The 121,896-nt window shown below is 48.8% G+C and overlaps 2 protein-coding genes across 5 annotated transcripts in view; both read right to left on the bottom strand.

Moving 5' to 3' along the window:
* Positions 1 to 541: 541 nt before the first annotated feature.
* On the bottom strand, positions 542 to 66,694 carry LOC147116786 (vacuolar protein sorting-associated protein 4A). 3 transcript variants are annotated; one of them, XM_085991970.1, is made up of 11 exons: positions 66,531 to 66,694; positions 56,404 to 56,515; positions 54,214 to 54,361; positions 47,302 to 47,363; positions 45,389 to 45,508; positions 34,509 to 34,665; positions 33,170 to 33,318; positions 12,065 to 12,146; positions 11,739 to 11,958; positions 2,293 to 2,433; positions 542 to 1,029 (listed from the first exon to the last, which is right to left on the bottom strand). In XM_085991970.1, exons 1-11 carry the CDS (start codon positions 66,552 to 66,554, stop codon positions 928 to 930), a joined length of 1,317 nt encoding a protein of 438 aa, XP_085848096.1. In that variant the 5' UTR covers positions 66,555 to 66,694; the 3' UTR covers positions 542 to 927. The 3 variants fall into 3 exon arrangements, with proteins under 3 accessions (XP_085848096.1, XP_085848098.1, XP_085848097.1); XM_085991972.1 differs by lacking the exons at positions 54,214 to 54,361; positions 66,531 to 66,694 and having other exon boundaries at positions 56,404 to 56,476; XM_085991971.1 differs by lacking the exons at positions 56,404 to 56,515; positions 66,531 to 66,694 and having other exon boundaries at positions 47,302 to 47,430; positions 54,214 to 54,268.
* Positions 66,695 to 82,405: 15,711 nt separating this feature from the next.
* sntb2 (syntrophin, beta 2) overlaps positions 82,406 to 121,896 on the bottom strand; it is a 58,178-nt gene continuing 18,687 nt past the window's right edge. Inside the window, exons 2-8 of one of the 2 annotated variants that reach the window (XM_085991968.1) lie at positions 108,565 to 108,769; positions 107,235 to 107,430; positions 106,557 to 106,699; positions 105,582 to 105,778; positions 103,748 to 103,861; positions 92,998 to 93,188; positions 82,406 to 83,966 (exon numbers count right to left, since the gene is read on the bottom strand). In XM_085991968.1, the coding sequence (XP_085848094.1) occupies positions 83,874 to 83,966; positions 92,998 to 93,188; positions 103,748 to 103,861; positions 105,582 to 105,778; positions 106,557 to 106,699; positions 107,235 to 107,430; positions 108,565 to 108,769 (1,139 nt within the window). In that variant the 3' untranslated portion in view covers positions 82,406 to 83,873. The remainder of the gene's footprint in view (positions 83,967 to 92,997; positions 93,189 to 103,747; positions 103,862 to 105,581; positions 105,779 to 106,556; positions 106,700 to 107,234; positions 107,431 to 108,564; positions 108,770 to 121,896) is intronic. The other variant, XM_085991969.1, reaches the window with a different exon arrangement.

Genomic DNA, 121,896 nt, shown 5'->3' with positions numbered 1-121,896 from the left:
ACCTTCTCTGCTCTAAGGAGAACAACCCCAGCTTCTCCAGTCTATCCACGTAACTGAAGACCCTCATCCCTGGTACCATTCTAGTAAATCTCCTCTGCACCCTCTCCAAGGCCTTGACATTCTTCCTAAAGTGTGGTGCCCAGAAATGGCCACAATACTACAGCTAAGGCCTAACCAGTGATTTATAAAGGTTTAGCATAAAGCCTTTGAACCACAGCGCCAACCAGAGCCCGCCCACAAACCTTCCTCCAACCTTCCAACAGTCAGTGAAATATTCTCATTTCCAGTAGTTCAGACTCCTACAGAACATCTCCTGTCTACTAACATTCAATCTGAAATGGCCATAGGCATCTTGGCTGGGAGTCTGACCCGGGTTTAACACATTCTAGGTTGAGCATAATTAACCCTTTAACTGCTGAATGAATACATCTTCTTCCTCCTTACGCCCCACACAGTCAGACAGATCAGAGAATGGATTTCTCAGTAACTCTGCCCGATGAAAAACAAACCTGGTGGAAATAAAGGTCCATGAAACCTCAAATGTGAACAGGGATCAGCGAGAGATCGGTATTTTATTTTAAGGCTCTCAATCAGTGAATAAAAGGAAATCTCAGAAACTCTTACAGAATCAGGGAAGAGGTGGGTCCACATGGCCATTTCACCAGCTCTGTAGGAGTGCGAAGGTCATGCTGGGATATTTCTGCCCGAAACCTGGTTACTAATGGACGGCACAAAGTCTTCAGCAAAACAAAATTCAGCTTTTTTTAAATAGGCAAATGAAGTGGCAGCGTCTGCGAGACTCGTTCCTCTCCCGATCGCGAGACGATTCCACCTCCAGTTAGTTTCACACTCGACTCCAGATCATGCATTTCCTTGCAGTTTCAGGAGTAGGCATCAACTGGAAGATTAAGGAGATTAACAGAAGGCTCAGCCTTCCTGCCCAAAGTCTTCTGTAAATTTCTTCACCTTTTTAAGATCATCGGAATTGACGGTGGGCCGAGTAGTGGCCTGCGAGCGGAGCATGTCAGACTGCACAAAGAAAGAAGAGAGTTCAGGGGTTAGGACCTAGGAGAGAGGGGAAAGCACGAGATGGAAAGTGCCCTCCAAACTTACCCTGATCTGTGAATGAAGTTCTGATTTACACACTAAGAGCAGCAGAGTTTGGAATGACAGAAGGAAGTTTTGCCACAGGCCTCACTCCCCGGCCCTCACTGTGCTGTCACAGGAGGCAGTAACAGAACCAGGAGCCTCAGGCTGCCGGGAAAAGAAGTGAGTCACGGGGGGGGGGGGGGGGGGGGCGGGGGGCACAGGCACGGGGGGGGCGCAGGCCCGGGGGGGCGCAGGCCCGGGGGGGCGCAGGGGGCGCAGGCCCGGGGGGGCGCAGGGGGCGCAGGCCCGGGGGGGCGCAGGGGGCGCAGACACGGGGGGGGGGGGGGGGGCAGGGGGCGCAGACACGGGGGGGGGGGGGGCAGGGGGCGCAGACACGGGGGGGGGGGGCAGGGGGCGCAGACACGGGGGGGGCAGGGGGCGCAGACACGGGGGGGGGCAGGGGGCGCAGACACCGGGGGGCAGGGGGCGCAGACATGGGGGGGGGGCAGGGGGCGCAGACACGGAGGGGGGCAGGGGGCACAGACACGGGGGGGGGGGGCAGGGGGCACAGACACGGGGGGGGGGCAGGGGGCACAGACACGGGGGGGCAGGGGGCACAGACACGGGGGGGGGCAGGGGGCACAGAGACGGGGGGGCAGGGGGCACAGAGACGGGGGGGCAGGGGGCACAGAGATGGGGGGCCAGGGGGCACAGACACGGGGGGGGGCCCAGGGGGCCCAGACACGGGGGGGGGGGGCCAGGGGGCACAGACACGGGGGGGGGGGGCCAGGGGGCACAGACACGGGGGGGTGGGGGGGGGGCCAGGGGGCACAGACACGGGGGGGGGGGGCCAGGGGGCACAGACACGGGGGGGGGGGGCCCAGGGGGCACAGACACGGGGGGGGGGGGGGCCAGGGGGCACAGACACGGGGGGGGGGGGCAGGGGGCACAGACAGGGGGTCAGGGAGGGGCACAGACACAGATGTGTATGCCTGGCATGGGGTCACTACCTTGACACCAGTTAGCTGAAAATTTAAATTCTTCATTCCCAATAAAATCTCACTTTTCTGCTCAGCCGACTGTGCCAAGGTCCAACTGACCTCGAATTGGCCTCACTAATTTCACCCCCCTCACTGCGATCCAGCCACTGCATTGTTAGCGGCACGCAGGTACACGACGAAGATACAGGAGCAGCAGCGTTACCATGCAAACCACAGGCTCCAGCAGCTTATCACTGGGAACATCCACCCAGGTCATCTCAATGGCGGCCGGGTCCCCAGGAGAACAGGGCGTCAAAAGGTCGTCCACTATGACATCTGGATTTGTCCTGCATGGACCTCGAATCTAATGAGGAAGAGATCAGACAGTTAATGCTACATCACCATGACAACTGATAGCAAAGCATCTCAATTATTTCTAACTGAGCCTGTTTGTGAAACTCTGGGCACTGCTACTGTCTCACTCGGCAGGTGGTACAAACACAGTGATGGGTTTTATACACAGGGGCACTGGATATAGAAACAAGGAAGTGATGCTAAATTTATAAGGAGGAGGACACAAAGGAGGTGCCTTATAAAGGAGGACACAAATAACCTCCCAGAGATGTCGGGGAACATAGGGTCTGATGAAAGGGAGGAACTGAAAGAAATCAGTATTTGTAGGGAAATGGTGTTAGGGAAATTGATGGGATTGAAGGCCGATAAATCCCCAGGGCCTGATAATCTACATCCTAGGGTACGTAAGGAAGTGGCCCCAGAAATAGTTGATGCTTTGCTGATCATCTTCCAGCATTCAATGGAATCTGGAACAGTACCCATGGATTGGAGGGTAGCTAATGTTACCCCACTATTCAAAAAAGGTGGTAGAGAGAAAACGGGGAATTGCAGACCGGTAAGCCTGACATCGGTAGTGGGGAAAATGCTAGAGTCCATTATAAAAGATGTAATAGCAGAGCACTTGGAAAACAGTGACAAGATCAGACAAAGTCAACATGGATTTACAAAAGGTAAATCGTGCTTGACTAAACTACTGGAATTTTTTGAGGATGTAACTGGTAAAATAGATAAGGGAGAACCAGTGGATGTGGTGTATTTGGACTTTCAGAAGGCTTTCGATAAGGTCCCGCACAAGAGATTAGCGTGTAAAGTTAAGGCACATGGGATTGGGGGCAAGGTATTGACTTGGATAGAGAACTGGTTGGCAGGCAGAAAGCAAAGAGTTGGAATAAACGGATCTTTTTCCGAGTGGCAGGCAGTGACTAGTGGGGTACCACAGGGATTGGTCCTTGGACCCCAGCTATTCACAATATATATTAATGATCTAGACAAGGGAACTAGATGTAATATCTCCAAATTTGCAGACGACACAAAGCTGGGTGGGCGTGTGTACTGTGAGGAGGATGCTGAGAAACTCCAGGATGATTTGGACAGGTTGGGTGATTGGGCAAAAGCATGGCAGATGCAATATAACGTGGATAAATGCGAGGTTATCCACTTTGGTGGCAAAAACAGGAAGGCAGATTATCTGAATGGCAATAGATTGGGAGAAGGGGAAGTGCAACGAGACCTGGGTGTCCTTGTGCACCAGTCGCTGAAGGTAAGCATGCAGGTGCAGCAGGCGGTTAAGGCGGCAAATGGCATGTTGGCCTTCATAGCGAGAGGGTTTGAGTACAGGAACAAGGATGTCTTGCTGCAGTTATACAGGGCCTTGGTGAGACCACATCTGGAGTAGTGTGCGCAGTTTTGGTCGCCTTATCTGAGGAAGGATGTTCTTGCTATGGAAGGAGTTCAGCGAAGATTCACCAGGCTGATACCTGGGATGGCAGGAATGATGTATGAGGAGAGATTGGGTCGATTGGGCTTGTACTCGCTGGAGTTTAGAAGAATGAGAGGGGATCTCATTGAAACTTATAAAATTCTGGCAGGACTGGACAGACTAGATGCAGGAAGGATGTTCCCGATGGCCGGGGAGTCCAGAACTAGGGGTCACAGTCTAAGGATAAGGGGTAGGCCATTTAGGACAGAAATGAGGAGGAATTTCTTCACCCAGAGAGTGGTGAACCTGTGGAATTCTCTACCACAGAAGGCAGTAGAGGCCAATACATTAAATATATTCAAGAAGGAGTTGGATATATTTCTTAAGGCTAAAGGGATCAAGGGGTATGGGGAGAAAGCAGGGACCGGGTACTGAATTTGGATGATCAGCCATGATCGCATTGAATGGCGGAGCAGGCTCGAGGGGCCGAATGGCCTACTCCTGCTCCTATCTTCTGTGTCTCTGTTTCTATAAGCCACAGTTGGAGTGCTGTGTGCAGTTTGGCACATTCAGGAAGGGTACAGAGCCATGGTGAGGGCAGAGTGAAGATTCACTATAATGGGACCAGGAACAAAACATTATAGTTCTAAAGACAAAGAATTGGGGCCTTTTTCAGAGAAACTGAAAAGGTTAAAGGGGGAAACTAACAGAGGTTCTTAAAATAATGGAAGGTTTTGTGGGGGTAAATAGTGAAAGATTGTTCCCACTGGCTGGTGAAGCAGTAATGGAGAGAGGGACACAGATTGTTGGGGAGGAAGAAATGTTTTCACACAGAGATGATCAGAATGTTTTAGAGACTATTGAAGCAGAGACCATCATTAAAAGGGAAGTGGTGAGTATTTGAAAAAGACAAATATACACAAGAACTAGGAGCAGGAGTAGGCCATTCAGCCCCTCAAGCCTCCTCAATAAGATCATGGCTGATCTTCGACCTCAACTCCACTTTCCCGCCCAATCCCCATATCCCTTAATTACCTTAGTGCCCAAAAATCTATCGATCGCAGTCTTGAATATACTCAGCAACTGAGCCTCCACAGCCCTCTGGGGCAGAGAATTCCAAAGATTCACCACCCTCTGAGTGAAGAAATTCCTCCTCATCTCAGTCTTAAATGGCCGACCCCTTATCCTGAGACTGTGACCCCTAGTTCTGGACTTTCCAACCAGGGGAATCGACCTGTCAAGACCCCTCAGAATCTTCTGTTTCAACGAGATCACCTGATATATATGCTTCAATGAGATCACCATCGCAGTCCTAAATGGCCAACTCCTTATTCTGAGACTGTGAGCCCTAGTTCTAGACTCTCCAGCCAGGGGAACCAGCCTGTCAAGCCATCTAAGAATTTTACACGTTTCAATGAGATCACCTCTCACTCTTCTAAATTCCAGAGTATACGCTCATTCTACTCAAACTAATATAAAAGGAAATGGGGCGAGAGGATTGGGGGAAAGAGGCGAGGGGATGGGGGAATGGGGCGAGGGGATTGGGGGAAAGAGGCGAGGGGATGGGGGAAAGAGGCGAGGGGATTGGGGGAAAGAGGCGAGGGGATTGGGGAAAGAGGCGAGGGGACGGGGGAACGGGGCGAGGGGATTGGGGGAAAGAGGCGAGGGGACGGGGGAACGGGGCGAGGGGACGGGGGAACGGGGCGAGGGGATTGGGGAAAGAGGCGAGGGGATTGGGGGAAAGAGGCGAGGGGATTGGGGAAAGAGGCGAGGGGATTGGGGAAAGAGGCGAGGGGACGGGGGAACGGGGCGAGGGGATTGGGGGAAAGAGGCGAGGGGACGGGGGAACGGGGCGAGGGGACGGGGGAACGGGGCGAGGGGACGGGGGAACGGGGCGAGGGGACGGGGGAACGGGGCGAGGGGACGGGGGGAACGGGGCGAGGGGACGGGGGAACGGGGCGAGGGGACGGGGGAACGGGGCGAGGGGACGGGGGGAACGGGGCGAGGGGACGGGGGAACGGGGCGAGGGGACGGGGGAACGGGGCGAGGGGACGGGGGAACGGGGCGAGGGGACGGGGGAACGGGGCGAGGGGACGGGGGAACGGGGGGAGGGGACGGGGGAACGGGGCGAGGGGATTGGGGGAAAGAGGCGAGGGGATGGGGGAAAGAGGCGAGGGGATGGGGGAAAGAGGCGAGGGGATGGGGGAAAGAGGCGAGGGGATGGGGGAAAGAGGCGAGGGGATGGGGGAAAGAGGCGAGGGGATGGGGGAAAGAGGCGAGGGGATGGGGGAAAGAGGCGAGGGGATGGGGGAAAGAGGCGAGGGGATGGGGGAAAGAGGCGAGGGGATGGGGGAAAGAGGCGAGGGGATGGGGGAAAGAGGCGAGGGGATGGGGGAAAGAGGCGAGGGGATGGGGGAAAGAGGCGAGGGGATGGGGGAAAGAGGCGAGGGGATGGGGGAAAGAGGCGAGGGGATGGGGGAAAGAGGCGAGGGGATGGGGGAAAGAGGCGAGGGGATGGGGGAAAGAGGCGAGGGGATGGGGGAAAGAGGCGAGGGGATGGGGGAAAGAGGCGAGGGGATGGGGGAAAGAGGCGAGGGGATGGGGGAAAGAGGCGAGGGGATGGGGGAAAGAGGCGAGGGGATGGGGGAAAGAGGCGAGGGGATGGGGGAAAGAGGCGAGGGGATGGGGGAAAGAGGCGAGGGGATGGGGGAAAGAGGCGAGGGGATGGGGGAAAGAGGCGAGGGGATGGGGGAAAGAGGCGAGGGGATGGGGGAAAGAGGCGAGGGGATGGGGGAAAGAGGCGAGGGGATGGGGGAAAGAGGCGAGGGGATGGGGGAAAGAGGCGAGGGGATGGGGGAAAGAGGCGAGGGGATGGGGAAAAGAGGCGAGGGGATGGGGGAAAGAGGCGAGGGGATGGGGAAAGAGGCGAGGGGATGGGGGAAAGAGGCGAGGGGATGGGGGAAAGAGGCGAGGGGATGGGGGAAAGAGGCGAGGGGATGGGGGAAAGAGGCGAGGGGATGGGGGAAAGAGGCGAGGGGATGGGGGAATGGGGCGAGGGGACGGGGGATTGGAACGAGAGGACATGGTCCTGGTAGAATAGCACGGAGGCTGCCTGACAGTCTCCTAAACATCCGTGCTCCACCAATCAGTAAAAAGCTCAGAGAAACAAGTAGTAGCTAGGAAGTGATTGTGGCCTCAAGGAGCCTCAATGTTACAATGAGTAACAGTAACCAGGGAGAATGAGGAGAAAAAGGTAAACACAATCGCCCAGAGAATTAAACTCCATTTCAGGCAGGGCGGTGGAGAAAAAGACATTTTTAAAAATCATTCCTTGGGATGTGGGCATCGCTGGCATTACTGCAGGCCGTGTGGTGAACATAAGAATTAGGAGCAGGCGGCCATTTGGCCCTTTGAGCCTGCTCCGCCATTCAATAAGATCATGGGTGATCTTCTACCTCAACTCCACTATCCCCACATCCCTTGATTCCCGTAATATTCAAAAATTTATCAATCTCTGTCTTGAATATACTCAACGACTGAGCCTCCACAGTCCTCTGGGATAGAGAATTCCAAAGATTCACCACCCTCTGAGTGAAGAAATTTCTCCTCATCTCAGTCCTAAATGGCCGACCTCTTATTCTGAGACTGTAACCTCTGGTTCTAAACTCCCCAGCCAGGGGAAACATCCTCCCTGCATCTACCCTGTCAAGCCCTGTAAGAATTTTGTATGTTTCAATGAGATCACCTCTCATTCTTCTAAACTCTAGAGAATATAGGCCTAGTCGACCCAATCTCTCCTCATAGGACAATCCCTCCATCCCAGGAACCAGTCTGGTGAACCTTTGTTGCACTCCCTCTATGGCAAGTATATCCTTCCTTAGGTAAGATCATCAAATCTGTACACAATACTCCAGGTGTGGGCTCACCAGGGCCCTATGTAGCTGCAATAAGATGTCTTTACTCGTATACACAAATCCTCTTGTAATAAAGGCCAACATACCATTTGCTTTCCTAATTGCTTGCTGTACCTGCATGTTAACTTTCAGTGATTCGTGTACAAGGACACCCAGGTCCCTCTGAACACCAACATTTCCCAATCTCTCACCATTTAAAAAATACTCTGCTTTTCTATTTTTCCTACCAAAGTGCATAACTTCACATTCCTCCACATAATATTCCATTTGCCATGTTCTTGCCCACTCACGTAGCCTGTCTATATCCCCTTGCATTCTCCTCACAACTTACATTCCCACCCAGCTTTGTATCATCAGCAAACTTGGATATATTACATTTGGTTCCCCCATCCAGATCATTGATGTAGATTGTGAATAGCTGAGGCCCAAGCACTGATCCTTGCGGTACCCCACTAGTTACAGCCTGCCAACCTGAAAGTGACCCGTTTATTCCTACTCTGTTTTCTGTCCGTTAACCAATCCTCAATTATTCTAGTATATTACCCCCAATCCCATGAGCCCTAATTTTGTTTAATAACCTCGTGTGGCACCTCATGAATGCCTTCTGAAAATCCAAATACACCACATCCACTGGTTCCCCCTTATTTATTTTGCTAGTTACAACCTCAAAAAAACTCCAAGATTTGTCAAACACGATTTCCCTTTCATAAATCCGTGTTAACTCTGCCGAATCCTATTATTATTTTCTAAGTGCCCTGTTACCATGTCCTTAATAATAGATTCTAGCATTTTCCCTACTACTGATGTCAGGCTAACTGGCCTGTAGTTCCCCGTTTTCTCTCTCCCTCCTTTCTTAAATAGTGGGGTTACATTTGTTACCTTCCAATCCGTGGGAACCGTTCTAGAATCTGTGGAATTTTGGAAAATGACAACTAATGCATCCACTATCTCTATAACCGCCTCTTTCATCAAAACCCTAGGACGTAGGCCATCAGATCCAGGGGATTTATCGGCTTTCAGTCCCATTAATTTCTCCAGTACTATTTTTTACTAATACTAATTTCTTTCAGTTCCTCATTCTCGCTATACCCTTGGTTGTCCACTATTTCCGGGAAGTTTTTTTGCATCTTCTTCCATGAAGACAGACACAAAATATTTGTTTAATTTCTCTGCCAGTTCCTTATTCCCCATTATCATTTCTCCTGTCTCAGCCTGTAAGGGACCCACATTCACTTTTGCTAATCTTTTCCTTTTTACATACCTATAGAAGCTTTTACAGTCTGTTTTTATGTCTCTCGCTAGTTTACTCTCATTCTATTTTCCCTTTCTTTATCAATTTCTTGGCCCATATTTGCTGAATTCTAAAATCCTCCCAAGCCTCAGGCTTACTACTCTTTTTGGCAACATTATAAGCCTCTTCCTTTGATCTAATACTATCTTTAACTTCTTTCTTTAGCCACGGTTAGACCACTTTTCCTGTGGGGTTTTTGTGCCTCAAAGGAATGTATATTTGTTGTAAATTATGTATTAATTCTTTAAATGCTAGCATTGCTTGTCTAGTAAAGGTGCTCCCACAGTGGGTGCTGTTAGGTTGGTGGGGGTTCTATGATATTGACCCAGTGATGATGTTACTCTCTGGTCTGAGCCCCTGCCAGTTAAAGACTGATTCAAAAATTAAATCAGAACATTGAACAAGAAAAGTTAACACAGATTTGTTCTAGTTCAATAACTTACTCCCAGTGCAGCTACACAATCTCCGAGCAGAGAAACGGGCCTTTAGACACCAATTTTGTCAGTGTTTTCTCCAGCAGTCTAATCCCACTCTCTCCATACCCTTTAATATCCCACTCTCCCGCTCACTCCCCACACCCTTTAATATCCCACCCAGTCTAATCCCTCACCCCTCATACCCTTTAAAATCCCACTCACTCCCCATACCCTTTAATCTCACCCAGTCTAATCCCACACCTTTTAATATCCCTCCCAGTCTAATCCCACTCTCCTGCTCACTCCCCATACTCTTTAATATCCCTTTTAGATTTACAGACTCGGCTTCAACAATCCCCTCTGTATTTCAGAGCGCCCCCCCTCTCTGTATTTCAGAGCGCCCCCCCTCTCTGTATTTCAGAGCGCCCCCCCTCTCTGTATTTCAGAGCGCCCCCCCTCTCTGTATTTCAGAGCGCCCCCCCTCTCTGTATTTCAGAGCGCCCCCCCTCTCTGTATTTCAGAGCGCCCCCCCTCTCTGTATTTCAGAGCGCCCCCCCTCTCTGTATTCCAGAGTGCGCCCCCCCTCGTAATTCCGAGCGCGCCCCCCTCGTAATTCCGAGCGCGCCCCCTCTCTGTAATTCCGAGCGCGCCCCCTCTCTCTAATTCCGAGCGCGCCCCCCTCTCTCTAATTCCGAGCGCGCCCCCCTCTCTCTAATTCCGAGCGCGCCCCCCTCTCTCTAATTCCGAGCGCGCCCCCCTCTCTCTAATTCCGAGCGCGCCCCCCTCTCTCTAATTCCGAGCGCGCCCCCCTCTCTCTAATTCCGAGCGCGCCCCCCTCTCTCTAATTCCGAGCGCGCCCCCCTCTCTCTAATTCCGAGCGCGCCCCCCTCTCTCTAATTCCGAGCGCGCCCCCCTCTCTCTAATTCCGAGCGCGCCCCCCTCTCTCTAATTCCGAGCGCGCCCCCCTCTCTCTAATTCCGAGCGCGCCCCCCTCTCTCTAATTCCGAGCGCGCCCCCCTCTCTCTAATTCCGAGCGCGCCCCCCTCTCTCTAATTCCGAGCGCGCCCCCCTCTCTCTAATTCCGAGCGCGCCCCCCTCTCTCTAATTCCGAGCGCGCCCCCCTCTCTCTAATTCCGAGCGCGCCCCCCTCTCTCTAATTCCGAGCGCGCCCCCCTCTCTCTAATTCCGAGCGCGCCCCCCTCTCTCTAATTCCGAGCGCGCCCCCCTCTCTCTAATTCCGAGCGCGCCCCCCTCTCTCTAATTCCGAGCGCGCCCCCCTCTCTCTAATTCCGAGCGCGCCCCCCTCTCTCTAATTCCGAGCGCGCCCCCCTCTCTCTAATTCCGAGCGCGCCCCCCTCTCTCTAATTCCGAGCGCGCCCCCCTCTCTCTAATTCCGAGCGCGCCCCCCTCTGTACACAATACTGCACCCGTGGCCTAACCAACGTCCTGTACAAACCCCATTACCTCCTTTCTCGGCCTCAAGATACAAAAGCCAAAGATTCCTTTGGTTTTTATGACCTTATCTGTTTCTGCTGCCACCTTTATCTGCACCAAGTCCCTCTGCTCCTCTATTTCATTTAAAATCTTGCCATTTAAAATGAATTGCCTTTCCCTATTGTTACTTTCAATCTCTATCACTTTGCGTTTTTCTACGTTGCTTAACCTGAACACTAGCTGCTCGGCCCTGGGACCATGGGTAACAGATGTTACTTCTTGATCAAGACTGGTGTGAGCTGGTGCAAAGTGTGTGACTAACGTAGTCAGAAAGAAATAAAATGGGCATAATTGTAACCAATGTTCTCTGTAATTATTTTTTCCACGCGTGAGGCCTCGAACTGGCCGCGCGGCCCATTCAAATCTTCGCACATGCGCGATTATTCCCACTGAAAAGCCTGTGAGTGACCTGCGTGGGACCTCCGGGCTGCTGTGCAGCTCAACGGGAACGTTGATTGTAATGCGGAATTAGAAAATGCAGCAGAAGAGATCTAGAAAGTTGAGCTTAATGACTGCAATGTGTGATCTTCTGTAGCGAAGCATTGTCTGAGCATGAATTCCTTTAACCCTTGATAAACTTCTAAGTGTTTGATTCCTGTGTCTAGAACTCCCATTTCCAGTACATAAATAAGGACTTTAGTCTCTATTCCTACATCAGAATTTAACGCTCCTCCATTTGGTGTCATCAGGAGATTTCGAAGGGCTTGGCTGAACCAATGGGATATTTGCCCTGGAGGGAGATCGTGACTCCCAGTAAAACACTGACCACTGACTATTTACCTTTTTAAAATGGGTTGCTGATTGCACTTTCCGGACTGGCTGCATTAGCGCATCGCGTACAATGATACAAATGTCTGCGCCAGAATATCCCTCGGTTTTCCTGCCAAGTTCCCTGAAGTCAGCCTCTGTCAGGCAGTATGGGGTTGCGCCCAGGTGCAGTTTGAACATGTGGACTCTTGCTGGCTCCTCTGGCAGTGGGATGTAAATCCGTTTCTCAAACCTCAACAGAAACAACCAGACCAATTAGGGAACTTTTAAATGCTTTCACATAATCAATGAAACTATCTGCAATATTCTGTATGAAACAGCACAAGTTGAAGCCTGACCTCCTCCTAATGGCAGCATCCAGCACCCACGGGATGTTCGTCGCTCCCAGAACCAAGATTCCATCACTACTATTCCCAACACCTGAAGTTGGGGAAACAAATTATTTTTGAATTAGACACAAAGAGGATTCAAGAGCATCAAATACACAGTAAGCAGGTTACTTTTAATTCTGTACAGTTCCTTTTTTATGGATTAAGATATGTAGAAATGCAAAGAATAACTACCCAATCTGCTGAATAGCTCACCTCAGACCCACTCGCTGAGAGAACTGGCACTTTGGGGGCCACAAATACAAGGGTAGCTTTAGCCGGGACCCATTCCCATCTCTGTATAATCACCAGCCACACCAATTCTACCGCTTATGCTGGCTCAGCTGGCCAGACCAGGTGTCACTGTCCTATCTCTGCTCACTTCACCTGCGTTCCTTGATGTACTTTCCCATTCACCAGCAGGTGCAGCCTGCTTTCCAATTAGCGCTTTTTCACTCCCATTCCAGCTGACTCTTTTCACAAAATCCATTCCTTAAACTCTAATTTCACCTGCGCCCTGGGTTTGAACCTGGTAGAGATTGATGGATGAAAATCTCTTTTGACTGACTGCATGGATTTAACCCAGTTTCCAAAGCATGTGGACCCATGGGACAAAACTGCTGATTCAGCACAAATAGTCAATCTCACTCAGAACAGAACGACAGCAAGAGTGCCAAAAGGAAACTATTGTTTGCCGTTGAGAGAGCCTTACTCTGTCTAATTCGTGCCATACATGAACTGAGAGTGCATGATGAGCCAGCATAGAGTAAGGGTAGCGAACGAGCCTCTTGGGAGCTGCATGTGGCTCTTCCATGGCCGAAGTGAAGCTTTGCGAATGCTCTGTTTAGTTGCCACACTCACGATATTGGGTACAAGCTAGCACAATCTGAAGTGCAAACCATACAACAAGTGCTCCGCTTGGCCAAACAGGATGGCATAGAATGATACAGCACAGGAGGTCGTCATTCGGCCCATCGTGCCTGAGCCGGCTCTTTGGTCGAGCTCTCCAATTAGTCCCACTCCCCCAACTCTTTCCCCACAGCCCTGCAAGTTTTTCCCCTTCAAATATTTATCCAATTCCCTTTTGAAAGTTACTATTTTGCACTGAGAGCAATTTGAACAGAGGTCAGGGAGTTGGGCCAGTCAGGGAGTTGGGTGAGGAGCGGAAGGAGGAGCTCCCCTGCTTCGCCTTTGTTTTTCCTAACTTTTCACCCTGTAGGAATTGGTTCTTACTTTACACCAAGGAAAGAGTCCGAGAGCGGGAGCAGTCAAACAACTAGAGTGACGTCACAACCAGGGAAGGAGCTGATTGGTAAGTAGGACCTGGTGAGTATTTCTACAGTCCAGTCGTTAAAGTGAAAGTAAGGTCTCTAGTTTGGAGTAAGTAGTGTTTAAAGGGAAGTAAGGTCCCTAGTGTATTTAATATTCTTTAATTTAAAGGGAGTAAATTAAGGGTAGGACATGGCAGGGCTTCTCAACAGCGTGGAGTGCTCCTCATGTGCTATGTGGGAAGTCAGGGACACTTTCGGTGTCCAGGGTGAACACATGTGCAGGAAGTGTCTCCAGCTGCAGCTACGCGAAATCCACGTTTTGGAGCTGGAGCTGCGGCTGGAGTCACTGTGGAACATCCGCGAAGCTGAGAACTTCGTGGATAGCACGTTTATCGAGGTGGTCACATCACAGGTAAAGAGTGCACAGGCAGACAGGAAATGGGTGACCGCCAGACAGAGTAAAAGAACTAGGAAGGTAGTACAGGAGTCCCCTGGGTCCATCTCCCTCTCCAACAGATTTTCCGTTTTGGATACTGATGGGGGAGATGGTTTCCTCAGGGGAATGCATCAAGAGCCAAGTCCGTGGCACTACGAGTGGCTCAGCTGCACAGGAGGGGAGGAAAAAGAGTGGGAGAGCAATAGTGATGGGGGATTATATCCTAAGGGGAACAGATAGACGTTTCTGTGGCCGCAGACATGACTCCAGGATGGTATGTTGCCTCCCTGGTGCCAGGGTCAAGGATGTCACTGAACGGCTGCAGGGCATTCTGAAGGGGGAGGGCAAATAGTTAGAGGTCGTAGTTCACATTGGTACCAACGACATGGGTAGAAAGAGGGATAAGGTCCTGCAACAAGAATTTAGGGAGCTAGGTAGCAGATTAAAAAGTAGGACCTCAAAGGATGTAATCTCTGGATTATTCGCGGTACCACGTGCGAGTGAGTATAGGAATAGGAGGATAGAGCAGATGAATGCGTGGCTGAAGAGTTGGTGCAGGAGGGAGGGCTTTAGTTTCCTGGATCACTGGGTCTGCTTTTGGGGAAGGTGCGACCTGTACAAGTCGGACGGGTTGCACCTGAACCGGAACGGGACCAACATCCTTGCGGGGAGGTTTGCTAGTACTGTTGGGGGGGGGTGGGGGGGGGGGGGGTGGTTGTGGTGTATGTGCCTTTAAGAGCAATTATGGTGTATGTGCCTTTAAGAGCCCCAGGTGTGCGTAATGCCGGTAATTGCCACTTGGGCTATATAAGCCTGTGTATTGTGTATATCCTTTAGAAACCCCCCCCCAGACTTGCTTAATAAATACCTATGAACCAACTCCTGTCTTCAGTGTCTTTATCTACACACGGACACTACAGTGGCGACGAAGTGGAAACGGACTTACCTGCAATTCGGCAGCACCTCAAGGACATCGATTCCTCCAGCGTCCAGAAGACTCAAGGAAGTAAGAGAAACTGTGGTTTCACCAGCTGGCCAAGCTAGTGACAGGTACTGCGCTAATCCTTCCTGGGCGTCAGGCTGGAGCTCCAGCGGCGGGCTCTACAGCTGAGACAGGCAGCGAAATCGGAGGCAAGCAATAACGGACTGGGAGGGTGCACTCGAGAGACGGCCGGCGCGGCAAGCAGGTCAGCGTTTAGACCTCCGTCGGGAACGAGTCTCCAACAGTGAATAAACGGAAACCACAGTAAAACAGCGTTGTTATCGGTAGCAGCGGCGGGAAGCGCCATATCGTTGCTACAGAGAGAGAGAAAAAAAAAGGCGCGGGAAGCGCCATATCTTTTCTGAAATGCCTAAATCTGGTAATATTGAGGCTTTTGATGGCGAAATAGAAGATTGGACCACATACGTGGAAAGAGTAGAGGTTTATTGCACTGCAAATGGAATAACAGATGAAAAAAAAGCTTCAGTACTTCTGAACTTAATGGGCGCGAAGACATACGGGCTGTTACGAAATTTAATCACTCCAGCCAAACCAAAGGACAAGACTTTTAAAGAAATTGTTGATACCCTGCAGGAGCATTTAAACCCAACACCGCTGCTGATAGCGGAACGATTCAAGTTCTTCAAGAGAAAGCAACACAAGAATGAAAGTAACGCTGATTACCTAACCGAATTAAGAAAGCTATCAAAGTACTGCCAATTCGGAGCAGGACTATCGGATTATCTTCGAGACAAATTTGTTTGCGGTCTCTTAAGTGAAGGAACACAAAAAAGACTGCTTTCTGAAAAAGATTTAACATTGGACAAAGCTTTCAGTATGGCTGTATCATACGAAGCAGCAGCAAAAGGAGCTGCAGAGATACAACAAGAGACACAGGACTTCGGCACCCATAAAATGACACAGGAGTTCGGAAGATGTTATCGCTGCGGCAGATCCACCCATAACCAGAGGGACTGCTGGTTCAAGGGCAAAGCATGCAGGCAATGTGGTAAGATTGGACACATTGCACGGGTATGCCAATCTGGACAAAATAAATCCACTGACAGAAAACAAAAAATCAATAAAGAAAAGTACAGGAAGGTACAAATGATGACGGACAATAGCTCCGAAGACCAGAATAGCGATAGCGACTCCGGAAACAAGAGACTAAGCTGTCTCAAATTACATAATGTACTTGCCAAAGAGGATTACCAAACCATTTGGGTTACCCTCACAATAGCAGGGTCCCTAGTTAAAATGGAGCTAGATACAGGATCAGCTCTAACCGTAATAAATCGACGAGATTACGAGAGGCTATTTTTGCATATACCTCTAAAAGACACATCCATTATCTTAAAAACATATACGGGGCAGAAAGTCTACCCCAAAGGAAAAATAAGGGTGCCTGTGGTATACAACGGCAAAGAGATACAAAAGTTGTATTTATACATTCTACAAGATGGTGGTCCACCGTTGTTGGGACGTGAATGGATAAGGAAGATACGTTTAGACTGGCACTCCATTCAGGCACTGACGGTGACCAGTAAGGAAAAAAACAATGATGACATCATACCTGAACGATTAAAAGACATCTTGGCCAACGCCAAAGAAGTGTTTCAAGAGAAACTAGGAACCTTGAAAGGCATCACCGCCTCAATAAAAGTGGAAGATACAGCAATTCCAAAAAATTTTAAGGCAAGACCGGTGCCATACGCAATACGTCCAGCAGTCGAGGCAGAGCTGAAGAATTTGGAAAAGGCAGGCGTATTATCCAAAATAGATTGGAGCGAATGGGCAACACCCATCGTTCCAGTCATGAAAAAAACATTGAAAAATAACTCTGAGGAACAGAAAAAAATTCGCATCTGTGGGGACTTTAAGGTGACTGTAAACCCGGTCCTTCACACGGTACAGTATCCTCTTCCGAGGATAGAAGATATTTTCGCCTCACTATCCGGAGGGAAACGTTTCACAAAAATTGACTTGGCACAGGCATATCTACAGATGGAGGTTGAGGAGACCTCTAAAAAGTATCTCACAATAAACACACACAAAGGCCTGTACCAGTACAATCGACTGGTTTTTGGAATAGCATCAGCTCCAGCTATCTGGCAAAGAGCTATGGAGCAAGTCCTGCAAGGGATTCCGGGGACTCAATGCTACCTAGACGACATCCTTATAACAGGAGAAAACGACAACGAGCACCTTGCCAATTTGGAGCAGGTGCTCACTAGGCTGAAAGAACGGGGCCTACGAGCAAATCGCCCCAAGTGTGAATTTTTCCAAAATCAGATATCATATTGTGGCCACATAATTAATAAGGAAGGGTTGCATAAGTCACCTGAAAAAAATTGAAGCAGTTATAAAAGCCCCAGCACCTGAAAATGTTTCACAATTAAGGTCATTCCTGGGATTAATAAATTACTATCATAAATTTTTACCGAACTTATCAACTATTCTACACCCTCTTAATGATCTTCTACAGACAGGAGTGATTTGGAAATGGAACGAAGACTGTAAACGTGCCTTCCATAAATGTAAAGACTTAATCACATCCGAGAAAATTTTGGCTCATTACAACCCATCACTACCAATCAGACTGGCGTGCGATGCATCCCCTTACGGCATAGGAGCGGTATTGTCCCATAGATTCCCTGATGGCTCGGAACGGCCGATAGCTTTTGCGTCACGCTCATTGAACTCAGCTGAGCGTAACTATGCCCAGATAGACAGGGAAGCACTCAGCCTGGTATGGGGAGTGAAGAAATTCAACCATTACCTACACGGACAAAAATTTACCTTGCTGACTGACCATCAACCCCTCATCTCCATATTCAACCCTAAAAAAAGGTGTCCCCATTATGACGGCACAAAGACTAGAGGTGGTCCCTTTTTCTAGGGGCACACCAATACAACATTGAATACAAAGGGTCAAAACAGCATGGGAATGCTGACGGTTTATCACGCCTACCGTTGCCAACGATAGAAGAGGCACCTACAGTAGACCCAGTAGAGATATTCCACTCTACCATAGTGGAATGTCTACCGGTGACAAATTCTGCCATTGAAAGGGAGACAAGAAATGACCCTACTCTCTCACGGGTCTACGATTTAACAGTGAAGGGATGGCCAGCACATGGCGAACCACTGTTGCCAGCATTCTCGCAAAGAAGAGAACAGCTGTCAGTGTGCCGAGAAACCTTGATGTGTGGATCCAGAGTGGTGATTCCACCCAAACTCCAGGATAAAGTGCTAAAGGAGCTTCACGAGGGGCATCTGGGTGGAGTGAAAATGAAGAACCTAGCTAGGGCGTTTGTATGGTGGCCAGGAATCGATGGAGACATCGAAGACATGACCAAGAGCTGCCTAGGATGCCAGAAGGTCCAAAATGCTCCGCCACAGGCCCCTCTACATCCATGGGAGTGGCCCTCATCTCCCTGGCAAAGGGTGCACATCGACTTTGCTGGTCCATTTATGGACTCAATGTTCTTAATCGCAGTTGATGCACACTCCAAGTGGCCGGAGGTAATAAAGATGTCCTCCACCACCACGGAAAAAACCATCACAGTATTAAGGACCATATTTGCCAGGAATGGGCTGCCGGAGCAGATATGTTCTGATAATGGACCGCAATTTGTGTCCGAAGAATTCAGAAAGTTCTTAAAGAACAATGGGGTAAAGCACTACACGTCCGCCCCATACCATCCCGCCACCAATGGATTGGCTGAAAGGTTTGTCCAGACCTTCAAGAAGGCCATCAAGGCCATGGGTAATGAAGACATAAAACTTCAGCACAAGGTGGATAACTTCTTATTTGCATATAGGAATGCAACGCATATGGTTACTAACCAAACTCCCGCCATGATGTTCTACAATAGAAACCTAAGATGCCGGCTGGATTTGGTCAAGCCCAACATCCGAAGGGACGTGGAGAACCGGCAGTTTCAGGGCATGAATGAAAGGCCAACTAGGGCCTTCCAGATAGGCCAACCGGTTTTGGCCCGGGACTACCGTACCGAGAAATGGCAGCCTGGAACTATCTGCACACGATTAGGACCACTGATGTGTACCGTGGACATCGGAGACAGCATAATAAGGCGCCATGCTGACCAAATCATCAAGTCATCCGAAAAGGGACAACCTACACCACCACTCTATACATCTAACGATGAAGTAGAGATACCCATATCTACCTCCGATCCGGTGATACTGGAGCCCGATGAACCCGACACTGGCCTTCAAGCCGAATCAGCCTTGCCAGAAGAACCTACTACACCACCAGAAACTACTACACCCCCGAGGCGTTATCCGGACCGAGTCAGGAAGCCTCCTGAGAGACTAACTTATAATTAATTAATACAGCAATGTATATTATTTTGCATATAACGTAATTAATAATTACTTAAAATATGATGTAGTTAGCTAGAAGGGGAGGAATTGTGGTGTATGTGCCTTTAAGAGCAATTATGGTGTATGTGCCTTTAAGAGCCCCAGGTGTGCGTAATGCCGGTAATTGCCACTTGGGCTATATAAGCCTGCGTATTGTGTATATCCTTTAGAAAACCCCCCCCAGACTTGCTTAGTAAATACCTATGAACCAACTCCTGTCTTCAGTGTCTTTATCTACACACGGACACTACAGGGGTGGTTTAAACTAACTTGGCAGGGGGATTGGATACGGAGTGGAGCTATAGTAGGGGGTGATGCACAGCCAAATATAGAGGAAAAAACAAGTCAGCCTGGAAGGCAGAGCAAATATGTAATGGCACAAGGGAGTATGGCAAGGCTGGATGGCATTTATTTTAATGCAAGGAGTCTTGCGAGTAAGGCAGATGAATTGAAGGTGTTGATGAACACATGGGAGTATGATATTGTTGCTATCACAGAGATATGGTTGAGGGAGGGGCAGGACTGGCAGCTCAATATCCCGGGGTATAGAATCTTCAGGCGAGACAGAGGGGGGTGTCGCAATATTAATTAAGGAGTCAATTACTGCTGTAAGGAGGGATGATATCTTAGCTGGTTCCTCTAATGAGGCCATATGGGTAGAACTTTAAAACTAAAAGGAGGCAAGCACTTTGCTGGGAGTGTACTATAGGCCCCCCAACAGTCAGGGGGAGGTAGAGGAACAGATATGTAGGCAAATCTCAGAGAAGTGTAGAAATAATAGGGTAATAATAGTAGGGGATTTCAACTTCCCCAATATTAACTGGGATAGTCAGAGTGTGAAAGGCTTAGAGGGTGCAGAATTCTTAAAGAACATCCAGGAGAGCTTTTTGAGCCAGCATGTAGAAAGTCCTACAAGAGAGGGGGCGGTACTGGACCTAATTCTAGGGAATGTAGCCGGACAAGTGGTAGATGTGTCAGTAGGAGAGCATTTTAGTGACAGCAACCATAATTCGGTGAGATATAAGGTAGTCATGGAAAAGGACAAAGATGGACTGGGAATAAAGGTTCTAAATTGGGGGAAGGCCGATTTTAATATAAGGCAGGATCTAGCCAAAATGGACTGGGATCAGCTACTTTTAGGAAAATCCATATCAGAGCAATGGGATTCTTTCAAAAAGGAAATAGAGAGAGTAGAACACCAACATGTTCCCGTAAACAAGCCCAGGGAACCCTGGATGTCAAGCGATATACAAGAATGGATTAGAAATAAAAGGGAGGCTTTTGGCAGATACAAAGGACTAAAAACAGTGGAAGCCCTAGAGGAGTATAGAAATTGCAGGGGGGTACTTAAAAAAGAAATTATGAGATCGAAGAGGGGACATGAAAAAACACTGGCGGGCAAAATAAAGGAAAATCCCAAGGTGTTTTATAAGTATATTAAGGGCAAGAGGGTAACCAGTATGGACCAAAGTGGCAACCTGTGTGTAGAGCCGGAAGATGTAGGTGAGGTTTTAAATGAATATTTTGCATCTGTGTTCACTATGGAGAAGGGTGATGTAGGCATAGAAATCAGGCAGGGGGATTGTGATATACTTGAACAAATTAATATTGAGGGGGAGGAGGTACTAGCGGTTTTAGCGGTCTTAAAAGTGGATAAATTTCCAGACCCTGACGGGATGTATCCCAGGCTGCTGTGTGAGGCAAGGGAGGAGATTGCAGGGGCTCTGACACAAATTTTCAGAACCTCTCTGGCCACAGGGGAGGTGCCAGAGGACTGGAGAACAGCTAACATAATACCATTGTTCAAGAAGAGTAGTAGGGATAAACCAGGGAATTACAGGCCAGTGAGCCCAACATCAATGGTAGGGAAATTATTGGAAAAAGATCTGAGGGACAGAATTAGTCTCCACTTGGAGAGGCAGGGATTAATCAGGGATAGTCAGCATGGCTTTGTCAGGGGGCGATCATGTCTGACCAATTTGATTGAATTTTTTGAGGGGGTGACTAGGTGTATGGATGAGGGTAGTGCAGTTGAGGTAGTCTACATGGACTTCAGTAAGGCTTTTGACAAAGTCCCACATGGGAGACTGGTCAAGAAGGTAAGACCCCATGGGATCCAGGGCAATTTGGCACACTGGATCCAAAATTGGCTTAGTGGCAGGAGGCAGAGGGTGATGGTCGAAGGTTGTGTGTGTGATTGGAAGCCTGTGTCCCGTGGTGTACCGCAGGGATCGATGCTGGGTCCTTTGCTGTTTGCAGTGTACATTAATGATTTAGATATGAATGTAGGAGGTATGATCAGTAAGTTCGCAGATGACACGAAAATTGGAGGAGTGGTAAATAGCGAGGAGGGAAGCTTTAGGCTACAGGATGATATAGATGGGATGGTTAGATGGGCAGAACAGTGGCAAATGGAATTTAACCCTGAAAAGTGCGAGGTGATGCATTTTGGGAGGACTAACAAGGCAAAGGAATACACAATGAATGTTAGGATCCTAAGAAGGACAGAGGATCAGAGGGACCTTGGTGTGCGTGTACATAGATCCCTGAAGGCAGCAGGATAAGGTGGTTAAAAAGGCATATGGGATACTTATATTCTATGCCTCGGCTAATGAAGGCAAGAGCAGGGAGGTTATGATGGAGCTGTACAAAACGCTCGTTAGGCCACAGCTGGAATACTGTGTGCAGTTCTGGTCGCCACACTATAGGAAGGTTGTGATTGCATTGGAGAGGATGCAGGGGAGATTCACCAGGATGTTACCTGGGCTGGAGAGCTTCAGCTATGAAGAGAGACTGGACAGGCTGGGGTTGTTTTCCTTAGAGCAGAGAAGGCTGAGGGGGGACCTGATTGAGGTGTACAAAATTATGAGGGGCATAGATAGGGTAGACAGAAAGGAACTTTTCCCCTTAGTAGAGGGGTCAATAACCAGGGGGCATAGTTTCAAGGTAAGGGGCAGGAGGTTCAGAGGGGATTTGAGGAAAAACTTTTTCACCCAGACGGTGGTTGGAATCTGGAACTTACTGCCTGAAAGGGTGGTAGAGGCAGGAACCCTCACAACATTCAAGAAGCATTTAGATGAGCACTTGAAACGCCATAGCATACAAGGCTACGGACCAAGTGCTGGAAAATGGGATTAGAATACAGGGCTTGATGGCTGGTGCGGACACGATGGGCCGAAGGGCCTCTTTTTTGTGCTTCCACCACATTTTCAGGCAGTGCATTCCAGATCATAACTTCCCTCATTAAAAAATAAACCTAATTATCCCCTTGGATTTTTTGCCAATTTCTTAAATCTGGTTGCTAACCCTCCTGCCAGTAGAAAGTTTCTTATTTTTTTTAATTTTTTTTATTCGTTGATGGGATCTGGGGGTCACTGGCAATGCCAGTATTTATTGCCCATCCCTAGTTACCCTCGAGAAGGTGGTGGTGAGCCGCCGCCTTGAACCGCTGCAGTCCATATGGTGAAGGTACTCCCACAGTGCTGTTAGGTAGGGAGTTCCAGGATTTTCACCCAGCGACGATGAAGGATCAGCGATATACTTCTAAGTCCGGATGGTGTGTGACTTGGAGGGGAACTTGGAGGTGGTGGTGTTCCCATGCGCCTGCTGCCCTCGTCCTTCTAGGTGGAAGAGGTCGCGGGTTTGGGAGCTGCTGCCGAAGAAGCCTTGGCGAGTTGCTGCAGTGCATCTTGTAGATGGTACACACTGCAGCCACGGTACGCTGGTGGTGGAGGGAGTGAATGTTTAAGGTGGTGGATGGGGTGCCAATCAAGCGGGCTGCTTTGTCCTGGATGGTGTCGAGCTTCTTAAGTGTTGTTGGAGCTGCACTCATCCAGGCAAGTGGAGAGTATTCCATCACAATCCTTACTTGTGCCTTGTAGATGGTGAAAAAGCTTTGGGGAGTCAGGTGAGACACTCGCCGCAAAATACCTAGCCTCTGACCTGGTCTTGCTGCCACAGTATTTATGTGGTTGGTCCAGTTAAGTTTCTGGTTAATGGTGACCCCCAGGATGTTGATAGTGGGGGATGGTAATGCCAATGAATGTCAAGGGGAGATGGTTAGACTCTCGCTTGTTGGAGATGGTCATTGCCCTGCACTTCTGTGGTGCGAATGTTACCTGCCACTTATCAGCCGAAGCCTGAACGTCATCCAGGTCTTGTTGCATGCGGGCATGGACTGCTTCATTATCTGTGGAGTTGTGAATGGCGCTGAACACTGTGCAGTTGTAAGAATTCGCAATAATTTACAGTTCTGAAGATCAATTTTTTTGATTAAAGAATCCCTGGGCGTTGTGCTTTTAAATTTCCAGGGATAAAAATGGCTGTCACCACATGGCCGAAGACAAAGGACAATGCTTTGTTTACAAAGCAATCGAATGCTATTAGCATTTGTTTGTATATCGAGTGGATACATCTAAACTGCAGAAGAGACTTTTGTGCCTTGAATGGGAAACGTTTAACAATTGAATGAGTCTAAATCACTTAGCATTCTGGACAATAGGGCTGTTGCATTCTCTTTTGTTTCAGCCCAGGGAGCTCCGGAAGACACATTAACCCAGTCTAACCACTTTGAGTTAGCCAATCACAGCTTTCTCTTGTGTATTGGACTCTTTGGGCGGGGAATTTTGCACACAGCCCTTGCAGGGCAGAACAGCAGGACCTGACCAGGTATAAAGATAGCTGCTAAGAAGCTATCTGGCCTCTTACTTCGCTGGATCACAGGTGAGCAGAGTTTCTGACTCCTCAACAAGGCAACCTAGCAGGAGCTAAGGGGTGGTGGTTTAAGGGTATTGCTAAGATTGTTTAAATAACATTGTAGCCATTGTATCCCTCGTTTTCGCCGTCTGCAACCCCCTGTTATATAGTTTTACTGTAATTACTGTGTTCGTGTGGTATAGTTTGATATTTTGATTATAGTTTCTTTTAGTTAATAAAACTTGATTTTTTTCTCTCATCCAAACTACGTGTCTGTTTTAATATCAATAATTATAAGCCCTGCAGTCAGAACTGGAAGGTGGGGTAGCGATTCGAAACCGCGGTTTTAAAATTGGTTTTATTGGAATTGGTCTGAGTGCAGGCAAAGGCTGCAAGACCAGGAAAATTACTTTAAACCAGTTTAAAGAAGCCCCAACCCTTACACAGTCATTAGCGAACATCCCCACTTATGACCTTATGTTGGACGGAAGGTCATCGATGAAGCAGCTGAAGATGCCTAGGACACTGCCCTGAGGAACTCCTGCAGCGAAGTCCTGGGCTGTGATGATTGACCTTCAACCACCACAACCATCTTCCTTTGTGCTAGGTATGACTCCAGCCAGTGGAGAGTTCCCCCCTGATTCCCATTGACTTCAGTTTTACTAGGGCTGCTTGATACCACACTCGGTCAAATGCTGCCTTGATGTCAAGGGCAGTCACTTTCTGGAATTCAGCTCCTTTGTCCATGTTTGTACCAAGGCTGTAATGAGGTCGGGAGCCGAGTGGTCTTGGCGGAACCCAAACTGGACATCAGTGAGCAAGTTATTTGTGAGTAAGTGCCGCTTGATAGCACTGTCGATGACACCTTCCATCACTTTGCTGATGATTGTGAGTAGACTGAAGGGGCGGTAATTGGCCGGGTTGGATTTGTCCTGCTTTTTGTGGACAGGACATACCTGGGTAGTTTTCCACATTGATGGATAGATGCCAGTGTTGTAGCTGTACTGAACATCTTGGCTAGAGGTGTGGCTAGTTCTGGAGCACAAGGCTTCAGCACGATAGCCGGGATGTTGTCGGGGCCCATAGCCATTGCTGTATCCAGTGTGCTCAGCTGTTTCTTGATATCACGTGGAGTGAATCGAATTGGCTAAAGACTGGCTTCTGTGATGGTGTGGACCTTGGGAGTAGGCCGATATGGATCATCCACTTGGCACTTCTGGCTGAAGTTTGTTGTAAACGATTCAGCCTTGTCTTTTGCACTCACGTGTTGGGCTCCACCATCATTGAGGATGGGGATATTCTTGGAGCCTCCTCCTCCCGTTCGTTGTTCAATGGTCCACCACCATTCACGACTGGATGTGGCAGGACTGCAGAACTTTGATCTGATCGGATGATTGTGGTATCGCTTAGCCCTGTCTATAGCATGCTGCTTCCACTTTTTAGCATGCATGTAGTCCTGTGTTGCAGCTTCCCCAGGTTGGCACCTCATTTTTAGGTGCGCCTGATGCTGCTCCTGGCATGTTTTTCTACACTCCTTATTGAAACAGGGTTGGTCCTCTGGCTTGGTGGTAATGGTAGAGTGAGGGATATGCCGGGCCATGAGGTTACAGATTGTGGTGGAATACAATTCTGCTGCTGCTGATGGCCCACAGAGCCTCATGGATGCCCAGTTTTGAGCTGCTAAATCTGTTCTGCATCTATCCCATTTAGCATGGTGGTAGTGCCACACAACACGATGGAGGGTGTTCTCAGTGTGAAGATGGGACTTCATCTCCACAATGACTTACCGATCTCGCAGACCGGCGAGCCACGTTCCAGAGCCATGTCACGATTCAAAAAATGACGCGGGCAAGAGGAAGCAGCTGATTGGGTGAGTACGACCAGATGAGTACTTATACTACTCTATAGTTTGACAGTTAAGGTTAATAGTTTATAAAGTTTAGAAGGTCTTAATTTTTGTGGTTATAGTTTCTACGGTCTCTGTTGTGTAGCGGGGAGTGCTAGTAAACAAGGGCCCTTGAGTATATCATTTAATTGTAGTGTAATTAGTGGTATTGATTTGATTTAATTTAAATTAATTAAAGGGTAAGTCATGGCAGCACAGCTCGGCCCCGTGGCATGCTCCTCGTGCACTATGTGGGAAATCAGGGACACCTCCTGTGTCCCTGACGACCATGTGTGCGGGAAGTGTATCCAGCTGCAGCTACTGGCAGAGCACATTGCGGTGCTGGAGCTACGAATGGATACATACTGGAGCACTCGCGATGCTGAGGACATCGTGGATAGCACGTTTCATGAGTTGGTCACACCGCAGGTAAAGGCTGCACAGGCAGGAAGGGAACGGGTGACCGCCAGGCAGAGTAGTAGGCGCAGATATATCGCTTTGGATATTGTTGAGGGAGATGGCTTATCAGGGGAAGGCAGCAGCAGCCAACTGCCTGGCACCATGGGTGGTTCTGCTGCACAGGACGGGAGGAAAAAGAGCGGGAGAGCTATAGCGATGGGGGGGTTCTATTGTAAGGGGAATAGATAGGCGTTTCTGCGGCCGCAAACGAGACTCCAGGATGGTATGTTGCCTCCCTGGTGCAAGGGTCAAGGATGTCTCGGAGCGGCTGCAGGGCATTCTGGAGGGGGAGGGTGAACAGCCAGTTGTCGTGGTATATATAGGTACCAACGATATAGGTAAAAAATGGGATAAGTTCCTAAAAGCTGAATATAGGGAGTTAGGAAGTAAATAAAAAATAGGACCTCAAAAGGTAGTAATCTCAGGATTGCTACCAGTGCCACGTGCTAGTCAGAGTAGAAATAGAAGGATATTTCAGATGAATACGTGGCTAGAAGAATGGTGCAAGGGAAGGGATTCAAATTGCTGGGACATTGGAACCAGTTCTGGGGCATGTGGGACCAGTACAAACTGGACGGTTTGCACCTGGGCAGTAACGGGACCGATGTCCTAGGGGGAGTGTTTTCTAGTGCTGTTGCCGAGGGTTTAAACTAAAATGGCAGGGGGTTGGGAACCTGTGCAGGGAGACAGAGGAAAGGGAAGCAAGGATAGAAGCAAATGACAGGAAGGAGAAAAGCAAAAGTGGCAGTCAGAGAAATCAAGGGTGTAAATCAAACATGGCCACAGTAACTAATAATTCTAAAAGGTCTAAGAGTATTAAAAAAAACAAGCCTGAAGGCTTTATGTCTTATTGCGAGGAGCATTCGTAATAAGGTAGATGAATTAGCTGCGCAAATAGATGTAAACGGATATGATATAATTGGGATTACGGAGACATGGCTCCAGGGTGACCAAGGCTGGGAATTCAACATCCAGGGGTATTCAATATTCAGGAAAGACAGGCAAACAAGCAAAGCAGGTGGGGTAGCATTGCTGGTTAAAGAGGAGATTAACACAATAGTAAGGAAGGATATTAGCTCTGATGATGTGGAATCTGTATGGTTAGAGCTGAGAAATACCAAGGGGCAGAAAACATTAGTGGGAGTTGTATACAGACCCCCAAACAGTAATGCGGAGGTTGGGGATGGCATTAAACGGGAAATTAGAGACGTGTACAATAAGGGCACAGCAGTTATCATGGGTGACTTTAATCTACATATAGATTGGGCTAACCAAAGTAGTAACAATACTGTGGAGGAGGAATTCCTGGAGTGTATACGGGATGGTTTCCTGGACCAATATGTCGAGGAACCAACTGGAGATCAGGCCATCTTAGACTGGATATTATGTAATGAGAAAGGATTAATTAGCAATCTTGTTGTGCGAGGCCCCTTGGGGAGGAGCGATCATAATAGAATTCTTCATTAAGATGGAGAGTGAAGCAGTTGACTCAGAGACTAGGGTCCTGAATTTAAATAAAGGAAACTACTATGGTATGAGGCGCGAGTTGGCTAGGATGAATTGGGGAATGTTACTTAAAGGGTTGACGGTGGATAGGCAATGGTAAACATTTAAAGATCGCATGGATCAACTACAGAATTTGTTCATCCCTGTTTGGCATAAAAATAAAAAAGGTGACTCAACCATGGCTAACAAGGGAAATTAGGGATAGCATAAGATCCAAGGAGAGGACATATAAATTGGTCAGAAAAAGCAGCACACCTGAGGATTGGGAGCAGTTTAGGATTCAGTAAAGGAGGACAAAGGGATTAATTAAGAGGGGGGAAATAGATTCTGAGAGTAAGCTTGCAGGGAGCATAGAAACTGACTGTAAAAGCTTCTATAGATATGTGAAGAGAAAAAGATTGGTGAAGTCAAGCGTAGGTCCCTTGCAGTCAGAATCAGGGGAATTTATAATGGGGAACAAAGAAATGGCAGACCAATTAATTACATACTTTGGCTCCGTCTTCACAAAGGAGGACACAAATAACCTCCCAGAGATGTCAGGGAACATAGGGTCTAATGAGAGGGAGGAACTGAATGAAATCAGTATTTGTAGGGAAATGGTGTTAGGGAAATTGACGGGATTGAAGGCCGATAAATCCCCAGGGCCTGATAATCTACATCCTAGGGTACTTAAGGAAGTGGCCCTAGAAATAGTAGATGCATTGCTGGTCATCTTCCAAAATTCTATCGACCCCATGAACAGTTCCCATGAATTGGAGGGTAGCTAATGTAACCCCACTATTTAAAAAAGGTGGTAGAGAGGAAACAGGGAATTATAGACCAGTAAGCCTGATATCGGTAATGGGGAAAATGCTAGAGTCCATTATAAAAGATGTAATAGCAGAGCACTTGGAAAACAGTGACAGGATTGGACAAAGTCAATATGGATTTACAAAAGGTAAATCATGCTTGACTAATCTACTGGAATTTTTTGAGGATGTAACTGGTAGAATAGATAAGGGAGAACCAATAGATGTGGTGTGTTTGGACTTTCAGAAGGCTTTCGATAAGGTCCCGCATAAGAGATTAGCACGCAAACTTAAAGCACATGGGATTGGTGGTAAGGTACTGACTTGGATAGAGAACTGGTTGGCAGACAGGAAGCAAAGTGTTGGAATAAACGGGTCTTTTTCCGAGTGGCAGGCAGTGACTAGTGGGGTACCGCAGGGATCGGTGCTAGGACCCCAGTTAGTCACAATATATATTAATGATCTAGACGAGGGAACTAGATGTAATATCTCCAAGTTTGCAGACGACTCAAAGCTGGGTGGGCGTGTGTGCTGTGAGGAGGATGCAGAGAAACTCCAGGATGATTTGGACAGGTTGGGTGATTATACTGCATCTGCCCAATGTGGATAAATGCGAGGTTATCCACTTTGGTGGCAAAAACAGGGAGGTAGATTATCTGAACAGCAATAGATTGTGAGAAGGGGAAGTGCAATGAGACCTGGGTGCCCTTGTGCACCAGTCGCTGAAGGTAAGCATGCAGGTGCAGCAGGCAGTTAAGGCGGCAAATGGTATGTTGGCCTTCGTAGCGAGAGGGTTCGAGTACAAGAACAAGGATGTCTTGCTGCAGTTGTACAGGGCCTTGGTGAGACCACACCTTGAGTATTGTGTGCAGTTTTGGTCGCCTTATCTGAGGAAGGATGTTCTTGCCATGGAGGGAGTACAGCGAAGATTCACCAGATTGATACCTGGGATGGCAGGAATGACGCATGAGGAGAGATTGGGTTGATTGGGCTTATATTCGCTGGAGTTTAGAAGAATGAGAGGGGGTCTCATTGAAACTTATAAAATTCTAACAGGACTAGACAGACTAGATGCAGGAAGGATGTTCCCGATGGCGGGGGAGTCCAGAACCAGGGGTCACAGTCTAAAGATAAGGGGTAAGCCATTTAGGACAGAGATGAGGAGGAATTTCTTCAACCAGAGAGTGGTGAACCTGTGGAATTCTCTACCACAGAAGGCAGTTGAGGCCAATTCATTAAATATATTCAAGAATGAGTTAGATATATTTCTTAAGGCTAAAGGGATCAAGGGGTATGGGGAGAAAGCAGGGACAGGGTACTGAATTTGGATGATCAGCCATGATCTCATTAAATGGTTATAGTCCAACAGTTTTATTTGAAATCACAAGCTTTCGGAGCGCTGCTCCTTCATCAGGTGAAGTGGAGAGATGCATAAAGACACAGCTTATATAGTCAGAGAATAATGCCAGATGATTACAGGTAATCTTTCTAACTGCCATTTATCACACCTCGGCAGAGAGATAATCACAGCAATCAAAGGTGTGAATGGTGTCCAAACAGGTTACTCAGGAAAACATTACATCAAAGAACAATGAGGTGGGGTCAAATGTTGCAGATGCTGGGGTGTGTATGAAAAACAAAAAACAGCCAAAAAAACATTTTTTTTGCTGGAAATCACAGCAGGTCCGGCTGCATCTGTGTAGAGAGAACAAGCCAACGACGACTCGAGTCTGGATGACCCTACGTCAGGTGGGGTTACATGTAGCGTGACATGAACCCAAGATCCCGGTTGAGGCCGTCCTCATGAGTGCGGAACTTGGCTATCAGTTTCTGCTCTACGATTTGCGTTGTCGTGTGTCGCGAAGGCCGCCTTGGAGAATGCTTACCCGAAGATCGGAGGCTGAATGTCCTTGACTGCTGAAGTGTTCCACGACTGGGAGGGAACACTCCTGCCTGGCGATTGTTGCGGGGTGTCCGTTTATCCGTTGTCGCAGTGTCTACATTGGCGAGACCATGCAGACACTGCGACAATGGATGAACGGACACCGCGCAACAATCGCCAGGCAGGAGTGTTCCCTCCCAGTCGGGGAACACTTCAGCAGTCAAGGACATTCAGCCTCCGATCTTCGGGTAAGCATTCTCCAAGGCGGCCTTCGAGACACACGACAACGCAAAATCGTAGAGCAGAAACTGATAGCCAAGTTTCGCACTCATGAGGACGGCCTCAACCGGGATCTTGGGTTCATGTCACGCTACATGTAACCCCACCTGACGTAGGGTCATCCAGACTCGAGTCGTCGTTGGCTTGTTCTCTCTACACAGATGCGGCCGGACCTGCTGTGATTTCCAGCAAAAAAAAAAGTTTTTTTGTCTGTTTTTTTGTTTTCCATACAGGCCCCAGCATCTGCAACATCTGACCCCTTGTGACCCCACCTCATTGTTCTTTGATGTAATGTTTTCCTGACTGACCATTTTGGACACCATTCACACCTTTGGTTGTTGTGATTATCTCTCTGCCGAGGTGCGATAAATGGCAGTTAGAAAGATTACCTGTAATCATCTGGCATTATTCTCTGACTATATAAGCTGTGTCTTTATGCATCTCTCCACTTCACCTGATGAAGGAGCAGCGCTCCGAAAGCTTGTGATTTCAAATAAAACTGTTGGACTATAACCTGGTGTTGTGTGACTTCTTACATTTGTCCACCCCAGTCCAACACCGGCATCTCCACATCATTAAATGGTGGAACAGGCTCGAGGGGCTGAATGGCTTACTCCTGCTCCTATCTTCTATGTTTCTATGACTGTGCGATGGTCACTGCTGCCAATGCCATCATGGACAGATGCATCGGCGACAGGTAGATTGGTGAAGATGAGGTCAAGTAGGTTTTTGCCTCTTGTTGGTTCACTCACCACCTGTCGCAGGCCCAGACTGGCAGTTATGTCTTTCAGGACTCGGCCAGCTCAGTCAATAGTGGTGCTACTGAGCCACTCTTGGTGATGGACATTGAAGTCCCCCACCCAGAGTACATTCTGTGCCCTTGCTACTCTGTGCTTCTTCCAAGTGGTGTTTAACATGGAGGAGTACTGATTCATCAACTGTGGGAGGGCGGTAGGTGGTAATCAGCAGGAGGTTTCCTTGCCCATGCTTGACCTGAAGTCATGAGACTTCATACGGTCCAGAGTCAATGTTGAGGACTCCCAGGGCCACTCCTTCCCCATTGTACCACCACCCCTGGTGGGTCTGTCCTGCCGGTGGGAGAGGACATACCCAGGGATGGTGATAGAGGAGTTCGGGGCATTGGCTGAAAGGTGTGATTCTGTGAGTATGACTATGTCAGGCTGTTGCTTGACTAGTCTGTGGGACAGCTCCCCCAATTTTGGCACAAGTCCCCAGATGTTGGTGAGGAGGACTTTGTAGGGTCCACTGGGCTGGGTGTGACATTGCCGTGTCTGTAGCCGGTGCCGAGGTCGATGCCGGGTGGTCCGTCCGGTTTTATTCTTATTATTTTGTTTCGTAGCGGTTTGTTACAACTGAGTGACTTGCTCGGCCATTTCAGAGGGCAGTTACGAGTCAACCACATTGCTGCGGGTCTGGACTCACATATAGGCCAGACCGGGCTAGGACGGCAGATTTCCTTCCCTAAAGGGCATTAGTGAACCAGATGGGTTTTTACAACAATCCGACAGTTTCATGGTCACCATTACTGATCCTAGCTTTTTTATCCCAGATTTATTTAATTAACTGAATTTAAATTCCCCAGCTGCCGTGGGGATTTGAACTCACGTCTCTGGATCATTAGTCCAGGTCCCTGGATTACTAGTCCAGTGACATTACCACTACGCAACCTTCCCAGTAGCGTACGCTATTCTATCAAAACTCCATATAATCTTGAGCACCTCCAATAAATTGCCCCTTAACCTTCTCTGCTCTGAGAACAATCCCCAGCTTCTCCAGTCTCTCCACGTAACTGAAGTCCCTCATCCCTGGTACCACTCTAGAAATCTCCTCTGCACCCTCGCCAAGGCCATGACATCCTTCCTAAAGTGTGGGCCCCAGAATTGACTTCAAACTCCAGCAGAGGCCTAACCAATGATTTATAAAGGTTTAGCATAACTTCCTTACTTTTGTACTCTGTCCATCTATTAATTAAAAAAGAGCATAAAGAATCTTTGGCAACAGCATTCTTAATCTGTCCTGCCAACTTCAAAGATTTGTGTACACACACCCCCAGGTCTCTCTCTTCCTGCACCCCTTTAAAATTGTACCATTTAGTTCATATTGCCAACATTTATATGTTGCGTGTTAGAAATAGAAAGTTCTATTCCCAGCACTGACATCCTCACCTTCATGAGCACATCATTCATCCAAACATGTTAATGAAAAATTAGTCGAACAAAATAAAAGGGACACTCTGATGATGCTGGGCTCATCACCACAGGCCCACATCTTGCTTAAAGCTAGATAATGCTCGCAGTGTGTCCAGGCGCAGGAGTCTGTCACCTCTACAGTGCCACAGGTGTTAGCGTTCAACTCTTGCCCAGAAATTCAAGTGAGAGATCAATGTAACATTAGGTGCTGTCTGTAATGTGCATCAGTCTGGCTCAGAGTGAACCAGCCTCTGAGGGATAGGGGTTCTAGGGGGAAAAGGCTTCAGTCATACCTTGCATCTGGACCAGAAATTCTGTTTTGATGCGCCTGGCAGCTTCACTCTCATTCTCGTTCCTGGATCCACAAAGGGAATCGACCTCATCGATAAATATGATGGAGGGTTTGTGCTGTCGAGCCAACTCAAACAGATTCTTCACAAGTCTGAGGGGGTGAAAGAGAACAGGATTACCCAGTGAGTCTCACACACCTCTCAGTCCGTCTCTCAAGGGAAAGGAATTTAAAAAGCACTTTGCGAAAGCTATGGGGAGCCCATCCCTCAGTACCCATCTACTTCCGCGTGCTGACCCGCTTTGTAGACTTCTTGTAGGCACTGCCACATTTTCTTGTGCTGGAATCTCAATCATTTATCATTGGATCTTGACAGTCAGCTGTTGCTGCCAAAGTACTTGCAATCTCCTTGGGAGAGGTGGCCCCACGTACCTGAGCATCCCTCAGGGTTTGCCGAGCGTGAACCAGACCTTGTGGAGGAAGCAGAGACGGACAGAGAGCAAGGGTCTGGTGCTTTCACCTGATGATGCAGCGCTCACCCTCAGTAAAAGTCCCAAACCCTTAAAGGGAGATGCAACCATCACATAAGGTACAATGGGGAATGACAGAGGCAGGTAACTCGCTTTCAATAACCTCAAGATTTTTACCTCTATTTTCTGTTTGGTAGATTATCCTAAATATTTCTCACGCCGAGTAAAGATGGTTTTTCCTGATATTCCGTCTAAACTTATTTTTCGGTGATTTCCATTTCTATCCTCTGGCCCCACTTTCATCATAGAATCAGAAATTTACGGCACATACTGAAGTAACATTCTGGATTTATCTTGCCCATGAACAATTTAATATTTCATCAACCTCCACAAGTTCCAACAATCAGCATTTTTCACTGCGAAGCTTAATCTTTCCTCAGCTCATCTCTCTTACACTGGAGACCAGTTATTGAGTTTGCACCACTATTTTAGTAGTTACACCAGCTCTAGTTCTTTGATCCCAATTCTTAGCACCCCCCCCATATCCCTTAATATCCTCACTCCGCAAATGTTTCCTGCATTTACTTTTAACAGTTTGAGTTTTAATATTGTGTCACATTCCTCTGACAAACAGAATGGGAGCCCACCTGGGATTGGATTGATGCCTTTTTGGTTCTGCCCACGTCAACAGGCACCAAACCCACATATTTCCTGGGTATTCCCTAAACACCTGCCTCATTGGACAGTGTATGGTAGCAAAGATGGAAAGGGTATCTTCTGCGAGCTCGATCATAGTGTCAGAACTCTACGGAGTAACGGAACCTGCCTTTACTCAGAAGCTCAAGAAGCCCAGATATTTGAGATGCCACTTACTTCTCACTCTCTCCTAACCATTTGGACATGAGGTCAGATGAAGACACAGAGAAGAACGTGGAGTTATTGGCCTCTGTTGCTACAGCTTTGGCCAGGTAGGACTTTCCCGTACCAGGCGGGCCAAAGAGCAAGATCCCACGCCAAGGAGTTCTTTTACCTACAAAAATGTAAAGACCATAACACCAATTAGATTGGCCAGCCACAGCAGTTAATGGGATTGTGACAGATTAAGTACACTCTTGCCAGGCTCCGGGACGGGAGCAAGAAACACAGGTTGCCATCAGTTCAGTTACATCGATATCCTGCCAACCTAAATCAAATTTCTTTGAACACTGAAAGAAATGGAACTCTGTTCCAATCCTTTTGCTCTCAAGTTGCACATTGCTGTCCCTTGTTCGCTGCTGGCTGGGCAAACCAATTTTAGGCCTGCAGCTCATGATGTCACCTGTTCACACTGAGCACATTTCACAAAGAGACAGGTGGGGAAAAATGGCCTCTGCTGCCTGGATTACTTGCCTCCCTCTGATCTACCTCACCATCATCGTCGCTGGGTCAAAATCCTGGAACTCCCTACCTAACAGCACTGTGGGAGTACCATCCCCATACAGACTGCAGCGGCTCAAGGCGGCGGCTCACCACCACCTTCTCGAGGGCAACTGGGATGGGCAATAAATGCTGGCATTGCCAGCGACGCCCTGATCCCATAAAACGAATTTTTAAAAAACCACTGGGTGGGAAATAGCAACAAAGCAAGAATGGCGCTTCCAAACAGTGTCTATTGTTGCTCAGAATTCAGCGTGCCCTGTATATAATTAGCTTTGATGAAAGAACAGCTTCTGGCAGATTGCAGTTTCAACCATTGGCACGTAGACATGATTTCTGCTTTGGGGTTTTTCCCGGACCCAGCTCAGTTCAGGACCCAAGATCATCCCAAAGTTATAGCCTGAACTCCACCAGTATAATGTACTCAGAATCAGTGAACACAGAAGCAATTTCTTACTCATCAGTAGGTGCCCTGAGAAGGTGGTGGTGAGCCTTCTCCTTGAACTATTCCATTGCTTGTGGTGAAGGTGCTCCCACAATGGTGTTAGTGATACCCGCCCTGCTGTATGCCTCAGAGACATGGACCATGTACAGCAGGCACCTCAAAGCACTGGAGAGGTACCACCAACGCTACCTCCGCAAGATCCTGCAAATCCATTGGCAGGATAGGCACACCAACGTCAGTGTTCTCGCTCAGGCCAACATCCCCAGCATCGAAGCTTTGACCACGCTCGATCAGCTCCGATGGACGGGTCACATTGTCCGCATGCCCGATATGAGACTCCCAAAACAAGCGCTCTACTCGGAGCTCCGGCGCGGCAAGAGAGCCCCAGGTGGGCAGAGGAAACGCTTCAAGGACACCCTCAAAGCCTCCTTGAAAAAGTGCAACATCCCCACCGACACCTGGGAATCCCTGGCCCAAGACCGCACAAAGTGGAGAAGCACCCGGGAAGGCGCCGAACACCTCGAGTCTCTTTGCCGGGAGCAAGTGGAAGCCAAGCGCAAGCAGCACACATCAACCCAAGCACCCCACCCACCCGCCCCCTTCAACCACCGTCTGCCCCACCTGTGACAGAGACTGTAGGTCCCACATTGGACTCATCAGTCAGCTGAGAACTCATTTTTAATATGGAAGCAAGTCATCCTCGGTTCCGAGGGACTGCCTAAGAAGTAGGCTAGGAGCAGTTTGGCTAGGGGAACGGCTAGTTCTGTCGCCGGGATGTTGTCAGGGCTCAAAGCCTTTGTTGTGTCTGATGCACTCAGCTGCAATGTCACATGGAGTGAACTGAATTGGCTGGACATTGGCATCTATGATGGTAGGGACACCTCAGGAAGAGGCCAAATAGGATTGTGCAGTCGTTTTGTCTGAAGGCACTTGCAAATACTTCAGCCTTGTGTGTCGCATGCGTGTGTTAGGCTCCAGCACAGTTGAGAATGGGGAATTTGATGAAGTGTTGGTTGCATGATTGTCAACTGGATGTGGTCACGCTACAGAGCTTTATTCTGATCCTATGGTGTAGGAACACTATCTATAGCCTGCTGCTTTGGGCTTTTAGCATGCAGGTAGCCTTGTGGGGTAGCTTCATTAAGTTTGTACCTTATTCTAAGGAATGCCTGATACATAGGAACAGGAGGCCATTCAACCCCTCAAGCCTGTTCTGCCATTCAACCCCTCAAGCCTGTTCTGCCATTCATGGCTGATCTGCACCACAAATCTATAATCTGCACGCCCCATAACCTAGAAAAATACCCCACAAAAATCCATCGATCTCAGTATTGAAAATTTCAATTGACCTCCAGCATCCACAGCCTTTTGGGGAGTGGGGGGGGGTGTTGAGAAGAGTCCTAGATTTCCACTACCCTTTGTGTGGGGAAAAAGTGCTTCCTGGCCCAGCTCCAATATTAAAATGATGATGCCCCCTTGTTCTGGACTCCCCCAGCAGAGGAAATAGTTTATCCCTTTATCATTTTAAATAGCTCAATTGAACAGTATGTTTCCGACCCACCAAGGAAGGAGGCATTGCTGGATCTGGTTCTGGGGAATGAGATGGGTCAAGTGGAGCAAGTGTCAGTTGGGGACCATTTAGGGAACAGTGATCATAGTATCAGAAGGTTTAGATTAGCTATGGAACAGGACAGGGAGCAATCTAGAGTAAAAATACTTAATTGGAGGAGGGACAATTTCAGTGGCTTGAGAATAGATCTGGCCCGGGTAGATTGGATCCAAAGATTGGCAGGCAAAACTGTAATCGAAAAATGGGCTACCTTTAAAGAGGAGATGGTTCAGGTACAGTCGAGGTACATCCCAAGAGAGGGAAAGGTTAGGTAACCAAAGTCAAAGCTCCCTGGATGATGAAAGAGATAGAGCGTAAGAAGAAGCAGAAAAAGGGTGTCAGGTTGAGAATACAAGTGAGAACTAGGCTGAATATAGAAAGTTCAGAGGGGAATAGATTGGTAGCTAACATAAAAGGGAATCCAAAAGTCTTCTATAGGCATATAAATAGTAAACGGGTAATAAGGAGGGGTGGGGCCGATTAGGGACCAAAATGGAGACCTACGCATAGAGGCAGAGGGCATGGCTGAGGTACTAAATGAGTACTTTGCATCTGTCTTTACCAAGGAAGAAGATGCTGCCAAAGTCATGGTGAAAGAGGAGGTACTAGAAAGGCTGGCTGTACTTAAAGTAGATAAGTCATCAGGACCGGATGGGATGCATCCTAGGATGCTGAGGGAAGTAAAAGGTAGAAATTGCAGAGGTACTGGCCATAATCTTCCAATCCTCCTTGGATACGGGGGGGGGGGTGCCAGAGGATTGGAGAATTGCAAATGTTACGCCCTTGTTCAAAAAAGGGTGCAAGGATAAACCCAGCAACTACAGGCCAGTCAGTTTGACCTTGGTAGTGGCATATAAATAGTAAACGGGTAATAAGGAGGGGTGGGCCAATTAGGGACCAAAATGGAGTGGAGAAGCTTTTAGAAACAGTAATCAGGGACAAAATTAACAGTCACTTAGACAAGTGTGGATTAATTAAGGAAAGCCAGCACGGATTTGTTAAAGGTATATCGTGTTTAACTAACTTGATTGAGTTTTTTGATGAGGTAACAGAGAGGGTTGATGAGGACAATGCGGTTGGCGTGGTGTACATGGACTTCCAAAAGGCGTTTGATAAAGTGCCACATAATAGGCTTGCCAGCAAAGCTGAGGCCCATGGAATAAAAGGGACAGTGGCAACATCGATACGAGATTGGCTAAGTGACAGGAAATGGAGAGATGTGGTAAACGGTTGTTTTTCCAACTGGAAGAAGGTATACAGTGGTGTTCCCCAGGGGTTGGTACTAGGACCACTGCTTTTCTTGATATGTATTAATGACTTGGACTTGGGTGTACAGGGCACAATTTCAAACTTTGCAGATGACTCAAAACTTGGAAGTATAGTGAACAGTAAAGAGGAGTGATAGACTTCAAGAGGACATAAACAGGCTGGTGGAATGGGCGGACACGTGGCAGATGAAATTTAATGCAGAAATGTGTGAAGTGATACATTTTGGTAGGAAGAACAAGGAGAGGCAATATAAACTAAAGGGTACAATCCTAAAGGGGGTGCATGAACAGAGACACCTGGGGTATATGTGCACAAATCGTTGAAGGTGGTAGGCCCAGTTGAGAAAGCAGTTAAAAAAGCATACGGGATCTTGGGTTTCATAAATAGAAGCATAGAGTATAAAAGCAAGGAAGTTATGATGAATCTTTATAAAACATTGGTTTGGCCTCAATTGGAGTATTGTGTCCAATTCTGGGCACCGCACTTTAGGAAGGATGTGAAGGCCTTAGAGAGGGTGCAGAAAGGATTTACAAGAATGGTTCCAGGGATGAGGGACTTCAGTTTCTTTTAATTCGTTTGTGGGATGTGGGTGTCGCTGGCAAGGCCAGGGTTTATTGCCCATCCCTAGTTGCCCTTGAGAAGGTGGTGGTGAGTCGCCTTCTTGAACTGCTGCAGTCCGTGTGGTGAAGGTACTCCCACAGTGCTGTTAGGTAGGGAGTTGCAGGATTTTGACCCAGTGGCGATGAAGGATCGGCGACATACTTCCAAGTCAGGATGGTGTGTGACTTGGAGGGGAACTTGGAGGTGGTGGCGTTCCCATGCGCCTGCTGCCCCTGTCCTTCTAGGCGGAAGAGGTCACGGGTTTGGGAGGTGCTGCCGAAGAAGCCTTGGCGAGTTGCTGCAGTGTATCTTGTAGATGGTACACACTGCAGCCACGATGCGCCGGTGGTGGAGGGAGTGAATGTTTAAGGTGGTGGATGGGGTGCCAATCAAACAGGCTGCTTCTTCCTGGATGGTGTCGAGCTTCTTGAGTGTTGTTGGTGCTGCATTCATCCAGGCAGGTGGGGAGTATTCCATCACACTCCTTACTTGTGCCTTGTAGATGGTGGAAAGGCTTTGGGGAGACAGGAGGTGAGACACTTGCCGCAGAATACCTAGCCTCTGACCAACTCTTGTTGCCACAGTATTTATGTGGCTGGTCCAGTTAGGTTTCTGGTCAATGGTGACCCCCCAGCATGTTGATGGTGGGGGATTTGGCGATGGTAATGCCGTTGAATGTCAAGGGGTGGTGCATAGACTCTTGCTTGTTGGAGATAGTCATTGCCTGGCACTTCTGTGGCGCAAATTTTACTTGCCACTTATCAGCCCAAGCCTGAACATTGTCCAGGTCTTGTTGCATGCGGGCATGGACTGCTTCCATATCTGAGGAGTTGTGAATGGCGCTGAACACTGCAGTCATCAGCGAACATCCCCATTTCTGACCTTCAGTTACATGGATAGACTGGAGAAGCTGGGGTTGTTGTCCTTAGAGCAGAGAAGATTGAGAGGAGATTTGATAGAGGTGTTCAAAATCATGTGGGGTCTAGACAGGGTAAATAGAGAGAAACTGTTCCCATTGGTGGAAGGGTTGAGAACCAGAGGACACAGATTTAAGGTGATTGGCAGCAAAACCAAAGGCGACATGAGGAAAAACTTTTTTACACCGCAAGTGGTTAGGATGCACTGCCTTAGGGGGAGGTGGAGGCAGACTCAATCACGGCTTTCAAAAGGGAGTTGGATAAGTACCCGAAGGGAAAAAATTTGCAGGGCTACAGGAAAAGGGCAGGGGAGTGAGACTAGCTGAGGTGCTGTTGCAGAGAGCTGGCACAGGCTCGATGGGCCGAATGGCCTCCTTCTGTGTTATAACCATTCTATGATTAAATCACCCCTTAATCTTTCATGCTCAAGGGAATAAAAGCCAAGTTTATGCAACCTGTTTAAGCCCCATTATCATTCTGGTGCTACTCCTGGCACACCTTTTACACTATATTGAACCAGAGTTGGTCTCCTGGCTTGATGGTAAACAAGGCGTGAGGGATGTGGTGGTAAGAATTCAAGTAATCAACAACTTGCATTGATATAGCCCTTTAACGCAGAAAAATGCCCCAAATACAGATCCAAAACAAATAGCCACTGATTCTATTGTAAGGGGAATAGATAGGCGTTTCTGCGGCCGCAAACGAGACTCCAGGATGGTGTGTTGCCTCCTTGGTGCAAGGGTCAAGGATGTCTCAGAGCGACTGCAGAACATTTTGGAAGGGGAGGGTGAACAGCCAGTTGTCGTGGTGCATATAGGTACCAACGATATACAGGAAACTTTGTGCTATCCGGCACAGACGGGACTGAGCTGCTGCCGTTCCCTCAAAAATGCCGTACACTCCAGAGCTAATGTTGAAACATACGGAGATTTTCATCTTCGTATGAATCAACAAACCCTGTCTAAACAGTCGGAAAGCGTCTCTGTAGCGTCTCTAGCTGAAGCTGTTGCTTAGCTACAGACGTTGCAGAGCTTGACTGTTCAAAAAAAGCAAAGAAACGAAAAGAATAAAAAACGGCTCCTGATTTTTGCCGGTGGCTCCAGCTTGCTGGACGGTTCGCCTCCAGATAACACAAAGTTTCCTGTAGGTAAAAACCGGGATGAGGTCCTAAAAGCTGAATATAGGGAATTAGGAGGTAAATTAAAAAATAGGACCTCAAAGGTAGTAATCTCAGGATTGCTACCAGTGCCACGTACTAGTCAGAGTAGAAATAGAAAGATATTTCAGATGAATACGTGGCTAGAGGAATGGTGCAAGGGGGATTGAATCAAATTCCTGGGACATTGGAACCGGTTCTGGGGGAGGTGGGACCAGTACAAAACGGACCGTTTGCACCTGGGCAGGGCCGGGACCGATGTCCTAGGGGGGAGTGTTTGCTAATGCTCTGGAGGAGGGTTTAAACTAAAATGGCAGGGGGTTGGGAACCTGAGCGGAGAGACAGAGGAAAGGGAAACAAGGATAAAAGCAAAAGACAGGAAGGAGAAAAACAAAAGCGGCAGGCAGAGAAATCAAGGGTTTAAATCAAACATGGCCACAGTAAATAATAATTCTAAAAGATCTAAGCGCGTTAAAAAAACAAGCCTGAAGGCTTTGTGTCTTAATGCAAGGAGCATTCGTAATAAGGTGGATGAGTTAGCTGCGCAAATAGAGGTAAACGTATGAGATATGATTGGGATTACGGAAACATGGCTCCAGGGTGGCCAAGGCTGGGAACTCAATATTCAGGGGTATTCAATATTCAGGAAAGACAGGCAAAAAGGAAAAGGAGGTGGGGTAGCATTGCTGGTTAAAGAGGGGATTAACACAATTGAAAGGAAGGATATTAGCTCTGATGATGTGGAATCTGTATGGGTAGAACTGAAAAATACCACGGGGCAGTGGGAGTGGTATATAGACCTCCAAACAGTAATGCAGAGGTCGGGGATGGCATTAAACGGGAAATTAGAGAAGCGTGCAATAAGGGCACAACAGTTATCATGGGTGACTTTAATCTACATATAGATTGGGCTAACCAAATTAGTAACAATACTGTGGAGGAGAAATTCCTGGAGTGTATACGGGATGGTTTCCTGGACCAATATGTCGAGGAACCAACTGGAGATCAGGCCATCTTAGACTAAGTATTATGTAATGAGAAAGGATTAATTAGCAATCTTGTTATGCGAGGCCCCTTGGGTCAGAGCGATCATAATATGATAGAATTCTTCATTAAGATGGAGAGTGAAATAGTTGACTCAGAGACTAGGGTCCTGAATTTAAATAAAGGGGACTACAATGGTATGAGGTGCGAGTTGGGTAGGGTTGATTGGGGAATGACACTCGAAGGGTTGACGGTGGATGGGCAATGGCAAACATTCAAAGATCACATGGATGAACTACAGAATTTGTTCATCCCAATTTGGCATAAAAATAGAACAAAAAAGGTGACTCAACCGTGGCTAACAAGGGAAATTAGGGATAGCATAAGATCCAAGGAGAGGACATATAAATTGGCCAGAAAAAGCAGTAAACCTTAGGATTGGGAGCAGTTTAGGATTCAAACAAAGGAGGACAAAGGGATTAATTAAGAGGGGGAAAATAGAGTATGAGAGTAAACTTGCAGGGAACATAAAAACTGACTATAAAAGCGTTTATAGATACGTGAAGAGAAAAAGATTGGTGAAGTCAAGCGTAGGTCCCTTGCAGTCAGAATCAGGGGAATTTATAATGGGGAACAAAGAAATGGCAGGCCAATTAAAAACATACTTTGGTTCTGTCTTCACAAAGGAGGTCACAAATAACCTCCCAAAGATGTCGGGGAACATAGGGTCTAATGACAGGGAGGAACTGATAGAAATCAGTATTTGTAGGGAAATGGTGTTAGGGAAATTGATGGGATTGAGGGCCGATAAATCCCCAGGGCCTGATAATCTACATCCTAGGGTACATAAGGAAGTGACCCTAGAAATAGTAGATGCATTGCTGGTCATCTTCAAAAATTCGATAGACTCTGGAACAGTACCCATGGATTGGCGAATAGCTAATTTTACCCCACTGTTCAAAAATGGTGGTAGAGAGAAAACAGGGAATTACAGACCAGTAAGCCTGACATCGGTAGTGGGGAAAATGCTAGAGTCCATTATAAAGGATGTAATAGCAGAGCACTTGGAAAAAAGTGACCGGATCGGACAAAGTCAACGTGGATTTACAAAAGGTAAATCGTGCTTGACTAATCTACTGGAATCTTTTGAGGATGTAACTGGTAAAATAGATAAGGGCGAACCAGTGGATGTGGTGTACTTGGATTTTCAAAAGGCTTTCGATAAAGTCCCGCATAAGAGACTAGCGTGTAAAATTAAAGCACATGGGATTGGGGGCAAGGTATTGACTTGGATAGAGATCTGGTTGGCAGACAGAAAGCAAAGAGTTGGAATAAATGGCTCTTTTTCCGAGTGGCAGGCAGTGATTAGTGGGGTACCGCAGGGATCGGTCCTTGGACCCCAGCTATTCACAATATATATTAATGATCTGGATGAGGGAACTAGATGTAATATCTCCAAGTTTGCAGACGACACAAAGCTGGATGGGCGTGTGTGCTGTGAGGAGGATGCCGAGAAACTCCAGTATGATTTGGACAGGTTGGGTGATTGGGCAGAGGTATGGCAGATGCAATAGAACGTGGATAAATGCGAGGTTATCCACTTTGGTGTCAAAAACAGGAAGGCAGATTATCTGAACGGCAATAGATTGGGAGAAGGGGAAGTGCAACGAGACCTGGGCGCCCTTGTGCACCAGTCGCTGAAAGTAAGCATGCAGGTGCAGCAGGTGGTTAAGAAGGCAAATGGTATGTTGGCCTTCGTAGCGAGAGGGTTTGAGTACAGGAATAAGGATGTCTTGCTGCAGTTGTACAGGGCCTTGGTGAGACCACATCTGGAGTATTGTGTGCAGTTTTGGTCGCCTTATCTGAGGAAGGATGTTCTTGCCATGGAGGGAGTGCAGCAAAGATTCACCAGGCTGATACCTGGGATGGCGGGAATGACGTACGAGGAGAGATTGAGTCGATTGGGCTTGTACTCGCTGGAGTTTAGAAGAATGAGAGGGGATCTCATTGAAACTTATAAAATTCTAACAGGACTAGACAGACTAGATGCTGGAAGGATGTTCCCGATGGTCGGGGAGTCCAGAACCAGGGGTCACAGTCTAAGGATAAGGGGTAAGCCATTTAGGACAGAGATGAGGAGGAATTTCTTCACCCAGAGAGTGGTGAACCTGTGGAATTCTCTACCACAGATGGTAGTAGAGGTCAATTCATTAAATATATTCAAGAAGGAGTTGGATATATTTCTTAAGGCTAAAGGGATCAAGGGATATGGAGAGAAAGCAGGGACAGGGTACTGAATTTGGATGATCAGCCATGATCTCATTGAATGGCGGAGCAGGCTCGAGGGGCCGAATGGCCTACTCCTGCTCCTATCTTCTATGTTTCTATGATATTAGGAGAGGTGAAAGAGGTGGGATTTAAGGAGGGGCTTGAAGGAGAAGAGGGGGATGGAGGGGTTTAGGGCGGGAATTCCAGAGAATGGGGCCTAGGTGGCTGAAGGCACGGCTACAAAGAGTGGGGAGAGGTGATCAAGAGATCAGAAGTCTGAGGATCGGAGAGTTGGGGGGGGGGGGAAGAAAGAGAGGTTATTGAGCTGGAGAAGGTTACAGAGAAAGGGAAAGGCACTTGTTTACAGCTCTGAAACACTGCCTGCCTCCACCACACCTCCCCTGAAATCCACTTTCACACCTCAGTCATCTTTAGACCCAAATGCTCCAACTTGCGCCTTGCTGGCTCCCATCTTCAACGCTGGTCCAAAATACTGCTGCAGTATCCTGGCCAGCAACAACTCACTCAGCACCCCAGCTCTTACTGACCTGCATTAACTCCCTCATTCCCCAACACTGCAAGTTTAAAAACATTAAATCCCTCAAGGCATCATCCCACTACATCTCCACACCCTCCTCCAGCCCTAAAACCCCATAAACTCTCCGCTGCTCTCCCTCACCCCACTAATGGGGACACAGCCTTCAGCTGCCTGCAAATTCCCTTCAATAACCCTCTTTTAAAAATCTCTCTCAAAGCTCATCTTTGAGACCATTCCCTCCTAATCTCTCCGTCGAGGGTTGGTGTCTATTTTCTATAGCCTATGAAGTGCCTTGAGACTTTAAAGGCATTATATAAATGCAAGTTGTTGTGCTGTTATCATGCCTTATTTGGACAGGGCTATGGTCAAATAGTTTCATGACATTTAAGGACTGATTCACACAGGATGGGCACCTGGGCTGCAAACAAACATGGGTTTGTATCTCAGGACTTGTCATCAAGGAGGGAAAAGGCAGGAATAACACAAACTGAAGATCTGAACATGGACCAGATGCTGAGCTGGAAGAACCTCCACGCGATACGAACACATACCGGTGAACAGATGAGGGAACTTGATGGGTAAAATCACAGCTTCCTTCAAGGCTTCCTTTGCTATCTCCAACCCTGCCACATCATTCCATCGCACATTGGGCTTCTCCATCACAATAGCACCTGTGATAGAACAAGAACACACCTGCTGACAACGACAGAGTCCCACCTGCTTCTAATTGGAAAAGCTCGACTTTTTTTCAATATAAATATTTAGCTAGCCAAGCTATGGATCCTTTGAAGGGTGATGGATATTTTGTTGTAGAATGGAGATGTCTCTCCTGATGCACCAGCAGAAAGAAGCTTTGTTCTGCAGGGCACAGACCAGGCTCTTTGATTGGTAAAACAATTAGGAAGCAGAGAGCTGTTCTCGGGGTTAATCCGATTATGCATTGTCAAAGGATTAAATGGATGGGCAAAGTGTTGCTCAACTGGAGACACGTTGCAGATGCGCGGTTATATTTTTGATCTGGTTTGATTAACAGCTTGATGCACAGCTTGATGCTCAGGGATATCTCAATTTGGGGGGTGTATGACGGGCTGCCGCTGTAACTTTGGATCTCAGTTCAAACGTATGTGGGCATGTTGGTACCTTCCAGCTCTGAGCCCATCTCCATTTGAATCCTTTTAGTCTGGCTCTCACCCTGCTCACAGAACTGACACTGCCCTGGGCAAAAATCACAAATGACATCTTCTGTCCCTGGGACCATGGTCTGTGCCTGCTCCCTGATCACTGCACGGTCTGACCAGCCCCATCTCCCTCCTCGCTTCTGCTTCCACTCCTACTCTTCCTGGTACATCCTCAGCAACTGATTCTCATGCAGCCTCCATAAAATCAGCTCCAGTCACTCAAGTCTGTCCTTCGCCCCCGCTTCTCCCCCATCTATGAGCTGCACTTGGTGACATCACCTTTAGGCACATTATATATAAATACGCTGACGACACCCAGCTCTGCTTTCCCCAATTCTATTGATCCCACTCGTCTGCGTTTGAATCTCTCCAGTCAGATTTCTGCTCCTGCCACAGTATAACAGCATTAACCAAAGTCACAAAGTGCATCCTGTGTGACTGTGACCATGGTGCACTATCCCTCTTCATCCTTCACGACCTCTCGACAGCCTTTGACATGGCTGGCCACACCATCCTCCTCCAATGCCTTGCTTCCATTGCCTAGAAATGGTTTCTCTTCCAGCCCCCTACACCATTACCTCTGGAGTCCCCCAAGACTCCATCCTAGGCCCGCTCCTCTTCCTCATCTACAAGCTGATCCTCAGTGACATCATCCAAAGACACGATGTCAGGTTCCATATGTACACTGACAACACCCAGCTCTACCTCACCACCAACCTCTCTCGACCCTTCCATTGTCTGATTTGTCATGCTGCTTGTCCAACATCCAGTCCTGGATGAGCCATTGTCTTCGGTCCCCGCCACAAATTCCATTCCCTAGCCACCGATTCCATCCCTCTCCTTGGCCACTGTCTGAGGCTGAACCAGATGGTTCGCAACCTCCGCGTCCTATTTGACTCTGAGATGAGCTTCCGACCACATGTCCACTCCATTACAAAGACCACCTACTTCCACCTCCATAATATCGCCTGTCTCTTCCCCGCCTCAACCCATCTGCTGCTAAAACCCTCCTCCATGCCTTTGTTACCTCGAGACTTGACTATTCCAACGCACTCCTGATTGGCCTCCCACCTTCCGTAAACTTCAGTTCATCCAAAACTCTGCTTGCCCGTATCCTAACGCGCATCAAGTCCCGTTCACCCACCATCTGTACTCGCTGACCTACTGGCTCCCAGTCCGGCAGCACCTCCAATTTGAAATTCTCCCCCATGTGTTTCTATCCCTGACACACAGCCCAGGTGGACTGCGATGATGAGGCTCTCTGCAGGGTAAGCAGTCTCACTCACCCATCAGCTGCTCCTGCAGTTTCTTCTTCTCTGGATTCTCTCCCTCGCTGTCACTGTCGCTCCTGAGAGAGAAATTAAGACACGTGAATCGCAGCATCTTCATAGAGGGCAATAATGCAGGAAAAAAGGCTGGGTTTGGTTGGCGGGGGGGGGGGGAAGAAAAAATAAAACAGGACGTTAATGGGTAGAAGGATCTACTGAACAGAGAAGCAGGAAACTGTTCAATAGAAAAGGTCATTTCAGTGAGAAAACATTATAAAACAAACTGCAAATAGCGGAGCAATAGGGGGAAAAACTGCAAATAACGCCACACCACATCTATCCCTCAACCCTACCCCCTAACCCTACCTTCCTACCCCCTTTAACCCCACCTTCCCGCCCCCCAGCCCCACCTTCCCATCACAGAACCCCACCTATCCCTCAATCCCACCAACACACGCAACTCCACCTATGTACCCTATCACCTCACCCAGCCACCTTCTCACCATACCCTCAAGCCCTTCCAAAACACATCCGATTGTCTGTCAAACCCATTTAGATCTTCACTTCCCTGTAACTTATTCCATAAAACCATTACCCTTGGATGAAAAGTTCCCCCGGACTTCTGTTCTTACTCCTAACTTACTCACTTTCAACTTGTGGCCACTCAGTTGTTAAAACAATTGCCTGGTAATAAGGAATGAGCAATAATGTCTCGCAGAGCCAAAGAGAAAAAAATCCATGCAGCAACATTACCCTCCAATCAGCAATACATATGCCCATCTCCCCTCCAATCAGCAATGCACGTGCCCGTCTCCCCTCCAATGAGCAATGCATGTGCCAGTCTCTCCACCAACAGCAATGCATGTGCCTGGTTCTCCCATCAGCAGTAATGCATGTGCCCATTTCACTGGAAGGAGACACCGCAGGGCGAGGACGGGGCCCAGGGGCGGGGGGCGAGGCAAGCAACAAGGTCGAGGCCCAGGAGTGGTGCAGCGGGGTCAGGAGGACCACACTGCAGCCAATGAAACCCAGGCAGAGAGGACCTGCTGGAAGGAGGGAGGAGGACAGTAGGAGTATGCTTGTGCTAGGCCGATGAAGCAGAGCCTGGTCTCCAATCGTCTTGGATCCCTTGCCATTGGACCAAGAGCTTGCTCTGTCAAGCCCGTGTGGTAGCTGGTGTGCAACGGCCAGCCCACGTTAAAAGAATTCACGCACAGGCATCTGCCACCCTTTAAAATCAAGTTCGGGACCTGGGACGTCTGGACCCTCATGGACAACCCCAACAGCGACAGACTGGAACGCCGTACTGCTATCGTTGCCGGAAGCTCAGATGTTTCGACATAGACATCGCCGCCCTAAGCGAAACCTGGTGGGCAGGGGAAGGCCAGCTCAAGCCACAGACGAGATCAAATAGGAATTCTACTCCAGCCTCGAACAATCCCTGTCCCGAATCCCAACGGGCAACAAGCTGATCCTCCTTGGCGACTTTAATGCCAGAGTTGGAAAGGACACAGACCTCTGGGGAGGTGTGATCGGCAGAGAGGGGGTAGGGAAAGCCAACTCCAACGGTACCCTCCTCCTGACGAAATGATTAGAACATGGCCTTGTCATAATCAACACCTTGTTCCGTCAGAGAGACAAGTACAAGGCTTCATGGCAACACCCTCGCTCCAAGCACTGGCATCTGCTGGACTACGTCATTGTCCGAGTGAGGGACCGCAAGGACGTCTCGCGCCATGACAGGAGCCGACAACTGTTGGATAGACCACCGCCTAATCCGCACTGTCATCTCCATCAACGTAGCCCCAAAACTGCAGTGGCAACAGAAGCAATGCCGCAGGAAAATCAACGCTGGAGCACTCAAAGACCCTGCTAAGAAAGCCCTATTCAGCCTGCGCCTCACAATCAACCTGGCGACTCCCAGTGATTCAGAGACACAGAGTGTCCACAGCACCTGGTCTGCACTCAAGGCCTCCATAATCAGCACCTGTGAAGAGACGCTCGGTCACTCGACCAGGAAACACCAAGACTGGTTCGACGGGAATGACCAGGAGATCCAGGAGTTAATAAGCCACAAGCGCAAGGCATTCCTGATCTGGGAACAGCAACAGAACTCGAGAGCAAGAAAGCAGCTCTACAGACGCCTGAAGGCCGAGGTCCAACAAAAAACTCGCGACCTAAAGAACAGATGGTGGGTGGAGAAAGCGCAGGAGATCCAGCAGCTAGCCGACAACCACGACGTGCAAGGATTCTTTAGCGCAGTCAAGACAACCTATGGCCCTAGCACCCAAGGCCCTTCCCCACTGCGGGCCAAGAACAGAGAGAAACATAGAAACATAGAAGATAGAAGCAGGAGTCGGCCATTCGGCCCCTCGAGCCTGCTCCGCCATTTAATGAGATCATGGCTGATCATCCAAATTCAGTACCCTGTCCCTGCTTTCTCCCCATATCCCTTGATCCCTTTAGCCTCAAGAAATATATCCAACTCTTTCTTGAATATATTTAATGAACTGGCCTCCACCGCCCTCTGTGGCAGAGAATTCCACAGGTTCACCACTCTCTGGGTGAAGAAATTCCTCCTCATTTCAGTCCTAAATGGCTTACCCCTTATCCTTAGACTATGACCCCTGGTTCTGGACTCCCCGGCCATCAGAAACATCCTTTCTGCATCTAGTCTGTCCAGGCCTGACAGAATTTTATAGGTTTCGATGAGATCCCCTCTCAATCTTCTAAACTCCAGTGAGTATAAGCCCAATTGACACAATCTCTCCTCGTACGTCATTCCTGCCATCCCAGGTATCAGCCTGGTGAATCTTCGCTGCACTCCCTCCATGGCAAGAACGTCCTTCCTCAGGTAAGGCGACCAAAACTGCACACAATACTCAAGGTGCGGTCTCACCAAGGCCCTGTACAACTGCAGCAAGACATCCTTGTTCTTGTACTCGAACCCTCTTGCTACGAAGGCCAACATACCATTTGCCTTCTTAACCGCCTGCTGCACCTGCATGCTTACCTTCAGCGACTGGTGCACAAGAACACCCAGGTCTCTTTGCACTTCCCCTTCTCCCAATCTATTGCCATTCAAGTAATAATCTGCCTTCCTGTTTTTGCCACCAAAGTGGATAACCTCACATTTATCCACATTATAGTGCATTTGCCATGTTTCTGCCCAATCACCCAACCTGTCCAAATCGTACTGGAGTTTCACGACATCCTCCTCACAGCATACCCTCCCACCCAGCTTTGTGTCGTCTGCAAATTTGGAGATATTACATCCAATTCTCTCGTCCAGATCATTAATATATATTGTGAACAGCTGGGGTCCTAGGACCGATCCTTGCGGTACCCCACGAGTCACTGCCTGCCACTCAGAAAACGACCCGTTTATTCCAACTCTTTGCTTTCTGTCCGCCAACCAGTTCTCTATCCAAGTCAATACCTTGCCCCCAATCCCATGTGCCTTAATTTTGCACGCTAACCTCTTATGCGGGGCCTTATCGAAAGCCTTCTGAAAGTCCAAATACACCACATCCACTGGTTCTCCCTTATCTATTTTACCAGTTACATCCTCAAAAAATTCCAGTAGATTAGTCAAGCATGATTTACCTTTGTAAATCCATGTTGACTTTGTCCGATCCTGTCACTACTTTCCAAGTGCTCTGCTATTACATCTTTTATAATGGACTCTAGCATTTTCCCCACTACCGATGTCAGGCTTACGCTTAATTCCCCGCTTTTTCTCTGCCACCTTTTTTGAATAGTGGGGTAACATTAGCTACCCTCCAATCCATGGGTACTGTTCCAGAGTCTATCGAGTTCTGTAAGATGACCAGCAATGCATCTACTATTTTTAGGGCCACTTCCTTAAGTACCCTGGGATGTAGATTATCAGGCCCTGGGGATTTATCGGCCTTCAGTCCCATCAATTTTCCTAACACCATTTCCCTACAAATACTGATTTCTTTCAGTTCCACCCTTTCATCAGACCCTATGTTCCGCGGTATTTCTGGGAGGTTATTTATGTCCTCCTTTGTGAAGACAGAACCAAAATATGTAATTAGTTGGTCTGCCATTTCTTTGCTCCCCATTATAAATTCCCCCGATTCTGACTGCAAGGGACCTACGCTTGACTTCACCAATTTTTTTCTCTTTACATATCTATAAAAGCTTTTACAGTCAGTTTTTATGTTCTCTGCAAGCTTACTCTCATATTCTATTTTCCCTTTCTTAATTAATCCCTTTGTCCTCCTTTGTTGAATCCTAAACTGCTCCCAATCCTCAGGATTATTGCTTTTTCTGGCCAATTTGTATGTCCTCTCCTTGGATCTTACGCTATCCCTAATTTCCCTTGTTAGCCACGGTTGAGTCACCTTTTTTGTTTTATTTTTATGCCAAACTGGGATGAACAACTTCTGCAGTTCATCCATTCGGTCTTTGAATGTTTGCCATTGCCTATCCACCGTCAACCCTTTTGAATGCCATTCCCCAATCAATCCTACCCAACTCGCTCCTCAGACCATCGTAGCTTCCTTTATTTAAATTGAGGACCCTAGTTTCTGAGTCAACTACTTCATTCTCCATCTTAATGAAGAATTCGATCATATTATGATCGCTCCGACCCAAGGGGCCTCGTACAAGATTGCTAATTAATCCTTTCTCGTTACATAATACCCAGTCTAAGATGGCCTGATCTCTGGTTGGTTCCTCGACATATTGGTCCAGGAAACCATCCCGTAAAGAGGTATTCATCAAGGACAGAGAGGCAGTCAGTGCGAAGGAGCACTTCGAAGATCTCCTTAACCACGACTGTCTTCGATGCGAGTGTCCTCAACTCCATCCCGCAGCATGCTACCCGCCACCACCTCATCACAACCCCAGCCCAGCATGAGGTTGGAAAGCCCATCTGACAACTGAAGAACAAAGAAGCCTCAGGAGCAGATGGAATCCCCACCGAAGCGCTAAAACATGGCGGAGAAGCACTATTAGCGCGAATACATTAACTCATTTCTCTTATTTGGAAGGAGGAGAGCATGCCAGGGGATCTCAGAGATGCCGTAATTGTGACCATCTTCAAGAAAGGTGACAAATCCGATTGCGGTAATTACAGAGGGGTCTCCCTGCTGTCTGCCACAGGGAAAGTCATCGCAAGAATCCTCCTCAATCGCCTTCTTCCAGTGGCTGAAGAGCTCCTCCCAGAGTTGCAATACGGATTCCGCCCACTAAGGGGCACAATGGACATGATCTTCACCGCGCGCCAATTACAAGAGAAATGCAGGAAACAGCACCAACTGCTGTACATGGCCTTCTTTGACCTCACAAAAGGCCTTCGACACCGTCAACCGTGAGGGATTATGGAGTGTCCTACTCAAATTCAGCTGCCCTCAAAAGTTTGTCACTATCCTCCGCCTGCTTCACGACGACATGCAAGCCGTGATCCTGACCAGCGGATCTACCACAGACCCAACTCACATACGGACCGGGGTCAAGCAAGGCTATGTCATCGCACCAACACGCTTCTCGATCTTCCTGGCTGCAATTCTTCATCTCACTCTCAGTAAGCTCCCTGCTGGAGTGGAGCTAATCTACAGAACAAACGGGAAATTGTTCAACCTCCGTCGCCTCCAGTCCAGATCCAAGGTCGTCCCATCCTCTGTCATTGAATTACAGTATTCAGACGACGCACACTCTGAGGCCATACTCCAAACCATCGTCAACATCTTCACCGAAGCGTACGAGAGCATGGGCCTTACACTAAACATCCGTAAGACAAAGGTCCTCTACCAACCTGTCCCGGCCACACAGTACTGCTCCCCGATTATCAAAATCCATGACAAGGCCTTGGACAACGTGGTCCACTTTCCATAGCTCGGGAGCCTACTGTCAACAAGGGCAGACGTCGATGACGAAGTCCAACACCACCTTCAGTGTGCCAGTGAAGCCTTCGGTCGCTTGAGGAAGAGAGTATTTGAAGACCAGGACCTCAAACCGAGCACCAAGCTCATGGTCTACAGAGCAGTAGTGATATCCGCCCTCCTGTATGCTTCAGAGACATGGACCACGTACAACAGGCACCTCAAAGCACTGGAAAGGTACCACCAACGCTGCCTCCGCAAGATCCTGCAAATCCATTGGCAGGATAGGCGCACCAACGTCAGTGTTCTTGCTCAGGCCAACATCCCCAGCATTGAAGCTCTGACCACGCTCAATCAGCTCCAATGGACGGGCCACATCGTCCGCATGCCCGATACGAGATTCCCAAAACAAGCGCTCTATTCGGAGCTCCGGCACGGCAAGAGAGCCCCAGGTGGGCAGAGGAAACGCTTCAAGGACACCCTCAAAGCCTCCTTGAAAAAGTGCAACATCCCCACCGACACCTGAGAATCCCTGGCCCAAGACCGCACAAAGTGGAGGAGAAGCATCCAGGAAGGCGCCGAACATCTCGAGTCTCTTCGCTGGGAGCAAGCGGAAGCCAAGCGCAGGCAGCGCAAGGAGCGCACATCAACCCAATCACCCCACCCACCCGCCTCTTCAACCACCGTCTGCCCCACCTGTGACAGAGACTGTAGGTCCCGCATTGGACTCATCAGTCACCTGAGAACTCATTTTTAGTGTGGAAACAAGTCATCCTCGGTTCCGAGGGACTGCCTAAGAAGATGTGCCCGTCTCCCCACCACCAGCAATGCCCGTGGCCGTCTCCCCACCACCAGCAATGCCCGTGGCCGTCTCCCCACCACCAGCAATGCCCGTGGCCGTCTCCCCACCACCAGCAATGCCCGTGGCCGTCTCCCCACCACCAGCAATGCACGTGCCCATCTCCCCACCACCAGCAATGCCCGTGCCCGTCTCCCCACCACCAGCAATGCACGTGCACGTCTCCCCGCCTGTAACCCACGGGGCTGTTTCTCCCCGTCAGCAATCCCCTGTCCTTACCCCTTGTCATTTTGTTGCGTCTCTTTCACTGGCTTCTTGCCACGTTTGTCTTTGTTTTTTAAATATTCCTTCAGTTTTTCTGCTCTGTCCAGGTACTGAACACATTTGGCTCGAATACTCTCCTTCGCCTTCTCCCCATGAGCCTCATCTGTAACGACGACAGTAGAATATCTTCATTACAGTATCCCTCAGATAAGGAACTTCCAGCATCCCAGGAAGGGGACGCAGTTACCAGTTGCACAGGAAGTGTTTCTGCGCATACTGGTGACATCACTCGGGTGTTTTTACACATTACCCAGTGGCGCCCGGTCTCCGGATATCCGCTGGCATCTTGCCCACGTGGCCAATCTTACTGTACGAGCACAGACAGCAAATGTCATCAGACTTCACGATAACCGGGGGGGCACCACAGCCCGATCCGATCCGCTTCTCATCTGATGTTCACACATCCACTTGAAGCTAAGCAATCAGTGTACAGTGGTCAGGAGCAGGAACCTGAAGCTCCACACGTTAACCCAGGGGTCGCTGTCAGTGAATAGAAGCAGGAACCCTGGCTGATTTCCCTGCCCTCTAACCTAGGGGTCACTGGACAGTGATCAGGAGCAGGAACCCTGACTGATTCCCTCTCTCTAACCCAGGGGTCACTGGGCAGTGATCAGGAGCAGGAACCTGGGCTGATTTCCCCGCCCTCTAACCCAGGGGTCACTGGGCATTGATCAGGAGCAGGAACCTGGGCTGATTTCCCTGCCCTCTAACCTAGGGGTCACTGGACAGTGATCAGGAGCAGGAACCCTGGCTGATTTCCCCTCTCTCTAACCCAGGGGTCACTGGACAGTGATCAGGAGCAGGAACCCTGACTGATTCCCTCTCTCTAACCCAGGGGTCACTGGGCAGTGATCAGGAGCAGGAACCTGGGCTGATTTCCCCGCCCTCTAACCCAGGGGTCACTGGGCAGTGATCAGGAGCAGGAACCCTGGCTGATTTCCCCTCTCTCTAACCCAGGGGTCACTGGGCAGTGATCAGGAGCAGGAACCCTGGCTGATTTCCCCTCTCTCTAACCCAGGGGTCACTGGGCAGTGATCAGGAGCAGGAACCTGGCTGATTTCCCCGCCCTCTAACTCAGGGGTCACTGGGCAGTGATCAGGAGCAGGAACCCTGGCTGATTTCCCCTCTCTCTAACCCAGGGGTCACTGGGCAGTGATCAGGAGCAGGAACCTGGGCTGATTTCCCCGCCCTCTAACCCAGGGGTCACTGGGCATTGATCAGGAGCAGGAACCCTGACTGATTCCCTCTCTCTAACCCAGGGGTCACTGGGCAGTGATCAGGAGCAGGAACCTGGGCTGATTTCCCCTCTCTCTAACCCCGGGGTCACTGGACAGTGATCAGGAGCAGGAACCCTGGCTGATTTCCCCTCTCTCTCTAACCCAGGGGTCACTGAGCAGTGATCAGCAGCATGAACCCTGGCTGATTTCCCCTCTCTCTAACCCAGGGGTCACTGGACAGTGATCAGGAGCAGGAACCCTGGCTGATTTCCCCTCTCTCTAACCAAGGGGTCACTGGACAGTGATCAGCAGCAGGAACCCTGGCTGATTTCCCCTCTCTCTAACTCAGCAGTGCTTAGGCCGAACATAATGCCCCACTGGTGCCCGATCTGAGATCTACTAATTCAGCACAGGCCAGGGATTGGATTTGAAGGGTGCGATGTGTAGTGGTTCTGTTACTGGACTAATAATCCACAAAATGTGAGCTCAAATCCCACCACGGCTGTTTGTGAATTTGAATTCAGTTAGAAAAAAGTCTGGAAATAAAAAGCTGGTAATCCAACTGGTTCACTAATGTCCTTTAGGGAAGGAACTCTGTCGTCCTTACCCGGTCTGGCCTATATGTGACTCCGGTCCCACACCAACGTGGTTGACTCTTAACTGCCCTCTGAAGTGGCCCAACAAGTCACTAGGTTCTATCACTACTGTCTCTGGAAACTAAGGATGGGCAATAAACGCTGACCTTGCCAGCAACGCCGATATCCCGAGAATGAATAAAAACCCCTCCTGGCCTGTGCGACTCATTGGCTCACTGGGCAGTGTCTTACCACGGCACATTAATACAAACCTCCCCAAGAAATCCACAGTAACTGCACTGTGCAAACAAGCAATCAGCACACTGGGCAGGGAGACACTGGAGAACTCTCACATTTAATGGCGTGCAGGAAATACTCCACCGCATGCTGATACAGCCTCAACGCCTCTTCGTAATTCTTTGCCTTGTCTTCTTCCGTGGCTTTAGTTACGAGGTCAATCGCTTTCTGAAATATATAAAAACAAGATTCGTGAATGTCCGGCTCTCTCCCGGGAGAGGAGAAATATCAAACAATCAGCATTACCCAGACCATTCTCACTTTACCTGTTGTGTTGGTACAAACAAAACAGATCATCTGCCTCGTAGGATCTTCATTTTTTGAATGAATCTCCTCTACGCACCAGAGGATTGAGGTGCAGCCTGACTGGTTCTGGGGTAGTCATGTGATTCAGTAAAACAATGCCATGACGTTAGTGGGCAGTGCCACACGTCCGATAAAGGTCCAGGACCTGCTCAGTAGCACGATCCAGAAGCGAGCAACAAGAGCAGCTCCCACACTTCATCTGCTCAACCTCTCATCACATCTGTAAGCGCGAGACGGTGCATGAAGGGCTCAAGACATTCCGACAGAGGTGCCTGCACAAGGCAAGGTCTAATCCAACATCGTCTATGTTGACAGCAAAAGGACAGATCCAACACTACACTGTCAATGGACCTCTGTTAGATGGCAGACTTTGGTAGTATTCAAAGAGAGGATTATGGAGCACAGGTCAGTTGGGTGGCACTTAAACCAACACACCAATCAGAATAAACAACGTAAAAAAGGATGTGAAAAGGGCAATAACCCTTACTTGCCACCTCTGGTTACTGGTGGGTAATAATAACCTCTGGGCCATCCATAGAAAACTATCAAATCCTTTGATTGTTTTAAACACCTCAATTTGATTACCCTCAAGGGAATACAAGCCAAGTTTATGCGACCTGTCCTCGTAATTTAACCCTTTAAGCCCCAGTATCAGTCTGGTGAATCTGCGCTGCACCCCCTCCAAGGCCACTATATCCTTCCTGAGGTGCGGGGCCTGGAACTGAACGCTGTTCTCCAGATGGGGTCTGACCAAGGCGTTGTACATCTGAAGCATCACTTCCTGTGCCCATGGTATTCCAGCTCCCGAGATAAACACCATTACTCGAGGTGTTCAAAATCATGAGCGGTCTGGACAAAGTAGATAGAGAGAAACAGTTCCCATTGGCGGAAGGGTCAAAAACCAGAGGACACAGATTTAAGATGGAAGAACCAAAGGCACATGAAGAAAAACTTTTTTACGCAGCAAATGGTTGGGATCTGGAATTCACTGCCTGAAAGGGTGGCGGAGACAGATTCAATTGTGTCTTTCAAAAGAGAGTTGGATAAGTACCTGAAGGAAAAAAATTGCAGGGCTACGGGGAAAGGGCAGTGCTCTTGCAGAGGGCCGGCATGGGCTCGACGGGCCGAATGGCCTCCTTCTGTGCTGTAACCATTCTGTGATGCTATGGTTACTTTTTGTACCTGTGGACTGGCTTTTCGCGAAGTGTATCTGGGCACCCAAGTCTCTTTGCTCCTCCACGTTCCTAATCTCTTGCCATTAAGAAAATATTCCGAATTGTCTTTCTTGGGTTCAAAGCGAATGACCAAGAAGGCCAATGGAATGTTGGCTTTTATTGCTAGGGGGTTGGAATATAAAAACAGGGAGGTATTGCTGCAGTTGTACAAGGTATTGGTGAGGCCGCACCTGGAATACTGCATACAGTTTTGGTGTCCATACTTAAGAAAAGACATACTTGCTCTCGAGTCAGTACAAAGAAGGTTCACTCGGTTAATCCCGGGGATGAGGGGGTGGTCATATGAGGAGAGGTTGAGTAGATTGGGACTCTACTCATTGGAGTTCAGAAGAATGAGAGGCGATCTTATTGAAACATATAAGATTGTGAAGGGGCTTGATCGGGTGGATGCGGTGAGGATGTTCCCAATGATGGGTGAAACTAGAACTAGGGGGCATAATCTTAAAATAAGGGGCTGCTCATTCAAAACTGAGATGAGGAGAAACTTCTTCACTCAGAGGGTGGTAGGTTTGTGGAATTTGCTGCCCCAGAAAGCTGTGGAAGCTACATCATTAAATAAATTTAAAACAGAAATAGATAGTTTCCTAGAAGTAAAGGGAATAAAGGGTTACGGGGAGCGGGCAGGAAATTGGACATGAGTCTGGGTTCGGAATGGTCATGGCCCTGTGGGTAGTGGAGCGGGCCCAGGGGCCGTGTAGCCTTGTTCTGCTCCTACTGTGTTCTAATTCTGTTAGATTTCAGGAGATGGTTTTATTCCTGTTCCTGGCTGGGGTGGAGATCGCCTTTACAGAAGGTAAGTACTGTAGAAAATATAGGGACAGAGTGATCTCCTGGAAGAATTTCGATCGCCTAGATGGGTCGGAGAGGAATTTCCCAGATTTTTTTCTCCCAAATTGGCCATTGGGTCTTTATCTGGTTTTTCGCCTCTCCCGGGAGATCACATGGGTTCGGGTGGATGCAGAGTGATAGAAGATTTGAGGTTAGGATCAGATCAGCCATGATCTTATTGAATGGTGGAGCAGGCTCGAGGGGCCGATTGGCCTACTCCTGCTCCTATTTCTTATGTTCTTATGTTCTTATGACCTCACATTGAACTCCATCTACCACAGTTTAACCCACTCACTGAATCAATCTATGTCCTTTTCGAGTTTCCTGCTCCCATCAGCACAACTTACTGTGCCCAACTTAGTGTCATATACATTCTCTATTCCTTCATCCAAGTCCTTGTTAAATATGGTGAAAAGCTGAGACCCCAGTACAGATCCCTGGGTGACACCATTAGTCACATCGCACCAATCAGAGAACAAACTATTAAATTTTCTTTATATAATGGAGCACCCAAAACTGCACAGTCTAACCAATGTTTATACAAATTCATCATTACTTCTTTACTCTTGTACTCGATGCCCCCATATATAAAACCCAATCTCTAATCGGACTATTAAAAGGCTTTATTTCCTTAAACTTTCACGGATTAAACATTGGCTGCCGTTCATCCACACCCTTCAGTCTTTCCAACGTGTGTACACTATCAAATGCCTTTTGAAAGTCCATAATGTGGGAAAGTACCACATTACAGAATTTTTAGCAAAATTAAAGCCCATGGGATTAAAGAGACAGTGACAGTGTGGATACAAAATTGGCTAAGGGACAGAAAGCAGAGAGTAGTGGTGACCGGTTGTTTTTCAGACTGGAGGGAAGTATTCATTGGTGTTCCTCAGGGGTCGGTGTTGGGACCACTGCTCTTTGACATATATTAATGACCTGGACTTAGGTATTGATGTAAGAAAACTACTAGGCACTTGGTCTAAGCGTTAAACAAAGCTTTAATCAACTGTTTTACAACATGGAGATCTAGTTGTGTCCTTCACTAGTTCCTGTTAAAGAATGTCCTGAGCAAGCTGGGCCCATGTCCGAGTATTTATACTCTCCCTGGACAGCGCCACCAGCAGGCCGCCCAGTATTAGTTCATAAGTCATTTCCACATGAATGGCTGATTCATGTCATTCTTCCCGCCTGAAGGATTGGTAGTCTGGCGACTTCCTTCCACCGGGTTAATCGGACTACGAATAGCCGGTCATTTGGATCTCCTCGGGCCATGTCTTGATCCCTGGGTCGCTTGGTTCGTACTGGCAGGCTGGCAGAGCCCGTGTCGCCTTGACTGACCTGAGGGGGACTGGGGAGATTGTGGCTCCGGGTGCGGGCCCCCACAGGCGCAGAGCTGGCTTCATCCTGCTCAGTAGTCGGTGATTGACCGGCGTCCTGGCTTCGGGTGGTCATCCCGCGGGGAGTGCTCTGCTCCCCGGGTTGATCCGGCGGAGTAGCTGGCAGGTCCCTTGACGTCCCGGGTAGGGCGTCATCCTCGGAGGAGCACAGAGTATCGGTGTCGTTAATACGGATCTCTCTATCGATTGGATCTGTGGGACCGGTTGGGCAGGGAGCCAGATCCCGAAGTGAAACTGTGGACTCCCGGCCATCAGGGTACCACACGTACGCGTATATAGGATTGACATCCGTTAGTTCCACTTCGTTGACGAGGGGATCACTCTTGGAGGGTCGGACGAATCTTTGGAACAGCACGGGGCCAGGAGCTGCCAACCATGACGTCCCATGAGTAAAGCGACACTGGAACCCGAAGAATCGTTCATGAGGAGTAACATTGGTGGATGTAGAAAGAAGAGACCTGATGGAATGTAATGCGTCAGGGAGCATAGTTTCCCACTGCTGGTCTGATAGGTTGTGTGACCTCAGTGCAAGACGAACAGCATTCCAAATGATAGCGTTGTATCTCTCAACCTATCCGTTTCCAATAGGATGATACGGTGTCGTTTTACTTGTGGCGATTCCCCGTTGTGAAAGATAACTTCTGAGTTCGCGTGACATGAAGGTGGGACCCTGATCAGAGTGGATGAAGTTTGCCATACCACAAAGGGAAAAGACCTGATCGAGGCATTTGATCACTGTGGAAGTAAGCATATTGGGACAGGGGAAAGCAAAGGGAAAGCGTGAATATTCGTCCACCATAGTAAGCAAGTAGGTGTTTCGCGTTGAAGGCAGTGGCCCTTTAAAGTCAATGCTGAGTCGCTGCATAGGCTGTGTAGCATGTATGAGCGAGCCATCCGACGGACGGAAGAATTGCGGTTTTAATTCCGCGCAAATTCTACAAATGGAGCATGTTCTTTTCACGTCTTCCGTAAAAATGGGAGATTTTTGGATCGCACAAAGTGTAACATACGGGTAACACCAGGATGGCATGTCAGTACAGGAAACTCTATTATCCGGCACCGACGGGACCGGCGTGGTGCCGGTTTATCAAAAAGTCCAGATTACAGAGAGGTATAGTTAAAAGGTACGAGAGCTCCGTACACACCAACAAATCCAGGCTTCCCTGTTGCTCAGCAACATGTGCAGGAACTCCGGCCACAAACCAAGCGCCCCTCAAGTGCAGGAACCCCAGTTACACAGCCACAGATCCAAGAACTGCCACTAATATGAAGTAAAACTTACCTGAACCTACTCCTGAATTTTGCCGGTTAACAGAGATTTCCGGTTATTTAGGTGCCGGTAAATCGAAAGTTTCCTGTATGAAGATCCGCAAGAGTCGAAGTTGACATGGAAGAGCAGAATGCGCGCGTGAGGGTATCCGGGGCCACATTATCTTTGCCAGGTCGATAATGTATGGTGTAGCCAAAGGCAGCCAATTCCATTCTCCAGAGCTGTATCTTGTTATTCTTAACCTTAGTGCATTTCCAGTGATCCAGCATAAAGGCCATGGAGCGCTGATCGGTTATAAGCGTGAAATGGCGACGAGCGAGAAAATGACTCCATTTGCGTACTGCTTCGATGATAGCCGTAGCCTCCTTCTCGACAGGAGGATAATGGAGCTCGCTACCCTGTAAAGTTCTGGACAGAAATGCAACGGGTCAACCACTTGATTCAAGGTAGCAGAGATCACCACCTCCGATGCATTGCACTCAACCACGAAAGGGAGATTTTCATCGATGGAACGAAGTGTGGCTTTTTCCAGTTATTGCTCGAGGAGGTCGAAAGCTGAAATAGCCATTGGCGCCAATGGAAATGACTTCGCGTGAAGCAGGGGCTGGATCTTGTCGGAGAAGTGGGGTATCCACTTCGCATAATAGGCGAACATGCCGAGTGCCCGACGAAGAGAGCCGAGATTCGTAGGGGGAGGGAGCTCCTGAAGTGGACGAAGTCGCTCCGGATCCGGTTTGACGACACCGTTGCCCACCCAGTAGCCAAGGATGTTGACTGATGGTACTGATTTCACAGATTTGGACTCATTTAAGGCTAAGTTGCGACGACAGAGAATGTCAAGAAATTTCTGGAGGTTGGCATCGTGCTCCTTCTGGTCATGACCAGCAATGGTGATATTATCCAGATATAGAAAAGTGTCCGTTAAGTTCTCCTGTTTGACTAGGCTGTCCATTGCCGGTTGAAAGACGGCCACCCCATTGGTGACCCCAAATGCAAGGCAACAAAACTGGTAAAGCTGACCGTTGGCCTCAAAGGCCGTATACTTTTTGTCAGAGTCCTTTAACAGTACTTGATGATATGCGCTCTAAGTCAAAAGTTGAAAATACCCTGTAGTTGGCAAGGTTATTGACCATGTCATCGATGTATGGTAGTGGGTAGGCATCCAGGTTGGTATACTGGTTAATAGTTTGCGAGTAATCGATGCAAAGACATTTCTTGTGTTGCTTCAGAGGATTTTTAACAATGACGACTTGAGCCCGCCAGGAAGATGAACATGGCTCAAAGATACCGTCAGCTAGAAGGCGAGAGATTTCTGCCTCGATAAAGGATAGATCATCTTGACTGAAACGCCGTGATTTAGTGACTATGGGCTTACATCAGGGGGAAAGATTGGCAAACAAGGGGGGCTCGTCGAGCAAAGCCACCAAAAGCGCACAAAACGGTACTTTGGAAATAGTAAGCTCCGGCTTTGACCCTCCAAACTCGAAAGTGAGTCTTTTGTGTTGCTTCTGGAAATCCTGTCCCAGGAGCACATCACTGCATAGGTTTTTGAGCACCCCGAGCCAGGTGGAAAAATAAGTGCGGCCATTGAGAATAAGGTCGACAAGACAAAACCGGAAGAGTTGGTGTCAGTGTCGTCAGAGCCATTGCAATTTCCCTGTCCGAGGGGTAAATATGCAGTTTTATAGATGACAGCTGTAACATTAGTAGTGGCTCTTGGGGAAGGAGCAGTTTTATAGATAGCAACTGTAACCTTAAGAGAGGCTCTTGGCTGACATACTTTAGAAAAGTGACGTTTCTTACTGCAATGATTGCAGGTTGCATTACGAGCAGGACAAAATTCCCTATAGTGAAATGCACCTCCACAGAATAAACACTTCCTTTTAGATTGCCAAGATGCGGCTAGGGTAGGGTCGTCATCAGCTAGGATAGTCATCAGTGAGGGCTTCCGCCTGAGGCTTATCGGAGGAGTCACCAAGAGTGATAGCAGCAGTCCGTGCATGTGGTAAAACATAGGCATCTGCATTTTTTTTTTACTAAGTCCAGAGAATATGCCTGGTCATAGGCAGCTTGTAACTCGAGGGTTTTATTCTCCAACAGACGCTGGCGAATGAAGGGAGACGCAATTCCATTAATAAAAGAATCACAAATTAATTCCTCCTGGTACTGCTCAGCTGAGACAGCTTTGAGATTACAGTCTTTGCTGAGCCTGCGAAGCTTTTGAAGGAATTCGTCAAGTGATTCCCCAGGTTGTTGTCGAGTTGTGGCCAGTAAGTGCCGAGCAAAAATTTCGTTTGGGGCCTTAACATATAGTTGCTGCAGTATTTGGATAGTGTAGTCATAGTCTACACAGTCTTCGATATAGTCAAACACATGAGGAGATACATAATTGGCAAGCATTTGTAACTCATCAGGAACATTCTCACCACAAGCCCCGAGGAAGTTGCTGAAGGTATATACCAGTGTTTCCATACCTTAGCAGTTGTAGGTGAATTCGGGTCCAGGTCAAGACGGGCGGGTCTGAGTAGTTTCTCCATGATGGATTGATTACTACATCTGGTTCCCTTCTACCGTTTGTGTCGTAGCCATCTGTTCCCAAAATCACTCAGAGCGTGAAGCAAGTTTCAGTTGATTAAATTGACTAAGAAAACTACTAGGCACTTGGTCTAAGCGTTAAACAAAGCTTTAATCAACTGTTTCACAACATGGAGGTCTAGTTGTGTCCTTCACTAGTTCCTGTAAAAGAATGTCCTGAGCAAGCTGGGCCCATGCCCGAGTATTTATAGTCTTCCTGGACAGCGCCACCAGCAGGCCGCCCAGTATTATTTCATAAGTCATTTCCACATGAATGGCTGATCCAGGTCAGGTATACAGGGCATAATTTCAAAATTTGCAGATGGCACGAAACTCAGAAATGAAGTAAACATCGAGGAGGATAGACAGATGGGTGAAATGGGCAGACACGTGGCAGATGAAATTTAACGCAGAGAAGTGTGAAGTGATACATTTTAGTAGGAAGAATGAGGAGAGGCAATATACATACCCTTACATAGTATTTACAGCACAGAAACAGGCCACCCGGTCCAACAGGTCCATGCTGGTGTTTATGCTCCACACGAGCCACCTCCCACCCCTCTTCATCTAACTCTATCAGCATACCCTTCTATTCCTTTCTCTCTCATGTTTATCTCGCTTCCCCTTAAATGCATCTATATCATTCGCCTCAACTACTCCTTATGGTAGCGAGTTCCATATTCTAACCACTCTCTAGGTAAAGAAGTTTCTCATGAATTCCCTATTGGATTTATTAGGGACTATCTTATTTTTATGGCCCCTGGTTCTTGTCTCCCCCGCAAGTGGAAACATCGTCTCTACGTCTACCCTATCAAACCCTTTCATAATCTTAAAGACCTCTATTAGGTCACCCTTCAGTCTTCTCTTTTCTGGAGAAACAAACCCCAGCCTGTTGAATCTTTCCTGATAGGTATAACCTCTCAGTTCTGGTATCATCCTTGTTAAACTTTTTTGCACCTTCACCAGTGCCTCTATATTATTCTTATACTATGAAGACCAGAACTGTTCACAGTACTCTAAGTGCGGTCTAACTTTGGTCTACAAGTTTATTAATGTCTTCCTGTATTTTGACGCAGTCTTCCTCTGTATTAACTACACCCCTAATTTGGTGTTGTCCGCAAATTTTTAAATCGTACCTCCAATTCCTGAGTCCAAATTGTTTACATAAATGGTGAACAACAGTGGTCTCAGCACCGATCCTTGAGGAACACCACTTCCCACCTATAACCCCATCTCTCTGTTTTCTCTTTTGTAGCCAGCTTGCTGTCTATTCTGCTACATGTCGCCACACTCCACATGTTCTAACCTTAGTCATGAGTCTATTATGCGGTACCTTGTCGAAGGCGTTTTGGAAATCTAAATATATTACATCTACTGCATTATCGTCATCTACTCTTTGTTACTTCTTCAAAGAATTCAATAAGGTTGGTCAAGCATGATCTTCCCTTTTGGAATCCGTGCTGACTACTCTATTATATTTTCAGTTTATAGATGTTTTTCTATGTTGAGTAAGGATTCCATTATCTTTCCTACCATCGATGTTAAGCTAACTGGTCTATAGTTCCCTGGACTTGTTCTTTCTCCATTTTTAAATATAGAAATCACATTCGCTGTCCGCCAGTCCTCTGGCACTATTCCCCTTTCTAATAAATGTTTATATATATGTAATAGTGTCTCCGCTATCTCTTCCTTAGCTTCTTTTAATATGCACAGATGAAATCCATCCAGAATGGTTTCATTAGTTTATCAATTAACTCCACTCTTTCTATCTTAAATGTTCTGACCAATTTATATGTCCTCTCCTTGGATCTTATGCTATCCCTAATTTCCCTTGTTAGCCACGGTTGAGTCACCTTTTTTTTTATTTTTATGCCAAACAGGGATGAACAAATTCTGTAGTTGATCCATGCGAAACTTATAAAATTCTGACAGGACTGGACAGACTAGATGCAGGAAGGATGTTCCCGATGGCGGGGAGTCCAGAACCAGGGGTCACAGTCTAAGGATAAGGGGTAAGCCATTTAGAACTGAGATGAGGAGGAATTTCTTCATCCAGAGAGTGGTGAACCTGTGGAATTCTCTACCACAGAAGGTAGTTGAGGCCAATTCATTAAATATATTCAAGAAGGAGTTGGATATATTTCTTAAGGCTAAAGGGATCAAGGGATATGAGGAAAAAGCAGAGACAGGGTACTGAGTTTGGATGATCAGCCATGATCTCATTGAATGGCGGAGCAGACTCGAGGGGCCGAATAGCCTCTTTCTGTGCTGTATCAGTCTGATTCCCTCTCACTTCTCAGCATCAAACTGTATCTGCTGCCGGTCTGCCCTCGAGCTGTTCCCCAGAATTCTTCTACAGTCCCCACCGCCAATCCCATCAGCAGATGTGGACATTGTGTTCGCGGTGCCCGAGCCCGAATCATTGACCCACACCGAGAACACAAACGGAGCCCCAGCCCCAGCCCCCACCCCATGGGGGGGTCAGCCAGCCCGGACCCCTGGCCCTGGGGGATCACCCAGCCCCGGCTCTGGCTGCTGCCCACCCGCCGGGGCCTCGGTCTCCGCCGCCTTACCTGGAGGGTGTTGGGCGCTGACATCTCACATCTCCGGGCGCTCAGACTGCGGGGATCGGACCAGGCCGCGCTGCTCCCCGCGGCTCCGGGGCTGTGGGATTGCGGGATTCCTGCTCCGCTCCGGATTCGGGAAAATGGCGGCGGGCAGAGCGACTCGGTGACGTAATTGAGAACAACAATGTTCAGAACGGCAGAAAACAGACAAGAGCGGCCGCGCCGACCCCCAGCCCAGACACAGCGACCCCGTCCGGCCTGGCGCCGCCACTGCACCCAGCTCGGACACAGCGCCCTCCGCCGACCAGGCGCCGCCACTGCACACAGCCCAGACACTGCACCCAGCCCGGGCACAGCGCCCTCCGCCGACCAGGCGCCGCCACTGCACCCAGCCCGGACACCACGCCCCCCCCCCCCCCCCCCCCGGCCAGGCGCCGCCACTGCACCCAGCCCGGGCACAGCGCCCTCCGCCGACCAGGCGCCGCCACTGCACCCAGCCCGGACACAGCGCCCTCCACCAACCAGGCGCCGCCACTGCACAGCCCGGAAACAGCGCCGCCCCTGGCCAGGCGCCGCTACTGCACACAGCCCAGAAACAGCGCCGCCCTTGGCCAGGCGCCGCTACTGCACACAGCCCATACAGCGCCGCCCTCGGCCCGGCGCCGCCACTGCACCCAGCCCAGACACAGCGCCGCCCTCGGCCAGGCGCCGCCACTGCACCCAGCCCAGACACAGCGCCGCCCTCGGCCAGGCGTCGCCACTGCACACAGCCCGGAAACAGCGCCCCCACCGGCCCGGCGCCGTCCTGGCTCAGGGGAACGGTAACATTGTGCTTCTGTTATTTACTGCAGAGGGCTGGACTAATGATGGGATGTTCAAATCCCACCATGGCAGCTGGGAAATTTAAATTGAATCCGGAAATTTAAAAACTAGTATCAGTAATGGTGAACTGTCGTAAAAACCGATCTGGTTCACGGATTTCTTTAGGGAAGGAAAGATAGACTTGCCATAGAGGGAGTGCAATGAAGGTTCACCAGATTGATTCCTGGGATGGCAGGACTATGGTCATTGAGTAAACTAGTTCTGATTACAGGTCATTGACCTGAAACATTAACTCTTTCACTCTTCACAAATGCTGCCTGACCTGCTGAGTATCTCCAGCATTTTCTGTTTTTATTTGAGTAAACTAGGCCTGTATTCGCTTGAATTCAGAAGAATGAGAGATCTAGAAACATAGAAGATAGGAGCAGGAATAGGCCATTCGGCCCTTCGAGCCTGCTCCACCATTCAATGAGATCATGGCTGATCATCCAAATTCAGTACCCTGTCCCTGCCTTCTCCCCATATCCCTTGATCCCTTTAGCCTTAAGAAATATATCCAACTCTTTTTTGTTGGCAGAGAATTCCACAGGTTCACCACTCTCTGGGTGAAGAAATTCCTCCTCATTTCAGTCCTAAATGGCTTACCCCTTATCCTTAGACTATGGCCCCTGGTTCTGGACTCCCCGGCCATCAGAAACATCCTTCCTGCATCTTGTCTGTCCAGGCCTGACAGAATTTTATAGGTTTCGATGAGATCCCCTCTCAATCTTCTAAACTCCAGTGAGTATAAGCCCAATCGACACAATCTCTCCTCATACGTCATTCCTGCCATCCCACGTATCAGCCTGGTGAATCTTCGCTGCACTCCTTCCATGGCAAGAACGTCCTTCCTCACGTAAGGCGACCAAAACTGCACACAATACTCAAGGTGTGGTCTCACCAAGGCCCTGTACAACTGTAGCAAGACATCCTTGTTCCTGTACTCGAACCCTCTTGCTCTCTCATTAAGGCATTCAAAATGATTACAGGGCTTAATAAGATGAATGCTGGGAGAAAGTTTCCCTTCACTGGGGAGTCCAGAACCAGGGGCCACAGCCTCAGGATAAAGGGCAGGCTATGCAGGACTGAGATGAGAAGAAATTTCTTCACACAGACGGTGGTGAATCTTTGGAATTCTCTACCCCAGAGGGCTGTGGAGGCTCAGTCATTGGGTATATTCAAAACAGAAGTTGATAAGAGTTCTGACTAGTAAGGGCATCAAGGAATATGGCAATAGGGCCGGTGAAATGGAGTTGAGGCAGGAGATCCGCCATGATTTCATTGAATGGCGGAGCAGGCTTGAAGGGCCGAATGGCCTGCTCCTGCTCCTATGTCTTATGTTATGAAATCTGCCATCCTTACCTGGTCTGACCTATTTGAATCCATACCTTAACTGTCCTCTGACATGCCCTAGCAAGTCACTCAGATGTACCACACCGCTACAAAAAACCATAAAAATAAAACCGGACAGACCACCTGACTGAATCCATGCTGCTACTGCCCCTTTTACCCCAGGGCCTTCAATTTTGCCTGGTCCAGATGGCTTGCATCCCAGATTGCGAAGGAAATTGGGGAGGAGTGTGACATCACCAGAAAGCAGGTAAGTGATTGGTTGGTGAGTATTTATCTTTTGCTTTTTTCCAAACTTTATTTTTGTAGTTTATAATTTCTAGGGTCTCTGTTGTGTAGCGGGGAGTGCTAGTAAACAGGGGCCTTTGAGTATATCATTTAATTGTAGTGTAATTAGTGGTATTGATTTGATTTAATTTAATTTGAATTTATTAAAGGGTAAGTCATGGCAGCACAGCTCAGCCCCCTGGCATGCTCCTCCTGCACTATGTGGGAAATCAAGGACACTTCCTGTGTCCCTGACGACCATGTGTGCAGGAAGTGTATCCAGCTGCAGCTACTGACAGACCGCATTGCGGTGCTGGAGCTGCAAATGGACACATACTGGAGCATTCGCGCTGCTGAGGACATCATGGATAACACATTTAGGGAGTTGGTCACATCACAGGTAAAGGCTGCACAGGCAGGAAGGGAATGGGTGACCACCAGGCAGAGTAGTAGGCACAGGCAGGTAGTGCAGGGGTCCCCTGTGGTCATCCCCCTTTCAAACAGATACACCACTTTTAATATTGTTGAGGGAGATGGCTCATCAGGGGAAAGCAGCAGCAGCCAACTTCCTGGCACCATGGGTGGTCCTGCTGCACAGTACAGGAAGAAAAGGAGTGGGAAAGCTATAGTGATAGGGGATTCTATTGTAAGGGGAATAGATAGGCGTGTCTGCGGCCGCAAACGAAACTCCAGGATGGTATGTTGCCTCCCTGGTGCAAGGGTCAAGGATGTCTCGAAGCGGCTGCAGGGCATTCTGGACTCTTACAAAAGGTAAATCGTGCTTGACTAATCTTCTGGAATTTTGAGAGGATGTAACTGGTAAAATAGATGAGGGAGAACCAGTGTATGTGGTGTATTTGGACTTTCAGAAGGCATTCGATAAGGTCCCGCATAAGAGATTAGCGTGTAAAGTTAAGGCACATGGGATTGGGGGCAAGGTATTGACTTGGATAGAGAACTGGTTGGCAGACAGAAAGCAGAGTTGGAATAAACGTGTCTTTTTCTGAGTGGCAGGCAGTGACTAGTGGGGTACCGCAGGGATCAGTCCTTGGACCCCAGCTATTCACAATATATATTAATGATCTAGACAAGGGAACTAGATGTAATATCTCCAAATTTGCAGACGACACAAAGCTGGGTGGGCGTGTGTGCTGTGAGGAGGATGCCGAGAAACTCCAGGATGATTTGGACAGGTTGGGTGATTGGGCAGAAGCATGGCACATGCAATATAACGTGGATAAATGTGAGGTTATCCACTTTGGTGGCAAAAACAGGAAGGCAGATTATTATCTGAATGGCAATAGATTGGGAGAAGGGGAAGTGCAACGAGACCTGGGTGTCCTTGTGCACCAGTCGCTGAAGGTAAGCATGCAGGTGCAGCAGGCGGTTAAGAAGGCAAATGGTATGTTGGCCTTCGTAGCGAGAGGGTTTGAGTACAGGAACAAGGATGTCTTGCTGCAGTTGTACAGGGCCTTGGTGAGACTACATCTTGAGTATTGTGTGCAGTTTTGGTCGCCTTATCTGAGGAAGGATGTTCTTGCCATGGAAGGAGTTCAGCAAAGATTCACCAGGCTGATACCTGGGATGGCAGGAATGATGTATGAGGAGAGATTGGGTCGATTGGGCTTATACTCGCTGGAGTTTAGAAGAATGAGAGGGGATCTCATTGAAACTTATAAAATTCTGACAGGACTGGACAGACTAGATGCAGGAAGGATGTTCCCGATGGTCGGGGAGTCCAGAACCAGGGGTCACAGTCTAAGGATAAGGGGTAAGCCATTTAGGAGAGAAATGAGGAGGAATTTCTTCACCCAGAGAGTGGTGAACTTGTGGAATTCTCTGCCACAGAAGGCAGTAGAGGCCAATACATTAAATATATTCAAGAAGGAGTTGGATATATTTCTTCAGGCTAAAGGGATCAAGGGGTATGGGGAGAAAACAGGGACCGGGTACTGAATTTGGATGATCAGCCATGATCGCATTGAATGGCGGAGCAGGCTCGAGGGGCCGAATGGCCTACTCCTGCTCTTATCTTCTATGTTTCTATGGAGGGGGAGGGTGATCAGCCAGTTGTTGTGGTGCATATAGGTACCAATGATATAGGTAAAAACCGGGATGAGGTCCTAAAAGCTGAATATCAGGAGTTAGGAGGTAAATTAAAAAATAGGACCTCAAAGGTAGTAATCTCAGGATTGCTACCAGTGCCACGTGCTAGTCAGAGTAGAAATAGAAGGATATTTCAGATGAATACGTGGCTAGAGGAATGGTGCAAGGGGGAGGGATTCAAATTCCTGGGACATTGGAACCGGTTCTGGGGGAGGTGGGACCAATACAAACTGGACAGTTTGCACCTGGGTGGGACCGGGACCGATGCCCTAAGGGGCGCATTTGCTAGTGCTGTTGGGGAGGGTTTAAACTAAAATGGCAGGGGGTTGGGAACCTGTGCAGGGAGACAGAGGAAAGGGAAGCAAGCATAGAAGCAAAAGACAGAAAGGAGAAAAGCAAAAGTGGAATGCAGAGAAATCAAGGGTGTAAACCAAACAGGGCCACAGTAAATAATAATTCTAAAAGGACCAAGAGTGTTAAAAAATCAAGCCTGAAGGCTTTGTGTCTTAATGCGAGGAGCATTTGTAATAAGGTGGATGAATTAGCTGCACAAATAGATGTAAACGGATATGATATAATTGGGATTACGGAGACATGGCTCCAGGGTAACCAAGACTGGTAATTCAACATCCAGGGGTATTCAATATTCAGGAAGGACAGGAAAAAAGGAAAAGGAGGTGGAGTAGCATTGCTGGTTAAAGAGATTAACACAATAGTAAGGAAGGATATTAGCTCTGATGATGTGGAATCTGTATGGGTAGAGCTGAGAAATACCAAGGGGCAGAAAACGTTAGTGGGAGTTGTATACAGACCCCCAAACAGTAATGCTGAGGTTGGGGATGGCATTAAATGGGAAATTAGAAACACGTGCAATAAGGGCACAGCAGTTATCATGGGTGACTTTAATCTGCATATAGATTGGGCTAACCAAATTAGTAACAATACTGTGGAGGAGGAATTCCTGGAGTGTATACAGGATGGTTTCCTGGACAAATATGTCGAGGAACCAACTAGAGATCAGGCCATCTCAGACTGGGTATTAAGTAATGAGAAAGGATTAATTAGCAATCTTGTTGTGCAAGGCCCCTTGGGGCGGAGCAATTATAATATGATAGAATTCTTCATTAAGATGGAGAGTGAAGTATTTGATTCAGAGACTAGGGTCCTGAATTTAAATAAAGGAAACTATGATGGTATGAGGCGCAAGTTGGGTAGGATGGATTGGGGAACGTTACTTAAAGGGTTGACGGTAGATAGGCAATGGCAATCATTTAAAGATCGCATGGATGAACTACATAATTTGTTCATCCCTGTTTGGCATAAAAATAAAACAAAAAAGGTGACTCAACCATGGCTAACAAGGGAAATTAGGGATAGCATAAGATCCAAGGAGAGGACATATAATTTGGCCAGAAAAAGCAGCAAACCTGAGGATTGGGAGCAGTTTAGGATTCAGCAAAGGAGGACAAAGGGATTAATTAAGAGGGGGAAAATAGATTATGAGAGTAAGCTTGCAGGAAACATAAAAACTGACTGTAAAAGCTTCTATAGATATGTGAAGAGAAAAAGATTGGTGAAGTCAAGCGTAGGTCCCTTGCAGTCAGAATCAGGGGAATTTATAATGGGGAACAAAGAAATGGCAGACCAATTAAATACCTTTGGTTCTGTCTTCACAAAGGAGGACACAAATAACTTCCCAGAGATGTCGGGGAACATAGGGTCTAATGATAGGGAGGAATTGAATGAAATCAGTATTTGTAGAGAAATGGTGTTAGGGAAATTGACGGGATTGAAGGCCGATAAATCCCCAGGGCCTGATAATCTACATCCTAGGGTACTTAAGGAAGTAGCCCTAGAAATAGTAGATGCATTGCTGGTCATCTTCCAAAATTCTATAGACTCTGGAACAGTTCCCATCGATTGGAGGATAGCTAATGTAGTCCCACTGTTTAAAAAAGGTGGTAGAGAGAAAATGGGGATTTGTAGACCGGTAAGCCTGACATCGGTAGTGGGGAAAATGCTAGAGTCCATTATAAAAGATTTAATAGCAGAGCACTTGGAAAACAGTGACGGGATCGGACAAAATCAACATGGATTTACAAAAGGTAAATCGTGCTTGACTAATCTACTGGAATTTTGAGAGGATGTAACTGGTAGAATAGAATATAAAAGATTAGCGTGCAAAGTTAAAGCACATGGGATTGGCGGTAAGGTACTGTCTTGGATAGAGAACTGGTTGGCAGACAGGAAGCAAAGAGTTGGAATCGGGTCTTTTTCCAAGTGGCAGGCAATGACTAACGGGGTAACGCAGGGATCAGTGCTAGGACCCCAGCTATTCACAATATATATATATATATAAATGATCTAGACGAGGGAACTAGATGTAATATCTCCAAGTTTGCAGACAACACAAAGCTGGGTGGGCGTGTTTGCTGTGAGGAGGATGCAGAGAAACTCCAGTATGATTTGGACAGGTTGGGTGATTATACTGCATTTGCTATGCATCTGTCCAATGTGGATAAATGCGAGGTTATCCACTTTGGTGACAAAAACAGGAAGGCAGATTATTATCTGAATGGCAATAGATTGGGAAAAGGGGAAGTGCAATGAGACCTGGGTGTCCTTGTGCACCAGTCACTGAAGGTAAGCATGCAGGTGGTTAAGGCAAATGGTATGTTGGCCTTCATAGCAAGAGGATTCGAGTACAGGAGCAAGGATGTCTTGCTGCAGTTGTACAGGGCCTTGGTGAGACCACACCTTGAGTTTTGTGTGCCATTTTGGTCGCCTTATCTGAGGAAGGATGTTCTTGCCATGGAGAGTGCAGCGACGATTCACCAGACTGATACCTGGGATGGCAGGAATGACGTACGAGGAGAGATTGGGTCGATTAGGCTTATATTCGCTAGAGTTCAGAAGAACGCGAGGGGATTTCATTGAAACTTATAACATTCTAACAGGACTAGACAGACTAGATGCAGGAAGGATGTTCCCGATGGCGGGGGAGTCCAGAACCAGGGGTCACAGTCTAAGGATAAGGGGTAAGCCATTTAGGACTGAGATGAGGAGGAATTTCTTCACCCAGAGAGTGGTGAACCTGTGGAATTCTCTACCACAGAAGGCAGTAGAGGCCAATTCATTACATATATTCAAGAAGGAGTTAGATATATTTCTTAAGGCTAAAGGGATCAAGGGATATGGGGAGAAAGCAGGGACAGGGTACTGAATTTGGATGATCAGCCATGATCTCATTAAATGGCGGAGCAGGCTCGAGGGGCCGAATGGCCTACTCCTGCTCCTTGTTTCCAAGTTTCCAAGATGGACGATAACAACTGGATTTACCCCCTCCCTTTCCAAATTGCTCTCCAGCCGCCTTGAGATATGCCTTACCCTGGCACCGGGTAGGCAACACACCCTTCGGGATTCTCATTCTTGGCTGCAGAGGACACTATCTATCCCCTAATTATAGAGTCCCCTATCACTACCACATTTCTATTCTGCTCTTCCCCCTCTTGGACAGCCTTGAGCCACGGTGCCTTGGTCTGCATTGTGGCTGTCCTCTCCGCAGTCTTTCTCCTTGTCCTCACAGGTAGCAAGTACATTAGAACTGTTGGACAGGACCAGTGTCTGTGGGACCTTCTCAACCTCTCCTAAATCCCCGCTACCCATCTCCCTAGCAGTCACCCCTCACTTTCCTGAACCTGTGCTTTCCTCTGGGGTGTGATTGCATTCTGAATAAAACTGTCCAGAAATTCCTCCTCCTCCCTTATGTGTCGGAGTGTCTCCCACTTGCTCTCCAGCTCAGTGACTCTGAACCGGAGAGATTCGAGATGGAGATATCTCTTGCAGACGTGTTCGCTCGGGACAGTCTCACTGTCCACGAACTCCCACATACTGCAGTCCAGACACACAATCTGCCCTGCCATATCTTAGTCTAGCCTTATTTTATTTATTTAATTAGTTAAAGTCTTTATTCAATGATTATTTATAGTTATATTAATTAGTTTAACTAGTTAAGCTGTAAATTAAATACAGTATGTTATAGTTTCCTGCTCCTAGTTTAAATCACTGTCTCAGTTAGAGAAAAAAACCTTAATATTCACCAACCAATCACCCACCTCGAACAGATTTATCAAATACGATTTTCCTTGACACTGCGGGACACACTCACTAGGAGACACCGTGGGACACACTCACTGGAAGGAGACACCGTGGGACACACTAGGAGACACTGCAAGGACACACTCACTAGAAGGAGACACCGCGAGGACAGGGCCCAGGAGCGAGGTCGAGGCCCAGGAGTGGGGCAGTGTGTACCAGCAGCAGGGTCGGGAGGACCATGAAACCCAGGCAGAGAGGACCTGTGGGAAGGAGGGAGGAGGAAAATAGGAGTACGTTTGTGTGAGTGTGCTAGACCAATGTAGCAGAGCCTGGTCTCCAATCGTCTTGGATCCCCTTGCCATTGGACCGAGACCTTGCTGTGTCAAGCCCGTGTGGTAGCTGGTGTGCAACGGCCACCCCACGTTAAAAGAATTCACGCAAAGGCATCTTCCACCCTTTAAAATGAAGTTCGGGATCTGGAACGTCAGGACCCTCATGGACAACCCCAACAGCGACAGACCGGAACGCCGTACTGCTGCCACCATCTGCCCCACCTGTGACAGAGACTGTAGGTCCCACATTGGACTCATCAGTCACCTGAGAACTCATTTTCAGTGTGGAAGCAAGTCATCCTCGGTTCCGAGGGACTGCCTGAGAAGAGAAGATCTCCCCCAGCAGTATCCAAAATGGAAAATCTGTTGGAGAGGGAGATGGACCCAGGGGACTCCTGCACTACCTTCCTAGTTCTTTTACTCTGTCTGGCGGTCACCCATTTCCTGTGTACTCTTTACCTGCAGTGTGACCACCTCGTAAAATGTGCTATCCACGAAGATCTCAGCTTCTGAGAGCAATTGTTTGCGGAGCAGGCTTGAAGGGCCGAATGGCCTACTCCTGCTCCTATTTCTTATGTTCTTATGTTACAAGGACAGGTTGGAGAAGCTGGATTTGTTTTTATTAGAGCAAAGGAGGTTGAGGGGTGATTTGATAGAGGTGTACAAAATTGTGACGGGTTTAGATAGGCTAGACGGGTAAAGGCTGTTCCCACTAGTTGATGGTACAAGGACTAGGGGACACAGATTTAAGGTTTTGGGCAAGAGATATAGGGGGGATGTGAGGAAAAACTTTTTTACGCAGCAAGTGGTGAGGACCCGAAACTCGCTGCCGACGGAAGTGGTGGAAGCGGAGACACTCAATGTTTTCAAGGGGAGACTGGATAGGCACTTGAGGGAAATAAACTTGCGGGGCTACGGGGATAGAGCGGGGGAATGGGACTGACTGGATTGCTCTAGAGAGCCGGCACGGGCTCGATGGGCCAAATGGCCTCCTTCTGTGCCATTATGACGCTATGTCTCTAAGACTAATGTGTGGTACTATTGAAAGTCCATCTACACAACATCAACTGCACTGCCCTCATCCACCCTCTCTGTTACATCAAAAATCTCAATCAAGTTAGTCAAACACAATTTGCCCGTAACAAATCAGTGATGGCTTTCCTTTATTAGTCTATGTTTGTTCAAGTGGATGTTAGTTTTCTCTCGGATTATTGTTTCTAAAAGCTTCCCCAACACCGATGTTAAACTGACTGCCCTGTAATTGCCGGGTTTATTCTTCTCCCCTTTTTTGAACAAGGGTGTAACATTTGCAATCCTCTAGTCCTTTGGCACCACCCTGTAGTTAAGGAGGATTAGAAGAATATGGCCATCTCCTCCGCAATTTCTACCTTTACTTCCCTCAACAACCTAGTATGCATCCCATCTGGACCGGGTGACTTATACACTAAGTACTGCCAACCTTTCTAGTACCTCCTCTTTATTTTTATATCATTCAGTATCCCAGCCACCTCCTCGTTTACTTATCATAGACCACAGCTTTGGCAAAGTCCTCTTCCTTGGTAAACACCAATGTAAAGTACTTATTTAGTACCTTAGTGCCTTTTGCCTCCACCAATATTTCTCCATTTTAGTTCCTAATCGGCCCCACCGCTCTTCTGACAACCCTTGTTTTGTTAATATGCCTATAGAAGACCTTTGAATTCCATATTATCCACATTAAATTGCATCTGCCATGTGTCTCCCCATTTCACCAGTCTGTATGTCCTCCTGAAGTCTGCTACAAGAACATAAGAAATCAGAGCAGGAGTAGGCCATTTGGCCCTTTGAGCCCGCTCCATCATTCAATAAGATCATCACGGGGATAGAATGAGGGAATGGAACTGACTGGATTGCTCTACAGAGAGCCGGCATGGACTCGATGGGCCAAATGGCCTCCTTCTGTGCCGTTATGACTCTACCTTCTACCTCAACTCCACCTCCCTGCACTATCCCCATAATCCCTTGATTCCCTTAATATCCAAAAATCCATCAATCTCTGTCTTGAATACACTCAACAACTGAGCATCCACAGCCCTCTGGGGTAGAGAATTCCAAAGATTCACCACCCTTTGAGTGAAGAAATTTCTCCTCCTCAGTCCTAAATGGCCGACCCCTTATTCCGAGACTGTGACCCCTATTTCTAGACTCCCCAGCCAGGGGAAACATCCTCCCAGCATCTACCCCGTCAGAATTGTGTATGTTTCAATGAGATCACCTCTCACTTCTAAACTCGAGAATATAGGCCTAGTCTACTCAATCTCTCCTCCTAGGACAATCTCCCCATCCCAGGAATCAGTCTGGTATCCTCCTCGCTATTTACTACGTTGCTAGGTCCACAAACTTCAAAATTGGACTCCCTATACCCAAGTCCACGTCATTTATATATACAGTAACAAGAAAAGCAACGGTCCTAATACCAACCCCTGGGAGACTCCACTGCATACTTCTCTCTAGTCAGAAAAACATAAATTCACCAATACTCTCTGCCTCCTATCTATTAGCCAATTATGTACCCAAGTTACCATCGTCCCTTTAATCCATGTGCTTCTATATTCCGAAAAAGTCTGTTGTAAGGTACTTCATTAAATGACACAGCACCCAACTCCTACTATATAAACAGCTTATAACCACCTCTTTGACCAAGCTTTAGGCACCCTTCAATATCTCCTTCCTAGGCTTGGCTTCATTTTGCTGTTTACTCCAGAATGCCTTGTAACATTTTCCTACATTAAAGGCACTGTATGAATGCACATCAGCAGCAGCAGCCATTTGCTGGCCCAACTATTTTTCTCTTCCCTCCACCTTCTCCTTAAGCTGTCAACGATCCCTGGGGTACAGGTTCCATGACCATCAATCACCCTCTGGTACATCACCCAAGTGCTCATTCCATCTGTGAGCCCAAGTAAATGGCTGCTACTCAACTAGAGGGCAGCACACACACACCCAAACCTGTCCGTACCCAACAGATCCTCCTATACACACTTACCAGCAGAGGTCACGGATAATGACCAGGAGTAGGCCATACGGCCCCTCGAGTCTGCTCCGCCATTCAATCGGAGAAGGACCCCTAGTTGATGTTTCCATCCTTTAGTCCAGTCACCGGCCAACTGCTCCCCTCAGTTGAGGTAAGTCAGCAATGGACTGGGGATTGAACCGGATACACTGTAGTGCTCACTGTGGAGGTTACAGACAACGGCAGATTTGAGAATACCTTCAACTTCACACCACAAATCTCAGCAGTGAGTGTAACGAGGATCGGATACATTTACAGCGGGGGAGACGACTTTTGTTCCCCCTGCAGCGAGTTGTTGAGACCTGGAATGCGCTGCCTGAAAGGGCGGTGGAAGCAGATTCAAAATAACTTTCAAAAGTGAATTGGATAAATACTTGAAAAAGGAGAAATTTGCAGGGCTATGGGAAAAGAGCAGGGGGAGTGGGATTAATTGGAGAGCTCTTTCAAAGAGCCGGCACAGGCACAATGGGCCGAATGGCCTCCTTCTGTGCTGTATGTTTTTTTAAATTCATTCATGGGATGTGGGTGTTGCTGACAATGCCAGCATTTATTGCCCATCTCTAATTGCCCTATGATACAGAGGGCAGTTAAGAGTCAACCACATTGCTGTGGTCTGGAGTAAGAGGCCAGACCGGGTAAGGAAGGCAGATTTTCCTTCCTAAAGGACATTAGTGATTCTATGATTACACTGGCTCATCCCTCATGCGGAGAAAAGGGACCTATCATAATAGTCACTCAAATTGCACAGCTCCAAACAAGAACATGCGGCCCCCACCATCACCCCTCCCCCCACCTGTCAAAAACATTTAGCCCATAGCACACCCATTAATCACAACGCACGTTACACATTTCCCTCAGAGTCCATTACCCTTCCCCCAACAGAATCCAATGTTACCCCTCCGCATCCCCACTGGGTCCCCGTTACCCCTCCGCATCCCCACTGGGTCCCCGTTACCCCTCCGCATCCCCACTGGGTCCCCGTTACCCCTCCGCATCCCCACTGGGTCCCCGTTACCCCTCCGCATCCCCACTGGGTCCCCGTTACCCCTCCGCATCCCCACTGGGTCCCCGTTACCCCTCCGCATCCCCACTGGGTCCCCGTTACCCCTCCCCATCCCCACTGGGTCCGTTACCCCTCCCCAACCCTCCCAGAGTCATTGTTACCCCAACAGAGTCCCTGTAACCCCTCCCCCTCAGAATCCGTTATCCTCCCCCACAGGGTCCATTACCCTCCTCCCCCCCTCACACTCCCATCAGCAAATAATTTTAGAAATCAGAAGTAAAACACAGAACAGCAGAGAGATAAGCTGGCTGATGCTATTTATATACACGTATTGTACAGAGAGGCACCACTGCATAACAAGTGCAGATACAATCCTTCGTCTATAATACAGGTTGGGGAATGCCCGAGGAAAGCTGGTGCTGTTTCTCATTCATTCACTTTGGTATTTCAGTCAGTGATTGAAGCGAATCGCTGGCGACAGTCAGTTACAAAAATAGAACTTCCTTGGCAATGAGAGATTGCTCCCTGATTCTCAGGAGCCGACTACATTTCTATTAAGTAGGAAAGTTGTCACCAGTCAGTCCTTCAGTGACAGAACAAAGCCGCCATCCCCCAGGCAGTTACAGCACTCCGGCTAAACAGGTGTCTGTGAAATGCCTTGGGATGTTTGTCTACATTAAAGGTGCTATATAAATGCAGGATGTCCCTGTAACTATGAGATGCCACTGTTGTCAGTTATTATTCAGCAGCTGATGGGCAGGCTGCTCCCATTCACACTCAATTCTGCGCCTGCTGTAGACCCAGAGCAGGTCACTCTCCCAACTGAAAATTCGTACTTCGTAACCCTTTGTGGGCTGGAGCTGTACGCTTGCAACACAACACACATTTACAGTGAGGCTGGGTTAATTACTTGAGTGACAGGTGATGTGGTAGAATGAAACCAAACTGCACAGCGACTGCAGTGCTGAGGAGTTCAGGCATGGAGTTCGGGTCGGGAGCTTGTGTAAAGTGCAAAGTCGATGTAGTGTTATTCACAGTGCAAACCAGCACGGTCTCCAGGATGTTGCTGGGAGTGAGCACTGGGTCCAGAGCCTCCTCCTTGGACACAACTCAGAAGTTACGCCCAATATTGGGCCCATTTTGTCGATGTCACGTCACGCCCAAGAATTCTCCCAATCTCAGTAGAAATGTCCAAATATAAAGTAGGCGTAAATCAGCATGAACAAACGGGGAGCAGGAATCACTGAACCCACTTTCTTCTTCTTCAAGTATGTAAATTTAAGTTCCAATGCATTTAGCCATCATTCATGTACATTGGGCACAGCATGTTTCAGAGCCTGTAATTGGGGAAGCTTTTCAATTTTTAATGTGACATATTTATGCCATAAAAATCCATTCAAAAGAAACAGGAAATATGGAGCAGGTCACGGAGGATAAATATTAAAAAAACACAAAAAATTGCAATCAAACACCAGAAAAACGACCCTTTCCTGCAGGGCCTGAAAATCAGCTCGCAATGTTAAGAAACCCCCGAACAAATGCAGCTCCCCCCCACCCCCGCTCCCTGTCCAAACATGGCCCCCCCCGCTCCCTGTCCAAACATGGCCCCCCCGCTGCCTGTCCAAACCCCCCCACCCCCGCTCCCTGTCCAAACATGGCCCCCCCCCGCTCCCTGTCCAAACACGGCCCCCCCCCGCTCCCTGTCCAAACACGGCCCCCCCCCCCCGCTCTCTGTCCAAACACGGCCCCCCCCCGCTCCCTGTCCAAACACGGCCCCCCCCGCTCCCTGTCCAAACACGGCCCCCCCCCCCCGCTCCCTGTCCAAACACGGCCCCCCCCGCTCCCTGTCCAAACACGGCCCCCCCCGCTCCCTGTCCAAACACGGCCCCCCCCGCTCCCTGTCCAAACACGGCCCCCCCCCCCCCGCTCTCTGTCCAAACACGGCCCCCCCCCGCTCTCTGTCCAAACACGGCCCCCCCCCGCTCCCTGTCCAAACACGGCCCCCCCCCCGCTCCCTGTCCAAACACGGCCCCCCCCCGCTCCCTGTCCAAACACGGCCCCCCCCGCTCCCTATCCAAACACGGCCCCCCCCCCGCTCCCTGTCCAAACACGGCCCCCCCCGCTCCCTGTCCAAACACGGCCCCCCCCCCGCTCCCTGTCCAAACACGGCCCCCCCCCCCGCTCTCTGTCCAAACACGGCCCCCCCCCCCGCTCTCTATCCAAACACGGCCCCCCCCCGCTCCCTGTCCAAACACGGCCCCCCCCCCCCCGCTCCCTGTCCAAACACGGCCCCCCCCCGCTCCCTGTCCAAACACGGCCCCCCCCCGCCCCCCACCCAGTAATTCTGCATGGTCAGCGGGCTGGTACATGGCCAGGATTTGCTGCAACGATCTATAGTTGAATTGCTCAATCCTGCAAACTTGTGTGTGATTTGCGTATCCTACAAACATGGCTCAAAAGTGTGGCCAGAGACAGAGCCAGCTATGAGGAGCTCTCTTTGGAGCCAGTGCACAGAACACTTCCTTGTGATCGACAATCTCTAAATCCTCCGTGGGTCTGGACATCCCGCCACATATTTTCAGCATCGAGCGATTCAGCAATGTGGTCTCACGAGATCATCTGTTCAATTCCGTCTTTCTCATCATCCAACACTGTTTACAGGAGCGGGTGTGAGGCTGAGAGCTGACGACAGGCTCCAAGGCCATCACCCAATACACAACAAACACAGCACTCGGCTCTCCTCCCACACGGTTAACACAGCCTCCAGTGCACAGTGATACACCTTCATAACAGGTAATGTTAGCATCTTAGAACCCCCCCCCCCCCCCCCCAAACACTCGGTGCTATGGAGGCGGTGAGGCGGGAGCAGGGGTCGCGGGGAAAGGGGCAAGGGGCAACGGGCAAAGGTCATGGCGAGGGGGCAGTTCCACTTCCGATGCACACCATGGCATTTAGCAAGGTGATCAGTGGATGACACTGCGATGGTGAAAGGGAGGGGAAACTTTGAGGGCATTGAGAGCAGGGGTGTGTCTGGTCGTCAGCTGCAAGGCTGGGCGCCTGGGGTGGGGGGGGCCGTCACTCCCCGCACATTACCCCGGTGAAGTTTACTCTAACCTCGTTACCAGTGGGCAACAACCCAGACTGATCCACAAGAATAGTCCCTGCACTGTGCCTCAGACCCACTGGGCACCGAGCCATAGAGACCCCAGACCCTCTGGGCACCGGGCCGCACCTAGACCCCAGACCCTCTGGGCACCGGGCCGCACCGAGACCCCAGACCCACTGGGCACCGGGCCGCACCGAGACCCCAGACCCACTGGGCACCGGGCCGCACCGAGACCCCAGACCCACTGGGCACCGGGCCGCACCGAGACCCCAGACCCACTGGGCCGCACCGAGACCCCAGACCCACCTGGCAGCACCGAGACCCCAGTCTCACTCTGCCAGACACTATTCTAAGAATACTATATATTAAATGTAAGGAAATACCAAGGACCACACGGAGGCCTGAAGACCGCCTGAGTAACGTTTTACCCGCTGTGTACATAAAACACTCAGGTTTAAGTTGGATCGTCATTCCTCCACCAGGCAGCATGTCCAATCAGTTCACATCAGACGCAGACGTGACGATAACTGGAGCATGCAGCTGCCTCAGGATATTTACTACTTGTTGAAACCAAGCTACACAATCAAAGCTTCACAATGAACAGCAGGTCCTGCCCAGTGACACGGTCCTTCAGTGATAAAGGTATTAGACCAATATGCTAACAGGAAGTTTCAGGCCACCTACCTGTGCCTTTTTGCTGGTTTAAGTGACAATGCAGTGTTCAATTCATTTCTTCTGTTCCAGCTGTGAACATGGCAGCGCTGAGCCTGGATTGGAAGGTATTGCACCAATCACAGGGACAACACCAGAACCAACTACCATCTCATGTTACTAAGTTCTTTAAAACCAAATTACAAAACTAGATGCTCCAAAGTTAAAGCAACTGTGTTATCTTCACAGCAATAAACTTAATGTACAATTATAAAAATTGTGAAGTTCAGTTAATAAGAAAAAGGCACATTTGGCAATGAACAGCAATATCTGGAGGTCTGTGTTACACGATAGGACTCAGACTAATCATACGTGAGATTTCTCCCATTCTTACGAGAGCTGGTGGCTTCCCACCAGTCAGTCTTTGTGCTCTTGCAGGTTACATTCCCCGAGACGCAGCAATGGTCTTTGGTTTTGTTGAGCACAGTGATCCCGAGGTTTGTCCTGGCAATCACGGCCTTCCTCACACTAAGAGTCCCATCCGGGTCACTTTGGCTGACAGAAATGAATGTATAACAAAGACTGCTGGCTTCGGGCATGAATGCAGGTCCAGGTGCTGGAAAAGATAGAAAACGTCATGGCAGACACACAGAAAGCAACAGAGAGACTGAAACCTACAACACAGTCACAAATGTGGGAAGGGAAGAGTGATCAAGATATAGAATTACATACAATATATACCACACAAACAGGCCATTCGGTCCAACCAGTCCATGCCATGAGCCTCCTCCCACCCTCTCTTCTAACCCCATCAGCATATCCTTCTATTCAATTCAATTCAAATCGCTTTATTGGCATGATAAGTTACATCTTATGTTGCCAAAGCATCAAAATACATTTATGGTTTAGCACATAAACACAGTTCTATTCATACAGTGTATAAACAGGTATATCCCTGAGTGTATAAATATACATTCGCATTGTTTATATATATTCTTTTCTTAGTTTACTGGTTGTCCCTCTGTTCATGGCAAGCTGTAACATAGTGTGCCGCCAGTGTTACACAGCTTCTCTCCTCTCCCAGTAGGAATGGGAGTTTTTGGTTGTCATTCAGATTTCTGAAATCAGGGCATATTTGTGAGAATTTTTGGTAGAAATTCTCCCTGATGCCCTGATATTTTCCGCAGGCTGTGAGGAAGTGCATCTCTGTCTCCACTACTCCCTGACTGCAGTGAGAGCATATCCTGTCTTCTCTTGGCAGCCTGGTCTGCCTGTGTCTGCCTTTTTCGATCGCTAGGCTATGTTCGCTAAGTCTGTACCTTGTCAAGGTTCTTCTCAGTTTGTTATCCTTTACCATGGTCAGGTAATCAGCTATGTTGTATTGTCTGTTTAGGGCCAAGTAGCAATTGAGTTTGCTTTGGGTTTTTGTTGTTTCTGCCCAATATGTCAGATATTTTTCCTTTTGCTTAGCGACGATTGTGTTGGGTCGAATTCTTTGTGTTACCCTGTCACTGTCCTGGGGCTGGTTGTTGTTAGTATTGTTAGTAGTTACTTCACTGAGTCCCAGGACTAGTTGACTGAGGGTATTCTTCTTTGACAAATGGGGAAAGGATCGGACAGAGTCAACATGGATTTACAAAGGGTAAATCGTGTTTGACTAATCTGCTGGAATTTTTTGAGGAAGTAACTGGTAAAATAGATGGGGGAGAGCCAGTGGATGTGGTGTACCTTGACTTCCAGAAAGCCTTCGATAAGGTTCCACACAAAAGATTATCATGCAAAATTAAGGCTCATGGGATTGGGGGCAAAGTATTAACGTGGATAGAGAACTGGCTGGCGGATAGAAAACAGAGAGTTGGAATAAACGGCTCGTTTTCGGAGTGGCAGGCAGTGACCAGCGGGGTGCCGCAAGGATCTGTCCTGGGACCCCAGCTGTTCACAATATATATAAATGATCTGGATCAGGGAATTGGATGCAATATTTCCAAATTCGCTGACGACACTAAACTAGGAGGAGGGGTGGGCTCTGATGAGGATGTCAGGAGGCTACAGTGCGATTTGGACAGGTTGGGGGAATGGGCGGATACGTGGCAGATGCACTATAATGTGGATAAATGCGAGGTTATCCACTTTGGGGGTAAAAACAGGAGGGTGGATTATTATCTAAATGGCAATAGATTGGGAGATGGGGAAGTGCAGAGGGACCTGGGTGTTCTTGTGCACCAGTCACTGAAGGAGAGCATGCAGGTGCAACAGGCGATTAAGAAGGCAAATGGTATGTTGGCCTTCATATCAAGGGGGTTCGAGTATAGGAATAGGGATACCTTACTACAGCTGTACAAGGTGCTGGTGAGACCGCATCTGGAGTATTGTGTACAGTTTTGGTCGCCCCATCTGCGGAAGGATGTTCTTGCCATGGAAAGAGTGCAGCGGCGATTCACCAGGCTGATACCTGGAATGGCGGGAATGACCTACGAGGAGAGATTGAATAGTTTGGGCTTGTACTCACTGGAGTTTAGAAGATTGAGAGGGGATCTCATCGAAACATATAAAATTATGGCAGGCCTGGACAGGCTGAATTCAGAGAGAATGTTTCCAATGGCAGGGGAGCACAGAACCAGGGGCCACAGTCTAAAAATAGCGGGCAAATCATTTAAAACAGAGATGAGGAAGAATTTCTTCACTCAAAGAGTGGTGAGCCTGTGGAATTCCCTGCCACAGAGGGCTGTGAAGGCTAATTCAATAAATATTTTCAAGAGAGAATTGGATATATTTCTGAAGGCTAAGGGGATTAAGGGTTACGGAGAAAAGGCGGGGACGGGGTACTGAACTGGTAAGATCAGCTATGATCTCAGACGAAGATCAGCCATGATCTCATTGAATGGCGGAGCAGGCTCGAAGGGCCGAATGGCCTACTCCTGTTCCTATCTCTATGTTTCTATGTTTATGGTCAGCTCTTGGCATTTCAGGGCGTCGTAGTGATAGCATTGGGGATTGCTCATTTGTAGGTGATTCCAAAATTTGGTGGCTCTTTTTTGGATAGTGATTATTAATGGATATTGGCCTAGTTCCGCCCTGCATGCATTGTTTACTGTTTTCCTTTGAGTCCGGAGGATACTTTTACAGAATTCTGCATGTAGGATCTCAATTGGGTGTTTGTCCCATTTTGTAAATTCTTGTTGAGTTAGCGGTCCCCATACCTCACTGCCATAGAGTGCAATTGGTTCAATTACTGATTTGAAAATTTTGAGCCAAATGCTAATTGGGATTTCTATTTGGATTGATTTTTTGATGGCATAGAAAGCCCTTCTTGCTTTCTCTTTCAGTTCATTCACAGCCAGTTTGAAGTTTCCCGTAGAACTGATTTTTAAGCCCAAGTATGTGTAGTTAGTGGTTTGTTCAATTTTGGTTGTTCCTACTGTGAAATTTATTTTGGGTCCCTGATGTTTGGATCTTTGCTGGAACACCAGGACTTTGGTTTTTTGGGGATTTATTGTCAGGGCCCAAGTCTGGCAGTACGACTCCAGCAGGTCCAGGTTCTGCTGTAGCCCCTCTTTAGTTGGTGACAGCAGAACCAGGTCGTCTGCATATTCCCTTCTCCCTCATGTGCTTATCTAACTTCCCCTTAAATGCATCTATGCTATTCGCCTCAACCACTCCCTGTGGTAGCGAGTTCCACATTTTCATCACTCTCTGGGTAAAGAAGTTTCTTCTGAATTCCCTATTGGATTTATTGGGGACTATCATATATTGATGGCCTTGAGTTTTGCTATTAACAGTGTAGGAGTGATTGATATACCTATAGGAGTGATCGAAGCACCTATAGCAGTGATCCCATGTACCAATAGGAGTGATCGATACACCATTAACAGGACTGATGCCATGTCACATGATACTCGATCTTTGAGCCTGGTTTGCAAATCACCTGAACCTTGGAACTCCAGATCACAGCCCATCACCTGTGTCCTTATATACCATCCTTCGACATTACCCTGGGGCTCAGATGGGGTGGGGTTGGGCTTCACTTCACTGAGATTTAAGTGGTATCTGCTGCTGGGTGTTAGCATTCACAGAAAGGGATGATCACAGGAACAGAGTCTGCACCCATCTCACTGGCCCCAAATATTATAACCCTCTTTCGTCCATTCCTACAAATATCGATCCAATTCCCCCTTACATTTTTTCACATTATCTCCCTCCACTGTCTCCCTGGTCAGTCTGTTCCACTCATTTACTCCCTCTGTGTAAAAGCAGTAAATCTGTCTGTACACCTCTCCTGGTTTTAAGGTTTGTGGCAATTCCCAACATATTAAAAAAAAAACTTGCATTTCTCCAGCAGCTTTCACGACCACCGGACGTCCCAAAGCGCTTTACAGCCAACGAAGTACTTTTTTGAAGTGGAGTCACTGTTGTAATGTAGGAAACGCGGCAGCCAATTTGCACACAGCAAGCTCCCACAAACAGCAATGTGATAATGACCAGATAATGTTTTTAAGTGTTGATTGAGGGATAACTATTGGACGGGACACCGGGGATATCTCCCCTACTCTTCTTTGAAATAGTGTCATAGGATCTTTTACATCCACCTGAGAGAACAGACTAACGTCTCATTCGAAAGACGGCACCTCTGACAGTGCAGTACTCCTTCAGTACTGCACTAGAGTGTCAGCCTAGCTTTATGTGCTCAAGTCTCTGGAGTGGAACTTGAACCCACGACCTTCTGACACGGAAACACGAGTGCTGCCCACTGAGCCACGGTTGACACGGATATTGCCAATGAGCCAATATAAAACCTTCATACCTCAGTTAGAGTAAAGAAAGAGCTGATACCAGAACCGAGAGGTTATAACTAGCTGAAAACATTGACTAGGCTGGAGATCATTTCTCTAGAAAACAAAAAGTTGAGGGGTGGCCTGATAGAGGTCTTTAAAATTATGAAAGGATTTGATAGGGTAGACGTAGAGAAGATGTTTCCACTTGTGGGGGAGACCAGAACTAGGGACCATAAATATAATATAGTCACCATTAAATCCAATAGGGAACTGAGGAGAAACTTCTTTACCCAGAGAGTGGTGAGAATGTGGAACTTACTACCACAGGGCGTGGTTGAGGTGAATACCACAGATGCATTTAAAGGGAAGCTAGATCTTTTACTCTCACCCGAGGGGGCAGACGGGGTCTAAACATGACCCACTTTCCTTTCCTATAACAGGCCAGCCAGTGCAGTTTCCTGATCTCGCCCCTCGTCCCCTTTCTAAAGTTGAATGTTTCTATTGCGCTCAATTCTCTTTCCCATCAGGAGCCTAACCTTACATTCCACCATATTATGCTCACTGCTGCCAATTTGCTCTCCCATGTACTTGTTCCTTGATATTGGGTCTGACAGCCCCTGCTCGTGTGGGTTCCTTCACCAACAGCTCCCTGTAACATTCCAATGCTGCGCCCAGGATCATATTTCCACTCTTTTTAAAAAATTCATTCATGGGATGTGGGCGGCGCTGGCAAGGCCAGCATTTATTGCCCATCCTGCCGCCCCTTCACAGGTTTCCAGTCCACCCCTGGTAAACTGAAGTTGCCCACAACAATGGCACACACTGCCCTTATTTCACTGCAGGTTTGTGGACAATTCCCCCTCCTAACCTGGTGGGCCACAGCATGCACCCACTGTCCTTCCTCCTGGGCATTGCCCATCCCAATCACCAGGGTCCATTTGCTTATAATCGAGTTCTCTTTCACCTCTACTCATTTGTCTATTCTATCACTACAAAGTAAACTGTAGCCTTGTACAGTTATCCAACTTGTGTTACTGTTGAACTAAGTCTCTGTGATGTCCATGACATCACTACCCTCTGTTCATTAATGATCTCTAGTCCATTATTCACTAGAACCCCATGGTAAGCATGAACTGGTTTCATTTAGAACTTCTCAAAGTCCTGTGACATCAATCAGAGCTCAACAGAAACACAGTGGAACGCCGCTGATTGCTCTCGGGATGAATGCGCCAATGGAGTGGGACTGAGCACATAGACTAGGAAAGTTCAAAGTCTGAGCACTGATCTCTACAATCTGCCTCAGTGTTCCTGAGTTGGGGGCTGAACAATCAGCCAATCGAACAATGAGCTGCCTTTAAAAAGAGATGGTTCGGGTACAGTCGCGATACATTCCCATGAGGGGGAAAGGTAGGGCAACCAAAGCCAGAGCTCTCTGGATGACGAAAGAGATAGCGAGTAAGAAGCAGAAAAACGGCCCATATGACAGATGTCAAGTTGAGAACACAAGTGAGAACCAGGCTGAATATAGAAAGTTCAGAGGGGAAGTGAAAAAGGAAATAGGGGCAAAGAGAGAGTATGAGAATAGATTGGCAACTAACATAAAAGGGAATCCAAAAGTCTTCTATAGGCATATAAATAGTAAATGGGTAGTAAGAGGAGGGGTGGGGCCGGTTAGGGATCAAAATGGAGACCTATGCATAGAGGTAGAGGGCATGGCTGAGGTACTGAGTGCTTTGCATCTGTCTTTACCAAGGAAGAAGATGCTGCACGAAACTCAAAAGGTTAGTATGCAGGTGCAGCAAGTGATTAAGAAGGCCAATGGAATGTTGGCTTTCATTGCTAGGGGGATAGAATATAAAAATAGGGAGGTATTGCTTCAGTTGTACAAGGTATTGGTGAGACCGCACCTGGAATACTGCATACAGTTCTGGTGTCCATACTTAAGAAAAGACATACTTGCTCTCGAGTCAGTACAAAGAAGGTTCACTCGGTTAATCCCGGGGATGAGGGGATGGACGTATGAGGAGAGGTTGAGTAGATTGGGACTCTACTCATTGGAGTTCAGAAGAATGAGAGGCGATCTTATTGAAACATACAAGATTGTGAAGGGGTTGGATCGGGTGGATGCGGGGAGGATGTTCCCGATGATGGGTGAAACTAGAACTAGGGGGCATAGTCTTAGAATAAGGGGCTGCTCTTTCAAAACTGAGATGAGGAGGAACTATTTCACTCAGAGGGTGGTAGGTCCATGGAATATGCTGCCCCAAAAAGCTGTAGAAGCTACATCATTACATAAATTTAAAACAGAAATAGAGTTTCCTAGAAGTAAAGGGAATTAAGGGTTACGGGGAGCGGGCAGGAATTTGGACACGAGTCTAGGTTTGGATCGGTCATGGCCCTGTGGGTAGCGGAGCGGGCCCAGGGGCCGTGTAGCCTGATCCTGCTCCTATTTTGTGTGTCTAATTCTGTTAGTTTCAGGAGATAGTTCTGTGATAGAGATTGGCGGTTAGGATCAGATCAGCCATGATCTTATTGAATGGCGGAGCAGGCTCGAGGGGCCGATTGGCCTACTCCTGCTCCTATTTCTTATGTTCTTAAAAGAGGTGGTAGTTGAGATACTGGATGGGATAAAAATTGATAAGGAGGAGGTACTAGAAAGGCTGTACTTAAAGTAGAAAAGTCACCAGGACCAGATGGGATGCATCTTAAGATGCTGAGGGAAGTAAAGGTGGAAATTGCAGAGGTACTGGCCATAATCTTCCAATCCTCCTGGGATATGGAGATGGTGCCAGTGGACTGGAGAATTGCAAATGTTACACCCTTGTTCAAAAAAGGGTGTAAAAATAAACCCAGCAACTACAGGCCAGTCAGTTTAACCTCAGTAGTAGGGAAGCTTTTAGGAACTATAATCCTGGACAAAATTAACAGTCACTTGGACAAGTGTGGATTAATTAATGAAAGCCAGCACAGATTTGTTAAAGGCAAATCGTGTTTAACTAACTTGATTGAGTTTTTTGATGAGGTAACAGAGAGGGTTGATGAGGGCAATGCGGTTGACGTGGTGTACATGGACTGCCAATAGGCATTTGATAAAGTGCCACATAATAGGCTTGCCAGCAAAGTTGAAGCCCATGAAATAAAAGGGACAGTGGCAGCATAGATACGAAATTGGTTAAGTGACAGGAAACAGAGAGTAATGGTGAACGGTTGTTCTTCAGACTGGAGGAAGGTACACAGTGGTGTTCCCCAGGGGTTGGTACTAGGACCACTGCTTTTCTTGATATATATTAATGACTTGGACCTGGGTGTATTGGGCACAATTTTAAAATTTGCAGATGACACAAAACTTGGAAGTATAGTGAACAGCGAGGAGGATAGTGATAGACTTCAAGAAGACATAGGCTGGTGGAATGGGCGGACATGGGGCAGATGAAATTTAACGCAGAAATGTGATACATTTTGGTAGGAAGAACAAGGAGAGGCAATATAAATTAAAGGGTACAATCCTAAAGGGGTGCACGATCAGAGAGACCTGGGGGTTTATAAGCACAAATCGTTGAAGGTGGTAGGGCAGATAGAGAAAGCGTTTAAAAAAGCATACGGGATCCTGGGCTTCATAAATAGAGGCATAGAGTACAAAAGCAAGGAGGTTATGATAAACCTTTATAAAACACTGGTTCGGCCTCAACTGGAGTATTGTGTCCAATTCTGAGCACTGTACTTTAGAAGGATGTGAAGGCCTCAGAAAGGGTGCAGAAAAGATTTACAAGAATGGTTCCAGGGATGAGGGACTGGAGAAGCTGGGGTTGTTCGCCTTAGAGCAGAGAAGTTTGAGGGGAGATTTGATAGAGGTGTTCAAAATCATGAGGGGTCTAAGAGTAGATAGAGAGAAACTTCCCATTGGCAGATAGGTCGCAAACCAGAGGACACAGATTTAAGGTGACTGGCAGAAGAACCAAAGGCGACATGAGGAAAAACTTTTTTACGCAGCGAGTGGTTAGGATCTGTAATTCATTGTCTGAAAGGGTGTTGGAGGCAGATTCAATTGTGGCTTTCAAAAGGGAGTTGGATAAGTACCTGAAGGAAAAGATTTGCAGGGCTACGGGGAAAGGGTGGGGGAGTGGGACTAGCTGAAGTGCGCTTGCAGAGAGTTGGCACGGGCTCGACGGGCCGAATGACCTCCTTCTGTGCTGTAACCATTCTATGATCCAGATCCAGCGGTCTCTGCTCAGGGGTGCAAGCGTGTTTGGATGGTGCAGGAAACCCTCTCCATCCAGAGTTCATCATAGACTCCCACCCACCTGTTGACCCTCTAGTTTAAAGGACATAAAGCAACTTTCTTATCTTGGAGAAAAAATATCAAACTGATGTGTCACGTGTGGACAGGATCAGGCTGGATTGAAATACCAGCCCTCCAAACCGGTCAAATAGCCCACTGAAGCTCTCGGCCCAGTCTCCCACATGAAGAACAGCCACCTAAACCAGGTAACAGAGGGCAGTTGGCATCTGTGGAGCTCAACTCCAGTGAGGGTCAAGCGTTTCAGGACAGATGGGGAAATGCAATGAAAACTTAAAATCTCACAGCACAGGAGGCGGCCATTCGGCCCACCGTGCGTGTGCCGGGACTGATGAGTAGGATTCTCAAACCTTCTCGTTAATGGGGCACAATCTAACTTGGCATCACCTCTGGCCACTCACATCAGAGGCTGAGAATGAGTCCACTGCTGGTTCTCTCTGCTGGGAAATGGTGCAAGTCTCAAGCTCCAATGGATGGGGGTGAGAAAAGGAGAAGATAAGCATTAAAAATGGAGACTCCAGTTCCATCATTTGCAGGAACGAGTGTCAAAAATCAGATTTTACAAAGCCCGCACTCACCAGCTCTCCTTCTGGCCCCCCGAAGTCCAAATACAGCATCCTGATCCCATCATCAGCAGACATCTTCAACCTTTCAAATGGATACTGGAAAAGGATGTTGGCCGAGTCTATGGTTGGGCTGTCCTGGGACATCACAAAACCACTTTCATAGTGAATGATCAGTTTGACGTCCTGTCCATTCCAAGTACATCCTGTTTAAAAAATAGGTCCACAGTAATTGGTGTTACACGAGGTGTCACTACCTCCTGTGACAGCGTCATTAATCGGTCAATATCAGCAGTCCCTGGGGGCAATGGACTGAATCAACAGATAAATCGGGAAAATTACTTACACTGGTCCACAAGTTGGCACTGGATGGCATTAGTTTAAGATCATTACCAGAAGAACAAAGGGAGAGTTCAGGAGAAATGTTTTTACGCAGAGGGCTGTTGGAACATGAGATGCCCGACCAGACACAGTGCAGGAAGCAGAATCCAGAATAGCTTTTAAAAGGGAAGTGGATAAATAAAAAACAAAAATGTGAAAGGTTTTGGGGAAAGGGCAGGGAAATGGGACGAAGGAAACGGCTCTTTCCAAGAGCCTGCACAGCTGCGATGGGCTGAATGACCTCTCGGTGTTGAAAAATTGTCTCACACTCACTTCAGATGTTAAAGAAAGTTCAGTACTGCCTCATTCTAACTGAGGTTTGATTAGGGAACAGAGTGTGGGGATCAATGTCTTGCTGGGGGAAACTGTTCTCATAAGAAGCTGGGATGGATAAACAGCCATTCTGTCCCTCCAGGTACCCATCATTTATCTGTGTAAAATGCCCACTGGAAGCAGCCTCTTGCACAGAAGCAGCCCTCGCCTGTTCCTACTGAATGCGCGAGCTGAGGCTGTGCTTACTCTGCTACATGTCAGCCAACCTTGGTCGCAGTTACTTTACACCAATCTGGTCAATTACTACTCGTAGTAACATTAAGTTTGGGATTTCCTCAGTTTAGGGTCTGTTCCTGTCCCACAGGCACCAATTTAATTCTTGTAAGGATTTTAGAACCTTGCACAATGTGCCCCTTTTTACAAATGATGGCAACAACAACTTATATTTATGTCATGCCTTTAATATAAATTACAATTTGGGTGCTTCACAACTGGTGTAGAAAAAATGGAAGGAGGCTAACAAAGTGAAGTGATGGTTTTGAGGAAGCGTTGAGAGGGGGGATAGATTTAGGGAGGTTCAAAGAGTAGAATCAAGGCAGTTAAAGACTGCTGCCAATGGTGGTGTGAAGAGAGGAGAAATATACCGAGGGGCAGAGTAACAGAGCACTCAGGAGGGGATATAGAGCTGGAGGAGACTGCAAGGACTTGAATTGAATGCGCTGGGAATAGGGAAGAAGTGTAGATCAGTGAGGGCAGGGATAATGGGCGAGTGGGGCTTTGTGCAGCAGACTTTTAAAAAGTCTAGTGGATGGGAGGCCAGCAAGGAAAATGGTAAAGAAGTCAAGTCTGGAGGTTCAGCAATGAAAGAGCTGAGAGGGGGATGGAGGTGAGAGCAAGCGGTCTTGGTGGTACGTTAGAATGTACAGGTGGTCATTCAGCCCATCGTGCCTGTGCTGACTCTTTGGTAGAGCTATCCATTTAGTCCTACTCCCCCGCTCTTTTCCCATAGCCTTGCAAATTTTTGCTTTTCAAGTATTTATCCAATTCCCTTTTGAAAGTTATTACTGAATCTGCTTCCACCGCCCTTTCAGGCAGTGCATTCACAACTCGCTGCGCAAAAAACAGTCTCATGTCCCCTCTGGGTCTTTTGCCAATCACCTTAAATCTGTGTCCTCTGGTTACTGACCCTCCTGCCTCTCCTTATTTACTCTATCAAAATCCTTCATGATTTTGAACACCTCTATCAAATCTCCTCTTAACCTTCTCTGCTATAAGGAGAACAGCCCCAGCTTCTCCAGTCTCTCGCCCATCGAGTCTGCGCTGGCTCTTTCGAAGAGCAATCCAGTTAGTCCCACTCCCCCGCTCTTTCCCCATATCCCTGCAATTTTTTCTCCTTCAAAGTATTTATCCAATTCCCTTTTGAAGGCTATTGAATCTGTATCCACCGCCCTACCAGGTGGTGCATTCCAAATCCTAACCACTCGTTGTGTAAAAAAGTTTTTCCTCCCGTCACCACTGGTTCTTTTGCCAATCATCTTAAATCTGTGCTTTCTCGTTATCGACCCTTCAGCCAATAGAAAGTTTCTCCTTATTTACTCTGTCTAAATCCTTCATGATGTTAAACACCTTTATCAAAGCTCCTCTTAGCCTTCTCTGCTCTAAGGAGAACAACCCCAGCTTCTCTAATCTGTCCACATAACTGTAATCCCTCATCCCTGGAACCATTCTAGTAAATTTCTTCTGCATCCTCTCCAAGGCCTTGACATCCTTCCTAAAGTGTGGTGCCCAGAATTGAACACAATAGTCCAGCTGAGATCTAACCAGTGATTTATAAAGGTTTAGCATAACTTCCTTGCTTTCGTACTCTATGCCTCGATTTCTTCTTAGGCAGTCCCTTGGAACCGAGGATGACTTGCTTCCACATTAAAAATGAGTTCTCAGGTGACTGATGAGTCCAATGCGGGACCTACAGTCTCCGTCACAGGTGGGGCAGACGGTGGTTGAAGGGGCGGGTGGGTGGGGTGCTTGGGTTGACGTGCGCTCCTTCCGCGGTTTGCGCTTGGCTTCCACTTGCTCCCGGAAAAGAGACTCGAGGTGTTCGGCGCCTTCCCGGACACTTCTCCTCCACTTTGTGCGGTCTTGGGCCAGGGATTCCCAGGTGTCGGTGGGGATGTTGCACTTTTTCAAGGCGGCTTTGAGGGTGCCCTTGAAGCGTTTCCTCTGCCCACCTGGGGCTCTCTTGCCGTGCCGGAGCTCAGAGTAGAGCGCTTGTTTTAGGAATCTCATATCAGGCATGCAGACAATGTGGCCCGTCCATCGGAGTTGATCAAGCGTGGTCAAAGCTTCGATGCTGGGGATGTTGGCCTGAGCGAGAACACGGACGTTGGTGCGCCTATCCTGTCAATGGATTTGCAGGATCTTGCGAAGGCAGCACCTCTCCAGTGTTTTGAGGTGCCTGCTGTACATGGTCCATGTCTCTGAAGCATACAGGAGGGCGGGTATCACTACTGCTCTGTAAACCATGAGCTTGGTGCTGGATCTGAGGTCCTGGTCTTCAAACACTCTCTTCCTTAGGCGACCAAAGGCTGCACTGGCACACTGAAGGCGGTGTTGGACTTTGTCATCGACGTCTGCCCTTGTTGACAGTAGGCTCCAGAGGTATGGAAAGTGGTCCATGTTGTCCAAGGCCTCGTCATGGATTTTAATAATCGGGGAGCAGTACTGTGTGGCGGGGGCAGGTTGGTAGAGGACCTTTGTCTTACAGATGTTTAGTGTAAGGCCCATGCTCTCATATGCTTCGGTGAAAGTGTCGACAATGGTTTGGAGTTCGGCCTCAGAGTGTGCGCAGACGCAAGTGTCGTCTGCATACTGTAATTCAATGACAGAGGATGGGACGACCTTGGATATGGACTGGAGGCGACAGAGGTTGAACAGCTTCCCGTTTGTTCTGTAGATTAGCTCCACTCCAGCGGGGAGCTTACTGAGATGGAGCGTTGCAGCCAGGAAGATCGAGAAGAGCGTTGGTGCGATGACACAGCCTTGCTTGACCCCGGTACGTGAATTAGGTCTGTGATGGATCCGTTGGTCAGGATCACGGCTTGCATGTCGTCGTGAAGCAGGCGGAGGATGGTGATAAACTTTTGAAGGCAGCGGAATTTGAGGAGGACACTCCACAATCCCTCACGGTTGACAGTGTCGAAGGCCTTCGAGGTAAAATGCGGCCATGAACATCGGTTGGTGCTGTTCCCTGCATTTCTCTTGTAATTGACGTGCAGTTAAGATCATGTCCATTGTGCCCCACAGTGGGCGGAATCCGCATTGCGACTCTGGGAGGAGCTCTTCAGCCACTGGGAGAAGGCGATTGAGGAGGATTCTTGCGATGACTTTCCCTGTGGCAGACAGCAGAGAAACTCTTCTGTAATTGCCGCAATCGGACTGGTCACCTTTCTTGAAGATGGTCACGATTACGGTGTCTGAGATCCCCTGGCATGCTCTCCTCCTTCTAAGTAAGAGAAATGAGTTCATGTATTCTCGCCAATAGTGCTTCTCCGCCATGTTTTAGCGCCTCGGCAGGGATTCCATCTGCTCCTGAGGCCTTGTTGTTCTTCAGTTGTCGGATGGCATTTTCAACCTCATGCCAGACTGGGGTTGCGCTGAGGTGGTGGCGGGTCGCATGCTGCGGGATGGAGTTGAGGACACTTGCGTCGAAGACAGCGTCTCGGTTAAGGAGATCTTCGAAGTGCTCCTTCCAGCGGGCACCGACTGCCTCTCTGTTTGTAAAGCCAAGGAGCCGATATGCTTTTTTTTTTTAAAACCGCTTTAACAACTTGTCCTGCCACCTTCAAAGATTTGTGTACGTGAACCCCCAGGTCTCTCTGTTCCTGCACCCCACTTGATGTTGAGTTTATAGTTCAGTTCAGGTTAAACAGAATACCAAGACTGCAAACATACCTGTTCAGTCTGAAAGAGTACATGATGATAGGAATGGAGTCAGTGGCCTGGGAGTGGAGTTTGTGGCTTTTACCTTCCTGATATTGAGCTGGAGTTAAGCTGTGACACATCTAGGACTTGATGTCAGACAAGCAGCCCGACAGCATGGAGTAGTCGAGGGGTCGGGAAGTCAGAGAGAGATACAGATAGGGATTTCCATTGAAGCCATTAGTAAAAAAAAGATCTGGGTGTTTAGTGCATCATTCTTTAAAGGTTCATGGCCACTGTCGTGAAGCTATAGCTAAAGCTCAGGTGTATTCACTTGTAAAAGACCTTGGTGATGCGCTATCAATTACTCATAAAAGACTGAGAGTTAAGAGAGTAACTAAAGGCTTTTATTAACAAAAGAATGAAGGTCTGCCTCGAGTGGTCGACCGGTCCAGAAATACAAAGGGCTGGGGAGCAGTCACCTTTATACTAGGACTTGTGGGAGGAGTCAGCCAAGGCATGTCCAGGCATGTACACAGTGGAATACAAACAGTGGTTTACCACATTCACCCCTTGTTTAAAATTGAGTCCGGCGGGGTGAAGTGTATTAAAAGTTAGTGTATTGGAGTCTCTCCGGAGGTCTTGTCTGCCGCTGTGATCGGCGTGGCAACGGCAGGGGTAGTGGAGCATCCGGCGTCGAGTCCTGCGTGGGCTGTGGCACAGGCGTGTCGTCCTCGTAGATGTCGAGCGGGTCGCGGGGCCCAGGCCTGCCGTCTGTTGGGGCTGGATATCAGATCGTGGGGGGGGGGGGGGGGTGGTAGTGAGTAGTGGGTTACTGCGGCCCCCGAGGGTGCAACGTCTCTTATGGAGACTGTGTCCTCCCGCCCATCCGGGTATGCAATGCAAGCATACTGGGGGTTGGCGTGGAGGAGGTCGACCCTCTCGACCAGGGGGTCCGTTTTATGGGTCCTCACGTGCCTTCTCAGTAGGACCGGCCCTGGGGACGTCAGCCATGGCGGTAGCGATGTCCCCGATGTGGACTTCCTTGGGAAGACAAACATTTTCTCGTGAGGGGTGGCGTTAGTGGCAGTGCAGAGCAGTGACCGAATAGAGTGGAGCGCATCGGGGAGCACATCCTGCCAGCGGGAGGTTGGAAGGCCCCTAGACTTTAAGGCTAGCAGGGCGGCCTTCCAAACAGTCGCATTTTCTCTTTCCACCTGTCCGTTCCCCCGGGGGTTGTAACTGGTGGTCCTGCTTGTGGCAATACCCCTAGTTAGCAGGTACTGACGGAGTTCGTCGCTCATAAACGATGAGCCCCGGTCGCTATGGATATAGCTGGGGAAACTGAACAGGGTGAAGAGGTCGTTCAGACATTTAATGACCGTGGCACTGGTCATGTCCGGGCAGGGGATGGCGAACGGGAAACGGGAGTACTCATCAATAATATTGAGGAAGTACACATTGCGGTCGGAGGAGGGGAGAGGCCCTTTAAAATCAACGCTCAGGCGCTCGAAGGGGAGAGTGGCTTTTATCAGGTGGGCCCTGTCTGGTCTATAAAAGTGCGGTTTGCACTCAGCGCAGACTTGGCAGTTCCTGGTCATGGTCCTGACCTCCTCAATAGAGTAAGGCAGGTTGCGGGCCTTGATGAAGTGGAAGAACCTGGTGACCCCCGGGTGGCAGAGGTCATTGTGGAGGGCCCGCAGTCTATCGATCTGCGTGCTGGCGCAGGTGCCACGCGATAGCGCATCCGGGGGTTCATTGAGCTTCCCGGGCCGGTACAAGATCTCGTAATTGTAGGTGGAAAGTTCGATTCTCCACCTCAAGATCTTGTCATTTTTGATTTTGCCCCTCTGCTTGTTGTTAAACATGAAAGCAACTGAACGTTGGTCAGTGAGCAGGGTAAATCGTTTTCCAGCCAGGTAGTGCCTCCAATGACGCACAGCCTCCACAATCGCCTGGGCCTCCTTCTCAACAGCGGAGTGTCTGGTCTCCGGGCCCTGGAGGGTTCGTGAAAAGAAGGCCACGGGTCTCCCCGCCTGATTGAGGGTAGCGGCCAGGGCAAAGTCGGACGCGTCGCTTTCCACCTGTAAGGGGATGGATTCGTCCACTGCATGCATGGTGGCTTTGGCAATGTCTTCCTTGATACAGTGGAAGGCTAAGCGGGCCTCTGCCGTCAAGGGAAAAGAGGTGGACTTGATCAGCGGATGGGCCTTGTCCGCATAGTAGGGGACCCACTGGGCATAATAGGAGAAAAACCCTAGGCACCTCTTCAGGGCCTTGAGGCAGTGGGAGTTCCATAAGGGGACGCATCCGGTCGGGGTCGGGGCCGATGACTCCGTGTTCCACAACACAGCCAAGGATGGCGAGGCGGTTTGTGCGGAATATGCATTTCTCCTTGTTCTATGTCAGGTTCAGGAGTTGGGCGGTGCGGAGGAATTTTTCGAGGTTTGCGTCATGGTCCTGCAAGTCACGGCCGCAGATGGTCACATTGTCCAGATATGGGAAAGTGGCCTGCAACGCATTTTGATCTACCATCCGGTCCATCTCCCTTTGGAAGACGGAGACCCCGTTGGTGACGCCAAAGGGAACCCTAAGGAAGTGGTAGAGGCGGCCGTTTGCCTCAAAGGCAGTATACTGGCGGTCCTCAGGGCGGATAGGGAGCTGGTGGTACGCTGATTTCAGATCAATGGTCGAGAAGACGCGGTACTGCGCGATCTGGTTGACCATATCAGCTATGCGGGGGAGTGGGTAGGCGTCCAGCAGGGTGTAGCGATTTATTGTCTGGCTGTAGTCGATGACCAGGCGCTGCTTCTCGCCGGTCTTAACGACCACAACCTGGGCTCGCCAGGGGCTGGTGCTGCCCTCAATAATCCCTTCCTTCAGGAGCCGCTCCACTTCGGTTTTAATGAAAACCCTGTCCCCGGCACTGTATCGCCTGCTCTTTGTGGCGATGGGCTTACAGTCGGGGGTGAGGTTAGCAAACAGTGGGGGGGGGGGGGGGGGTGTGACTCTGAGTGTGGAGAGGTTGCACCTGGTGCGCGGCGGGCAATTTGGGAGCTGCTGGCTGCGGACTGTGAGTGGGGGTAGGGGTCCACCGTACGCCATCGTAACACTTTTAAGGTGGCACTGAAAATCTAACCCCAGCAGGACGGCAGCGCAGAGGTCGGGCAGGACCAGAAGTTTAAAATGATCGTACACGGTCCCGTCTACTACGAGTGTCACTACGCAGTAGCCGCCGATGTCCGCCGACTGGGACTCGGAGGCCATAGAAATCCGCTGGTGCGCAGGCAGGACTGGGAGAGAGCAACGCCGCACCGTGTCGGGGTGGATGCAGCTCTCCGTGCTCCCAGAGTCAAAAAGGCAGATTGTATCATGGCCATTTACCTTAATGTCCATTGTGGAACTGGCCAGCTGGTGCGGTCTCGCTTGGTCCAGTGTAACGGATGCCAGCGTAGGGGTCGGTGTGTCGCTGCGGGTATCAGATGAGGCGGTGTTGGGGGCCTGCTGCGTTCCGGCTGTCGTCCAAGATGGCGGCGTCCATGATCCCCATGTGGCTGGAGGCGTCCAAAATGGCTGCTGTACCGGTGGTTCGCACATGGCCGGGGAGGCCCAAGATGGCGGCCTGCATGGCCCACACGCGGCGCTGCTGGGGTTCGGGGTGGCTTTGGCCCTGCAGACGTTAGCGTAGTGTCCCTTCTTCCCGCAGCCCGAGCAGATCGTGTTTTTCGCCGGGCAGCGCGCTCTGGGGTGTTTTGCCTGGCCACAGAAGTAGCATTTCTGGCCTTGGGGCACTGCTGTCTGGCCTTGGGACACTGCCGCGGTAGTTGGGCCGTTGCTGGGGTGGCACGGCGCTATGAGGCGGTCCTACCGTGTCCCAGGCTGTCATTCCCCGCGGCGTCCACGGTGCAGAGGAGTAGGCATCCATGCCCCGGTAGGCTGCATCCAATGATAGTGCGAGTTCAGAGGCCTTGTTGAGGTCGAGGTCACTCTGCTCCAACAGTCGCTGTCGGGTGTAATTGGATCTGTGGCCCGCTACAAAAGCGTCCCGGATAAGTTCCTCTGTGTACACGGCGGCCTTTACATCCTTACAACCACAGGCCCGGCCAAGCACAGACAGTGCCTGAAGGTATTCCACGGTCGATTCCCCAGGTTGTTGTTTACGACTCCCCAGAAGGTGCCTGGCGTACACTTCGTTCACTGGGCGTGTGTACTGGTCCTTGAGGAGCTTGATAGCGTCCGTGTACGAGGTCGCGTCTTGGATGACCGAGTACACTCGGTGGTTCACTTTGGAGGTCAGGACATCCAGTTTGTCCTCGTCCGATTTGATTGCTGCGGAGGCGGTCAGGAATTTTTCGAAACACTTAAGCCAGTGAGTAAACTTGGTGGATGAGTCCGCCTCCCGATGATCTAAGTCCAGGCATGCTGGTGTGAGGATCTTCTCCATTATAAAAATTTTGTTAATAAAATTGATGCGCTATCAATTACTCATAAAAGACAGAGTTAAGAGAGTAACTAAAGGCTTTTATTAACAAAAGAATGAAGGTCTGCCTCGAGTGGTCGACCGGTCCAGAAATACAAAGGGCTGGGGAGCAGTCACCTTTATACTAGGACTTGTGGGAGGAGTCAGCCGAGGCATGTCCAGGCATGTACACAGTGGAATACAAACAGTGGTTTACCACACTTGGTTAGGCCCGAGTTAAAATACTGTGTTCAGTTTGGTTCCCTAACATGGTGGGGGACATTGAGGCTTTGGAAAAGGTGCAGAGAAGGTCCACAAAGCTTGCTGCAGGAGAGGACCACTGTAGCAAAGATTTGGATGAGCAAGCTAGCAGTTGGGAGGCCGACCAGGAGTGCGTTGGAATAGTCGAGTCTGGAGGTAACAAAGGCATGGATGAGGGCTTCAGCAGCAGATGGGCTGAGGCAAGGGCAGAGACGGGCAATGTTACAGAGGTGGAAGTAGATCGTCTTTGTGATGAGGTCGAAAGCTCAGCTCAGAGTCACATAAGATGCTATGGTTGCAAACACTGATAGAGGGAGATGGAATTGCTAGTGGGGGGGGGGGGAAAGAGTGTTTCTGGCAGGAGCCGAACACAATGGCTTCAGTCTTCCCAATGTTTAACTGAAGGAAACTGCGATTCATCCAGGACTGGATGTTGGACAAGCAGCTGACAACACAGAGGTAGTGGATGGGTCGGGAGAGGTGGTGCAGAGGTAGAGCTGGATGTCATCAACGTAACATACCCCATGTCTGCAGATGATGTCACCAAGGGGAACAGGTAGATGAAGAGGGGGAAGATTAAGGACAGATAATTGGAGGATTCAGGAGTGAAGGTACAGGAATAGGAAGGGAAGCCATTGCAGGAGACGCACTGCCAAGATTGGATAGGTAAGAGTAGAGCCGAGCGAGGGCTATTCCACTGAGCCGAACAACGAAGGAGAGGCATTGGAGGAGGTTGGGGTCAGACAGAATGGGGGGGGGGGGGGGGGGGCGTAAGAAGGGAAGTTGGGTGGTTAGCAGTTCAGTGGAAATGAGTCTCATTGATGAGATGAGCTTGAGGTCATGAGGGAGATAAACTAGAGTGAGACATAAATTCAGGGTTAGAGTGGGCGTAGCAACTGAATGGATCAATCAATCTTAGTGACAAAGGAGGTCATGAGCCCCTCGCATTTGTTGGAGGTGAAGGTGGAGGGGAGAGGGTTTAGCTCAAACTCAAGAGCACATGGAATTGGAGGCAACCGATTGGCTTGGATAAGGAATTGGTTAGGAGGTAGGAGGCAGAGAGTAGGGATAATGTACTCCAATTGGCAGAATGTGACTAGTGATGTCCTCCACTGGGGCCCCAGCTTTTCACTATATTAATCAATGACTTAGATGAAGGAATAGAGAGCCATTATAACCAAGTTTGGTGACGACACTAAGTTCGGTGACACAGTAAATAGTGTCGATGGGAGCAAAAATTGCAACGGGGCATTGACAGATTCGGTGAGTGGGCAAACTGTGACAGATGGAGTTCAGTGTGGAAAAGTGTGAGGTCACCAACTTTGGACCCAAGAAAGACAAATCAGAGTATTTTCTAAATGGTGTGAAGCTAGGAACTGTGGAAAACTCTCCCCAAAAAGCTGTGTTTTTTTTAGCAAGGCCCTCATTTATTGGCCATCCCTAATTGCCCGCGAGAAGGTGGTGGTGAGCTACCTTGAATAAGTGGCTTGCTCGGCCATTTCAGGGGGCAGCGAAGAGTCGACCACATTGCGGTGGGTCTGGAGTCACATATCGGCCAGACCGGGTAAGGACGGCAGATTTCCTTCCCTAAAAGGACATGAGTGAACAGATGGGTTTTTACGGCAATCCGTATCCGGGAACTGGGGATCAATTGAAAATTTAAAAACCAAGAAAGAGATGTTAGACAAAGGTATTTAGGGATAGGGAACCAAGGCAGGTAAATGGAATGAGATACAGATCAGCCATGGTCTAATTAAATGGCAGAATAGGCTTGAGGGGCTGAATAGCCTCCTCCTGTTCCCATGCTCCTAGAAGGATGCGGATTCAAATCCACTACCGAGACTGGAGCACAAAATTTAGGCTGACACGATCTGATGAGGAAAGCTTACAGCAGTACTGGGTGTAACAGTAACACGAACCACTAGAGGGTGTAACTGTGCTAAAGCTGGGGCAGGAAGGCCGAGAAACCTTGTCACTGACTGTGGCTCGGTGACGGAGTCACCAGTACATCCTCCGACATACACCACAGGCAGCACATCACGCCATACCACAGAACACTTCCTCTCTGCATTCATTTTATTACGCATTAGGTATGGCAATCATTTTTCTTATACAATTGCATTATGCTTTGAACATATAACAACTTATATTTATATAGACCGTTTAACCTGAAATAGTCTCAATTAATGTTCCTGTTAAGCTGTGGGGCCGCATGGATATCTGGAGGTCCCATGCAGGCCGTTCCAACAGCTTTACAATTGAAATAACTGCGCATGCGCATGAGAAATTGAATGGGAAGCGCAGCCAGTTAAAGGGCTCGCGCACCAAAAAAAAATTACAGGGAACATTGGTCCCAAGGTACTTCACAAAGGCATAAGGAGAGCAGAGGCTGGGAGGGGTGACTAAAAGCTTGGTTGAAGAGATGGATTTTAAGGAGGTTTTAGAGCAGGAGAGAGGAGGTGATTTAGGGAGTGAATTCTGGACAATAGGACCCAGCCCGGGGGGGCGGGATGGAGTGTCCGGGTGTTTTGGGGGGAGTGGCCGGGTGTGGGGGGGGGGGGGCACAAGGAGGAGTTGGGACGGTAGTGGGCGAGGATGGAAAGGCCGAGGGTGCCTTTATTTTCAAGGTGTTTTGAAAGGGAGACCGAGGAGAGGAACCACTGACAGTTCAGCATGCATGGGGACCAGCAAGTAGAATCCCAGAGCCTGGTAATCTATGGTCAATCTCAGATAAATGTGCTAAATGAAGAAAGTTTCTTAAACTGATACTAAACCGTCGCTCAAAGGAAAGGAGAATTCCACAATTAGCCCAGACACCATCCAACTAGAGTTTGGATTTATGTGCTGGAATTCTACTGTCTTCACAGGGTTAAGAAGCTCATTACTGCACACGAAATATTAGCATCAGGAAGGATTTATTGCTATATATCTAAAAAATATCCATTTTTAAATACCTATATAGTAAGGGTCACTGCAGGGTCGAACATCAAAATAAAGCAGGTTATTTCTTCCTGCTTTATTCCTGGACTAAGTGTCATGGGGACAAACCTGCTTCAGGGTCTTCGAGAGCTGCTCGCCTTCGGCACACACAGAGCAGCTTGAAATCACATCCACAATGCCATTTAAGCAAAGCCTCTGCTGAATACTGATAGCTCACGGCAATTGGGCCGGAGGTCAGAATGCACCCACGGAAGCAGCACAGTCCACACCAGCACGCTATCCCTTGTGCCAAATTACAATACAGAACACACCCAAAGCTTCAGCACTGCCACTGAAAGATGTTGCAATCACCATACAGAACACGTACCCAACGTCACCTCCTTAATCAGCTCCGAAGCACCATGGCAGCCTTGGACCAGCATCCGCGTCCATGCCGACAGGTCCCGGTGAGTCTCCACGCGGAAAACATGCATCTCGATGCCTTGTCGTGATCCTGTCCTCGTGGCAAACATCAGCTCTGAACTAATGGTTGGAGACCCGCGGGCTGACCCTGGGTGAACTAACCTGAATAGCAGGGTAGAAGGAAAAGGGACATATCAGGAAGGCAGAAAAGTAGGTCCTGAAAACTGCACCAGATTCTCAGGAATAATGGCTCCCCCAGCAGTCCTGCATTAATAAAGGCACATTGCTTGCACTCCTAACTCATCCCAACACTCAGTCTCCGGTCAGAGTTTGAACATAAACAGTCAGCATTATTGGGAGAATTAGGAAGCAGCTGCTTAAGTCACTCCCAGTCTCTCACCCCAAAGAGACTGATTCCCGCATCTTTACCCGAGCCCTGATTCACTCCGCTTCCCCCCTGCGATACCCCTCACCGTCCCTGCACTTGCAATGCTCATATGGGGTTTTACTAGGACACCGCATGAGAACAGCTCTGACGGCAATTCTGGAATCGAGTATTGCATGGACTACTCAGCAACAGCCTAGAATTGCAGCTGTTCACACATGCGATCGGTAGCTGCATAAGATTTATTCAAGCTTTGACTTCCCCCCAAAAATTTACACTAATTGACTCAGCATTTAATTTGCAAAATGGCAAACCCCCAGCGACGGGCAGGGTCCCCCAGCGACTGGCAGGGACCCCCAGCGACTGGCAGGGACCCCCTGGGCGGTGAACCCCAAACGATGGGCGGAGGCTCTGATGGCAGAATTTATTTCTGCTTTATTTCCAGTTAAAGTCACTGCTCTTTCAATGGTAAATGCTGGAAGGAAGTACTTCACCGCTGTCCCCCAGGAGCTTGGGGGTGCCGAATCCCTTCACCCAGTGTCGCTGTGTTCGTACCTGGTTGCCAGCAGTGGGTGGCTTTGGGAGGGCGATGCCCACAGGTCTCGGTTCCATGGCACGCTGTCGTAAAGCAGCATGTCTTTATCAGTGAGGACCACCACCACTGGCTTCCAGTGCTGCTTCCCGCCTTCCACTTTCAGCTACAGCCCAAACAGAAAAGAAATTCCATTACTGCACAAGCCAGAGCACCCCGAACACCACGACCCCCGGGGCACCACACCCCGAGTCACACCGACCACCACCCCCACCCCAGGTCACCGCACCCCAATCCCCGGGGCTCTTCACTGAACCCTCAGACACAATCAGTCCTAAAACCCAGAGCCAATCAGAGCAGTAATAAACACATATCACACAGACGGCTGCAGTGGGGCTAGTGTCTGGGGGTTGTGGAAGGGGGAGGGAAGAAAGAGTGCGGTCGACGGCGGGGGGGGGGGGGGGGGGGGCGCAAATAGTCTCCCGTGTCACCAAAATCGTGCATTTACCGGTGTAACTTTGAACTGGAACACGAGGTATTCCCGAATCAGATTATAACCTAACATGAGTTGCCAGGTTACTGGAATAATTATACAGGTTCCCAAACAGAGGCATAAACACTGAGCTACAGTTATAACCAAACACACAGCGTGCCTTCACAGGCCGGTAACCAACGCGATTTGAGTGGGGAGCATTGTCTACCTGCACAGTCAGCCAGCCGAGGTGTTGTATAGCCCTGCCACTGGGGCCGAGCAGCCCATTCAGCTCCAACACAGCCCGAGGGATCAGCGCCGAGATACTCGCATGAATCGCCGTGAACCAGGCATGTGCTGCAACAGCGTCTTTGCTCCGCAGAATGAGTGTATGCCTGCCATCGGGGGAGTGTAGTTCAAACAACCTGTGGGAACACAGAATCAGCACCAGGAGGCAGTGAACAGCCGTTTGTGAACAAAAACTATTTAAGCAATAAATCATCAAGAGAAGGCGGGGCAGCATATTCATCGAGGTGTGTGGGGTATATCAGTGTTAGTGAGGGGTGTGGGGTATATCAGAGTTACAGTGTGGGGTATATCAGCGTGTTACAGTGAGGGGTGCAGGGTATATCAGTGTTACAGTGAGGGGTGTGGGGTACATCCGTGTTAGTGAGGGGTGTGGGGTATATCAGTGTTACAGTGAGGTGTGTGGGGTATATCAGTGTTAGTGAGGGGTGTGGGGTATATCAGAGTTACAGTGTGGGGTATATCAGCGTGTTACAGTGAGGGGTGCAGGGTATATCAGTGTTACAGTGAGGGGTGTGGGGTATATCAGTGTTACAGTGAGGGGTGTGGGGTATATCCGTGTTAGTGAGGGGTGTTGGGGTATATCAGTGTTACAGTGAGGGGTATATCAGTGTTACAGTGAGGGGTATATCAGTGTTACAGTGAGGGGTGTATCAGTGTGTTCTTGTGAGGGGTGTGGGGTACATCAGTGTTACAGTGAGGGGTGTGGGGTATATCGGTGTAAAAGTGAGGGGTGTGGGGTATATCGGTGTTACAGTGAGGGGTGTGGGATGGATCAGTGTTACAGTGAGGGGTGTGGGATGGATCAGTGTTACAGTGAGGGGTGTGGGATGGATCAGTGTTACAGTGAGGGGTGTGGGATGGATCAGTGTTACAGTGAGGGGTGTGGGGTATATCAGTGTTACAGTGAGGGGTGTGGGGTATATCAGTGTTACAGTGAGGGGTGTGGGGTATATCAGTGTTACAGTGAGGGGTGTGGGATGGATCAGTGTTACAGTGAGGGGTGTGGGATGGATCAGTGTTACAGTGAGGGGTGTGGGATGGATCAGTGTTACAGTGAGGGGTGTGGGATGGATCAGTGTTACAGTGAGGGGTGTGGGATGGATCAGTGTTACAGTGAGGGGTGTGGGATGGATCAGTGTTACAGTGAGGGGTATATAATGCAGACAAACAGCAAGGAATCTGGTCTATTCTTTTCACTAGCCCAATCTGAACTGACATTTTTGATGATTTATGGGGAGGAAGCACTCGACCTGCTCTCTGGATCGGGCATGCTCAGATTCCGCGTGATGTAGCACATCTTCAGTGGAAAAATCTTGTAGTCTTTGGCACTGTGATTTGGAGAACTAGAGCCATCACTTCCCAGACGTGGAGACTGAGGCGTCAGACTGTCCCATGGAAGGTCTGCTATCAACGAGGGCTTCTTAAAGTATGGCGTCACTTCCTGGATGTAAGTGACTGGAAGAGAAAGGTCACAGGTCAAGCAGGGCAACGAACAGGTTTCTCAAAGACTCAAACCATTCTTTTCCCAATTCCAGGACTGTACCAGTGGGCATGGGGGACAATCACAAGGAGCAATTATCGTGGAAGTTTACATCACAGTTTTACTGCACACACCCACTTTTCCTCACTCAGATAATCATGTTGCATTAAAAGCAGTCGGCGCACCCTTGATCAGCTGGGACAGGATGTAGGTGGTAGAGAGGAGTCTGCACATGGTGCATTAACAGTGTAGACCACTCAAAACCGAACCAGAATCCTTCCCAGGTCTGAAATATCTCCCCCACCCTCTCCGGCACCTCCCCCAGCACAAGATGAATCTTCATTGTTTATAACTTTATATCTATGTCTGGTTCTGTTCTGCGGATCTCCGGGGTCCTGACTATTTCTGAAGTACAAAAATAATACACCTGCAAGTTTGTGTACCCTCTCCCCCACCAGTCCTCTCCCACACCCCCCGCCGCCCTCCTCTCCCCCACCCCACCCCTTCCACACCCCCCGCCCCTCCTCTCCCACACTGCGCCCCTTCCCTGCCCCTCCTCTCCCCACACCCTGCCCCTTCCACACCCCCCCGCCTCTCCCACACCCCCCGCCCCTCCTCTCCCACACCTCCCGCCCCTCCTCTCCCACACCCCGCCTCTCCCACACCCCCCGCCCCTCCTCTCCCATACCCTGCCCCGTCCACACCCCCCCCCGCACCCCCCTCCTCTCCCGCACCCCCCCTCCTCTCCCGCAGCCCCCCGCCCTGCCTCTCCCGCCCCGCCTCTCCCGCCACCCCCGCCCCTCCTCTCCCGCCACCCCCGCCCCTCCTCTCCCGCCACCCCCGCCCCTCTCCCGCCACCCCCGCCCCTCTCCCGCCACTCCTCTCCCGCCGCCCCTCCTCTCCCGCCGCCCCTCCTCTCCCGCCCCTCCTCTCCCGCCGCCCCCGCCCCTCCTCTCCCGCCGCCCCTCCTCTCCCGCCGCCCCCGCCCCTCCTCTCCCGCCGGCCCCCGCCCCTCCTCTCCCGCCGCCCCCGCCCCTCCTCTCCCGCCGCCCCCGCCCCTCCTCTCCCGCCGCCCCCGCCCCTCCTCTCCCGCCGCCCCCGCCCCTCCTCTCCCGCCGCCCCCGCCCCTCCTCTCCCGCCGCCCCCGCCCCGCCTCTCCCGCCGCCCCCGCCCCGCCTCTCCCGCCGCCCCCGCCCCTCCTCTCCCGCCGCCCCCCGCCCCTCCTCTCCCGCCGCCCCCGCCCCTCCTCTCCCGCCGCCCCCGCCCCTCCTCTCCCGCCGCCCCCGCCCCTCCTCTCCCGCCGCCCCCGCCCCTCCTCTCCCGCCCCCGCCCCTCTTCTCCCGCCGCCCCCGCCCCTCCTCTCCCGCCGCCCCCCGCCCCTCCTCTCCCGCCCCCCGCCTCCCGCCCCCCGCCCCTCCTCTCCCGCCCCCGCCCCTCCTCTCCCGCCACCCCCGCCCCTCCTCTCCCGCCACCCCCGTCCCTCCTCTCCCGCCACCCCCCGCCCCTCCTCCCGCCCCCCCGCCCCTCCTCTCCCGCCCCCCCGCCCCTCCCCTCCCGCCCCTCCTCTCCCGCCCCTCCTCTCCCGCACCCCCCGCCCCCCCCGCCCCTCCTCTCCCGCCCCCCCGCCCCTCCTCTCCCGCCCCCCCCGCCCCTCCTCTCCCGCCCCCCCCGCCCCTCCTCTCCCGCCCCCCCGCCCCTCCTCTCCCGCCACCCCCTCTCCCGCCACCCCCGCCCCTCCTCTCCCGCCACCCCCCGCCCCTCCTCTCCTGCCACCCCAGCCCCTTCCACACCCCCCGCCCCTCCCTGCTGCCTCATTACTCGCTACCCTCTTCCCGACCTCTCCCTCTCTTCGCCCCGCCCTCCCTCTCTTCGTCCCCTCCCCGACCCCTGCATGCCCAGGTTCACTTACACTGTAACTAGGAACCACTGAAGTGGCCTGTACTCAATCACTCACCAACTACCCAGCAGGATTTGGTGCTAATGGCCTTTTAATCTGTGATTACAATGCTCAAAACCAAGGAAAACAACAGCTTGCTGGGTACATGAGGAAACAGAACTGGACAGACTGGGAGATTGATGACCATCAGTCCGAAAGTAACTCAAGGCCCTCTGTCCAGCTTCTCTGACCAGTGACTCCCAGATACAGCAGCTCGAACAGGAGCTATACCCATGACTGAGGGGAAGAGGAGAATAGCCATATTAAACTGGAAAAGCATCTGGCACTTTGAATAGTACCCGAGGGAGGTCAGTGTGGCCACTCACACGGTGTCCTGAGCAGGATTTCCTCCCACAAGATGGAGGGATTCCCTAACAGCACATCAAGGTTGAATGAATGAGAAATTCAAAATAAACATTCTGCACTTCTTAAACAGATGGCACAGTAACCAGATTACCGAAAATTACATTTGCCTCAATTCCAGTGACTTATGCAAATGGAAACAATTACAATGTAAACTTCACAAACACATTATTGATGGACAGGGAGTAGAATGATGGATGCCAGTGAGCAGAATTCAAAACCCCATCCCGCAAGGGGGCGTCTGCTCAATCACATCTCCATTTATCTCACAAAAATGGCCAAAAACACAGCAACTTCAGGCAGGTAGAGTTCAAGTCTGGCCGCAACTCTGAAACTGTAACTCAAACGGCGTTTAAGCTAAACAGAGAGGCTCCTGTCTGTGTTTGGCGTGGGTCACGGTGCCTCGCCCTCACAGGATGTGCTCCATCACATTTTCCACAAAGTAACAGAGCCAGGGACTGTGTGGAGACATCAGAGATCAGAGACTGAGATGCTTCATAACACAACACATCAGACGGGAACCTTTGAAAGCAGCAGCGACCCTGCGAACACTAACAGCAGGGTGCTGAGCAAACTGTCCTGATTAAACACACTGAAGCCAAAGACCACTTTAAAATCTTTGAGCCCATGTGTTTCAGTAAACTGGAGACAATTAGCCCCAACCTTGTGCTGCCTCGTCTACCTCACCAACCAACTGCATCAAATGCTACCATCCTGAACAAAAGGTGCTTTGTGCTTCAGGTGAGGAGCGCTGGTGTCAGATGTGGTACATTCAGGTACAGCATCGAGCAACCCCAGGCCAGATACTGCACGTGTTCCTGCTTACTTTCCCCAACAACATCCATCCCTCCACTAAAAGCAATTCCACAAACCACATCAGCCATCCTTCTGACCCTTCTGCGTTAGCACAAAAATATTGAATCATAGGCCCTTTTGTGTTACTGACCTGAGCACACTAGCAAAATTCAATCCCTTCACACTAACCAGGTGTCAGCCATTTCGCCTCTGAGTCAGAAGGTTGTGGGTTCAAATCCCACTCCAGAGACTTCAGCACATAATCTGACATCAGTACATTACTGAGGGAGGACTGCACTGTCAGAGGGTCAGTGCTGAGGGAGTGCTGCACTGTCGGAGGGTCAGTGCTGAGGGAGTGCTGCACTGTCGGAGGTGCAGTACCGAGGGAGTGCTGCACTGTCGGAGGGGCAGTGCCGAGGGAGCGCCGCACTGTCGGAGGGGCAGTACTGAGGGAGTGCGGTCTTTCAGATGAGATGTTAGACCGAGGCCCCACCTGCCCCCTCAGGTGGAAGGAAAAGATCCACTGGCATTTCGAAGACAAGAGCTCTCCCGGTGTCCTGGGGCCAATATTCATCCCTCAACCAACATCACTAACAGATTATCTGGTCATTTATCTCAATACTGTTTGTGGGATCTTGCTCTGCGCAAATTGGCTGCCGAGTGTCCTACATTACAACAGAGACTACACTTCAAAAGTACTTCATTGGCTGTAAAGTGCTTTGGGACATCCTGAAGTCGTGAAAGGTGTTGGGTACATGTGCATCACAGAAAGTTAGCTGCAAAGTAAATGAAACCTCAGCATACACTTCATATGAGCGCCAGTTCAAACTGTCACAGGACAGACGGTGGAGAGCACCAGTTCAAACTGTCACACCCCTTAGGGTAGGTAGTGGTACAGTTCTGGTTAGTGGTCACTGTGGTGTATGTAACCTGTACCACCTTAAGAGAACTACCTTAAGAAGATGGACTACTTTCTCTTGCTACTGTATATTGTAGTACCGGTGGTGACCACACCGGTATATAAGCTCTGTGTAGTAATTTGTAAAGCAGTTCAGCCCTGACCTTCAAGTAGTAAAGACCTGTTTAAGTTTTTCCTGTTGTCTGTGTCCAGTTATTTAAAATAAGTATATCTGGAACACACAGACTCAACAGTGGCGACGAGTCGATCTTACCCAGCGGCAATTGCATCCAAGGCAGCTTCGTCCCCAGAACGGGCGTCAAGAAGAGGCATCCGCCCTCATCATCCTGCTGAGCACCGCATTCGCACGGGAGGCATCGAGAACCCGGGTTGGAATTGCTGACCACGAAGTCCACCATCAGCGACAGGCAGTGATCATCCTTCTTCCACGGCGGTGGGTAAGCCGATCTAGCGACACGGGCAGAAAGTCGGCCGCGTTGTCAGTGGAGGGGGGGGCGAGACCGGAGGAAAAAGGGCCGAGAACTCGACCGCAGCCGGTGTAAAGGGCCGGGCTGCAATCGGAATAGACACGCAGCAAGAAAGGAAGCGCTAATACCCACGAGGACAGCGGGGAGTAAAAACAGCAGCGTCGGGGGAAATTAAGGACCGCTGGGAGGCGAGAACAGCAACAGCGCGGTAATCACCATTGTAGCCAGCGGGGGAAGAAGCCAAGCGCGGGAAGCCGCCATTTTAGTTGGCGCAGGAAGAAAACAAGCGCGGGAAAAGCCGCCAAGCGCGGGAAGCCGCCATTTTGGAAAAAAAATAAAATAAAATACTTAAAGAAACTTACAAGGATGCCTAAAAACGGTAACATCACTGCTTTTGATAGCGATGTCGAAGATTGGGCCACTTATGTGGAGCGTATTGAAGTTTATTGTACAGCAAATGAGATACCGGCTGAAAAGAAAGCACTAACCCTATTAAACTCGATGGGTGCGAAGACGTACGGGTTATTAAGGCACCTTGTAACACCAGATAAACCGGCGGATAAGACTTTCGCGAATATTGTTACTATCCTGCAAGAACATTTAAACCCCACGCCGCTGCGGATAGCGGAACGATTTAAATTTTACAGAAGAACGCAGCTGAAAGAGGAAAGCAACGCTGAATTCTTAATTGAACTGCGCAAGCTATCAAAGTACTGTCAGTTTGGTACAGGACTAGCAGATGCTCTGAGAGATAAGTTCGTGTGTGGACTATTAAAAGGAACTCAGGAGCGACTGCTAGAGGAAAAGGACCTTACGCTAGATAAAGCTGTCACCATTGCAGCATCGCACGAGGCGGCAGCACGAGGCACCGCGGAAATGCAGCTAAGGCCATTGGAACTCAGCACCAATCAAATGGCATTGGGTGCAGTAAAGTGCTATCGTTGCGGAAGGACAATGCACGATCAGAACCAGTGCTGGTTCAAAGATCAAGAATGCAGAAAATGCGGCAGACTCGGTCACATAGCGAAAGTATGCCGGTCAGGAAAGAAGACCAGCAACAAAAAAGTCACCACAGAAGAAGTACAAAAAAGTACACAAGGTGACAGAGAACAGTTCGGATGAACAGAAGACAGATTCAGACTCCAGCAGTAAGGAACTGGGTTGTCTAAGAATACATAATGTGGGTAACACAGCAGACCACCAAACTATTTGGGTTACACTCCAGATAGCAGGAGTCCAAGTGAAGATGGAATTGGACACGGGATCGGCATTGACGGTCATGAATAAGCAAGATTACAAAAGGTTATTCTCACACATTCCCCTAAGGGATACGGAGATTGTATTAAAAACATACACGGGGCAAAGAGTGTACCCCATCGGAAAGATAAAAGTAAAGGTGGTCCACAAGGGTAAAGAAAGCAAAGGAATGGACTTGTATGTGTTACCTGAGGGAGGTCCACCACTACTGGGACAGGAATGGATCAGGAGAATAAATATGGACTGGCATTCCTTAAAAGCACTAACTGTAGATTCCGGTAAAAAGGACGATGTCAAACCTAAACGACTGTCCAGAATATTGGACGATGCTAAGGAGGTGTTCCAACAGGGACTGGGAACACTGAAAGGAATTACGGCAAACATCAAGGTTGAAGAACATGCAAACCTGAAATTTTTCAAAGCCAGACCTGTACCTTATGCGATACGACCTGCTGTGGAAGCTGAGCTGGAAGGGCTAGAACGTTCAGGAGTACTGTCAAAGGTGGACTGGAGCGAATGGGCCACGCCCATTGTTCCCGTCATGAAGCGTTCATTGAGCAACAAGCCGGGGGAACCGGGGAAGGTTCGCATCTGTGGCGATTTCAAGATCACTGTTAATCCGGTTCTTCACATGGTGCAATATCCGCTTCCGCGGATTGAGGATATCTTCGCTTCGTTGTCTGGCGGGAAACACTTCACCAAGATAGACCTGGCGCAGGCGTATTTACAGATGGAAGTTGATGAAGCGTCACGCCAGTATCTCACGATCAACACGCATAAGGGCTTATATCGGTATAATAGACTGGTTTTTGGAGTGGCATCGGCTCCAGCGATTTGGCAAAGGGCCATGGAGCAGGTATTACAGGGAATTCCTGGCACACAATGCTATCTGGACGACATTCTTATTACAGGAGATGATGATGAGGAACACCTTGCTAATTTGGAACAGGTGCTCACCGGATTGAAAGAGTATGGACTTCGAGTTAATCGCCAGAAATGCGAGTTCTTTCAGAAGCGAATCTCGTACTGTGGTCACGTCATTGACCAGGAGGGGCTTCACAAGTCACCTGACAAGATCGAAGCTGTTGTGAAGGCTCCCGCTCCGGAAAATGTATCCCAGTTGAGGTCGTTCCTCGGGTTGATTAACTATTACCATAAGTTTTTGCCAAATTTATCCACGGTGTTACATCCGCTGAACACTCTTTTACAAAAGGGAGTGCCATGGAAGTGGAGCGAGGACTGTAAGCAGGCTTTTCACAAAAGCAAGGCATTGATCACCTCTAAGGAAGTGTTGGCTCACTTTAACCCAACGCTGCCTATTCGTTTAGCTTGTGATGCTTCTCCATATGGTATTGGGGCAGTGCTATCACATAAGTTGCCAAATGGCTTGGAAAGACCAGTCGCGTTCGCATCCAGATCATTGACCTCCGCTGAGCGCAACTATGCTCAGATAGGGAGGCTCTCAGCCTCGTGTGGGGAGTAAAAAAATGTAATCATTACCTGCAAGGCCAAAAATTTACGCTGCTGACAGACCACCAGTCGTTGGTTTCCATTTTTAACCCTAAGAAGGGTGTTTCGGTGATGACAGCGCAGAGGCTCCAGAGATGGTCCCTTTTCCTAGGGGCACATCAATATGAGATCGAATTCAAAGGTACAAAGCAACATGGTAATGCTGATGGGCTGTCGCGCCTGCCACTACCTACAACGGAAGAGGCACCGACAGTTGACCCTGTTGAGTTATTTCACTCGACCATCATCGAATGTTTGCCAGTCACTAATGCGAGTATTGAGAGAGAGACCAGGAACGACCCGACACTGTCTCGGGTCTACGAATTGACAGTGAAGGGATGGCCAGCACATGGCGAACCACTGTTACCGGCATTCTCAGCCAGACGAGAACAGCTGTCCGTTTGTCAAGGAACATTGATGTATGGAACAAGGGTGATTATTCCTCCTAAATTAAGGGAGAGGGTTCTAAAGGAACTGCATGAAGGTCATCTGGGGGGAGTCAAGATGAAAAGCCTTGCTAGGGCTTATGTGTGGTGGCCAGGTATCGACAAACAAATAGAGGATCTGACTAAAAGCTGCTCAGGGTGCCCAAAAGTTCAAAATGCACCTCCGATTGCACCGCTGCATCCATGGGAATGGCCTTCAACCCCATGGCAGCGTGTACATATCGACTTTGCAGGTCCATTCATGGATTCCATGTTTTTGATAGCGGTAGACGCACATTCTAAATGGCCAGAAGTGATTAAGATGGCGACCACTACCTCGGAAAAGACGATCGCAGTTCTAAGAACCATATTTGCAAGAAATGGATTGCCAGAACAGATATGTTCAGACAACGGACCGCAGTTCGTGTCAGAAGAATTCCAGAAATTCATGAAGAAGAATGGGGTGAAACACTATACATCTGCCCCATATCATCCGGCTACAAATGGGTTGGCCGAGAGATTTGTACAAATGTTCAAAAAGGCGATAAAGGCCATGAGCGAAGACCATATTCCACTACAACACAAGGTGGACAATTTCCTAATGGCATATCGAAACGCCACACATGCAGTGACAAATCAAAGTCCTGCCATGATGTTTTATAACAGGAGGTTGCGGTCCAGGTTGGATTTGTTAAAACCAAATGTGCATAGGGAAGTCGAAAACAAACAGTTCCAGCATGTAAATAACAAGACCACTCGGAGTTTCGAAATAGGACAACCAGTGTTAGCCCGGGACTATAAGAATGAGAAATGGCAATCTGGAACAATTCGTGCCAGACAAGGACCCCTGATGTACACGGTAGAGATTGGTGAAAACGTAATACGACGTCATGCTGACCAACTTGTAGAATCGAGAACAAGGGTCGAACCCATGGCTACGGCAGAGACACCAGTGGAAGAAATTATTGAACCTGTAGCATCTACCTCAAACGCGAACGTACATGAGGATGTTCAATCCATAAGAGATCAATTAGAGGAGTCACCCCAGCAACCAGAATCAGAGACCCCTGAAAGGCGTTATCCAACTCGGATCAGGAGGCCTCCTCAGAGGACTGAATCTTTGAACAGTTGCATGAAAGTTGTATATATGTTATCCGTGTTATTTTTAAATTGGGGTGTACACTGTTAAGCTAAAAAGGGAGGAATTGTGGTGTATGTAACCTGTACCACTTTAAGAGAACTACCTTAAGAAGATGGACTACTTTCTCTTGCTACTGTATATTGTAGTACCGGTGGTGACCACACCGGTATATAAGCTCTGTGTAGTAATTTGTAAAGCAGTTCAGCCCTAACCTTCAAGTAGTAAAGACCTGTTTAAGTTTTTCCTGTTGTCTGTGTCCAGTTATTTAAAATAAGTATATCTGGAACACACAGACTCAACAGTCACGGACAGGAGGATGTGACTGCAAGTCAGGCAGGTAAGAGGACCCCAGGTGCAATCCTGGAGGGGCCTCGGCCTTTGCCCTTATCCAACAGGTATGAGGTTTTTGCTGCCTGTGTTGATGTGGGCAAACTCTGGTAGCGGACAGTATAGTCAAGGGAATAGACACTGTTCTCTGCAGCTGCAACTGGAAGTTCCGAAGGCTGTGTTGCCTGCCCGGTGCCAGTGTTAAGGATATCTCCTTGCAGCTGAAGAAGAACTTGGAGTGGGAGGGGGAGGATCTAGTTGTCGTGGTCCACGTAGGAACCAACGACATAGGTAGAACTAGGAATGAGGTTCTGCTGAGAATTTGAGGAGCTAGGGTCCAAATTAAAATGCAGAACCTCAAAGGTAATAATATCTGGATTGTTACCTGAGCCATGCTCAAACTGGCAAAGGGACAAGCAAATCAGAGTTAAATGCATGGCTCAAAGAGTGGTGTGAAAGGAAGGAGTTTAGATTCATGGGGCACTGGCATCAGTACTGGGGAAAGAGGGAGCTGTTCAGTTTGGACAGGCTCCACTTAAACCGGGCTGGGACCAGTGTCCTGGCGAATCGAATAACTAGGGCTGTATATTGGGCTTTAAACTAAATTTGATATTGCCTAATGGCACTGCTCTTGATGAGGAGGTGGGGGGGGGGGGGGGGGGGGGGGGAAGAAGGGGTGGTGCAGAGCCTCGCACGTTTTTTTTAAAATTCATTCACGGGATGTGGCCACGCCGGCAAGGCCAGCATTTATTGCCCATCCCTAATTGCCCCTTGAGAAGGTGGTGGTGAACCGCTGCAGTCCGTGTGGTGATATTTCTTTAAGCAGTTTGGTTCAACTGGCCATTTCAGAGGGCAGTTAAGAGTTAACCACATTGCTGTGGGTCTGGAGTCACATATAGGCCAGACCGGGTAAGGACGGCAGATTTCCTTCCCTAAAGGACATTAGTGAACCAGATGGGTTTTTACAACAGTCTGGCAGTTTCATGGTTACTGATACTGGCTTTTTATTCCAGATTTATTTAAATAACTGAATTTAAATTTCCACAGCTGCTGTGGTGGGATTATGAACTCATGTCTCTGGATCATTAGTCCAGGCCTCTGGATTACTAGTCCAGTAACATAAGGGAGCCAAGGGTTATGGGGAGTGGGCAGGGAAGTGGAGTTGAGACCAAGATCAGATCAGCCATGATCTTATTGAATGGTGGAGCAGGCTCGAGGGGCCAAATGACCGACTCCTGCGCCTACGTCTTATGTTAAAAAGGGGAGGCCGGGGGGGGGGGGGGGGGGGGGCGAAGAAAGAGAGGGGTCAGGTGAGAGAAAATTTAGAAATCTAAAAAGAGAAAAGTCAAAGCAATGGAGCAGCGTAGCAATTTGGGTAAAAAATCAGTGTGATGGGGGGGGGGGGGAATGGACGGAGAGTTTAACGGTAATAGTGCATTAGCGAATAAGGTGAAAGCAGGGAATAATGATAAAAAAAAATTAAATTAAAGGCTCTTTATTTGAATGCACAAAGCATTCGTAACAAGATAGACAAATTAGTGGTACAAATAGAGATAAATGGCTTTGATCTAATAGCCATTAGAGAGACTTGGTTGCAAGGTGACCAAGGTTGGGAACTAAACATTCCAGGGTACCTGACGTTTCGAAAAGACAGGCAGAATGGAAAAGATGGGGGGTAGTCCTGATAATAAAGGATGACATAACGACAGCAGCGAGAAAGAATCTTGGCTCGGAAGATCAGGAAGTAGAATCAGTATGGGTGGAGATAAGAAATAACATGGGGCAGAAATCACTGGTGGGAGTAGTTTATAGACCCCCAAACAGTAGCCATACCGTTGGACAGAGTATCAATCAACAAATAATAGGAGCTTGTAACAAAGGTAATACAATAATCTTGGGGGATTTTAATCTTCATATAGACTGGGCAAATCAAATTGACAAAGGTAGTCTGGAGGACGAATTCATGGAATGCATTGAGAGTTTCCTAGAACAGTACAACAGGGAACAGGCTATTTTAGATCTTGTATTGTGTAATGAGACATGGTTAATTAGTGATCTCCTAGTAAGGGATTCTCTGGGAAAGAGTGGTCATAATATGAAATTTCACATTGAGTTTGTGAGAGAAAAACTTAAATCCGAAACGAAAGTCTTAAACTTAAATAAAGCCAATTACATAGGTATGAGGGGCAAGCTGGCGAAGATAGATTGTGAAATTAGATTAAAAGGTATGACGGTAGATAAGCAGTGGCAGACATTTAAAGAAATATTCCAAAATTCTCAACGAATATACATTCCACTGAGACATAAAAACTCCACGGGAAAAGTGATCCATCCGTGGCTAACTAAAGAAGTTAAGAATAGTATTAGATTAAAAGAAGAGGCTTATAATGTTGCGAAGAATAGTAGTAAGCCTGAGAATTGGGAGAGCTTTAGAAACCAGCAAAGGATGACCCAAAAATTGATAGAAAGGGCAAAAATAGAATATGAGAATATAAAAATAGATTAAGAGCCTCTAGAAGTATGTAAAAAGAGTAGCAGCAAAAGTACGGATTGGTTCCTTAGAGGCTGAGACAGGTGAAATTATAATGGAGAATAAGGAATTGGCAAAGACTTTAAACAAATATTTTGTATCTGTCTTCACAGTAGAAGACACAAAAAGTATACCAAAAATAGCAGGGAACCAAGGGGCTAATAAGAGTGAAGAACTTGCAAGTAATTAATATCAGTAGAGAAAAAGTACTTGAGAAACGAATGGGACTAATAGCCGACAAATCCCCTGGACCTGGTGGCCTACTTCCGAGGGTTCTAAAAGAGGTGGCTGCAGAAATAGTGGATGCATTGGTTGTGATCGGCTGCCCGTGTCCTAACTCGCACCAAGTCCTGTTCGCCCATCACCCCTGTGCTCGCTGACCTACATTGGCTCCCAGTTAAGCAACGCCTCGATTTGAAAATTCTCATCCTTGTTTTCAAATCCCTCCATGGCCTCGCCCCTATCTCTGTAATCTCCTTCAGCCCCACAAACCCCCCTCCACCCCCGAGATATCTGCGCTCCCCTAATTGTGCCCTCTTGAACATCCCTTATTATAATTGCTCAACCTTTGGTGGCTGTGCCTTCTGTTGCCTAGGCCCTAAACTCTGGAATTCCCTGCCTAAACCTTTCCGCCTCATTACCTCTCTTTCCTCCTTTAAGACGCTCCTTAAAACCTACCTCTGACCAAGCTTTTGGTTACCTGCTCTAATTTATCCTAATGTGGATCAGTGTCAAATTTTTAGTCTCAATACTCCTGTGCAGCGCCTTCAGATGTTTTACTACGTTAAAGGCGCTATATAAATACAAGTTGTTGTTGTTGATCTTCCAAAATTCCCATGATTCTAGAATGGTCCCAGTGAATTGGAAGGTAGCAAATGAACCCCACTATTCAAGAAAGGAGGGAGAAGAGAAAATGGGGAACTACAGGCCAGTTAGCCTGACATCAGGAAAATGCTGGAATCCATTATCAAGGAAGTGGTACCAGGACACTTAGACTATCATAGTATGATTAGGCAGAGTCAACATGGTTTTATTAAAGGGAAATCGTGTTTAACAAATTTATTAGAGTTTTTGAGGATGTAACTACCAGGGTAGATAAAGGGGAACCAGTGGATGTAGTATATTTGGATTTCCTAAAGGCATTCGATAAGGTGCCACATAAAAGGTTGCTACGCAAGATAAGGGTTCATGGGGTTGGGGATAATATATTAGCATGGATAGAGGATTGGTTAACAGACAGAAAACAGAGAGTAGGGATAAACGGGTCATTCTCGGGTTGGCAGGCTGTAACTAGTGGGGTGCCACAAGGATCAGTGCTTGGGCCTCAGCTATTTACAATCTATATTAATGACTTAGACGAAGGGGCTGAGTGCAATGTATCCAAGTTTGCTGAAGATACAAAGCTAGGTGGGAAAGTAAGCTGCGAGGAGGAC

The sequence above is a fragment of the Somniosus microcephalus genome, chromosome 6 (assembly GCF_052327205.1).
Source record: "Somniosus microcephalus isolate GS21.2 chromosome 6, FLI_Smic_1.0, whole genome shotgun sequence".
Taxonomy (NCBI): domain Eukaryota; kingdom Metazoa; phylum Chordata; class Chondrichthyes; order Squaliformes; family Somniosidae; genus Somniosus; species Somniosus microcephalus.
This window is presented reverse-complemented; position numbering and strand designations above follow the sequence as displayed.

Coding starts and splice junctions, on each gene's coding strand:
- LOC147116786 (XM_085991970.1), bottom strand. CDS start 66,554: ATGTCAGCGCCCAACACCCTCCAG. Junction 33,319..34,508: donor TGGTTAGGAGAGAGTGAGAA/GTAAGTGGCATC, acceptor TCACCCCCTCAG/ACTTGTGAAGAATCTGTTTG. Junction 1,030..2,292: donor TGGAGCCTGTGGTTTGCATG/GTAACGCTGCTG, acceptor TTCTTTGTGCAG/TCTGACATGCTCCGCTCGCA.